The sequence below is a fragment of the Lissotriton vulgaris genome, chromosome 3_1 (genome assembly GCF_964263255.1).
Source record: "Lissotriton vulgaris chromosome 3_1, aLisVul1.2, whole genome shotgun sequence".
NCBI lineage: Eukaryota > Metazoa > Chordata > Amphibia > Caudata > Salamandridae > Lissotriton > Lissotriton vulgaris.
Window position 1 is genome coordinate 1234949343 of NC_141689.1, and position 144179 is coordinate 1235093521.

At 47.7% G+C, this 144179-nt stretch overlaps 1 protein-coding gene and 1 pseudogene across 6 annotated transcripts; both read left to right on the forward strand.

Annotated features, from left to right (window-relative positions):
- The first annotated feature begins 3665 nt into the window (after window positions 1-3665).
- On the forward strand, window positions 3666-10618 carry LOC147727704 (uncharacterized; annotated as a pseudogene).
- Window positions 10619-11430: 812 nt separating this feature from the next.
- On the forward strand, window positions 11431-70928 carry SARAF (store-operated calcium entry associated regulatory factor). Of its 6 annotated transcripts, none has more exons than XR_015309339.1 (7): window positions 11431-11756; window positions 21503-21681; window positions 44197-44671; window positions 47730-47877; window positions 67872-67999; window positions 68620-69152; window positions 69267-70928. XR_015309339.1 is itself a non-coding variant. In XM_086961702.1 (6 exons), the coding sequence occupies exons 1-6, from the start codon at window positions 11672-11674 to the stop codon at window positions 68643-68645; spliced, it is 1041 nt and encodes a 346-aa protein (XP_086817828.1). In that variant the 5' UTR covers window positions 11431-11671; the 3' UTR covers window positions 68646-70928. The 6 variants fall into 6 exon arrangements, 3 of the variants coding, with proteins under 3 accessions (XP_086817828.1, XP_086817826.1, XP_086817827.1); XR_015309337.1 differs by having other exon boundaries at window positions 11491-11756; window positions 44197-44743; XR_015309338.1 differs by having other exon boundaries at window positions 11505-11756; window positions 44197-44707.
- Window positions 70929-144179: the final 73251 nt, after the last annotated feature.

The following is a 144179-nucleotide window of genomic DNA, read 5'->3' on the forward strand; positions in this document are numbered from 1 at the left end:
TGATGGCAGGAGACTGGAAAATAAATAGACAACAATACTAACCTCACCAGTACTTTACAAGGCTGATACACAAGTGTTCAACATAACATTCCACTTACCACATAGATGAGTATCAGGGCTTTAAGCTAGAAGTCCAGGCAAGAACCAGGAGATACAGCAGAGAATCTGGAGGACAACTAGCCAGGATATCTCCAAGGTAGAATGCACCAATGCCCGTTCTACTCATAAACTTATGACAGAGCAGGACTGGGCGCCACAAGTGCAGCTGATGACAATAGTATCACTTATAAAGCTAAAGACAAAGTGATACAGATCTTCCCACTCCAGCGCATAAACTTAAGACAGCATGGAGCGAGTGACAAACATATAACACAGACAATTCCTTCCTCCGACTCATAAACTTAAGACAAAGTGGAGAAAGGAAACAAACAACATAAAACGCGGACAATAGACACACCCCGTCTGAATAGGTACTGAAGATCAGAACGGAGTGGGCGTGACTACAACAAGACGTGATAGCCAAAATACGCTCCACTCGTAAGCTAAGGACGGAGTGAAGCGCAAATCACAAATATACACAAAACCTCCTCGATCACAAATGACCGCGGAGACAACATACGGTGAAGGATTTGCCCGCTAGGACATTGACACTACAGAGGAGAGAAGGGCAGGCGGGGTATCCAGGCGGAAGGGGATGCAAGGCACCAGGGAAGGGCGTGCCGAGACGAGGAAGGGCAAAGGAACAGGGCGGAAGGCAAAACAACAGGCAGGCACAAATCCAAAACAGAAAAATACTGTGGCCCAAAAGGTGGAAATGTCAGGAACTGGAAAGGAGCACAAACGGGAACAAGAGAATTCAGCAGGAGCTCTGAACACTACGGGAACCTCACGGAGCAGAAGGCTGAGTAGAGGGGGCGTGGTCACTAACCGAACAGTAAGCCAAGCACTGATTCGTGGGTGAGATTCCTCTTTAACCTGCCTAGGGAGCGTCAACAAACTCCATACCATACACAGTAAGAGGCCTTAGGGAAAGGAGCGAAAGTCTGGTAGGAACACAAGAGGGTTTCTATACTTGCGCATTCTACGCCCTGTGGAATTCATATTGAACACTTATGATAAGGGTCTAATTCGACCACCCCTAACACCACCTGTGCCCACCCTGGTGGATCACGTTCCCTCTCCTGTGATGACTCCTGCTGCTGTCCCCCCATGTGGTGGCTCCAGTCCACCCCCCCCCCCCCCGCCTGTGATGGCTCCTGTCCCCCATGTGGTGGCTCCAGTCCACCCCCCTAGAGGACTCTTGTCCCCCCCTGTGGTGGATCCTGTCTCTGTCCTGGGTGGCTTCTGTCCCAGTCCTGGAACGGCCCCTGCAGCGAGGGTGAAGTTCTTGATGATGGGTCTCTTCTCAAAAAGGCTCAGCTCAAATTAATATGGAAAGGTGGGCGAGTAAGTAAATGAAGGGATGTGTGAATGGCTGGATGAATTAGTGAAAGGGTGAATGGATGAATGAAAGATTGAATAAATGGATAATGAGAGAGGATTGATGGATTGATGAGTGAGGGGAAGGATGGAGAGAAAATGTAAATAGCTGGATGTATGGGTGGAAGGGTAGCTGGATGATTGATGAGGGGAAAGATGGATGAGGGGAAGGATGATGGATGGAGGGGAAGGATGGATGGATGAGGGGAAGGATAAATGGATGAGGGGAAGGATGGATGGATGGAGGGGAAGGATGGATGGATGAGGGGCAGGATGAATGGATGGGATGGATGGATGGGTGAGGAGAAGGATGGATGAAAGGAAGGATGGATGAGGGGAAGGATGGATGATGAGGGGAAAGGATGGATGATGAGGGGAAGGATGGATGGATGGATGATGAGGGGGAGGATGGATGGATGGATGGATGGATGGATGATGAGGGGGTGGGTGAAAGGATGGATGGATGGATGATGAGGGAATGGATGGATGATAAGGGGGAGTGAAAGGATGGATGGATGATGAGAAGAAGGATGGATGGATGATGAGGGGAAGGATGGATGGATGATGAGGGAAAAGGATGGATGGATGATGATGGGAAGGATGGATGGATGATGAGGGGAAGGACAGATGGATGGATGATGAGGGGAAGGATGGATGGATGATGAGGGAAAAGGATGGATGGATGATGAGGGAAAATAATAATAATAATAATAACCCACATTTGTAAAGCGCACAATCACCCGTAAGGGTCTCTAGGCGTTGGGGGCCGTTGGGAAGATTAAGCAAGCTATTGCCCAGAGTCACATGGTGCTGGGCTAATCTGCCGCCGGTGCCGGGGATCGAACCGTGATCCCCAGATTCCGGAGTCAGTCGCCCTGGCCGCGGCGGATGGATGGATGATGAGGGAAAAGGATGGATGGATGATGAGGGAAAAGGATGGATGGATGATGAGGGGATGGATGGATGGATGATGAGGGGAAGGACAGATGGATGGATGGATGGATGGATGATGGGTGGGTGAAAGGATGGATGGATGGAGAGTGGGTGAAAGGATGGATGGATGGATGGATGGATAAGTGGGTGTGTGAAAGGATGGATGGATGGATGGATGATGAGTGGGTGGGTGAAAGGATGGATGAGTGGGTGGGTGGATGGTGGGTGGATGATGGGGGGTAGGTGGATGAGTGAAATGATGGATGGATTGATGGATTGATAAGTGCAAGGGTGAATGAATGGAGATATGAGTGAAAGGGTGGGTGTAAGGATGGATGAGTGAGTGAAAGGGAGGGCAGATGGACAAAAGGATGAATAGATGTGTGAAGGAGTGAAATGATAGATGGATGAGTGATAGGGGCAATGGATGGATTCATGAGTGGATGAGTAGATGGATGGATGGGTGGGTGGATGGATGGGTGGATGGATGGATGGAAGGAAGGAAGGCTAAGTGAAAGGGTCAATGGAGAGAGAAAGGGAGGATGGATGGATGACTAAAAGAGTGGATGGGTGGAAGGATTAGTAAGTGAAAGGATGGCTGGATTGGTGAAAGGGTAAATGGCTGAATGGATGAGTGAATGGATGGATGGGATGAAGAGTGGATGGATAAGTGTACAGATGGATAGGGTGAAAGGGTGGATGGATGCATAATGGAGGATGAGTGAAAGGATGGATGAGGGGATTTATGAAGGGATGGATGAGTGAAATGATAGATGGAAGGATACATGATGGATAGGTTTGCAAATGGTTGAATATGTTTGGAAATGGCTGGGCTTACTTATATACTATTGCGCGACCTCTGATGTGTCTGTAAAACGTACCTATTGTCCTGAAGTTTTGTCCTGAATTTTGACCTCCTGTCCTGAATTTGTGTCCTGAATTTTGACCCTTTGTCCTGAATTTTTCCACTCACCGTCCTGAATTTGCACCAATGCCAGTTGGTCACCCTACTTGAACTCGTGGTTAACAGCATGGATAACAGGCAGGATCAGCCCGCCTGGCACAGAGGGCATCCGAGCGCGTGGCAGCTGTTTGCTTGTCGCCTCGCAAGGTGAGGGCGGCAAAAAGCGAAAGGGAGCAGGTAAGTGTGAGGGGTATCGAAGACTCGTCTAACCACCCGGGAGGTGCAGGAGGGAGGGGCAGGGCTGTGAAGGCAGGGGCAGGCACGACCGGGAAGGCTGCGTGCACCAATGATGAAGGATCAGCTGATGGAGAAATGTGAGTAGAGCTTGCAAGCATTGTGGGGAGGGAGGAAGAGGGGCTCAGAATGACGGTTGCTGCTGCAGCCACAGGGGAACAGATTTGTCAAAAGTAACAGCCCGTCTTTAAATGCAGCACGTATACAGCACTGTGGGGGGTGAAGCATTTGGCAATAAAGGAGGCATTTTAGAGCCGACCACGCCGGACAAGAAGCTTGGAAATATCTGGAGGCATGGGATAGAGACTGGTGGAGCGATTATGGAGGCGGGCCCCTTGGTTTTGAGTCATGGTGAGGAATGGGTGGAGGGGCAGAAAAGAGGGTGGTAAGACCCATTTGAAGAGGGGGGTGGCTTGGTGCCGGGACAAGCCTCTTTGCTGGAGGAGCACTGCTGGCTGGACAGGGCCCCACAGGGCCTGCGCAGGCAGTGCGAGACAGGGGGGCCTTGGGGGGACTGGAAGTCTGGGAAAGCTCCCCAGGACCACATGTCTTATCCATAGGCAGAGGCTATGGGCACCAAGTCACCTGTCAGGGATGCCTGGGACAAGGGTAGGGGGGAGGAGGGCTGGGGAGCGGTCAGCAGAGAGAGGTGTCAAGGGGAGAAGCAGAAGGTGGGTGCATTGGGGAGCGTGGGCGAGAAGCAGGGCAGATTATTGAGGGTCCCAGAAGCAGATTCGTACCGGGTTCCAAGGGTGCTCTGTCTTCTTCATTACAGGTCACAAGGAGCAGCAGGTTGGCATACTCAGGATTGTCTGGTGCAACTCGCATGTCCCGAGGGGAAGTGATAGCAGGGCCCGCTGCAATCTGCTGGAAGACATTGGAGGGCTGGCCAACACCTCGCAGAAGAAGGTCTGGTGAATGCCTTGTCGAAGCCACCGGCAGGAAGGTACAGGACGACCTCCAGCTTCAGTGGTGAAAGGATCGGACGGGCAGCATAGACGGAGCGGAAAGGAGGGGTTGTTACTGCCCCCAGGACATTGACCATCTCTGTGTCTGGTGTGTTACAGGCAGCTGGTGATGCACAACAGGGTGCGATGGTGGAGAAACAGAGTCTACTGGCTAGGGGGCAAGATTCAGAATGGGCACTGACCTTAAGGTCAAGTAAGAGCAATGTGGAAGCAGGCTGAGAACCTGCAATAGTATACACTGGTGTGAATGGGAGGGGGATCGAAGGCAGTGAGGGTGTACAGCTACGGAAAGGCAGATACGTCACAGATGTAGCTGTTGGAATGGAGAAAGGGAAAAGTGAAGGCAAGGAGGCATAGGGTAAGACCAGAGATGTAAGTGCGGGCAATTGGATGGGGGACGAGATGGACAATGCAGGGAACAAAATCAGAGATAAATGTGAGATAGCGGATGGGCCGGACAGCAAAGAACTGAAAATTAATAAGTTCCCTTACATTTTATTATTTTATTTATTATTTTTTTAGAAGTTTTCTATAGCGCTAACAAGACCCGAAGGTAGCAGAGCGCTTTAAAATAGAGGGAATGAAAAGAGAACAACATGACACAAATCCAATAAAGCGATCAGCGAGCGACAATTTGGAATGCGGAAAAGTTCGGACAGCAGGACTTCTTGGTAGCAGGATTCAATGTTACTGCATGGGTTCAGGGGACACTTGCTGATCCAGGGTACCCGCAACCAAGGGAACGGATCAGGCACAAGGATTTGAGTTGGCTCTTGAATTCTGAATAGGACGGTATAGTTCTGATGTGCGGGGGGATGGCGTTCCATATTTTGGGAGCATTTCCTGAGAATGAGCAGTCCGCAGTTCTCTTCTTTCTGGTTTTTGGTAGGATGAGCAGCAGGGAGTTGGAGCTTCTCAAGCTTCTGGCTTGGCCTGCTTTTTTGAGCTTGTTTGCCAAGTATTCCGGTTTGCCGGTGTGGAGGGCCTTGTGGGTGAGGCAGGCCGTTCTGAAGGTGTTCCGCATTTCCGCAGGGAGCCATTCGAGTTCTTTGAGTGCCGGGGAGATGTGGTCAGATTTTTTGCAGCCTGTGATCATTCTCGCTGCCGCATGAAGTGTTGTTTATAGAGGGGCCAGGTGCGATTTGGGGATGCCTGTTAGGATTGAGTTCCCATAGTCCAGTCTTGATAGAACTAGAGATTGCGTGGCTAGTTTGAGGTCCTTGTTGGGAATGTAAGGTTTGATTTTGTTCAGAAGTCTGAGGTTGAGAAATGCGCTTTTCGCCGAGTTCTTAATGTGGTTTGTCAGGGTTAGTTTGGGGTCTAGGGTGAAGCCCAGGGATTTGACGGAGTCGGCTAGCGTGAGGTTACCTTTGAGAGCATCGATCGATTTTAGCCACTCGGTGATGATTTGAGGGTTGTCTTCTTTGTTTGAGATGAGGAGTGTTTCTGTCTTGTCGGGGTTGAGTTTCAGGTGATTCTTTGTCAACCAGTCTTAAACTTCATTTAGGACATCGTTAAGTCTGTGGATGTCTTTAAGAGAAGAGGTTTCCAGGTAAATCTGCGTGTCATCCGCGTAGAGGTGGAAGTGGATGTTGGCGTTTCTGAGTAACTTGGCGAGCGGTTCCATGTAGATGTTAAAGAGCTGAGGAGAGAGCACTGATCCTTGCGGGACACCCTTGTTGACCTGCTGTGTTTCGGAGGTGAAGTTCTTCATTTTTATTATTTGCGTACGGTTATGTAGGAAGGAGGAGAACCACTTGAGAACTACCTCGCCGAGGCCGGCTCTTTCTTGAAGGGTCATGATGAGGAGCTTGTGGTCCACCGTGTCGAACGCTGCGGAGAGATCAAGGAGTATGAGGAGGCAGCACTTGTCAGCGTCAAGAGAACCATGAATGTCGTCTATGATGTTCAGCATCGCGGTTTCTGTGCTACGGCCTTGTCTAAAGCCGGATTGAAGGGGGTCCAGGAGGTTGATGTGGTCCAGATGTTGCGTCAGTTGCAGGAGTACGCAGCGTTCAAGTGTTTTTGAAAGCAAAGGGAGGCTGGATATCGGTCTAAAATTGTTCAAGTCACTTGAGTCAAGACCGGGTTTTTTCAGCAGAGGAGTGACTTGCCCCATTTTTAGACAATCGGGGACCACTCCGCTTTGTAAGGAGCTGTTTATGATTCTTCCCCAGATGGGCGCTAAGGTAAGCTTCATTTTTTTGATTAAAGAGGGGGGAAAAGGGTCTGAGACGTGTGCTGATGGTTTGGAGGTCGAGATCAGCGAGATTATCTCAGTTTCCTGGACGGGGCGAAAGCTTAGCCAGGGGGAAGGAAAGGAGTTGGTTGGGATTGCCAATGGGAAGGCCGGGTTGCTCTTCTGGAGGTGCGGGTTGTTGATGTCTAAAGACAGTTCAATTTTTAAGACCTTATCGTTGAAGAAGTTGGCGAAGTTATCACAGAGTTCTTTGGATGCCTGCAGGGATGAGGGCCGGGGTTTGGATGTTTGTTGTCTGATTATGTTGTTGAGCTCTTTGGGTCTGTTTTTGGATTTGCCCAGTGCCTCACGGAAGAAGCTGGATTTTTTGTTTTTGATATAGTTGTTGTACTTCCTGCGGGCAGATTTTAGTTGGAGGCGGAGAATGGCGGTAGGGTTGTTTCTCCACTTTCTTTCTTTGGCTCTCAAGTTTCTTCTTTCTGCGTTGAGGTCCGCAGTGAACCAGGTTCTAGATGGAGTGGCTCGGCTTCTTTTGAGCTTTAGAGGAGCTAGATTGTCGAGTATGGAGACTAACCCCGCGTTTTAGTGGTCGACGAGATCATTGGTCGAGAGGTGCAGTGTGTTATTTGGAAGAAGTGAACTTAGCTGACCTTCCAGGATATCTTGGGGTACTTGGGAGAGGTTTCTTGACCATTTGGGGGGGTCTTGCGGAGGTTTAAGCGAGATGATGGGGTGATTGATATGAAATAGGATCATGTGGTGATCTGACCAGTCAACGGGTAGTATGTGGTTGACCGTGATAGAATTCTTTTGGGCAATGATGGCATCCAGTGTGGCTCCTTTGTAATGAGTCTCCTCGGTACAGTGTTGGGTGAGGTTGTTATCATCAAGGAGGCTAGATAGCGATCTGATTAGAGGGTTATGGGTCTCATTCCATCGGAGGTTCAGATCACCAAGCATTAAGATTTTGGAATCGCCAAGTGCGTCTTGAGCAATCAGGTTTGATAGTTGTTCTCCAAACTCATTATTTCTGCCCAGGGGGTGATAGAGTAGGTGGCACAGTAGAGAGTCGTTGTCTTTTGTCTTGATGACGGTGGATAGACATTCAAACGAGTTGTACTCGAAGGAGGAGGTTTCTGTGATGCTCCAGCTATCCTTGTGGATGATAGCGACCCCACCTCCTCGTTGTTTTTTGATCCTGTCTTTGGAGATGAGGGAGAAACCGGGTGGAACCAGCATATCTAGGCAGGGGGGGATGTCTTATTAAGCCAGGTCTCCGTGAGGAACGCAACGTCAATGTCATGTATGAGGATGGCTTCAGCTAAGTCTGTTGCATGAAGTGAGGCCGATCTGCAATTGATTAGGAGGCAGTTGGTGAATTTCTCCTGATTGCTGGTGGTTCTATCTTTAGTCTCTCTGGGTATAGCGGTGAGGACTGGAAATGATGAAGCCCTTGGGGGCACGCTTGATGCTGCCCACGAAAAAATAAATTGGAAAGGGTAGTATGTAGAGATGCTCAAATTGTTGCACAGGGATCTGCGCTCCAAGGGGGTGGGGGGGGGGGGGGTGGTTCAAAGATTGACTCTGCAGGCAATGCAAGTGTGATTGACGCACAAGAAGAATCAAAAATTGCAGGTACTGTTGCAGGATATGTTGAGGAAGAAAAAAGTGAGGGTAAAGCAGGTGCAGTTATTGGGGCATCTGAACATTTCATGCAGAGTGGTTTGAGCAGGGAGGACTTTTTGCAGAAAGTTGGACTGGGTGAGGGTGGGTTTGTCTTTGCCCCATCATCATTTTCGCCTGTCGACGGGTGTTAAGGAAGATCTCTGCATGTGGGGTTTCTTTTTGAATTTGTTCAATGGAATTCCATTGTGCAGCTCGATTGAAACTGAATAAGATGTACAGATTTTTTCGGATGTGGCAGGGGGCATGGGGTTTGGGCTGTATTGGCAAGGGTGTTGGTGCACGGAGGATTGGCTGGGGGACTCAAGGTCAAGGGGCAGGGGCATTGTGTTGTTCCCACTGGTGGTAGTGATGACACTGTGGGGCACAGAATTGGTTCACTGAAGGGTGTTGTTTAGGGTGGACAACATGGTAGAGGCCCAGATTGTAAACAGACACTCAGCTAGAGATGCACAGGTGTTGAAATGATTGTGAGTATTTGTACTTGGATTCCGGATACATGACATTTTGTTAAAAGCACAACATGTGGCGTAAGTGGACAATGATATTGCGGATGCTTTGCCTTGTTCGCAGTGGGAGAGATTCCATGGACTAGCAACGAAGACGAACAGACACAAGACATGCATGCCGGAGGAACTGTGGACAGTAGGAAACAAAGGATGTTTCTACTGCTGGTAGGGTCGTTGGCTGAATCCAGTAGGACAGCATACAGACAGGTATGGTCAGAATTTCTGGAAACTGGGGCACAGCGCAGACTTGCGAGGTGGAGAAAGATGGAAGAGGTGGTGCAATTTATACTAATGATGACTGAAATAGAGTTGTCCCGGGTGAACATAGCCGGAAAGCTAGCAAGAATTGCCTTGATAGGCAAATTGGCATGAGGCTTTGCTCCGTCAGCAGGGGAACTGGGGAAGCTAATGTTTGAAGGTTGGGCAAGGGAGAAGGTTGCAAGGGGCAGAAGAAGTAGGCCTTGTCATAGCAGTTGTTTTGCAAAGTTATACAGTATGAAGCAAGGATGAGAAGGCAAGTTTCTTCACCACTCCTGGATGTTTTTGAGCATGTTTCAGGTTTCGGAACTATTTGGAGGGAGGGGGCCGAAGGGGTTGTGCTGGGAGGACGTTACTTGATGGAAAGACAGGCTGGAAATACAGCTGCAATAATCTAAGACGGCCCAGCAGTCGAAGGGCAGTGGCGTGGCGTGGCTCTGCTGATTTACCCGGAAACTTTCCAGCTGCCGGGTATATTGAAATGACAAGTGGTGAGCGATCTCTGGAGCTACAGGTGGGGAGGTTTTTAGGCATGTGGGTGGGTGCACTGATTAGGGCATTCTAGCTGCTGTCGGTTTTGCACAAGGCCTTAAAGAGTTTGGGGGTTTCGAACTGAACATATGTGACCCATTCCTTCCGATTTGGGGCAGCAAGTAAGGCTGACAGGAGGGGATGGACACCGCAGGACATTATGCGCCTGGGGAGATGGTCTTCAGACTGCTTTCGGAGATATGTGGTTTTGGAAGGGTTGGATGTTTGAGATCGGGTGCAACTGTTTTAAAATATTGATTGCTGTTCTCTATTACAGGTTCCATTCCGGGCTCAGCAGCTGAGGTTATTTCCATTTGGGTAGTGGACCATTCACTCATAAAGTAGGCAGAGAAGGAAGCGGCACAGAGGGGACATGGAGTGAACTTCGGCCTTGACCATCATCTGTTCCTGGTAACATGGTGGAGTTAAGGCGGTATGCAGTGGAAAAACTTATTGGGGGGTTTCAAAGGCATGTTGCCAGGCAGGAGAAACCCAGCTGTGGTAGTTATCAAACCCGGGGAAAATGATCTAGTGGTAGAGAAGGGAGTGGCGTTTTTGCATGTGGTGAAACAGGATTTATTGGAAATTAAGAGACAGTGGGCAGGATGCTTCATGATAAGGACGGAGTTTATTACTAGATGGAGCTGGAGAGGAACCAACAGGCCAGCAGCGTTTGGCAGGGCTCGTAAGAAAGTTAACAGGAATATAATAGCTTTTTTTAAACAGAGATGAGGGCTTTGGGTGAATTGGGCATGTGGACATCAAATATGACAATTTACATTTTTTTCAGGGAGATAGGGTGCATCTCTTCAAGTTTGGTATGAACTTATAGTTGTTGGGATTTAGAGAGAGGTGCTGACGAGGACGTTTGAATATTAGGCGGGGATTTGGGTCACGAGAGACAGTGGGGTGCTGGAGGGGAGCATAAAAAGCCAGCACGCATGCCTTTTTCTGGGTGATTTTGGCCTGGAAGGTTTTGTATGCATTTACATAAGTTATTTTGGCATTGCAATTAGCAAACCATGCTGATCACAGGTGCCAGGTTTCCCAGGGCCAGGTGTGGTGTGCTGGTCCAGGCTAGATTTTTTCTTTGAATTATGGGGCCTTTATACCTGTTTTATAATCGAATAAACAAGATTACAAGTCCCAGGACTCAAAGAAAAACATTGACCGGAGAAGAACATCACACGTGGACCAGGGAAACTTGACAGGTATGTTAACTATAGAAAATTAAGAGGTTAGATTTTAATAGAGACAGTCATAGGCTGTAGGGCAAAGTTAAGCCTACAAGCTGTAGAACTGCAGTACAATAGGTAGTAAATTGTTGCGGGTTAGGTATGTGTGGGGAACATTAGATGTGTGAGAGGGTAGAAAAATAGTTACTGTTTTGTATAGTAGGTTTCAGTGTTGTAAGGCAGAATGCCCAGGAAAACCTTTTGTGAAGCACACTTGTTTCAATAAAGCGGACAAGTGGTCAGTGGTCTGTGCTGCGCCCCTCTCTCCCAAGTATTGAGGTATCCACTTTGTATGACCATTCCAAGATGGCCTGCTCGTTTACAGGACCGGAAGTGAGCTTTATTGCTGTTGCAACAGATTTCGTAGGAAGCATCGGAGGTAAACACGCCCATTTACTGTGTCCCTCGGGGATCGTGGCCACTGGGAAAGCAGCACGTCAGTTGAATGATGACACGCCGTGAAACATGAAAATAACTGCAGCGTGGTGACGAGGCCGAACTCCGCCCCCTTATACCAAAACAAGGAAATGCCCTGACAGAGCCAGTTCAGTCTTCCTAGTTCCCTGCTTTGACAAAAGGCGAGGGCAGCTGTTAGAGCTGGTGTACGGCTGACGGTTTAACGACCCGGGCCCCGCCGAGTGTTCAGAGGGATCTGACTCCCCCGTGTCTTCCCGAGGATGGCGTCTCCGGCCGCCTTTGTGCTCTTCTGTGTGTCCGCGCTGCTGCTGCCACCGCCCCCAGTGCTGGCATGGTCTGACCATGGTAAGAGCAGCTTCCTGTCTCCGCAATTATAAGGACTGTTTGTTTATTCAAATGCCAACACATGTGAGCTAAATCCTTTGATTTAGAAATAAGTGTTCCTTTCGCTATATCTTTGAGAGCAAGTGGCCAATTCACGTACGAAATGATGTTCTATTAGAAGCTTGGACAAGGTGTTTTGAATACGGTTAGCATGTAAAGCAAATCTGTAACATCCTGCGAAGAAAGCGTCACAGAATAAATGAGCCCAAAACGAGGTCACCCCTTTAAGCTGTGATTGATTTAAAGAGCCAGTTAAGCATTTGAAACACATTTTACAGCTATTTTTTAGACTAAACAGCTCGTTTTACAGAACTAGAGAAATACACTTCTTCTACCTATTTTAAGTCTCTTCTACAGTAGCCTAACTTTATTATTAAGTGAGATGGAACGAATAAAGATAGTTGTAAAATAAAATAAGATTCATATTAAAAGTAAAAACCACATAGAAAGTGTCACTGTTCTCCACCCAAATAACGTGTGTGATTGGAAGACTAATTCCGTTGTTTTCTTGACTTCCATTCAGCATTCTAGTGAAAGTTGGGCATGGGACTGGTGCTGTGTCAGAAGCTGCATAGGATTTTGCATAGATATCCAAAATTAAATTGATGGACATGCTTGAATTGGTATGACCTGTTGGTTATTAATCCTAGCGCATTTCACGCCCTTACGTTTAGCTCCCCTGGACTGTTAGCGAAACGGACCAACCACATGCAAATCTGCCGCGACCCCGCTATAATAGGGACACTATTTTCTGCTAGTCCACCTTCTCTTGAGAATGTGAGCAATCCAACACTAGTTTCAGCTTGCTTGCCTATTCAAGCAAATATCCTACTTCTCGACATATCCACACAATTTAAGGCAACTCAGAAAAAGTTGTATTCTGCATATAGTATTATAAAAATAATATATGATCAGTTTGCTTGTTAAAATCAGGCGAATGTGCGTTAAGCACCATCATTCAGATTTTGTTTCTTCTACAAAGTCACATCATTGTGTTTGCCCTCTCTATACGTATACTACCATGTCACAACAGTCTATTTACTTAACAAATGCAGAAAGTTGGCACTTAATCAAAATTCGTTTTTGCATTACGTAACAATAACTGTGCTTTTGTAGTTCAACGGATTTACACCATAATCTGTAGCTCGTTTGGGGTGTGTTTCTACTTACAGTGCCTTGGAGCAGTTTGCGTGCTGATTACCTTATCATTATGTAGAACTGTAAATGTTTCGACTTTGTCACCTGAGGGATTGTTTTTTGTAAGCAGGAAAAGTATTGGGAATTTTTGTAAAATACGATATTAAAACCTAACTCACTTCCAAGAGGAATATCCTAGAAAATGGCTAGAGGTCTGATTTAATATTGGGTGGTAATAACAGGACATTCTTTAGTGCAAGTACTATATCGCTTGTAGATTCTACTCCTTTCTTCCACTAAGGCAATTGGATGGTGGAGGAAATTCTACTGGTCGTTTTTCTTCTGGGATTAGGAAATCATCTACCGAACAGAGTTCTGTGTGCTACCTTTCAATTTGACCTGCCCTCTGGCCTCCTCCCCAATCAGATATTGTCCTATGCATTTTTATTTATGGAAAACATTTTATTTTTTTCTGTTATACATTAGAGTCCTCAGTACAACAATAGAACTGCAAGACTTAAAACATTTGAATAAACGTCCATGGTTATGGATAGACTGGTGTGAATAAGAGGCACACACATAATTCCATCCCTCTGTATTTCACCTCCTCTTTTGTTTGGCGATAGAGAGCTAAGGGCCTCCACAGCCATATACCAGTCCGTATTGCATGTCTATTCAGAGGTTATTGGTAATTCCAGGCATCCCCATTTTTTGGGGAGAGCCCCTCTTAGCCACAACGAAGTCTGTTGCCACCCTAATCACCAGTAGTGCGGTTGGTGCCTCGGTAGGTATCGTAGATCCATGTTTTCTTCCAGAGCCCTGCATCTCTTCTACCAATAGTGTGTTGCCATCGGGCAATTCTTCAGTGTATCCAGAAATGTACTTCTCTTGACTGCATAAAAAGGTGTGTCATCCCAAATATACGAAATGCTACCTTTGTACACATCCTTTTTGGCGGATCTTTAGCTGTTTTTTGGTATTAAGTAATGCACGTCCCCCCTGTATGTTGTCCAAAAATGTGGTGTACATTAGGAATATTCAGTTTTCCTATATAAGCTCTTGCTAGCCTTCGGCCTAGAGGTTGGCCTCCTATGATATCTCATTCCTCCCTATGCTTAGAGATAATGCTGTTTAAGTTAGAGGTGCCGCTGATTTGTTAATTTCTTATTTGGCCTGTAGGGGGAGTGTTCGTATGCACTAATTGGCATCTCATACATCTCCCTATGTGGATATTCCAGTACTAGCCCAGTGTCTAAAGCACTTGAGGGCTACTACAGCCTTCATTTTGGTTCCCACCCCTAATGGTATCTCGGGGTTAACCTGCAGTTCCTTATGGAGTCTGTTCCAGGTGTTTACCACCATGGCAGATTCAGGTGGAGCAGTGCACATTACAGGCCCGTATATAGTATGTGTAAATTGCCTCTTCAACCCACTGCATGCTTATCCATTCTTAATGAGTTATTGCAATGGGGCATAGACCATCACACTTTAGAATTACAAAAACATGCTTCATTTTTGCATTCGTAACTGCTGAATTTGTACAGTAAATTTACAGGTATTTACGTTTTGTTGTGTGTTATAAATAAATTACATCTTGTAGCCTTTCCTTTCACAATACCTTTCTCCCAGCAACATTTTCACATCATTCACTTTAGTTTTCTTTCTCTGACTGCAAAGTTAGAAGAGTTTGTAAACACCATTCCCTATGTTAAACAAGCACTGGCGTTGCCAATAGGTCTCGCAGTAGGAAAGTTGGAGCTATTACAATTGCAAATAACAATGCCTTTTATTTTTGTTTTCATTTTAAAAACATAAAGGGCTTTGCATTTACAAAACCAATAGCTCCAACTTTCCTACTGCGAGACCTATTGTGCACTGCACAGTGTGGGTGAAAGTGGCACTGCGTGTGTGTGAGTGGCTTTGAGTGAGTTGCGTTGCGTGGGTGAGTGGCGTTGCGTGGGTGAGTGGTGTTGCGTGGGTGAGTGGCGTTGCGTGGGTGAGAGTGGCGTTGCGTGTGTGAGAGTGGGCTTGCGTGGGTGTGAGTGGCGTTGTGTGTCTGAAAGTGGTGCTGTGTGGGCAAAACTGGCACTGCGTGGGTGTGAGTGGCGTTGCGTGTGTGAGTGGCGTTGCGTGTGTGAGTGGCATTGCATGGGTGAGAGTGGGCTTGCGTGGGTGTGAGTGGCGTTGTGTGTCTGAAAGTGGTGCTGTGTGTGTGAGAGTGGGCTTGCGTGGGTGTGAATGGCGTTGTGTGTCTGAAAGTGGTGCTGTGTGGGTAAAAGTGGTGCTGTGTGGGTAAAAGTGGTGCTGTGTGGGTAAAAGTGGTGCTGTGTGGGTAAAAGTGGCGTTGCGTGTGTGAGTGGCGTTGCGTGTGTGAGTGGCGTTGCGTGGGTGAGTGGCGTTGCGTGTGTGAGTGGCGTTGCGTGTGTGAGTGGCGTTGCGTGGGTGAGTGGCGTTGCGTGGGTGAGTGGCGTTGCGTGTGTGAGTGGCGTTGCGTGTGTGAGTGGCGTTGCGTGGATGAGTGGCGTTGCGTGGATGAGTTGCGTGGATGAGTGGCGTTGCGTGGATGAGTGGGGTTGCGTGGGAACTGGGATGTTTTGTGCATTTTAGCCACAACCCTGACTCCACCTACTGACCAAACACTCTGGTTATTCCCACCCTCCGATTCTCTGCCCACAGTTCCCCTACTATTTTTTCCCCACTTCGACCACTGTGTCAAGGAGAACTTGGTCGTGTGGGAGAGGCGAAAATGTCTTTTCGAAGGCCTGCTGGTTCCTCAGGAAACTATGCAACCTTTACACCACACCTTCTACCAACTCTAAATGTAAAACGTCGACTGCACACTTGCAAACTAAAGTCGTCAGTTCATAATTTTGTAGGCACAATAATATAACTATACGATCTGACAAGACCGGCACTCATTAGGACCGACTGAAGATAAGCCTCGGAGGGGTCGCATCGCTTCGCAGCGTTGTTCATTGTTCCGTTTGGTCGTCGACTCTTACTAACAGAGCAAGTTAGAACTTGCCCAGGCCTCACAAGCACCGACTGGAGGCGTCCTTCCTGAGCATTGCCCTGAAGAACGGGGTAAATAGAGGTGTGTAAGGAATGTAAACCATGAAAAACATCCTCCACCAAAAAGTGAAAGCTAAACCATCACACATCTAAAACTGCAGACCTCTGATTAGCAAGCACGGCAAAGCCAATAAATATCGCCTTTAAAAGGTGTTAGCCGGTCTTCTGACTTTGTTAATGCCTTTTGCTGGTGCTGTGCCACACAGACAAATAAAGAAGACGGCCCCAACGCAATGATGTAAATGAAAGCATGAGTAACAACATATCTACATACATGCGTCATGATGCTGCAGCGGCCCCAACGTTATTGTGTATACATGCACATTCATCCTCCCACATGGGCAGCTATGCCTCATGACATAGGGACAGCTATTTAAAAAATAATAATAATAAAACCGTTCAAAGATGGTGAACATCAATCTGGAAAAGGTAAACAAAAAAAATATATTACAAGCGTTGGCAAAGCAGGCAAGTCTTCCATGCTGAAAGTGAAACCAGCCCTCGGCATTGCTGTGGTGGGGGAGGGGGGGCGGGGGAGAGGCAAGCAGGGAACAAGTTAAACAAGTTTTAAAAGGAGACGAAACTGAAAGCCTTTGAAGTACACAGGCATGCTGTGACGGAGGTGTGAGAGGTCTGGCAGGGAACAGATGGCCTGGCCGTGAAGCAGGGGGCGGGGCAGCGCTGGGGAAGCCTGTGGGAGGGTGATTGATGACTTTGGTGTGGGGAGGGAGGAGAGCGAGCCTGCAGGAGAAATGCTGCCGATGCACGTGCATGTTTAATCACGTGATTGACGTGAACTGCATGAAAACCGCGGGGCTGAAAGCCCTTGGTTTGACAATGATTTTCGCCACTTGAATTCTCGCTCCGCTCGATGCGCTTGCGCGCATCGATAGGTCGCGAGACCTAAAAATATAAGTAGTAATTTGTCAGAAGACATAGCCTGGCGTTTGACCTCAGTATGTTAAGTGTGGCAAGACATATGCAGAATTTAAAGTCCTCTTTATTTATTGCTTGGACTTTAGCGATCCACCAAAAATCTTCTCGAAACCCATCAGTGGATCGCAACCCATAGTTTGGGAAACGCTGCTTTAGGTGGTTCAAGGTTATCTATATAGAACAAGTGATAGATGCCCTTGCAACCAGATATTTAACATGTTTGTATTCCATCCTTGTGCACTGCTACCGTTTCCCCCTAGAGGAATAGTAGGGAGTTATTCCAGTTTATGCCTCACCCGAGGATTTTAAAAATGTGCCAAATTTATGATTAATCCCAGCAAAGGAGTTCTCTGTCCGTTGTGTGTAATAGGATGTTGTTCGCACAGAGCGAGATTCTTTAATCCCAGTCTGTGTTCCACGTCCATCCTCTGATTTAACCATCCCTCTTTATCCCTTCCACCAGTGACTCAATTGCCAGGACCAACAGCATCTGCACAGAGGGCGTCTATGCCTTTTTCCTCTTCCATCATTCTTAGGAGCTGTGTTTAGGGTATTCTCTGATACCAGAGTTTTTCTGCTGTTTCTTATCCGTTACAATGCAACAGTTGTCCCGTACGACTCATTCATCACAGTACCTCTTATACGATTATGAGGAATTATCCAAACTTGGTCCATTCGTGTCTCATTAGAGAAATCTAATAACAAATGATTGAACCAAGTATGGATAATACCTGGTAGTCATGTTAGAGGTATTTTGATGAATGAGTCCCATGGGACAACTGTTGCATTTTAGTAATTATACAATAACCCTTGTCCTTGTCGGCATATTGGGTTGCCCTTGTATCGTTCACACCATGGTGCACTATCCCTGCAGGGGGACTACAAAGCCCATACACTGAATCCAGCAACCATAGGAATGATTACAGCCGGATGTACCATGTTACTCCGCATCCTTTTACTCCGCATACCGTTACAACGCGACTTTTACAACGCATACCATTACAACGCATAGCGCTTTGGGGTGCTGGATAGTGGTAAGTATAATTTACTATTCTAACTCCAGTCCCCGTGGACCCTAGGGAAGGTGTTGGATAGTAAATTATACTTATCCCCTATCCTAGAGCGCCCCCCAGCGCAATGCGTTGTAATGGTATGCGGAGTAAAAGTCGCGTTGTAATGGTAGTGCGGAGTAAAAGATGCGTTGTAACGGGTGTATACCATTACAGCCTGTTACCAAAATGCTTAATATCATCCAATTGGTTTATCTTCATGAAATTATTGACCAAGTGCAAGGCTTCCTTTCAGGAATAGTGTTGAATTAATAATATATGACCTGACTACCTAACGCTGTGACCTGAAAGTCTGCAATCTAGGCACATTGGCATATGCCTATGTATCGAATATATGCCCAGCTTTTATGGAATTGAAAAAAAATTCCAAGAGTACTCTTGAAAATATGTGACTATTTAGATTATCAAGGCGCCTCACATGTTTAATCATTTCCACACACAGAAATGTACAGGTGTACATTTCAGTATACAAAAATAACATCCTACCTGGAGGTGCTGATTGCTGGAGAGGTGTGGCGCAGTGGCCACATGGCTGACTCCAGAACTCGGGACTCACAGTTCGATCCCCGACACCGGTGGCAGCTCAGCTCAGCGGCATGTGACTCCAGGCAATAGCTCACTTAATCTCCCTGGCGGCCCGCAGTGCCTTGAAACCTATAAGGGGGTGATATATTTGTGCTTTACAAATAGGAATTATACTGTATTGTTGTGGAGTTCTTTTTTCGTGTTGTTTTTTTCTTCTAAAAATCCATTTACCGACTCCCCCCTCTGTCCTCTGCGTGGCATTCTGGATTGGTGTAATCTCCAGACTGAGGTATGGGGTATGAATTTGTGCCAGCATAGTTCTTTAATTAGAACGTGTTTTATTATATTTAATTGTTGTTTGCGTTCACCTTGGGCTATTATCAGATTGTTGTTGTATTTAGTTTGAAAAACACTAAGAAATGCATTGGTTAAAGTAAATTAAAACTCAAAGAGCATCTGCTCTATGCAAGCATTTTACGTCTCGCCTAGGTAGAGCGTGCCCGGTTTCTTTGAGACATGTATTTAGGATATGGGCCCGAAGGTCCGCCCACTTTTCACCAATCCTTTTAATTAGCTCATGTCACTGTCCTTTTGTTAATGGTGGCTTTTCATTGGTCAATAGGTTTAGTAGTCTCTTCTTAGTACCGCCCTTTCTCTTCTTGTAACCTCCCATGATGATGCCACCTGTTACATGTGTTGTTAATCTGTACGTTTTAATTGCAACCTCCGAGCATTATTTTCTTACATGGCTTTCTCCTACCTACTATTGGACACACCCGCCCACAAATTTTTTTTTATTTACCCAGCGTGGCACGGCTTGGCTTGCATAAAGGCGGCTCGCCTTCCTTTTGTTATTTGCCGTGCCGAACGTGGCCGCATGCCTTATTTACTTTTGTTAAAATGCCAGCACCCGCGCTTTACCTTTATACATCTGCTAAAGCGTGGGTGCTGTGACTGCATCAAAAGTAATTTCTTTACTTTTTAAGCAATCGCAGCACCCACGCTTTAGCTTAAGGTGTTTAAAGCTAAAGCACGGGTGCTTTCATTGTAACAAAAGTAAATAAATAGAATATAAAGCATGCAGCTGCCATTTGTTTACTTTTGTTACAATCACAGCACCTTCGCTTTACCTTTAAATATCTTAAGCTACAGCGCGGGTGCTGCGATTGCTTCAAAAGTAAAACTTTTTTTTGTCTATTTCTTTACTTTCAAAGCAATCGTGGCACCCACGCTTTAGCTTAAGATGTTTAAAGCTAAAGCGCAGGTGCCGCAATTCATTTATTTTTGCCTCGCTTGTTTTACGAGGTTGCACCAGCCTAGTGCCTAATTTGGCAGAGGAATATCTTATAAACAACACAACAAACCGGGGGTCTAAAGGCCAATACTATGGCAGGCTATCTACACTTTCACAAAAATAAAGTGGTAACCAAGTCACAAATAAGCCAAAAAATGAAGAACTTAAAGGAGAAGAACGCTATAGTGATATGTGGTGAGATCCAGCCTCATTTGTCTGGATAGCGATTATCTTCTCGTTGTGATCAGTATTATCATTTGGTCAACGAGCTAGAGAAGTGGTGTGTCTCCTGATCATAAAGACCACCATTTCTATGATAGTGGGCTGGATCTTGCCCGCATTCACTTTGGAAAACACAATGAGCAACTAAGTAGTTGACCGCCGAAAAACATAAAGTGCAGTGCAAAACACAAAAATAAGTGGTGAGTTAAAATAGGGTGATGTGGCACAAGATAGAGAATATTTTATTAAGGTGTAGACACAACCCCTAATTTATAAACAGAACAGTGCCAAAAGGCAGTTTAAACAAATAGCTGCCAAAAAACGGCTGGACTGTTCCCATGAGGCACAGGGTCAGACTGATTTGCATATAGCCATGTCTGAACTGGGGTGGCAGAGTGGGCTAAAGAACGGTGATGGATTAGACCCAGATCCTTTGACTGGATGTGAGTGTTTGATTGATTCGGATGCTCTGTCCATCACCACCTCCTTTTGTACCGTTAAACAAATTCCACATCACACGTAGCTAAGCTGTGGCCATGTTATTAATAAAATACTCAACGGATTGGTTTAACACATACTTTGATAATGTATTGTCCAATAAGAATTTTCTGTCTAAAGTTCAGATTCTTTTCGGTCCGGTCAAGTCACTGTTTAATGTCAGTAACATTTCTGGATTGTCGGGAAGAAGAATTGGTAGATGCATTATATCTTTGACTAAATCTGCCAGTCCACCGTGAATGAAAAAGAAATCTAATCATGAGATATGCCTGTTAGTTAAATTTTTTTTAATGAAATGCATAAACTTTTTTTTCATGGTTCCTTTTTTTCTTAAAATGTCTGTAAAATTTAGCTCCATTATTATATTCCGAAGAATGATTTTAGATTGGTTTATGTTTCTTTAGGGTGCTGTTGAGGAACGTTCTAACTTTTCATGTAATATGTTGAAATAGCCAGCAATAATATAAGGACCCGGTTATTCCAACAGAGAGACATCTGAAGCACCTGAAACACCCCAGGCACCTCCACACTTGGGCCATAAAAGCTTTTCATAATATTTAATTTAAATGCTATTCATTATTGTGTACTTTTGGATTTTGAGTTATGTTTTAATGAGATTATGTAGTCTTTGTTAACTTTGTTTTTTTATGTTTGCATCATGGAATCTTGTTTTAACAATTACCAATCCTACCACCCCAGTTTGATCACTGGATGCCGATTTAATTTGTATATACCAGAAGTGACTGATTGGTCAGAATAGGAGGGAAAGACTAGTAACTCCGATGTGTTTTAATGCAAGCAATGCACTTTACTTTTGATTGATTTTCAGCCAATAATCGAAAACTTATTTTACTGCTGAAAGTCTTTTTTATTTTACCTCCATCTCTAGGTAATTGTTACATAATGTATGTCTTCTGGATTTCCATCTATCTGATCTTCTCCTTTGTTTCCAGATAAAGTGTTGCTGAGAGAGATTCAGTCGATAACTCTCTACGGAGACCGCTATACGAATTCCCGACGTTCTTCTCCCATTCCTCAACTGGCATGCACTGGTGGCACAGCAGGCTGCTCTTCGTACATTCCACAGGTCGTGCAGTGCCAGAACAAGGGCTGGGATGGCATTGATGTGCAGGTAAGTGCATTTTAGTCACAACAGGTGAAATATGTTTTTTCATGCAGGCGTTTGTCCTGAATTTAACTCGGTTCTGCAGACATGCTAAGGAAGACATTTTGCTTGGGGAGTAACCTCTTAGCTTGCAGCTCACTATTCTTCTGCAGTTTTCTTTCTATCATTAGGGAGGGTATGTGATTTCTGTGGAATAAGTGGACCTGACTTTTAATCCGAGGTTACCCACTTCAGTAAATTGTCATACTAGGTAAATCGATATCCTCATTTGCCTCTATTCTCTTTATTTTTAAAATTAGATCCGCTCCGAAACGGGCTTAAATAGCATCTGTTTTCCATTACCTCCCTCGTCGCTTTACCTGTCACTATGCTTGTCTTTTGTTTCCAATGCAATAGCTATTCTCAAAGACCTGGCCTCAGCCAGCATTTCTATTACTGAATTGTCCCTGGTATTGAGCCTAGCCCAACTTTGACGCTTCTTCATGATTTAATTATCCTCCTTTTGCCCAAAGACCTTTGTAATATTACCGAAAGAGATCCTCGCCCTGCCAGTCTGTTTAAATAATCGGCACCCACTCTTGCAACCTCTTATTCTTCTCCGTTACCACTCAACTTTCTAAAATAAATCCTTTAAAAAAAAAAACTTCTTGATCTAGCCAGCGCAGGGCCATTGTTCTTCCTCACCCTTTTGGCTAACCTAATTGATCACACTATCCCTGAGAAAAGTAGGGAGTACCAACAGTTCCATGGCTGTAACTTTTTTTGTTTGGATTTTTATTTTTTATTTTTAAAGCACTCCTATTACTACGGTATATAGTTTGGAGTAGTGCTATGTACACACCTTTTTAAAATTTTGATTTTGTAGATTTTCCTTTCTCCTGATGAAATGTGAAATACTATTCACATTCATGGAGAGTATACTTGTGCATCTGTTAGGGAGGGAGAATGTGGACATGTCAAGGCTGGGATTAGGTAAAATGGAAAGTTTGAGTTTGTATGGCTCGGCGTGATCTCGCAGCTGTCGATGACCAGTGTGGCTTAAATGTTAAATACAACAAGGGGTCAGGAATGGTCTCTAGGACCAAAAAAGTTCTAAAATCAGCAGGTCTATTTATAAGTGCTGTCAAGGTGAACAAAATAATTTGTAAGTTGTTGGTGGGTACAAAGAAAACAAGTGCAATGAGGTATGCTAGAGTGGTGCTCTCCAGTTGGGGTAAGAGAGAGAGAGAGAGAGAGAGAGAGAGAGAGAGAGAGAGGGAAGAGGAAAAGGAAGCTGCAGAAGGCTGCAAATCAAGAAACTTGACTGGCACAGGTGTTCTAAGCAGACTTGGAGCTTTGGACTGCAGACCTGCCTCCCACTACATCAGCCAAATGATCTTGGAGCAGTTAATAGTAAGACTTGCACAGACAGCTGTCGGTCAGACTCGGGTAAAAATTTGTGAGTATTGATGAATGGCCAACTTGTGTAATGATATTTCCAATCACATTGAATATAGCAAAAACAAGCAGTGACTACGCACCCCAATCATTGTACCCTCGCCATATGTACAAACTGTTTCAAAGAGTTTGTCTGGAAGGTGAAAGTTATGTATTATGCATTGAAGATGTACATTAACATGCAATTATGGGACACATGTCTGCACTGAACTGCAACATCAATTTGGTACAGTGCCTGGTAAATCAATAAAAAGCCTACTCTAGCTCACTACGGAACCACACACCATAGTGGACATGTTAGCAAGACACTTCCTAAAAATATTCTCATCAACCTCAACAATCTCGGAAGAAGAAGCACTAACGTACATAAAGGACCTTAAAATGCCCAAACTGACCTCTGAGGAAGCGCAATTAATGGAAGGCGACCTTACGGCAGAGGAGGTGACAATAGCTATTAAGGCATTACAATCGGGCAAGGCTCTGGGGCCAAATGGCATACAGTTGACTTCTACAAGAAAATATCTGACACACTCGCACCTCACTTGCTCAGCATGTTTGCTGAAAGTCTGGAGATGGGAGAACTCCCGCCGGACCACTCACACCCCATCTATCTAAACTAGTTGCATAGGGATCAATCGGGCTTTATGCCCGGCAGAAGTACAGCGCTAAATTTCCGAAGACTACATGGGGTGATGGCCCTTGCAGTATATTTGCAGGGCCGGCAGTGATGCTCTCCCTGGACGCACATATGGCATTTGATATGGTCCATTGGCCCTTTTTATTTGCGACACTGCGCCATTTGGGATTCGGGCGGAAGTTTTATGCTTGGGTCCGGCTACTGTACACGAAACCCATGGCACACGTCACAGCTAATAGCCACATATTGACAGATTTCCCCTTGCCTAGGGGCATGCGTCAGGGCTGCCCGCTGTCGACATTATTGTTTGCCTTGGTACTAGACCCCCTGGCGGAGTGGATAAGATGGGACCCGACCATTAAAGGCCTCAAATGAACAGATGATTGGGAGGATAACATCTCCCCATACGTGGATGATAACTTGCTATATTTTACTTCCCCTAGACGTTCTATAATCACACTTCTGGATGTGTGCAGGGCCTATGGGCGGGCATCCGGGTATTCAATCAACTGGTCGAAATCCACCATGTATGTGCTCCACGGTACGCCGCCGCGCCTACCGGACGGCTGTCCACTACAGACAGTGGAAAACACGTTTAAATATTTAGGGGTCTATGTCACATCTAACTCTGACGAACTTTACAAGCGGAATTTACAGCCACCACTTGACCGTCTCAAGCGAGACATAAGACACTGGGAATCGCTTCCACTGACCCTGCTGGGAAGGGCAGCGCTTTTTAAGATGATGGCTCTGCCTCGCTTCCTTTATATCTTGGAAAACACGCCATATCCTGTGCAAGCTTCCTATTTTAAAACAACTACGGCACAAGTGTTGGTTCTCTTATGGGGCCATAAGCCCGCGAGCATAGAGCAAGCCAAGCTGGTAAGAAGCTGGTACGATGGTGTCCTAGCACTTCCAGACATATACCTTTTATTAGTGGGCAGCACAATTAAAAGTAATTAACCAATGGATACATCTTCCACAATCAGAACCGGCATTGATGGCGGACAGGGAGCAGTTGGGGGTGTCTGGTGTGCTAGTTCCTCTTTATGGTAAAAAATTCGCTTTGACAAAGTTTGGGCCACTGCGACACACGCTTACATTATGGCATGCAGCGCAGGCAAAGTTGGGGTGGCAGGGGGTATTGACGCAGCTTACTCCACTATGGGACGCAAAATGGCTGGGAAAACTCAGGCATACCAAGGGTTTCGACCGTTGGGACGCTATAGGTATATCGACGATTGGGGATACGTGGGAGAAAGGAGAAGTAATCTCATTTGATATGCTATGACAAAAATATGAACTAGCCCCCACTGAACAGTTTAGATACGTGCAGATACGACACGCATTAATGACAGAGATACCACCTGGCACGGAAGTCCCAGAGGCGTCTTCTCTAGCGGACAGACTACTGACTTACTACATGCCAAAGAGGGCGACCTCCCGAATTTATCGTAAATTAGTAAATAATTTACCTGACCCAACGGAAAGCCTATGGGAAAAATGGTCTCAGGACTGTGGGGAGTTTGATGAATCGGAATGGCAGGAGGCACTGGCATCCCCAAAGGAAGTGGGCATTCACTCACGTCTCCGTTTGGTGCAATTGCGCATATTACACTGCTCATAGTACACTAGAAGCACTCTGCACAAAATAGGACGGATAGATCACCCCTACTGCCTGAGAGTGCGTGGTGAGGAAGGGACTTTTTATCAGAACATATGGGACTGCCCCTTAATAGCTGAATATTGGGCACAGGTATTCAGGACCATGTCCCAATCAGAGGGAGTCTCCCTGCTACCGGAACCCAGGCGCTATCTTCTAAATATATGGGAACCCAACGATCTCACACGATCAGGACAGAAATGGACGACACTGGGTATGATGGTGGCCAAAAGGAACATAGTACAAAGATGGGGTAGAGCGGAGAAACCTACCTTAGCAGCATGGAGGGGGGATATGGATGCGGCCATGATAACGGAAAGGACGGTGGGGGGCGTGGAATGCCTACAGAGGAAATATCTGCAAACCACCACCAGATAATGAGGATGATAGCACAGATTCGGACTAGATCCATGAGCATACGAAAAGCTGTGAAATGTCTGATATTAACTGTTGGAATAATGTATATTGGTGACTTTCTTAATATACTTGTAACTGTTTCTGATGAGAAGACATTGTGCAAACTTTATTGTCTAAATTATGAAAATATGCGTTGTAAGATTCAAGAAAAACGAATAAAAAAATATATTTTTTTTTAAAAGCCTACTCTAAGTAAAAGCCCAAGCATTTCATAAAGTGGTAGATGTAAGAATGGGAGCTTTTGGCTACAGACTATATTGTTAGAATATGAGGCCTTTTCTTGGGTGTTTTGAGGGAGTGTATGTTACTGGGCAGTACTTGTGTGGGTACTGTAATTTGACATTGACGTATCCGACCTCAATATTATTGCACTTCAAATGGTTCACCAAATTATGCCTTTTTAACGATGGGCTTTCTAGGAAGCTAAGGTGAATAGTCCAGGATTCTTTTTTTTTGAAGGTGGTAAGGTTTAGAAACTTGATTTCCGTGCGACACAGTAAATAGCACATTTGTTTAAACTCTTTTAAGTGCTTTAACTTTGAAAAACAAAAGTGCTTATTTGCAGATAGCCAAATAGAATATTTAAGACTAGGATTACAGAAAACAAAAGGTGTAATCACCTTCTAGTGTAGAGGTTAAAACTCCAAACGTCTTTATAGCTACTGCACTATAAGCGCTGAATTTTGTACAACACTGACTTGCGTATCCTGTGAGGTTGCACTTTGGTTGACTGTGTACACTTGAGAACGTCTTGGATCTTTTTTTATATTGCAATAACTTTTTCCATAAGGTATGCAGATTTGTACAAGAAGACAGACGCACAGATTAAAGTGCTGGTCTGACCCTCGGTAACAGGTTCAACAACTGAGTGAGCTAAAGCCTCAGCTCCTTAAGTAAATTCCGAAGGTCAAAATCACACCAACCAAACTTCAAGGACTATACTAAAATGTAGTCACTTGGACAGTTCAGATATTTGGTTTATAGCAGTTGGTGGTGATAGGAGATGTGATAACTTGTGTCTAGATAGGACACAGTCCAAGCCAGAGTCAAAGCACTTTATTCAATTAATTAAAATCATAAAAGGACACAATAAAAAATTACAATCAATAAATAGGTACAGTATAAGGTCAATCAGTAAAATCATACAAGGTTCCTTAAAATTATTGATTTATGCAATTCATATCGGAATACGCAAATCTAGACCAGCACATGGATTTATCATGGTTCAGAAATGCCTGATAATCTTAACTTCTGAGATCTTACAGCTGCCACCAAGTAGCTCGCAATATTAAAGATGATCCAAACATTATGCATCCGTTGCAGATACATTAAAGCAGGTTTAACTTGTCGAAACCCCATACCCCTTAAAAGTGGGAAGATGTACTTTCTCCTTATTACAGAATAATGTTTACACAATAACATAAAATGAGTGGTATCCTGGGTGGAGCCATTATCACAGTCACAGGGTAGGGCCTTTTCGGATGCGCTCCAGCCCTGGACTGTGCCCGGGAGGGTTGATATTTGATTAAACCTGAACCTTGTTAACCCCTCCTGTGCGGCCCCGATTCCCCCCCCGGTGCTGAGCCCTTATGAAGACGGGCGTGGTCTTGACGGAACGGTTCCGTCATAAGCACAGGTCGACCGATGCTCATGACGGAACCGTTCCGTCATGAGCATGGAAGGGGTTAAGAGCCATCTGTGAAATGGTCTAGTGACCACCTTTAAATATAATTCTAGTGAATCGGGGGTAACGATTAAGAAATGGGCTCTTACTGTGGGTTTCAGGGTTTCTTCAGCCTCTTGCTCCTGAGTTCTTAGAGACATAAAGTGCCTTTTTACCCATTTTATGTCATCTTTAGTGATGGTATCTGGGCTTTCATAAATTTCAGGTTGCCCTAGTTTGGCAAATGCAGATTTTACATAAAGGAGCCATTGGATATCTTCTCCCTTATCTAGGCTAATACAATCCTTTAATATGCGTTGATTTAAGGTTAGGTCTGGGTTAAGCCATGTTTTCAGCCATAAGACAAGGGGGGCCACGCTGATCAGGTCCTCAACATACCCCATTCCCAGCTCCTGATGTACTGCAAAAGTTGCAGTAGATTGAGGGACCGAAAGAAGACACCTGAATACCTTATTTTCAGCCGAGAGAAAGATGTTGGCGTTCCTCGACCAAGGTTTCTTAGTCGGCCGACAATCGACCTGCTGGAGGCTTATCAGGGTCTCCTGTGCAACATATTTGCCTTTTTCGACTAGGAGAGACCACCCGTGAAGTTCTGCTTCATTGAAATATAAATACGGGTGCGTACTCCGAGTATTACTGACCGTTAGGTTCAGGAGACGTTCATATATACTGAACCTTGATCTTTTTTAGACTCACCACATCATTAATGAATACCTAATGAGCGGCCATACTCTCACCGATAGGATGGAAAGCTATCTTATATGAGAAGATACTACCGGGTTACCTTGTCCCGTCTCATTACCGTGGTCGCTCCATTACAGGTGTCCGCGCATTTACTTTTCCTAGCCTTGAAAAAGTCTCTGTGAGACGAGACACGTGTCGGCGGTGTGTGCTGTGAAGTTGTTGTAAACTATTGGTGTTCAATAAAAGAATTCTTGGAGGAAATCATCTTGACTTGGATCTCTGAATTTGGAGTTGTATGAATAGAAATATGGACATTGCACTAAATATAATCATGGACTAAACTTTAAAGAAAATAATGGATTTTGATCCCCAAATATAGCCTGATGAATCTTTTTGGCATATACTAAATCAACATAAATAGGAGTGGTAGAGTGGCTTGTTATCTTTTTCTCTTGTGATTGAGACATTTGTGTCTTGCAGACATCCCTGGTGGTGGGTGTTTATCAAGCCACAGGAGCACCCTTCCTCAGACAATACAATTGGTTCTTCTTTTTTTCTATATATACGTCCTACATAACTACGTTGAGAGGAGTAATACTGTATGTGCGGATGTTTTCCCTCTTCTAGGGGAACACTACCACCAATCCTTTTGCCTGCACCTTATTTTCAGCCCTTTGTACGTCAGACATTTGCATGTAACCCCAAATAGTGGCGCCATAAAGTGTTAGGGCTATACATTTTGCTTTGTATATCTTTAGGATTGCCTCAAACGGTCTACCACCTAAGCGCTTGGTCAAGTTTTGCAAGGCAGAACCCGCGCGAACTAGGGCATTTTTTTTAGCTGATCTTTGAGGGGCCCATGAGCAATTCTTGTCAAATAAGACCCCCCAAATATGTGAAGGCTTTCACTTTTTAAAATTCAGTCCCCCTGCAATAAAAGGTTCTTAGTTTCTTGGTGTGGTGCCCCATAGCCATGACCTGGGATTTTGAGGAATTAACCAACAGGTCCAATGAGGACATAAATTCCCCAAAGGAGTGCAATAGCCGTTGCACCCAATCGGGGTGCGGGCAAGCAAAACCGCATCGTCCGCGTATAGGAGCACCGGGATAGCAGTGCTACCTATACGCGTAACGTCCAATGTGGCTTTTGACAATGAATTTTCAAGGGCGTTAATGTACAATGTAAACAGAAGAGGGGCAAGGATACATCAGTCCAAGCCACTTGAGTACAGGGACCAGGTCATAACCCAATTATCTCCTATTGTTTCAGTGAGGCAGGTGTAGTAGAGGGTTAGCACCCAAGATGGGGTCCCTGGGGCACCTAAAATCTTGGGAACTATAACGTAGAATCTACCTTTTGCGGTCAAACGTTTGTAGTGGTGGGTCACCCACTGAACTACGGAAACCCACTAAGGTTACTGGCTTTCCTAGGTTACTCTGGGACCTGGACTCGGGATCTCACCTTAACACCCAAAAAACAACATCTCTGGAACAGTATGAGCTTTTAGGATTGTGGAAACTGTTCCTGCACCAGGACAACCTCCTTCAGACCTGAGAACCAAATCTCTTACAAGTGGTGTGAAGGCAGTCTACCTGCTGGTCCTTTTAGGGGAGATAAGCCGGAATTACAGGCTCTCTAGAAGTATTGGATGAGTTTAGGCATTACAGACTCACCAGCTCTTTGAAGACCATCAACGTTCCAGGTGCATTACCCAAGTTCAGAGGTTTTTACTCTACCTTCTTCTAGCTAGCTGGGCTTTGGGAATCTTGGGACTCTTGAGTACCCTTGGTCTGTTGAGCCAGCCTCTGTGCAGATTCTCCAATCAGCTAGGATGATTACAGGTCTTCCAGTGACTGGGAGCTACAGTTCAGCTCCACGTGCAGAAAAATGAGTTTTCTATTTCTCCTCAAGTCACAGCAGCAAAGTTTCATGTGAGGTTATGAGACTTTGACCCAGTTTAGAGGCACAATTGTGTAGACTTCATCTGACAATCTACCATATGCTCGCTCCATGTGAGAGTGGCTAGAAAGGTACTGAGTGTCTTTTTTGCAGCAAATGTGGGAAGCCAGAGACAACATAAAGGGCTACATTATTTAAGTGCAGGAACACTTCCAAACCTGGAGAGGTACTTGTCTCTGTGCCCCGTAGTCACAGGTTGTAACCAACTCCCAGTGGTCAAGATGGTTTGTGATTTGCTGGTCAAATGGAGCTCCATACCTGGGAACAGGAAGAGCAGGAATGATGGGTTTTACTTAAGTATGGAGAAACCCATCTTAACTACATGAATTGGTTTGTATCTTCCCCTCTCCCAACAGATGCAACAGTTTTTCAGGTGAGAAGGGCCTGAGTATGTGCAGGCGGCAAATTTCCAACATGGAGAAAACAAGCTTTCCAAAGAAAAATTTCATTTGTTGCACGATGCATGGCCCATCAAGAAACCACTATTCATCTAGTATCTGTAAACCACACAAACACCACGCTGCCTCATTACATTTTGCATATGAGATGAAATCGAGCAACCTCAGTTACGGGATTTGGTTAGATCTTTAATTAGGTAGGGCCTGCTGGGTTACAAATAAAAGGCCTACGGCACTGGAGTAGAAATCTGACTCTACCTCTGCGGGTTGAATACATAGGCAGTCACTCAGAATAGGGCCACATTTATTACAGCACTTGATACTCTGGGTAAGCCTTTTGGTTAATTGTACTGCATTTCACCGCACAGCCTTGCACCCTACATTTCTTCACCAAAACCATGAAAGCAATTACTGTTCTCAAAAGGGCTATTCCAGAATAAAAAAACTATGTGATCAATAGGGTCAAAGATGCCGGAACTAACACTTGACATGATCTTGAAATCTCAGAAACAGATCCCAGAAGATACACAATAGATGTTAGAATGTCAGAAATATAATCTAGAGCTAAATCTATGCATGTGGAACTGGTTTCCTGTTATAAATCTCTAAACAATTTGGATTAGAAGATCAATGATGTTGAAACTAGTTAGGTTTGGGGCATCCAGATCTAGCATCTTAAGTGTAAAGTCTCTCACTTAGATTACTGTTCTCAGCAAGAATATTTGCCTTTAAGGAATACCCTACAAATCTGAAAAGGACAATATGACTGCCTTTCTCCAGGAATTGATTTCTGGACTGCTGGTCATGCATTCACAGAACTAGTGGAATATCTAAGAGCACACTGACAAACTAATTCTGGTGAGCTTCAACCCATAATTGTCTACTTACTGAGGCACAAGGATACCTGTGAGATTTTACAGACAGGGAAGCTGAATGGCGGTGCATTCTTCTTCTTCTTCCAACCTGTTTATATCGCCGCCGAATATTCTCCTATGACGTAGTTATCTAGAGGATTACATTCTTGGTTTTGTGTCTCTAATAGAAGCAATGGAAGATTAAGTATGGTCTGCTGGACCCAGCTGTTTTTTCATTACAAATAAGGAAACTGCAGAATGTATTGAACCTGATGTATTGGAGGACATTCTAGATTCCTCTTGAATGGAGGTAGCAATAAGTGGACTAAGACAAACATGAAAGGTTAGCCCCCTGCAACATTCCAAGGCCTAGTTTCCCATTATTGGCCTCTACACTTAGGGTGATTCATCAGCACTCAGACAAAAATGTCTGCACCAGATAGTTGAAACTCTTACGAGAGAAATGCTGCTAACCTATGAAGAATAATTCCCTTGAAGATCTCCTACCTTGCCCAGCTACCACACTTGTATCATGAAATCCATTCAGCGGTAATCTTTCACCACCTCTTAATTTCCTAACTGTCTGTTTATGATATCTATGTTGCTAACTTTCTTTATGAGGACTATCTGTATCTATGCAATGATTTGGGGATGTTCGCCTCCGCTGAGAGATGGGGAGGCCTATGGGTTTTATGCAATCAATTGTTATTTGAAATGGCCAACCCCTCCCCCGAGATAAAGTCACTTGCTTTTTTACTACTGTGTCATCTGACTTCGTTTGTTGTTACATACATTTACTATGGGCAAGGACGCATTCTTCTTTCTGTCATTTAAGAGTTGCTGAGTTTGCATTATCCTGACCTTTCCAGTACTAGTTGGGTTCCTGTATTGCCTGCTCTCCAGCCCTAAAAGGAGCATGAGGCAGTCTGTCTTCAACTCTGAGCATGAACCTTGATTCTGCTGGCTGGAGGAGTTTGCCTTGATTCTGGAATTGTTTCATTCAACATTGTAGTCAATACAGTCCCAGAAATAGTGGCTTCGGAAGGCACAGTTAGAGACCATGAGGCCTGTTTCCAGGGAACTGGTGAAAACAGCAACCTCAGTAGATGTGTCCAGTTTTGTGGGTGTGCTTCTAGTGGAACATTTCGACTGTCAAAGGCAGATTGTTATTTATAGTCAGATTAATCTCCAGTTTGGAGCATTTTACTGTCTGGATTATCCAAACCGAACATTTTCTAGACAGTTCTTTAATGACACTGTATTCTGTCCTGAACTTTTCACCAATTAATCATTTATTTCAGACGTGTTAGTCTAATTAGTTAAATGGAAGCAAAACAATACAGTGAAACCTGGAATATAAAACTTCATAGCTTTCGTAATGGAAATGTTCAATTCTGTTAGGGGCATGGAGGCGAAGACTATGCTTAAATTTCTTCACTTTATTTTAACAGCAGACATATTGAACTCATGAAAAACTTCTAATCCCATTAACCATAGGGAAAAAACAGGAAGCAAAGTTCATCCAATCAGCACACAAGAGTCCTTCATAATCCCTTGTTGACTCTCTTTTTTCCTCGTTCTTCATGCCACTGCAACCGAAGTCCACTTAGGTTAATCTTGTTTTGTTCACTTAGTTCCTGTGGGGAAAAGGAAATCAATGAGTCACGCTATCTTACAATGAAGGTCATGTACCAGTGGAACATCAACAACCAGTGGTTATAGCATTCAAAGCGTTACACTTAATGTCTAAATCCAATTGGAGTTGTCAGCATGGTTACTTACTCCTAACTCTGAGATTGTCCTATCTCTTTGAATCAGTATCTTTGTACAGGGTGGGAATTTGCTAGCCATTCACCTGTGGGTGGGATAATCCTTGCCTCTATGTCCTTAATAGAATTTAAACTTTCCGTTACGAAAGCCAGGAAATGTTAGATTCTATGTAAGGACTGGAGGCGAGGATTATGCTAGTTCAAAGCTTGTCGACCACTAGGGCTGCAACACTTGGAAGTGGCTTAAAATAGACTTGTTTGAACATTGAGTCAGATGACCAGTTAACTGCATTGAATATGTCCTCTAAGCATGCCCCTAAGGTCAACACTTTAGATGCCATAGCTCCTTGGTGGAGAGTGCTCCAAAGAATTTTGTGTCCGTTCCATCTTCTTGAAAGGTCCATTGGAGTAATCTCGCAATCAAAATGGGGAGTTTACGTTCTCCAGAAGGTCGACGTTCCTCTGTCATCGCTTCGTAAGCCTTTATACATTAAACACACATAATTTGGGGGTGTCTGCAAAGGCTGAGTACGAAACCACACTTGAGTTAATTTTCCTACATCTAGAAATCTGGAAGGTAACCCCATAGGTGGTCAAGATTCTACCAGTGATGTCCAGAGCCCTGTCATCTGACACATGTTTGCAAGAGACCAAGCAGAACAGGGTTACCAATTTGGCTGAGAGTTCCTTCTGGGAAAAATACTTGTTGTGTGGCCAAGAAAGAAATGGGTTTAGTACCGTTTTGACGTCCCAAAGTACAGAGTAGCGCGGTTCAAGAGGAAGCGATAACCTGATGCCTCTGAGTAATTTCCGAACCAGAGGGTGTTCACCTATTGAATGCCCATCAATTAGGGCATTCCCTGGCGAGAGAACTGAGCTAAGGGTGTGGACTGACCTATACGGCTGTCCATCTGAGGTTAGGGAGGCCAACAAGTTCAGGATGTGGACAGTTTCTTTCCCCATGGGATCCAGGTGTCTCTGACTCCAACCCATCCATCTGGACCAGGCGGACCAATAGCGTTTGATGGTACTGTCCACCCAGGCTTTTGAGAGGAGGTCAGCAGCTTGGCTCGAAAGTCCTGAGACCTTCCATTGACCACCCCCCCTCCCTCCCACACCCTCTCCAGTAATCTTCTATGCCATACGTCACAGAGAACCTTCCAGAACCAGATGGTGAGGATTACCCGAAGGATCCCTCAGGAGATTCAGGAACAGAGAGAGATCTATTGGAAAATCCCAAGAAAGTTCCATCAGAACTGGATACCAAACTTGAGATCTCCAAGATGAGGTCTGAGGAAAGAAAGGGACTCAACAAGGGACTATGACGGGTTTCTTATGTGGTGATTGGATGGACTTCAGTTCCTGTTTTTTCCCTCCGGTTCATGGGATTTGAAGTTTTTCATGAGTTGAATATGGCTGCTGTTGAAATAAAGTGAAGAAAGTTAAGCATAATCCTCGCCTCTTGTCCTGCCATAGAATCCATTCAGCTATCACACAAAAGTCCAGGACAGAAACCGTATCAATAATGCCCCGAGGGAGGTGATCATCTTAGGTAGACCATGTGGGCGTGGCTTAGGCGCAGATGGAGCAGGCGGCGTGAGCCGATAGCTCCGCGCCCGATCCCCTGATTAATCCTGAGAATCGGGGTCAAAGTTGGCCTGGGACCGTGGGATCCGTGTCGGAACGCCGGCGGCACAGTTCGAGCCCGGCATCCTGGCTGGGGGAGATCAGACACCGGAGATGTCCTTGCTGAACCGGAGCTGGGGCAGTCCGAGTCGGAGCATCTAAAATGGCGGCGATCCCTTCCTGGTAACCTTGCGGGGAGCGGACCTGCTCTTGAGATCTGCGGCCCACTGAGCGGAGGCGAGGCCGTAGAGGGTCGGCGGCTGCCCAGTGCAGAGTTCTGCGCTCTACAGGAGGCCGCTGCGGGGGACAACCGATGCCGCCTGGTGGCTAGCGAGATCGGACCTGCACATCAAGATGGCGGACGCCGGGCTGGCATTTGGGAAGCAGCGATGACCCCTAGATGAGGATCGGAGTCCGGCAGAGGCTCAGAGCAAGCCTTGGTTGGTAGTGACCACTTCCTTCGGACCGGCCAGAGCCCACCTGCACCGGCCGCTACTGCGGCGAAGAGCGGAATGTACCTGACCACCGTGGCCCAGGGGTGAGCACGACACATAGCAGGGGACCGGAGGCCCGCGTTGACCTGCAGCGACCCCCCTTGTGATCGCGTATACCGCCCGGCTGGGCTGAGGAGGGCCGCCGAGTGAGAGGGGTGCCCCTGGTGCGACTCGCCCGGGTTGGACGGGGCTGCCTCTGGACGATTGAGCTCGCCTGGGGGAGCCCACTCGTGCTGGTGGAGACGGAGAGCCCCGGAGGAGCATTGAGAAACCACGCGGTGCCCACCCGCGTGGCTGAAAAGACCAACCGGCCGGAAGGTAGGCCGACATACGGGACGGCCCGGACGAGAGCTCTTCTGATAGCTGCTGACCTGGAGTGAGGCCCGGGGAGAGGAGTGCCGGCGGGACACCACCAAGCCGCATAGAGCCTAGGAAGGACGCAGTGGCGTATGGGGAGCGCTAGCTCGTTCGCAGGCTGACCGACACCCGCATCCGAGCACAAGCGGTGCCCCGACCTTCCTTCACCGCACGGAGTGCATGGACGGTTGTTGCGTGGCCAATTATTGGGACGGCACATGTAGCTGGTGCTCGGTGGTGTGGAGAACCGAGAGGCCCCGGACACGGGCGGTGCTGCCCAAGGAATTCCGGGACTACGGGATCGTGGAGAGGGCCGCGGGGCCACGGAAGGTGAGGCGACACTGGTGGGGTGCCCGGCCTGGTCGGGGAGATCCTGGGCGAAGAGCCGCCAGCTGGTGGTGGTGGGGGCTAACGGAGGGGTTCGAGGTGCGGGTCCTGGACTGGCTGAGGCGAAGGGGGCCTCTCTCTGGAGCCTCGATTCCCGGCTGGGGTGGAGTGTGGAGATTTTGGGGACCAGCCGGTGCAGGTGCTTGGGGACCTGGGGCGGACTGGCGAACCAAGAACCGAGTGCGTGCAGGATACTGATGACCGGTTTGGTGCCCATGCGTCTGCCTGGCTCTCGGGGGGGCCTAGGACTATAGTGAAACAGCGGAGGCTGCTTGGCTTGTTCTGGGTACAGTGGAGGTGACTGTGGAGGATCCAACTGCGCAACTACCGGCAAGCACGACCGAAATATAGCGGAGCCCTGCATGCATCTGAAGCGGAGAGTCACTCCCAAAGGCGCTGTTCCACGGAACTGTGTGGGGTGAGGCTGGCGCGATGAAGCCTGGAACTGCAGCAGGAAACGAGGCACCGCAGACTGTCGCCTTGACGGGTGAAGAGGCGATGGGGGGCTCAGAAGTGGAAATAAGACTGGGCAAGCGCCTAGACCAGATTCTGGATGCCATTACTGCAACCAAAGAATCCTTCCATAATGACATAGCACAGGTTGCGACGGGGTTGGGCCTCCTGAAGGCGGATCACTCGAAGCTGGTGGACAGGGTGAAGGACACTGAATCGACGGTGCAAGAACTGAAACCGGCGGTGGTAACTGTGGAGCGGAAGTTGGAAGGAGCACTGCAACGACTGTCAGCTCTTGAAAAAAGGGCAGAGGATGCATAAAGTAGGAACAGGCGCAATAATGTGCGTGTGGTCGGCCTGCCAGAAAAAATTGAAGGGGCGGACATGATCGCATATCTGGAGAACTGGCTAAAGACACAAGTGGCCCCGGAGGGCCTCTCCCCCTTCTTCACGCTGGAAAGGGCACACAGAGTCCCGGCCAGGCCGCCGTCGTTGGGGGGCCCTCCTAGGCCGGTGGGGGCCCGCTTACTCCACTACAAGGACAGGGATCTGCTGATCCAGAATGCACGAACGCTGGGCCCATTCAAAGTGGAGAACAGTTTGGTGACCATCTACCCGGATTATACCCAGGAGATCCAGAGGGCTAGGGCTTCTTTTCTAGCGATCAAGTAGGAGCTCAGAACCGAAGGGATCCAATATTCTTTACTGTTCCCGGCTAAATTACGGATTATCCTGGATGGCTCGACTCAGTTTTTTACAACGCCTGACGAGGCCTGGACCTGGCTAGAGACCTACAGAGCGGGTACTGATCGCAGGCATAAATCTGAGAATGACCGGCCTAAGCCGGCGAGGGTGCGACAATCTCAACGGCTCCGGAAATGGCATAAGACCCAGCAGGCCCAGCTGCTTGCACAGTTGGCGGCGGACAGACAAGGGGCCCTGGAGGCGACGGCGACCATCACGGGATCGAGAAAGGAGATGCTCACAGAAGGTTCTGCATCTGAGGACCACAAGAGACGGTCTGGGACTGAGATTTCAGATGTTGATAGTAATTTGGGGCCGGAGGTGCCTCCCCGATCGGCAGACTATTTGTAACTTGCTCGACCCCCGGAGTGCAGTGCGGGGTACGACCGCCTATGGCAGGCGACGGACTTCATGGTATCCTTCTAGTGCACGGTAAACGGACCCAGGCCACTGGGGAGGGGATCATGGGGCGGAGGGAAGGGGCGAGGGCTGCCGCTTATCGGGTCGCGACCACCCTCCTACTGCCCTTAAGGCAGCCTGCAGTGGCTACTGCAGGGTAGATTTGTTCGTTTGGTGTGGGAGGTTTGGATGGGGGCAAATGCGCAGTTGCTGGTTCCTGTCCTGGGGGAATGGGTGTTGGGGGTTTTGGGGGGTGTTTGGGGGGGGGGTACTTTTGTTGCTGGTGTGTGCTGGGGAGCTGTGGCTGAGTCACGGAGTCTGAAGGGTAGCAATGGGGACGATGCCTGAGCTGAAGTGCGTCACGTGGAATGTACGGGGACTTCACACCATGTCCCGACGTCACAAAGTGCATGCATACCTGGTGCACCGTGGAGTTCAGATTGCGATGCTACAAGAGACTCATCTTACTAAGCTGGAATGTGCGGCGCTCCAGAGGCGATGGAGGGGGCAAGTGTTTGGCACAGCATACTCAGCCTTTGCGAGGGGGGTATTGATTTGGGTGCGGGCGGGGATTCCCTTCCAGGTGACGAGCCAGACGATTGACCCGGAAGGTAGATATGTGGGGGTAGCAGGAAGACTCTATGGTAGAGAAGTGGCGCTCTGCTGTATCTACTCCCCGAACTCTGATCAACCACGCTTTTTTGACTCCATTTCGGGCCTATTGGCTCAGTATCTGGCAGGGCAGGTCATTTTGGGAGGCGATTTTAATTCTGTCACTGATGTCACCCTAGACAGGTCCCACCCCCCACTGATTACATCCCCGGTGCGCAGAGTGGCGAAGCATAGGAGCGATTGGCAGGCTGAATGGGGGCTGATTGATGTGTGGCGGGGACATCAACCTGAGGACAGGGACTACTCCTTCTCGGCTCTTCACGAGTTGCATGTCAGGATTGATACGATCCTCTGTGACCCCACCACCGCCTCTTTAGTAAAGCACACTGAGTACCTAGCTAGGACGATCTCTGACAACAACCCCCAGCTGCTCTCCCTCCAATGGCAGAGGGTGAGGACAGCGATCCCCAATTGGCGACTGAACCCGGATGCCTTAGAAGATCAGGTCTTCTACTCTGTGGTCCGCGAGGGGACGGAGTCATACTTTGCGACTAATAGGGGAACGGCCTCTACTAGGGGATTGGAATGGGATGCATTCAAGGTGGTCATGAGAGGCCTATGTATTGGGAAGCATACTGGGGAAAGGAAGGTGGTACTGGAAGAGGTCAGGAAAGCGGAGGATTCATTAAGGGAGGTGGAGAGGCAGAGACCGGAACGGGGGGCATTGCAGGCACGACTCCTGGAGGCTAAAGAATTAGTGGCCTCGGTGACCGAGAGGCTGAGATGCTATGACTATAGGCAATACATGGCAAGGGTCCACGCAGAGGGCGACAAGGTGGGCACGCTGTTGGCAAACCCAGAGCCACGGGGGTGTGCGATACTGAGTGTGCGGTTGGAGTCGGGGGATACTGTCTATTCACAGGGGGCGATCCTCTCTCGTTTTACTAAGTATTATGAGACCCTGTACCAGAGCCGCTTGGAGTTGGAGGGCACTGATCTCTCCGATTACCTAGCGGAGGTCGCTTTTCCACAGCTTGATGATGAGGAAGCTAAGACCCTGGGCGATGTGAGCACACTGGCGGAGGTTAGGGGGGCTATCAAGCACATGGCGCGGAGGAAAACGCCGGGGGTAGATGGCCTTCCGGTTGAATTTTATGCCCAATTTGTGGACGTCCTGGCGCCAAAGTTACTGGAAGTCTATAATGAGGCGTTGAAACTGGGTCGGCTGCCTGGCTCGATGAGGGAAGCGCTGGTTGTGCCCCTGCTGAAACCGGGTAAGGATAGTACGGATGTGACCTCTTATAGGCCGCTATCTATGTTGACGGTAGATTATAAAATCTTGAGCCGTATCCTGGCCACCCGACTGCAGCCGCACATGACGTCCTTGGTGCACGGCGACCAGGCTGGTTTTATCCCCACTCTGAACACCTCGGCTAATATCCGCCGGCTTGTGCGAGTACTGGGTGGTGAGATGGACCTGGGCGATTGGCCTGCGGTACTATCCATTGATATAGAAAAAGCGTTTGATAGTCTGGAATGGGGCTACTTGGACGAGGTATTGGGGAGGTTTGGCCTCGGGTCTGGGTTCCGGCGCTGGACGAGGGTGTTGTACTCCTCGGCCACTGCCAGGGTGAGACTGGGCTCGGTGATCTCCTCTGCGTACCCGGTCCAAAGAGGTACGCGACAGGGGTGCTCGCTGTCACCCCTACTGTTTGCCCTAGCGATAGAACCATTGGCGATTCGAGCGCGGTCGGGGCTGATACATGAGGGGGTCGTGTGTCGAGGCGAGCGACATCATATCTCGCTTTACGCGGATGATCTCTTGTTGTTCTTGGAGGACGCGGAGGGGGCACTGAGGAGAGCAGTGGATGCGCTTACGGGGTTTGGAGCCCTATCAGGTCTCAAGGTGAATTGGCGTAAAACTTGCCTTTTCCCGGTGAGAGCGGGGACGCCGCAACCACCGTTACCGGCGGACGTGATCTGGGAAGATTCCTGTTCACCTATCTGGGAGTTAGGATCTATAACACGGCTGAGGGGTTGCTGGAAGGGAACTTGGGTTGATGCATGAGAGCCCTGCGGGGCTCGATGGCGTTCTGGGCCACGCTTCCGCTGGCGGCGGTGGGGAGAGTGGCACTGCTCAAAATGGTGGCATTGCCTCGCCTCGCCTCTTGTATTATTTCAGGACCTTGCCTATCTGGGTCCCACCTCGGTTCTTCAAGGACCTGCGGACCCTCACCACTGGATTCATCTGGGGGACTGGGAGAAGACGAGTAGCACTGGACACTTTGCATAGACCGAAACTCGACGGAGAGATGGCGGTCCCTGATTTCGAACTTTATTATTTGGCGGCACAGCTACAGATCCTTACGCAACAAGTTGCGAGGGAATTTCGGGGTCCTGACCAACACAGAGGAAAGAGGGTCCCGAGACATGTCCTTTCTTATATTATTATGGACCAGCGGCTGGATGTTCGGGATCTGACGCTCGAGGAGAAAACGAGCGGGGGTGGTACACCCGTATGCCCCGGAGATACCCTTAGGCATGCTAACGGCACTACCGCATGGAGGGGATTGGACCCCCCTCTCGGAATGGGAAGAGTTAGGACTCCAGGTGACAGGCGACTTGTACGCTGAGGGGGAACTATTGCCCTTTCAGGCGGTGCAGGACCAGTTTGGGGTACCAGCAGGGCATTTCCTCTTGCACATGGCTGTTACGGCAGCGATTAGGAGGCACTGGGGCGAAGGGCAGGGAGAACCGGCGACCACACTGGTTTGCCAGTATGTTGTGATGGCTGCGGGGACGGTCAAAGCGATCACGTGTCTCCAATCGCGCATGCTCCGGGAAGGACTGTCGACCCTTCCTGGTCTGAAGCAGAAGTGGGAGGAAAGTATAGGGAAGCCCATCCCGGATGCAACATGGGGCCATCTCCTGCAGAGGGCAGGGAAGGGCTGCAGAAATGCGCGCTTTCAGCAGGTGCATTTTTTTGTGGTCCACAGGGCCTATCTTACTCCGGGTAGGATACGGAGGCATTTCAGAGTGGAGGGGGCGGCTTGCTCCAGGTGTCTTCTTCTGGGGGCGGAACTGGACCATATGTTCTGGGATTGCCCGAAACTGGGATCATACTGGACAGATGTGGGTGAGCTCCTGAACGAAGTAACAGAGAGATAGGTGACTTTTGATAAAGCCGCCTGCCTACTGCTATGGTTTCCCCACACGAGGAAGACGAAGGTTACCAATAAGTTTATTGACCTGGGGTTAATACTGGCTCAGAGAGAACTGACATGGCGCTGGAAGTCGGCTGAGGGCCCTTCTAGTAGGCGGTGGGCGGTGGAATTGAGTAAATGGGCCAAGACTGAAAGTATGATCCGGCTTAGACAGGCAACGCGCACAGCGGATGAGAGGGAACTGGAGGTGGCACGAGCGTGGGAATGTCTAGTGCAAGCGTTTGAGGACTACAGGTCGCAGGAGGAGAATGGGGAAGAGTGAAGCGAGTGATGCATTCCGGGATGGCGCACAGGTGCCTGGGTGTTGTTCCCTTAGCTCCTGCACCACGATTTAATATTCCGGCAGTAGGCACACACCAGGGGGTTTTTGTTTTGTCTTTCTCAGGGACTGGGTGGGAGAGGGTGGGCGAGGGGGGGGGGCTCCTAGGGAGATTAGAAAACGATCATAGTGCGCGAAGACCACGAGCTGCTGCAGTTAAGCGGGCTGACTCTACCCTGTTTCCTTGGGGGGAGGGAGGGTACTGCTCTGAATCGTTATACCTTGGAGCTTCCCCAGAGGGGGGTGATATCGGTTTGGGGTTGGGGGAGGGGGGGGGGAATAGATATTGGAAAAGCAGCGACATCTGATGGGCCGGCCATGATGGATATTGAATTGTTGTGTACATAATTGTTCTATCACTTAGCGCCATCCCAGGTCGAAGATTTTTGCCGCCCAGCCTCCGGGATGTGGGCTGAATGGCCGTGTGATGCAGGCGGAACGATCGGGGGGTGGGCTAAGTGTGCAGACTGGATGGGAAATGTGTAAGCTGTGTAACTTTGATGCTGCAATAAAAATCGTTTTTAAAAAAAAAATCATCTTAGGTAGACCATTTCTGCCTGCTGCTGCAGAATAGCTCAGCGTGTTTTGGAGTCGTTGCAACAGAACTTTGATCAGAATCTAAACATGGGAATGGACCTGTGAACCAGAGGACATTGCTTGTTTCTTTTACAAGGTTCTTAAAAATGTGGGTACAGAGGAAGCTATTGAGCCTATTCGTGGGGACATAGGACTAGCCTTTTCAAATGCCTGTTTTTTGTTCATGCTCCTTCATTAGAACTAAACTATATATTCAGAATAAAATGTAAGAATGTAAAAAACGTGAGAGGAACACAGTTCCAGCAAAAACTTACAGTAGATAATAAACTCAGCTTGTCAGCAATTATACAATTCTTGAGTACCTAAGCAGCATCAAAAACCTATTCTACAAAAGCTGAAGTTACAACAGATGTTCAGTTCATAATGCCAGCAGTAAAGTGCCTTAAATATGTAAGAGACGTTAAAAGGCTAATTCTACAGATGTATCTTAATTGCTAAGTGGGTGAGCTTAGGTATGTGTAAGTGAATGTGTCCACCTGATTCATTGTATAATTTGTGATATTTTGAACACGTGCCCCCAACCTTTCATACCAGGTGAAGAACATGTAAACTACCAGCATGAGCTAGCGGGAGATAATGATGCTTATTGATGCATAGCTCAAAAATCGTATAGAAAGTCCCATATACTATGTAGTAGCTCAAGAATTCTACACTCGGGTATAGCACAATGAGAAGGGGCTACAGGGGCGAGGTTGTGACCTGTAATCAACGGAGTGACAAAACGAGGGTGTGGTGTGGGATACAGTCAGTTCTTTTGAAATTAAAATGGCCTTCAAAAGCAGATGATTTTAGGTCCTTCAGTGAGCCCAGAATGGAGAGTAAATTTTCAGTCAGGAGGACACCATTGATTCCTCAAAAGACCACGGCGTCGAATGTAGCCCAGAACTCAAAAGTCTGCATATGTATCTTAACCTCCATAGATTTACAGCCGATGCCAGGCAATTTAGAACTTCGCACTCACATGATCTTTGAAACAAACTTTGTGTGAGGAATGTTGAAAATGCTGGTGTGCAAAGCCCCTTCCTAAATAGTTAATTGTATTATTAGTAAAGCAGGTGCAGTAGTAACAGGGTCTAGAGATTTCTGCGGTTCCTGCACCTCATTTTGTTACTGAACGGGTGGCCTATAGACTATTGTTTTTGCTTGCATTAGGGCCCATTTATTTGTATTTATTTATTTGTCAGTGCAAACAAGACCAGAACCTATGACTGAGCACTTTATATAAGAATCGCTACCATACATAATCACTAAAGATGTTACAGTGTACTAAGGTTGCAACTCATGTTACAGGATACTAAATATTTTCTGGTGAGAAAGACCTTTCTTGTAGGGGTTCCCCAGACATCAAACAGACCAAAAAAGGTAGCGGGAGGGTATCCAGGTACATAGTCGGCCCTTTTGCTAGGTGGAAACTACCCATCGGCTCAGAGCCACCATCTCTCCTGTCCAGGCTCACAGCCAAGTTGTCAGAAACCAAGTAATCTCATTGGAGGTCGAATGGCACTGTTTCTGTTGACTCTACAGTTCCAGCCTGACTGTGTGACAACAATAATGTTGTGGCTTTCAAATATGTGATTTCCTTACTGATCGTAAGACGTCTATATAGTGCTTATAATGGTACCTTGTGCTTCCTTTCTATTGGACATCACACTTTTGATGTCGCTTGGGCTCTCAACGTGGGCTTTAAATACTCCTATGAATGAGATGTCAAATGTATTTCCAGTTAGTGAAAAGTATGAATTTGTTAAAGTATTATTTGTTTAAGATAGTGACTTTTAATATACATTTCTATTTATGTATTTTCAGTGGGAATGTAAAGCAGACATGGACAATTCATATCGCTTTGGAAAGCTTGAAGTGAGCTGTGAAGGCTTTGACTATCCAAATGACCCGTATGTGTTACGTGGCTCTTGTGGTCTGGAGTATAGATTGGACCTGACTGAAGAAGGCCAGAGGAAAAGCAAGAGCAGCTATGGCGGTGGAGGCAGCAGCTTTGGCTCTGGTTTCCCCAGTTATAAGAATTCCCCAGTTTCTTCAGAGGGAGGCGGAGCTATTGTCATTATAATATTTCTTGCCATAGCCTTTGGTATCTATAAGATGTTTCTGAGTGGCGGGCAGCAGCCACAACAGCCATTCGCTGATGGCACTGGGCATCAGAACGCGTATGGTCCGAGTTATCAGGGCCCACCACCACCAGGATTTTCACCTGATTACACTGGTGCACCTCCAACTGGATTTGCAACTGGTTCACCACCACCGGGATTCAAATCCGATTTCACAGGTACTCCCCCACCAGAATACTCATCTGATTTCACAGGTATACCATCGCCAGGATCCACGTCTGATTTCAAAGGTACAGTCCTACCGATACTGCTAGGACTCTTGCAATCATGAAACAACTGGAGGCTTTCTTGCCTGCAGAACATCTTGCTTCAGCAAGATGGCATTCCAAAACAGAGTATGACTGCTGAGGATGTGATAAATGTATTATCTGTGCTTCTAGGGGATGCCAGGAACCAATTAAAATCACAACCCCACAAATGGAAATAGAATTACACTCACCATCACTGTTGTACTTGTTACCCAAGCAGCGTGTACCATCAACCACTAGACATACTCTGTGAAATGTAAATGGTGGAGTATATCCTGGAGCTTTGCAGCTCGCCAGTTTAAAATAAAATATGTATAGCTTTATGAACACTGTAGAGATGGTCAATGGCCTTAAGATTCGGTGGAACTTAAAAATGTAAGCATTCTTCTTTCCTTTCTGGAGAGACCACAATTTTAAGTAGACATAATGAGCCTGGTTTCATCTTCACCTTGGGTCCAGAGGCAACTGCTGCGTACCTGTGGAATTAAATAAAATACAGGAATACTCTATAACTATATTCACCAAAAAGAAGGCCCCCATTTAATTGCATATCCTTATTAACATTGCTTTGTGGGGCTCCCATTTAGTGACAGCCATGTTGCGTACACTGCGACGTTTAATTGAAAACTTTTGCACTCATTTAATATTTGAGATGGCCTTTGGGACTGCTGTCTGTTATTAGGTGCAGCCTGGGCAGCGCATGAGCTGCTTTGCGAGGCATGATGTATTCAGGTAGGGACTTGAAGCTCTGCCCACTCTCCGCCCATATTTTTCATTGGCTTGCGTCACTGTCCGCTGTAAACTGTGGCTGTTCATTGGTCAATAAGATTAGTAGTCCCTCTTTAGTACCGCCTTGCCTCATTTTGTAACCTCCCATGGCGATACCCCCTGTTACATGTTGGTACTCGCCAGCTTTAATTATAGCCTCCAAGCACTATTTTCTCAAATAGCTTTGTCCTGCCTGCTGTTGCAAGCAGGACACGCTCTCTCCATAACGCTTTATCGAAAAAAATTATTAATACAGGCATCAAACATATTTGCAATGCAATAGGTCTCGCATTTGCGAGAGTTTAAGATATTGTCATTGTAAATGACAATGCCTTTTATTTATCTATTTTAAAAACAACAAACAAAAGGCATTTTCATTTACAATGCCGATAGCTCAAACTCTCATAAATGCGAGACCTATTGCATTGCAAATGCTTGTTTCTCTTACCGGAAGTGCAGACCCCAGAAGATTGCTATGAAGTCCGTGGTTGAGAGTGCCAGTAATTGTTGAAATACCAAACTTCTGCTTATGTTTTCCTCTAGGAGATATAGTTTAACATCTCAGATCGTAGTGCACAGTCTCCACCTTCATTTTTTTTCACCAAGCAGTGACTCCGCAAACCAAACTTATTGTGTTTACCATAGCTTTCTTCATTGAAAATATGTATTGCCAGCACTACCTTAAGATTAGGTGATCAGTCGTTTAAAACGCTCGAATGGGAGCACTGACCAATTGGGGAACTTCTTTACAAATGTGGAATACTTATTTTCGTATTTGTTTTCCTATTCGAGGTGCTATTAGGACCAGATTTAAAGAAGCACTCTGACAAAATACCACAAGCAGTTGTGCTTTATGTACACTTTTTTTTAACAAAGCAACAGTTTACATGATTATATTCATAAAGTTACTCCATAGTACAACAGGAGGCTTCAAACCTAGTGATGAGAGTCCCTAGTTATTTGGCCACCCGATGCAATGGCTCAAGTAGGGAGCTGAGCATATGGATAAGCCTGGATCGCCATAGTGCATGCTGTAACGTGGACCTATGTCACTCCCATCATGTGAAGGATGTCTTTAGTTGTGAACCTGGACATGTGTGTTGCCCATTTTTGCAGCCAATCACAAATATTAACCCTTGACTTTTCCATCATCTCATCTCTTTAAACCCATACATGTTGACTTAACTTTCTGGCCTCTCTCATAAATAAAATATGTGCATCCACAATAATCGTGAAGACAGAGGTCAGCTAACTGCATTGCAGTGTATTTATGCTTTTAGGCTAAGGGAGACATTCGGTTTCACATACAGGTTCCACTGTTTGTTGCACGATCACATCCAGTATGATTGTACCACATAAAAATACGTTTATTTGATTTTCGTTTGTTAGCTTTCATTATGTGGCACAAGGGCAGTGTGCATTCCTGTGACTCCATGTAAATACATTTAACCATTTAAATATGAATTAGGCCAAAAACGTGGCTCCGTTTTGTGCGGGTATTGAGTTGCTTATTACCCACATAATCTCCTGGTTATTTTTGACCTGTAAGTGTTTCACATAATTTCCTGTCCAAAAAAAAACTAATTTGGCAGACGGCACCATAATATTCACTGTAAATTTTGCAATTATTTTGAAGCAAATTGACTATTTGCATTTCTGCACTACATTATGCACAAGTTGACCTCTGTTAGGAGAACCCAGTTGTGGCGTATGCCGGGTCAGATTGAAGGAACAATAGATTTCTTACGGTATATGATTTGGAAAACATGATTAAATCCGCAGTTTTTACTCCCAAAAAAGTGAAGGTTAGCATATAGGAAGTGAACAAATAGTTTTCTGATTTGGAACTTAAGCTCTTGCCACTGAAATGGCATGAATGTCGAATCTCCTTCCTGCATATGCAAGAGCCATTTTTGGAAACCTATTATGATTTTGTTCAGGACATGACCATAATTATTTAATAACTGATTGCTGTTATTGTATGCATTTATTTTTGCTGTTCAGTTTCACATATATCTATCAGGATACATTTTCCCCAAGTAGTCGGCTTCCTGTCTCATTAATTCAGTCAGATGAGTGGTAAAATTCGTAGTTTGCTCCAGTTTCATCAAATCAATGCTAGAAATACGTCCCACCCAGGAAGAATATAGGGAAATCAGGTGCTTTCATTTAATGTTCTTGTAATTTTGTTTGACTCTAGGGGCATCAGCTGGCTTCGGAGGTTTGGGCAGTGGTGCTGGATTTGGAAATGCTTTCGGGAACCGTCCACATAATGCTAACTCTGGTCCCGGGTTTTGGACTGGACTTGGAACTGGAGGCGTGCTAGGATACTTGTTTGGAAATAGACGGTAAGAAGCATCCGTGATCAGTTTTACTTTTTTTTTAATTCTACAGAAACTCCGAATTAATGATCTCCCCTACTTTCTCTTGACAGTTCCCTCCTACCCTTTCCCATTCCCACCATATTTAGAGCCTTTTTTCACAGATCCATACTTGATAGGATAAAAACATAGCTACATCTCCAAGTTTGAAGCTGTGTGCACACATCAAAAACTTGACACTGAAGGAAACATTAAAAGATTGCTCACTGAGTTAAATGCTCACTGCTGACATCTCCTGTGATCCTTGGGTCACAAGATAGGTCCCTACAAAGCAAATTGGCCTCCACAATGTCAGCAAATTAAGTACAAATAATTTGGCTATTACTAACACCGGGTATTTACAGTTGTGGACTGTGAAGTGCAATATATTATTAGATAGGGGGGATTTAATGGGATATCTACATGTAAAATGACGAGATGCGCTTGATTAAAAAACAAAATACCATGATGGATCTAGGCTACATAAGTTCTTAAATTCCCACACAGGGAAATTGAAAACCAACGCATGCATCAAGCTTTTTGTCCCATTGCATATAATTCGACTTGGAGAGCTGAATTCAACATTTATTATCAATCATTCACCTGCTTTTGGGGACAAATACTTTGCACCCACAAATCCTGATGTTTACCTACATACACACACCTAGAGGTTTGGAGCGCCCATAATTCTACACCTATGAACAAGGCTTCTTTTTTTGTATCCACATGTGAGCATCTATGGCGCCAGCAAAAACAGAATTCTGCTTACATTTGTTTAGCCGTTTATTTTTTATTTCTTGCAAAAACTATCATTTGTCCCTTGCACAGCTTATCACAAATGCCTTTACGGTGGACGTCCTTAATTTATTTCATGTGGTACATTGAATATTGTTTACCCACACACATGTTCCTGAGCACTTTACAAACATCTATAGGAAAGCATACAGATATGTGTTCATGCAAAGTTTTTCAGTAGAAGAGTACACTTAAATAGAGAGACACTTTTTGCAGCTTATTAGCAGGAGAAAATGGTCAAATTATGTTTCTTTTTCATTTAAAAAAAGACCCAATCAAACCAATAAGTCAGTCCATTATCAAAAAGTGACTACAAATATGTATCATAAACCCTTTAAAAAAAATGAAAAGATAGGGAACAAAAGGCAATGTTAGCAGATAGGCTGCCATAGACCTGAGAGTTAAAAAAACTGTAATTGTGCCTTAAATGACTTCACCTTTCCTCCTTTGTGTCATTATACGCCACAGGTGATGGTTAGACCCGTTCTTATTTCTAGCTCCTGGTAACAGGATCCTGAAGCACTGAGCTTGGCTTTTTCCCTTTTTTAGGTTTCGCTGGGGGGCGGAGCCGTTAGGCTCCTCCTCCAGAGAAATCTGTAGTTTCTAGTATGGGTGACTTGAACACGCCTCTCTGCTTCATTGGCTAGCTCCATAAATGGAGGCTAGCCATTGGAACAGAGAGGCGTCCGTCAATGCCGGACCAGACACGGGGGCGTTCCCGAGATTCTTTGGCTTTTGCCGACGTCACACGACGCCGGGAACGCCCCCGTGTCTGGTCCGGCATTGCCGGCACCCGCCTTCCGTCGTCAGCGTCTCTCCTCCCCCTTTCCCGCCCCCTCCCGCTTGTTTCTTGGTGCCCGCCTTCCCGGCCGTCGAATCTGTTCCTTCGTGCTCCGTCTCTCCTCCCCCTTTCCCGCCCCCTCCCGCTTGTTTCCTCATGGCCGCCTTCCTCCTTCCCCGCCCCCGGAGCCCGGACACAGACTCAGCGCGGCGGCTGCACTCCACCCGGACCCGGCTCCTGGCCCCCTCACCCTACCGAAATGGTTCCAGCAGGTTTCTGGGGCCCAACACCCCCGTCCAGCAGGTAAGAACGGCACCCCGGGAGGGAGGCGGGGAAGAGACTCGACCCCACTTGCTTTAACATTTCCGTATGCATTAATGTGTTTTATTTCATGGGAGTAAAGTATACCGAATTCACGCTGGTTTCTCTTTATGTTTGCGAGAGCTCCCGTTTCAACCTGCATCTTTAAAAAAATGGAAAATATCGAGAGTGCGGCAGAAGTTAAGAATATGCGGCAGCCCAGTAGATGTATTGTATTACTTTAGAAAATGTTGTTTCTGCTATCTTTTAATGTGTTTACTTTGTCGTCCCGTGTCGCAGATACAATTTTGCGCGGTTGTGCCTCAAGACACAAACCAGGCAGGGCCAGGCCCTCTCCATTTCACTCAAGTCGCCACGGGCTATAATTTGCTTGGCCCTGAAATTAACCATTTTGCATTACCAGCAGCCTAAATATTTTTCTTAACTACTGCTTTTCACCTGAAATTTAAGACCAACCCCGTTTTTAAATTTAAATGGCCACCCTCGCAGCTGTTCAGTTGTGCAGCCACAGACGCAAACACCGTGCCACGCGCCCAAATAATAGCCCGCCTCACTTGTAGCACCGCGAGCCTTTTGCCCTCATTGATGGAAGAGGCGCTGTACCTGGGCACATCCTGCCGAGCTTGGCACTTTGGAGCTCTCACTGGCACCTTGCACGCGCTCGCATGACTTAACACGGCTACTTCCAATCAGCAATGTTTGCCGATTAATAAATAATTGCACTCAGTCATTGGTATGGAAGGAATTATTGTGTTCAAGGTTACTACACGCAGGTTTAGGTTACTTTACAGGTGACCCAAAGGTGTCGCGTCCCAGACCCGGTTGCATCGACTACTTCATTATGTCTGGGTGCTGTGGTAAGGAAGGGGGAAAACGAGAGCTCGTTTCTTGGCTTTTGAACGCCGTTTCTGGTTCCGTGGAAGTGCCTATGGGCGGACCTGCGAGGATGGCACAGAGAAACCTCTGTTTGGCCCTGAAGTTCCACTGAGCTTGGAAGTGGAGGAGGGGCGATCCTACGCGTGAAGGGATGGCCGGAGGCCCCCATCCTACACTGGAGGGGATGTCCTGGCCAGGAGGACTCTCTGAGAGGCCGAGGTTTCCCGGATTTCCCACGCCGGCCTGTTGAGGATTATTGCGCCCCCCTCGAAGCATTGGATGGCACGAGGATGAGAATCGGCCCGCTGATGGGTAGCGAGATGGATGCAGCGCAGGCTGTAGACGGCTTTTGGGGTTCCCTTTACACCGTCCTATGGTGAGTGAGGTGGAACGGACAGGGCCCGGTGGGTTGGTAGGATCCCTGGGCTCCAGAGAGAAGGGTGATGTTACCAGAAGGCAGAAGGATTTGGAGGGGTCCCCCCGGGACCTCGGACGGGTCTCGAGGAGGTGCGACTGGGGCTAGCCGGACTTGCTGGGTTCTTCAAGCCTCCAATGGGAAACGAAGAGGGCCAGCCCCGGAGACACCTCGTTGGATTTCGGGGATACTCAGACCATCCAGCAGGAAACAAGGTGAACTGTTGGGGGTCTGCTGTACTTCTGGTTGAGATAAGCCAGAAACTCTGTACTTTTGCAGTTGTGGACCCCCGGGGTCCTGCCCACGTGAAGAAGAGGACCCCCAAAATTTCTAGGAGAGAGCAGGTCCTGGGCAGGGGGTTCTGGGTGCTGTGGGCGTTGGTGCTTCTGCTGCCTCGACAAGCAGGTGTCCAAGCTGGCAACGAGACTTTCTACTTTGACCGGTGCAAGAAGATGGCCTCCTGCGAAGCCTTGAAGTACAACGCCTGCCTGGGGTCCCACCTGCCATACGGCCTCACCTCCACCGCCCTGGCCCAGAACTCGAGCTCCCAGGAAGATGCGCACGACAAGCTACTTCTCTGGTCAGGTGAGCCTCCCACATCAGTGCATGCATGGCATGAGTTGTCAATAAGGCCACAGCTGCTGAGTGACCTCATACCACGTGTGTCCTTTTAGCCAAACCCAAGAAAAGCTTGCATGCTGGGACTTGTAGGCCCTTACTGTGTGCATCTTGAAGGCTGCAGGCCCGAATCGCTCTGCTGGCCCACCTAGTCTCCTATGTTTCAGAAATCGAGAATGATTGCCAATGAGAGTTATACCAGCAGCTTTTTGTTGGATGCACTTTGAGGAGCGAGCAGTGTCACTACATGTACTCATTATTAGAAGTATGTCGCCTAAAGGGCAACAGAACCAATGTTGTGCGAAACAATATTTGTATCTGTGGGTGCATTGTGCTACAAAACAGTAGTGATTAGTGCCCCTTCACGTGGCTCTCAGATATACCCAAATTTAGCCCAATTCGTCCACTGCATAGCCAGATCCACAGGCCCTCATTTTAACCTCACTCACAGGGCTTCCTTCGTGTTGCTTGTTCCCTTTGAAAATCGTTCCAAACCTTATCGGTGTAACTTCACTTGATTTTCCTGAGTACTAGCAGACAAGTCAGCTTGTTTCCTGTCGGAATGCCTTCACTTTTAGTGAAGTCACCTGCCTGTGGCAAAAATAAGCCCGAGTCAGACCCCTATGACTTGTGCATATCATTGCCCTAGAAGACCGCAGATACTACCAAAAGACGTGCAAGAGAACTCCAGAGGGCAGCCAGAAAATCAGACTGCAAGGACTGCAGGAGAGGCTCCAGGAGACTGCTTCAGGAAGGGTCCAAAAGATGAGGAGACTCTGCTCCTTTTGTCATAGCCTCCTCTTCACTCTCCAAGGACACCATGAGAGGTAGATATGAAATTAAATAGAATGTATTAAGAGCACTAAACCTGAAGGTATCAAAGCTCCAAGTCCTGTTCTGAGACAAAGACCCACTGCTGGGAACAATCACAAAAAGAAGAGCTACGTGTAAACTGGGCTAGAGAAAGATAAGAAAACAGGTACCTACTGCTTAAAAGCTATACTATAAGAACTAGGAAGAAAATAGAAACGTTTTAGGATGGTTTCTTAAAGAAGAAAAAGACTCAATTTCTGCAATGCAAGTAGAAAGAGTATTGCGTAGTCTTGCAGCAGCGAGGGAAAAAGAGTGACCACCCCATCTGGCCTTTCAAAACCCAGGGACAATTACCTTTGTACTAGATGCTCATCTCAAAGCCCTACTTGTGGTGTACCATTGAAAAGACGACTTGATAAACAAAGATCCCTTTAAGGCCAGAAATACTGAACTGCTCGCTTTGAAAATCAATTGTTTCCTGACTGGCAGCCAGTGAAGGTTTCGAAGGCCATACCTGACTGAGAGCTATTCTTGGGGTATCCAAAATAAGACACACTATCGTGTTTTGCAAAGCTGGAGTATCTTTGGAGAAGGGTTGTTGATATTTAAGTGCAATGCATTGCAGTAATCAAATTGCAAAGTAATCGGTATAATAGCGACTGATTTACACAGTTCTGCAGAAATAAAGGAATTTTTTTCCTTAAGGTTCTGATGATATAGAAACGGGTACTTGACAGGGTTGGATTGGGATTAAAAATAGGCCCGGGCATGCTAAAAGAAAGTGGCCCAGTTTTGCATACTCTCTTTCCGGAAAACACTGCTTCGGTGAAGTTCTATAAAAAGAAGGCCGGGGATCTCTGACAGAAGCATGTTTTCTTAGATAAACAAAACACACCTGATAACAAGTGAGGCCATTTCTGCTCAGGACCCTTGCCACCTCCGACCCCCACCCCTCCATGGCCTCAGTCTTAGCCACATTTAATTTTAAACAGTTGTCTCTCATCCAGCTTCTAGCACCAGCCATGCCTTGTTTAAATTCATCGGCAATATGTGGCAAACTCTTAATAACTGACACAATAATGTGTGTGTCATCCGCATAGGATGATACCTGGAAGCCAAAGGACCTCACCAAGGCTGCAAGGGGGGGGACATAAAGATTAAAAAGAGTAGGGCTGAGCAGTGAGCCTGCCCCACACGGTGAACTAAATGCCTTGGCCCTGAACTCACCACAGCTAACAATTTGAAGCCTATCTGTAAGGAAGGAATGAAGAAGATAAAGCGCTGTGGAGTCCACACCTAGATGTTGTAGCCATTGAAGTATGCGCGTGGGCTTGACTGTATCGAAGGTCGCTGCTAAATCCAGCATGACCAAGGTGGCAACCCCGCTGTGGTCCACCTGGCTTCTAATACAGTCTGCCAGTACAATAAGCGTATACTCAGTGCCATGTCCCTGCTTCCCTGGGCTAGCAAGATCCTGGAGAAATATATAAACCATCAGTTAATAAACTTCCTGAAAGATTACCACCTACTGGACCCCACTCAGACTGGCTTTAGACCAAAACATGGGATCGAGACCGCCCTCCTCATGGTCACCGAGGAGGCCAGAAAAATCCTAGATCAAGGAGGATCAGTGGCAGTGATCCTCCTTGATCTTAGCGCGGCCTTTGATACGGTCAGCCATGACACCCTGCTGTACCGTATGTCCCAGGTCGGGATTAAGGGCAAAGCTTGGTCCTGGTTTCAGTCCTTTTTAGAGGACAGATCCTTCCGTGTGTTCGAAGGCGAGTCTGTGTCTACCAGCAGACCTTTGAAATGCGGTGTCCCCCAAGGCTCCTCTCTAAGCCCTGCACTTTTTAACCTGTACATGAGGCCACTGGCCGATGTCGTCTGCCCATTCGGGATTAAGATCATCTCCTATGCGGACGACACGCAGCTGGTGGTCTCCCTGACGCAGGAAGCCAATCTACCTGTGCGGGGCGGGCTTAGAGAGTGTCTGGAGGAAGTGAAGACTTGGATGTCCCTATCGTCCTTAAAACTAAATGGGGACAAAACCGAGCTTATGGTCCTAGGCCATCCGGACCACAGCTTCCCCGTCTCACTATGGCCGCCCAGTCTGGGCCCTCCACCAACCCCCAAAAACAGCATTAAAAGCCTTGGAATTTGGATGGACAGATCCCTGTCCTTCAATGTACAAGCCACGAAACTGTCAGCTACTTGCTTCGTCATCATGAGGATGCTCAAGAAAATCTTCTCTCTCCTCCCCATGGAAGCCAAACAGACAGCTGTACAGGGTCTGATTCAATCACGCCTTGATTTTAATAATGTACTTTACCTCGGTGCTCTGGAATCTACTCTGAGAAGGCTCCAAATAGTTCAGAACTGTGCAGCACGCATGCTACTCGACCTACCTCGCAGACAGTCAGTAAGGACCGGACTAGCAACCCTTCACTGGCTACCGGTGCGCCAGAGAGTTATGTTTAAAGCCATGTGCATAGCTCACCAGTCATTCTGGAACACTGGTCCCAGGATTACGCGGGATCTAATTACCCGCTACACGCCCAACAGAAACCTACGCTCTAATCAGACCTTTCTCGCAGTGACCCCCAGAATTAAAAGATCTAGATCTGGAGATAGGACGTTCTCCTACAATGCTGCCAGGGCCTGTAACGCCCTCCCACTGCATCTAAGAGCTAACTCCAACCTCACGGTCTTCCGTAAACAGCTGAAAACCTTCCTATTTCACCCAGTCTAACAAACTCCCATTCTCTCCCCTCTGGGTCCTCCGGGTCGGATTCACGGTATTCCTAGCGCTTGGACGCCTCCGGGCAGCAATTCGCGCTCTACAAATTCACATCCTATCCTATCCTATCCTATGCTCACTCCTAAATCTGTTCTGATAGGAGTCCATCAGGTCAGGGTCTGTGATGAATTTAAGTAACTCCTGATTAATGTACTTCTCTAAAATTTTCACAGGGTAGGTAACCAAGAGATAGGGTGAGACTCTTTCAAATCATCAAGTTCTGCATTCGGTTTCTTTGGCAAAGGGATAACAATGTCTTCTTGCCCGGAACTAGGAAATTTTCCAGTTTCCAGAATGTGCTTAAAAATCTTCATCAGATATTATGTCACTAAGTATGGAGCCAGCTGCAAGATTTTGGGAGGACATGGGCCTCGCCGAGAACCTGATTTAATGCTCATCAAGAGATATTTACCTTGAGGGACTGAGATGGGTATAAAAGCAGGCAGCGAAGGGGCTGTAGGAGTCAAGTGCTGGGCCTTATCCGGATCCTCATTAACCTAAGGAGCATTGAATTCAGACTATATATTTAAAATTGTGTCCCTAAAAAATTTAGCAAATTCAACACAGAAGGCTTGTGAGGCATTTGCCTGTTGCTTACATGGAGGATTCGAAAGACTCTTGACCTGTTTAAATAATGAATCTGTAGAGTTTTTAGCTGACTTTATTTTCGTAGTATAAACAATGGATTTGGCTTTCAAAATAGAGCACTTGTGTATTGCTAATAAAGCTTTCTGCTTGTTTTTCTGTGCATGGTTAGATTAGTGTGCCACCTGTGCTCCTGTCTGTGACATTGCCACCTTAGATCTTTGAGTTTTTTGGAGAACCAAAAGTTGTAACTTTCATGGAGGCTACAATGTCCAAAGCTGCCTCCAACCATATCTCTCTCTCTCTCTGTCTCTGTCTCTGTCTCTCTCTCTCTGTCTCTGTCTCTCTGTCTCTCTGCCTCTCTGTCTCTCTGCCTCTCTGTCTCTCTGTCTCTCTGTCTCTCTGCCGCTCTGTCTCTCTGCCTCTCTGCCTGCCTCTCTGCCTCTCTGCCTCTCTGTCTCTCTGCCTCTCTGTCTCTCTGCCTCTCTGCCTGCCTCTCTGCCTCTCTGCCTCTCTGCCTCTCTGTCTCTCTCGTCTCTCTGTCTCTCTCTCATGCCCAGATGTTAAAATGCGAAGTAGGGCATCTTTGGCAATTGGGAGGTTGGTGTGCTGGCAAGGGGAGTGGATAATATATATTTTCCTATGTCCTTAATGGGCTTTGCTCATTAATGTGAGTTATGTGTTACTGCTAGTTGACAGGTTCATTAGGGAGTTTGTTGCTTTTATCTTGTGTGTAAATCTTTGGTTGCACTCTTGTGGCAATGCATTTTTATCTCCTTATATGCTTTTCTGCTTTATAGGCTTCGTCAGAACTTGCTCCTCCAAGGGAATTCAACAGTATTTCTGTGATATATCTATCATTGGGGTAATAAAGCCAGCAAAACACTTATCGGGTACTGCAGTAACATGATTCCGCAAGACCGCATAGCATTTCTGGTGAATGACAGTGGTGAAGAGGAAAAGGGAGATGTGAAGTTGGGCGGGGAGTTTGGAAGATATTACGGATTCTTATATTCTGGCTTCTCGGGGGTTCTTCCTTTCTGGGGAAGGACTCCTGTGGAGAGGAAGAACTTAGAGGGGTAAATTATGGAGGGGGAATTGTCGGAGTCCCCACACAAATTCAGTCCTGCAAGATTCCTTGTCCATATGGATTCCCTACAGAATTAGTTAAGTTATGCTTTTCAAAACTTGCGGGTCCAATATTGAAAGTGATTTTGGAGGCATTGGAAGTAGGGAGACTACTAGCAAGCTAATGTATAGCTGAGATCAGTGAGCTTCTGAAGCCTGGCCAACCTCCTGAACAGTGCTTCTCTTATCACGCTAGTTTGCTTTTAAACATTGAGATAAACATCATAGTAAAGGCCCTACCAGACTGAGTTCTTAGAGCCATAAATTCATTATAATGAAATAAGTCACTTGTCGCACATTAGGAGAGTCCAAAATTCGCTAACCCTGGTAGATCTGCTGTGGGCCCAAGGGGTTATCTTATTTGCAGATTTAAAAAAAGTTTTTGATTCTGTGGGACGGGATTAGCAGCATAGTGGTGTATTGCCAAATCGGTAGATCGGTAAGATACAATCACACCTAGAGGGATGAAATGCGGGAGCTTATACATCACCTACCAGAGAGGAACAGACAAAGGGCACAAGAAATTGTATTAAAGGCGCTGACTGTCTCAAAAAGCTCTATTAGATGTGCCCCTGGTGCCAAGGGCACTGCCTCCGCACCTGATCAACATGCCATTCGATGGAATGCATCTATACGGTCCTCGGGATGAGCAGATACCAATACAGCCAAAGCCATTGGAGCTTTACAATCTCCATGCACTAGGGAGAATTTTCGTTGCACACAGTTTAGTGGAAATTCCGAAAACACCTCCCAGAAGTGCACACCTCTTATCAGAGGCAGAACAGCACACATAGCCTACCAGGGTATACTATAGGGGTTGAAACAGAGGAAACAACACTAGAGGAAGAGGTAGAGGCGGGAGGTGTATCTCACTCGTTTTTAACTGTTTGTATATTAAATTGGTTTTAGAATACTTGCCTGACTGAACTATACCTGATCCCATAACAGCTGATTATTAGCTGCTGGGACACAGAAACCACTCGTTTCTTGGCGCCATAGAACGCCGAAGGGAGACGACAGCCACGCCCACTTCTTGTTGGCCACACCCCCTCCTACGCTATCCGTCACTACTACAACTATGTGTCAATGTCGGAAGCGCAGCGGACGAGCGCAGCGGGCACGCCGATTGCGCGCCGAAGGCGCGCTTAAGGCAAGCTCGTCTGCGCTCGTCCGCGACGAGGACGTGCCTAGCGCCACAAACCCTGTCCGGCACAGCCCTTCATCCCCCGGCTCCACTCGGGATGCTTTGCTCGACCTTCGAGGGTATGCACACGAAGGTAAGCTCTCCTTCGAAGAGACGGCCTTCCCATTAACTGACTTCACACAACAGAACTTAATTGTAGGAGGCCTCTTGAACGTAAGATCCTTACCAAAACACGCCACGGAAATCAATCTTCTTATCGAGTATCACCATCTAGATGTACTCTTTCTAACTGAGACCTGGACACATGCAAACTGCGAGACAGACCTAGCAGCCGCTTGTCCGCTAAACTTTAACATTCTCCATCTTCCCAGACCCAAAGGTCGTGGCGGCGGAGTTGGTGTCATCTTCAAAGCCTCGTGGCAAACGAACATCCTAGATATAGACCCGACACCTGGAATCGAGCTCTTTGGTCTGTCTATAAACTGCCATCAAGGAGAAACCTTCACGGTAATCATCTGCTACCGCCCACCTGGGGCCTTTTCTATCTCGCAACAGCAAGCCCTCCTTACGACTATCACCAACATGGCAACCTCTCACAGTAAATTAGTACTTCTAGGAGACTTTAACCTTTGGGCAAACGGCAGCCTTGACGCAGGACTAGACAACCTTCGGCTGTCCTGTGATAGTGTAGGCCTCCAACAACTGATAAAGGACCCCACTCACTCCGCAGGCAACCGACTCGATCTTATCTTCTCGAGCCCAGGTCTAACCCAAGTAGGTGATATCCTGCCTATGAGTTGGACAGACCACTCGCTCATCAAACTCTACATCAAGAATGCTACAACAAGCAAAACCAAATCCCACCCGCCCCCACAATTTTCGTACCGAAACTGGAAAGCGCTAGATAAACTCAGCACCTCCACCGGAATCTTCGAGGTGGAAGACAGTTTCACTACTACCAACTCAGTGGAAGATAACTACAGGTCCTTTAGCTCAAGAATTACCTCCCTTGCGGACTCTGCTGCCCCTCTTAAACTCTGTAAACCGAAAGGTAGAGCCCCGGCTCCCTGGTACAACGATTCTTTGAAAACCCTTAAATCAGCCTGTAAACAAGCCGAGAGAAAGTGGAGACACGGATACTGTAACAACAACAAAAATTCTCTGGAAGAAGGCACTCCGTGACTACAAGTCCGCTATTGCAGAGAGTAAAGTGAACTACTACTGCTCTACCATTACCAATGCGGCCAACAGCCCAAAAAGCATATTCCAGATTCTGGACAATATCTTACACCCTGACTGCGTCAAAAATTCCATCCCCCCTTCTCAGTCCCTTTGTGACAGCCTCGCTCAGTTTTTCACTGATAAAATCGAGACTATTATTAATAACCTGGCAACACCTCCATCTTCCACTCTTTCCACCCTCCCCGAAATCAACTCCACCAACCCTGAATCTCTGAGGCCAACCTGTTCTCCCACGAATATATTGCTGGCTTTCCCTCTTATGTCTCAAGCAGAATTTGAAATAGTCGCACAGGGCATCACTTCCGGATCCCCCCTTGACCCTCTGCCACCGAAAATATGGAAAACCTGTGGGCACCAACTATTCCACACCCTTCGGTTGATTTGTAATCAATCCCTGAGCTGTGGCGTTGTTCCCCGCTCCTGGAAGCAAGCGCTTATTACCCCGCTGCTAAAGAAACCCACGCTAAATCCAGACTGTCTGTCCAACTTCCGCCCCATATCACTCCTGCCATTCCCAGTGAAGGTGCTCGAACGCTGGGTCAGTAAATGCCTCTCAACCCACCTCGAGCAGCACCACTTTTTGGAGGAATTCCAATTTGGGTTTCGTCCAGCCCATGGCACTGAAACCGCGGTGCTCACGGCCATGGAGGAGCTCCGAATGCGCGCAGACAGGGGCCAAGCTTCGGCCCTCATTTTACTTGACTTGTCTGCCGCATTCGATACTGTCAATCATAGAGTCCTGCTCCAGCGGTTGAGAGCGGCAGGGATTGACGGCACGGCCCTGATCTGGTTTCACTCTTACCTCAGCGACAGAAAACAAGCTGTCTCCCTCCCCCCTTTCCAATCGGTCTTCTCCCCGGTCCCTCACGGTGTCCCCCAGGGCTCCTCTATCAGTCCGATTCTTTTTAACGTTTACTTAAAACCTCTGGTCACGTTAATTAAGTCACACAACATGACCACAGTAAACTATGCGGACGACACACAGCTCCTTCTCTCGTGGGAAGGCGAAGACTCCATCTCCTTACAAGCCTTCCATGACTGCCTACGAGACACGGCATGCTGGTTGCACCGGAACTCACTTCAGTTCAACTCCTCGAAGACCGAGGTGATGTACTGCCCTGCGAGTCGCATACCCCGCCCTCTGCCTGCTGAGTTCTGGCCCCCGGAGAACTCCCAACAACCCCCCATCAGTTACCACCGTTCGCAACCTGGGCGTCATGCTCAACCATCAATTGAGCATGGAAACACAGGTCTCAAGAACAGTCGCAACCTGCACCGGCCTTATGCGCTCACTGCGCAAAGTCTTGCCTCTGCTTCCATCCTCCGCCAGAGCACTAGTAGTCAGGTGTACTATTCTTAGTCGCCTTGACTACTGCAACGCCCTGCTGCTTGAATCTCCGGCGACACTACTGGACAGACTCCAACGAGTCCAGTCGGCAGCAGCCAAACTGGCTCTGGGATGGACCAGGAGATCCTCGGCCACTGCCGCACTGGCCGAGTTGCATTGGCTGCCTTTGAGGCAACGCATTGCCTTCAAGGCCCTTTGCCTGGTCTTCAAGGCACTACATGGAATAGGACCCAGACCTCTTCAACGTCTGTTCTCCTGGTATACCCCCACCAGAACACTTAGGTCCACAACTGCTTGCCTCGCGAGAGTGCCCAGATATAAGAAGGCCAGGATGGGAGGAAGATCGTTCAGAGTAGCTGCAGCCAAGCTATGGAACAGTCTACCTGCCGACATCCGCCATATCCCTCATCTCCTCCCATTCAGGAAACGTATCAAAACTTGGCTCTTTCCCCTGTCCCTATAAAAAAAAACGGCCATTCCCAGCCCACCCCCGTCTATAAACCACATGAGTAGCTACCAGCGCCAGGATACCTGCCAGGTGACAGTCGCGCTTTATAAATATTTTAAATAAATAAATTAAATAAATAAAATAGAGGTGGAGCGGCTAAATCGGCTACCCAACCCAGCACTAGCTCCCTTATCCTCCCCCATCTCTGACCACACATCACCTTTCGGGGGAAGACTATAAGACTTCCTGCCACAGTGTAGCAACATCACTTCAGACTAGCCATTTTAGAAAACTGGTACTGCTTGGAGCTCACTACTACACCGCCAAATATCCCACCACAACCACACTCCCTTTCACCTCAACATCAGCAGCAAGGGTGTCTAATCACTATATTTTCGAATTCCTCAAAAGAAGGGCCACTCAGGCCCATCCTAGACCCTCCCACTCCTAAACAAGTATATCAAATCATAACATTTCCATATGGTTACGCTACAAGATATAATACCACTTCTAAAGCAAGGCAACTTCATGATTGCCCTCAGTAAACATCCCTATCTTGCTCACACACAGTTCACTTTGGAGCTACTACACAATCTGGGCTTTCGATCCGCCAAGAAATCAGCACTCAAGGACCGTCTCGACAACAACAATCACAACAGCAAGGAACTTTTCAACATCGTCAAAGAAGTAGTGTGGCTCACTGGTTAGAGGCGGCAGACCCGAGAGCAGAGGACGGCCCGGGACCAGGGTTCGATTCCCGGCGCGGCAGGTTTCTGGACCAGGGTCAGCGGACTCGATAATTCTCTCGCCTCGGTGCCCACTCTGATCAGCGATCACACTCGGCAACTCGGGGCATTAGCTTGCCTCATCTTCACTAACGGCCCCACCAGACCGCCGGGGATGCCTGGTCTCACCCTGGAGATACCCATTAAGGGACCATCTCTCAGGGAAGCCAGGAAGGGTTTTGCAGCGGTCGAAGCGCCTTGGGACCCTACGGGTAAGTAGTGCGCTATATAAATGCCAATACATTTACATTTACATTTACCAACCCCTCCGCAGCATCTAACGACATCACTCCTTCCCAAGACCTCTGTGATGCGTTATCCTCCTTCTTCTACAACAAAATTGCCGACATCCACAACAGCTTCGAGAATACTCCCAGCGTTCAACCCTCCCCACCCCCTCAGATCCTACTCCGCCAACTAACAACCTTACGGCCTGGAACCCAATCACCACTGAAGACACCATCCGCCTAATGAACTCCGTCCACTCTGGCTCGCCAACTGACCCCTGCCCCCACCACATCTTCAACAAAGCGGACTCCATCATCGCACCCCATCTCCGTGATGTCATCAACTGCTCGTTCAACTCTGCCACCTTTCCAGAAATCTGGAAACACGCCGAACTCAGCGCCCTTCTGAAGAAACCCACAGCAGACTTTTCTGAACTGTAAAACTACCGACCCATATCCCTCCTCCCATTCCCGGCCAAAGTCATCGAAAAAGTCGTCAACAACCAGCTCGCCGCCTTCCTTGAATCCAACAACTCCCTCAATCCATCTCAGTCCGGGTTCCGAGCCAAACACAGCACCGAAACCGCCCTCATTGCAGCGACTGACGACATCCGAACACTACTGGACAACGGGGAAACAGTGGCCCTCATTCTACTCGACCTCTCCGCCGCTTTCGACACAGTCTGCCACAGCACCATTATACAACGCCTCCGCAACATCGGAATACAAGGAAAAGCCTTGGACTGGATCACCTCATTCCTCGCTGGGAGAACTCAAAGAGTCCGACTACCCCCATTCTACTCTGAGGCCACTGAAGTCATCTGTGGCGTACCACAAGGATCTTCACTCAGTCCCACCCTCTTCAACGTTTACATGAGTCCACTCGCCTCCATCGCGCGTCAACACAACCTTAACATCATCTCTTACGCCGACGACACCCAGCTAATCCTTTCCCTCACCAAAGACCCTAACACCGCCAAAACCAATCTTCACGAAGGCATGAAAGAAGTAGCCGAATGGATGAAACACAGCCGCCTAAAACTCAAATCAAACAAAACGGAGGTGCTCATCCTAGGATCTTCCCCCTCTGCCTGGGACGACTCTTGGTGGCCTTCCGCTCTGGGCACTGCACCCACACCCACAGACCATGCACGTAACCTTGGCTTCATCCTGGACTCCTCTCTCTCGATGTCCAGACAAGTCAACGCAGTCTCATCCTCCTGCTTCAACGTACTTCGCATTCTCAAAAAGATCTTCTGTTGGATCCCCATCGAGACAAGCAAGACTGTCACCCACGCACTGGTCACGAGTCGACTAGATTATGGTAACACAATATACGCCGGAATCACAGCAAAATTACAGAAAAAACTCCAACGTATCCAAAACGCATCAGCGAGACTCATATTAGACATCCCTCGCCAAGATCACATCACCGGACACCTAAAAGACCTCCACTGGCTTCCCGTCAACAAAAGAATTACATTCCGCCTCCTCACCCACGCACACAAGGCCCTCTACAATCTAGGACCCGAATGCCTCAACACTCGACTGTCCTTCTACAAACCCACCCCCCAACTAAGATCGCCCAATCAAGCCCTCGCCGCTGTCCCTCGCATCCGAAAATCCACCATGGGTGGCAGATCCTTCTCTTTCCTTGCTGCCAAGACCTGGAACTCACTCCCCACTCACCTCTGCCTTACTCAAAACCACATCTCCTTCAGAAAAGAACTTAAAACCTGGCTATTCGACAAATAATGAACCCCTTACCCAAGCGCCTTGAGACCCTCTGGGTGAGCAGTGCGCTATACAAATACCCGAACTTGAACACCAAATATTTAGCAAAATTCCATCTGCAGCCTCTGCAGATTCAATCCCTTCTAGGGGCTGTAATAAACTCCATTACTGGGAAAGCTTCTCCCAGTCCCGCTCAAGACCCTGTGGCCTCTTTTTCAGCAAGCTTGTCAGATATGGTTTGCAACGTCATGCATTTGTTGGTTATGATGGCCTCCTGTGTTGCCATAGTACAACACACCTAACTACACATGCGTCTACTACAAAAGTACTTAGCAGAGCAGTGGTCGCAAGCATAGGTTCAATGGGAAGATCTAGGTTTGGTAAAGGCCAGCACCTATCGCTCTGCAGTGGTGGAGCAGCAAAAATTGGCAACACAGCACTTTTCTGGACCCTGTTCTGCAAGTGACCAATATCACGGATGGATCCCTCACAGATTGGGGAGCACACCTGTAGAATGTCAGTGTTCAAGGTCTGTGGATTTCCCTACAACAAACCTATTACATAAACTACCTAGAGTTGTTAGTGATTCAGTTGGCACTCAAGAGGTTCTTCTGCCACATTAACAAGGCAGCCTTCCTGATCAAAACAGGCAACATGACTGCCATTTATGCCCTTCAGAAACGGGGGCACACACTTGCCTCCAACTGACCACATTACCACAAAGCATTTGGCAGTGGGCGATACACCACAAGGTTTGCATTCTAGCAGAGTATCTATCGGGACTTTTTCAGTAGGATACAGCAACAAGTCCACGAGTGGGACCTCCGTGACCCCCAAATACTACTCTTGGACTTCCCAACATTGGGGGTTTCCCAACATAGACCTGATCTCAACTATAGAAAACGCAAAATGCCCAAGCTTCGCCTCCAGGTTCCCAAACCCACAGTCCAGGGTAAAAGCACTATGGATGAGCTGGCCAGAGATATTTGACTACACTTTTCCAACTCTCCCACTACTTGCATACGTGGTGAGGAAACTATGGTAGACCTCCCTCACATTAATTAACATGGCTCCCACGTGTTCCTGGCAACCTTTATTCACTACTCCTTGAGCTCTCAGTAGTTTCCCACGAGAAGCTCCCCAAATGGCCTGACCTTCGGACACAGCACCAGGGAACCTTAAGACAGCCCAAACCCAAATAACTCAATCAAGCAATTTTGGCTCTTGATATTTTAGCGTTTGGTACCTAAATTTACCCTCTGAGTGCATGGACATTCTCGGGGAAGTTTATTGAGTAGTCTTTAGCTGGTAAGATAGGAGCGTATTGAGGACTTTTATATGTCACTAGCGAAGTAAAACAAGGTATTAACCTCCGGTTACTTTACTTTATCTTTCCCTTTAATTCACCCCCCTAAAGTTTTTCTTTTGCTGTCCCAAACCATTCGTATTGGAGTGGCAACCCGGATAATACTGATCTCCTTCTATAGGAGATTATACAAATTAGCTGTGAGGGGGCATGCTTAAGATTTGACTTTCAAAAGCCATTGTATGTGTCTAGCTGCTAAACCTATGCAAAGATTAAAGCAGAAGAAGCACAACACTCCCCCACACCTTCCCGATTTATTCAGTTTATGGGGCCAGCAGTATGATCTATGAGCCAAGATTTTTGTTTACTGTGTACTCAGATTACAAAGGATTCATTGTGTAAATGACAATAGGATCTAGGTGATCAGTAACTTAGAAATCTTCCAGACGCTATGGCCTTTATCTAAATGTCCACTCGGCTAGAGTAGTGGGCTCAACTTGTTAGAAAATGCTGCTCTGCTGTGCTTGCATGGGATCTGGGAAATGCAAATAAAGCATTATGATGCCGGGATGAAATCTGTATTGGATAAGGCCATGCTTCCACTGATCCTTTCCTGGGTAATGTTTATGACAGCCTGTGCAGGAGAGGGACCTCAGAGTCTTGAGGAATCCAAAGCAGACTGTTTATACCTAATGCAGCCCTAGAACCCTACAAGAATGGCCACCATTTATGCATGGTTTATGCATTTGTGAGCGATTGCCTATATGTCAGGTGTTGGATGTGTTTGGTCATGTTTTGGGGATTTCCAATTTATATTTTCACTTTCGCCTTAGTACCGCAGCTACAAACATCTAGGGCTCCCTCTGACGGTCTAAATAATCTTGAGGACATGCCATTAGTTAGAGTGAATCACTGACCTTCTTAAAGTTGTGTACTATGGAGTACCATACTCCTATTCTGTTAAGTGAACATTGCCCCATGATGCCAGTGGCGTGACACAAAATGATGCTCCCACCCTGAGTCTCTCACATCTTACAGTTATTCATTGACTCTGGGCTGAATGCCCCCCGCCCCCAAATAAAGGGTAAGGTGGACTCTGAAAAGTTGTGGATCTCTGCACCACAGGAGCCTTTGTTAAGCCCCTGCATGATGCATTAGCTTGTGTAGGAATAATTCAGAACTATTTTGGAATAGTTTCTTTGCAGTGTTTCAAAGAATTGTGCACACAATTGTGAACGGAAATCTTCACAGTTCTGCAAACGTTTCTTTAAAATTCCACAAACTGCACACTTTCCCCATCTTCATTTTGCTGTTCAATGTATTCTTTTAATGATTTGGGAAATCACTGAGATCAGAATGTTTCTGCGTTGTAAATATTTTACCCTATCTCACTTCATTGTAGATTCAGCATTTCCAAGTATGGTAGATTTACAGCGGTACTGCTGCATTAATATACAACTTGGAGGGGAAAAGAGTGGTGTTGGTGTGGAATGCTTAAATAAATCTCAGCCCTCTGGTAAATACTCTTGGCTGCATTCAAGTCCATGGTTTATTTGCTAATAGTGCCACTCATACAGGGAGCAAACGTGCAAATCGGCCTCAGTCCTGCCTGGTCTGTTTAGTTGATTTAGAAAAGGAGGTGGTGATGAACAGAGTGTCTGAATTAAGCAGACCACTCTTACCCAGTCCAAAGATCAGGGCTTGATCCATCACCGTTATTTATCTCACTGCCCCATCCCAGCTCAGAACCTGGCTACATGCAAATCAGTCTGTCCCTGGCCCAGTGCATCATGGGAACAGGGCAGACTAAACTACCAAGCCAATTCTTCACCAGAAAGGAGACAAGCTACCGGGGACCGGTTTCTGGCATTTCAGCCGTCTTCGGCCCGGCTTGCTTGAATCCTGATGGAGCAGTGAGAAAGGGACTCATGTCTGAGTATACCCTGCCACACCTATAGTGGCCAAAAACGATTTAGAAAAGGGGGTGGTGATGAACAGAGTGTCTGAATTAAGCAGACCACTCTTACCCAGTCCAAAGATCAGGGCTTGATCCATCACCGTTATTTATCTCACTGCCCCATCCCAGCTCAGAACCTGGCTATATGCAAATCAGTCTGTCCCTGGCCCAGTGCATCATGGGAACAGGGCAGACTAAACTACCAAGCCAATTCTTCACCAGAAAGGAGACAAGCTACCGGGGACCGGTTTCTGGCATTTCAGCCGTCTTCGGCCCGGCTTGCTTGAATCCTGATGGAGCAGTGAGAAAGGGACTCATGTCTGAGTATACCCTGTCACACCTATAGTGGCCAAAAACGACCTTGGGGTATTACAGTCTTGACTTGAATTTTTCATTCAAATACTTAATCATTTTCCACTTCTTATGTCTATTACAGAAAGGACCCTTGCTTACTGATAAGTGATTTAACTCAATTTAACATGCAGTTTAACACAATAATTAATAAATAATAATCTGGAGTCTCAACGGCCACAGAATCGATGTTCCTTCCTTTGTGAAAAAATTCAATTTCGCCTGGGGAGCAAAGTGTTACCACAAATGGGCAACTTTTTTCACAATTAAAATGACTCCTTTCAATGTTTTTGTCATATTTTACTTAGATCACAGCCCCACCAGTCATCCTTTTTCAACACAGGAACTGGCGGGTATTCCTCCTTTCCGTCCTTTGGAAGTTCAAGTGGTCACAGCCCTTCGCCACCAGCAAGTTCTGGGACAAGAACAGCTTCAGGTAATCTACAGTGTTTTTAGTCTCATTCATTTTTGACAGTTAACCCACAAGCATAGAGTCTTTGTGCCAAATTATTTTGATGAATATACCCCTTAGTATTCTCTTCTTTGAGCATCTATCCTGACAAGTGAAAATTGTATTATGGACACTTCTGCTAGAGGCAGTGGAGATATTTGCTTTCTCCATTGAGAAGAAAAAGCTGTATTCCCCTTTTGCTTTCAGTATCCATAGATCCTAAAGATTGCGCTCCAAATCATGTTCCATTAACTACAAAGAAGTGTAATGTAAAAAATGGCTTATTTTGGTATTTTTGTAATGTGGGCCCGTTTTCAATCGATCGTAAGTAACATTACTCTGATTGCAATAAAACAGTACCTTTCAGCGACTGGCTTTGTTGAGCCTGAGTTAGACTGCCTTTCATATTATAGGTGGTGTGTAGCTCACAAGAACATGGTTCACAATTTAAGGAGCTCATTTAAATTCAGAGTGCCTTGTTGCTTTCCTATGCAGAGGTTTCATTGTGTGTTTGTGCCACAATGCCATGCCAAAAATGGTTTTACTTGGATGTTTCCCTAATTATAATTTTAATTTACACCGCGCTCGTCTCTATTTTTCTGCAGGATTTGGTGGGACTAAACGAAGATAGAATGTCAAATCTGGAAAACCTTCAAGAAATCAGCTTTCTAAGGAATCTTACTTTGTTCAGGAAACATAATATTTGAATATCAGATTTACAGAACTGCATACTCCTTGAAATTCAGTTCAAGGTTTGAGTCCTATAATAAAAAACAGATTGGTAGCCTGAGCTCTAGTTATAAATTATTTACACCGAAGATTTTAAAACTATCCGAGATTCTAAAATTGTTTTTTTTACTTGATTCGTTTTCTTTGTCCACAGAAAGCCTATGCAACTTTTGGCAAAGATAAACTGCCCCAATGCCTTAAAATATCGTTAGTGCCTAGTGAAAGTGTGCACAGGAGCCAAAGTAGCAGCCTTGCAGCTTTCCACCAGAGAAATGTGTTCAATAATAGGAGAGCCTGCTTTTTAATAAAGATGGAGTAGTAAACATTTAGGGCTATATCATAGCAAAAATAAATGTAGTGACCACTCCATGTGGCTATTGCATCCTGGGAGAGCCTTCCCATTGTCAGTGCCACTAAATTCATAAACTTTTCAATATACACATTTACTTCGGTTGGTAATTGTTCCAGATTTTTGGGAAATGTCTGGATCTATAACCACATCTAGGGTCTTCGTGCAATTAAGTCTCACACTGGTGTTCATGAAAGAGTGGTGCATTTTATATGAGGTTTAGTTGTAGTTCCAATCCGGTGCAGATAGTGATTACTTAGACCTCTAGAGTCAGGTACCGAATTGTACTCCAATGCGTTTACATAGTCTTTATTTTTGTATTTTATTTGCGGTATTTTAGGTGTTGCATTTGAACTGAGGGTTTAATATCTGAGCGTTGTTGTACTTTTTCACACACTTGTATTAAACATTTTAATTATAATGTGCGTATATCATGAGATTGCTTTAACATCAAAAACATTTAAAAACTGGACACTTTGTGCTTTGTCACTAGTACTTTATAATTAAATATTTATTTTATCCAGAGATATTCATTTTGTGCAGATTTTTCATTCAATGACTATAGCAATTCTTAACCATTTTTAGCCTGTTTGTTTTTTCAATGCTGTTTCGTGTTTGGAATTTATGCTGTATGATCTATATTGCTGCGTGGAATTGTTTTCTCTATTGTAAGTGTTTAAGGGCTATATTATTAATCTGGAAAAGAATGGGTTTTCGGGTACTTAGACCTTTTATTTTGTAGTTATTTTGGAGTGCTGTAGGGGCAAACTGTGTTAGCGGAAAGGACTATTTTTTCTGGCAGATGACTAGAATTCGTAAGTTTCATGTCCAGAATTGTAGATCCAATCACTAGCCCCCCTTTCGCACCTACTAAAGACATTTAGGCTTCTACTGCTCAACTGATGTTTAGATTAAGACATAAATAGTCAAGCCTATGCCAAGGCTAGTACTTTGTAGCGGTGAGGTTGTGTTGTACTGTGGCAAACTGGGAGGTTAATAATTGCACTTTCATCGCCACCATATTTACTACAGAACACATCACCGTTTGTGCAGTGATACAGCAGCACCCAAAGTGGTGAGGCTACAGCAGGAAAATGCTAAACAAATAAAAATGGTATACAGGAGCCATAACGAAGGGACCAGTCACTTGTGATGCTCAGACCGTAGGGCAGATCTACTGGCTAGTATGTGAAATTCTCTTCTCTCAATGTGAGGGGTGTTTTAAAGAAATGGGAACTGCCTATGCACCGTCACCAAAAATGAGCAACTTGATTTGTAAATTGGGAAAAATTGATGTGTGTTGGATTGACATCAATTTTATGCAACCTCTGAATAAGTTGACAGCGGTTATTAAACTGCTAGAAAACTCAAAATGAATAGAACAATGTTATGTTGTTAAAAATGTAAGAGGAGGCATTATCAAAAACAGGCTATTGAAGCAAATGTGTTTTTAGCATATTGCGATAATAAATGATATGTGGATAAGCATTTCTTCAGCACATACTTAGCCTTAAAACTGGGAAATGGAGCATTTTCTTGGGTACACAGAAACAGCCAGCTTTGAAAAGAAAGCGTGTTTACATTATTTGATGCCTTTTTTAAATTGCACAGAGAGGGAGCAATTGTAAATATCATGAATAAATAACGGATCTTGTTCTGTTTATTCTTGTGTCCACTTTTGAAAACTGGCTGTTATTTTATAAAACCTTTTTTTAATACAGGTTTAATTAAATCTCATTAACTTCTTAGTTTGCAATTGGTGCTTGGAGGGTGTAAAGGTATGTGATATTTTTGGGATAGAAACTACTGTATATTAACTGTAACTATAACTTGAAAGTTGCTTACACTGGTATTGGAATTGTATTGTTAACTGCCAATGTTCAAAATACTAAGTAATGTCATAAAAATTGCCTTCTGGCGTGAATCTGTTGTAGATTCATGTGCTTGTTATATTCCTTCTAGTTTTTGGCTTGTAAAGTGCCACTATTTCTCCAACCGTAGGTGTATCCATAATGACTCCCTATGATGTCAACCTGAAACCCACACATTTGTTTCTAAGGCCTTCTCAAGTCGGGAACCTCAACATGGATCTGAGAATGAGATACAAAGAATAGATATTAACATATTTTTGTTGCTTTATCGTAATATAGAACAAAAAAACATTCAGGTAGGACACTCATGTCCCAGCAGAATTTCAATGGTTACTTTTCCTTTTAACAATAAGGGACAGCAGACATGTCTCTGTCTGTCAGAGAAGTAAGCAGTTTTTTGGTTGGCGATCTGATGCCAAGGTGACAGGACAAAGCATACTACCCTTACTGTGTGTGATTCCCTAATCCTTTAGTATTCCCACCCACCTATTACCGCCGTTTTCATTTTTAGCCATCGCCCCCATTGCCTGAGCAGCTCATGTGTTTCGTCTATGGGCCCCAGATTTTTTCATGTTTCCATGGGCACTTTCTATCTTTGTACGCATATTTTTCAGCTTGTTCACACCGGTCCGAATGAACCCTTCATTTCCTCAAAGTCCGGGTCTCAAAACTACCCCTCAGTCTAGCCACATCACGGAGAGCAGTCAGTAGCTCTAAATCAAACTGTGCTTTCTTATGACTTGTTGGTGGGCCTTGTTCCATGTTCCAAATGAGTTAAACATTTGAAACCTGTGAGATCTTCAGTACATTGTTGAGACCGTTAACTATCCCTCCCCCAAACCCTTATATTTTGGGACCTGCGCCATATGGTGTAAAAGTCACCCATCTGTCCACAGCCCCGGAGGCAGACACCCTTTTCAATTTTCCCTACCCTTTTTAGCCTTTGTCCGGTGCAATATACTTGATGCTGCACTCTTAACTGCATGTGTCTAGAACTGACATGAATCGCTACCTCTCTAGGATTTTTCAGGGCACCTTCCCATTTCAAACTTCCAATTCTCCTAGGAACAGAAAGCATTCATCAATTTCTGTAAAGCCCATTCCAAATAACTTCCAATTTAAACTACACGTTATTCTAGATCCTTCTGGTTAGCAGAGCACCAAAGATCAATACCCTACAATGACCCTGCTACTGAAGTTTGCAAACCCTAAAGAACTCTGCTTTCTTAAGTTGTAGTGCGTCAATGTTCCATTGCCTTTACAAAGGAAACCACATAAGATGATAATTGCACAAAAGATACGTTTTTGTAACACTGTTCCTGATTGTAGTGTGAGTACAGCTTCAATTAAGTGCCTAATCGAAATATTGACAAGACAAACAATAGATACATCCAGTAATTCCCCAAATATATAAATTACACAGCACTGAAATGCTGTGCATGAGTTCCACAGGGGAAACAACCGTTTCAACGCATGCATTACAATGCATGCTTTTACCCCGCATGCCATTACAACGAAAATGGCTTGCTGTAGGAGGTTTACGGTGTTGGATTTAACTCCCACACCTTCCCTAGTGTTGCAGACTGGAGTTGGAATAGGATATTATACTAATCCAAACTCCAGCGCACCCCAGACACCAAGTCGGGGTACAAAATTGCGTTGCAACGGCATGCGGGGTAAAAGCATGCGTTGAAACGTCATACAACCATTTCACATATCAAATGTTGTATTTCAGAAACGTGGCCGAGATGGACTGCAAAGTATGTCTATAAAGTAAGTAATTGACTTAAAATACACAGTAGAGATACATCAAATTCAGTATTGAAATAGAATTAAGAAACAAATATCGATAATGGAATTGAACTAGGGCCAGCTGCACATTAGCTACATGTGGAATGGAACAGCATGAGGAAGGAGTAGTTTCTGTCCTGTAACTCCAGTTCTGTAGTATGGGTATCTCTGTTATAGTCATAATCTAGTGAATAGTCCCGCCCATGTGCATGGACCCCGGAGCAATAAAAAATAATCTCTTAAGGTGTCGAAAAATGCAGAACTGCACAGACACTTAAGAGAGAATTAAAGACAGATAATGCAGCCTATATAACCAGGCTACACTGTCCAGTACTTCAACTAGAAATTCCACCAAAAATCCACAAACAGCAAAGTCTGTCCAGATTTCCCCTGCTTTAGCAGTAAAAACCCTCTGGAATGATAGAGAGAAAGACATGGACAGACAAGCCCCACAGGCTGCCATTATGTGGCTCAAAACAGGATACTGTGCCTTTAAGAGAACTTTCCAGAAGTTCACAGTATTCCAGAATGCACTGCAGGTCCCTTTTACTTTCAGTTCTTTTTGAAGGCGTAACACGCCAGACCTGTAGCATTCCTTACATGAATATCTCTCTCCACCGGGGAGGAGGGCGGGCGCTTATGACTATAACCGAGATACCCCTACTACAGAACTGGAGTTGCGGACAGAAACTACTCCTTCTGTAGTAGGGGATCTCTGTGTATAGTCCTAATCTAGTGAATAGAATGGCAAGCCCACCCCCACTCCAAAGCGGCGGTGGAGAAAAGAGAAACAACACCACTATTGTGCGAACAGATTTCGCAGCAAAGCCTGCCCAATCTGAGCGTCTGCCCTGGCATCAGTGTCCAGGCAGTAATGCTTAGCAAAGGTATGGACCGACTTCCAAGTGGCCGCCTTGCAGATTTCTGCAATTGGAACATTACGGAGCAAAGCCGTCGTGGCAGCTTTGCCCCTGGTGGAATGAGCCTTAGGTTTACCCCCTAAGGTCTTATTAGCCTTTTGGTAACACAGTTGTATGCAGGACACAATCCACCTAGAGATGGACTGTTTAGAGGTAGCAAGACCCGTCCTGACTGATCCATAATTGATAAACAATTGGTCTGACCTACGAATATCCTTGGTCTTATCCAGATAAAATTTCAACACCCTCCTAACATCCAGGGAATGCAGCGACCTTTCCGCTGGAGAGGAAGGTTTCTGAAACAACGTAGGTAAAGTTATGGTCTGGTTAACATGAAAATCAGATATAACCTTTGGAAGAAATTTAGGGTGATTACGCATAACAACCTTAGCAGCATGAAATACAGTATAAGGTTCCTGGCAACACAACGCCTAAATTTCACTCACCCTGCGGGCCGATGTAATGGCCACGAGGAACGCCGCCTTCTAGGACAGGTGCTGCAATGAAGCCTTATGAATAGGTTCAAAAAGCTCCTTCATCAATCTGGACAGCACCACATTCAATTCCCATGAAGGCGAAGGAAGCCGGATAGGAGGGAACACTTTCTTCAAGCCTTCCAAAAAATCTTTGATTGATCACAGGGATCTGAAAGAAGGAAGTCTGTGAAGGGCATTTCCTGTAGGCAGTCGGCGCAGCAAGATGAACCTTAATGGAATGGACATTAAGGCCAGACTGCGCCAGATGCAGAAGATACGGAAGGATGACATCTTCCTTACACGTCGTCGGGTCCTAATTCTTGGACTTGCACCAGATGCAAAACCTCTTCCACTTGTAAGCATAGGAAGTCCGAGTGGAAGGGAAGTCCGAGTGGAAGGTCGCTTAGCCTCCTTCAGTATGTCCATGCAATCTTCAGGTAGAGTCAAATGGCCATATTGCACTATCTCAGGAGCCATGCCGCCAAACTCAAAGACGAGAGGTTGGGGTGCAACATCTGCCCCCCCGAATTTCGTGAGAAGGTCCGGCCTGCACGGCAGTCGTATGTGAGGAAGGAGAGACCGGTGAAGCAGGTCCGTGAACCACCACTGCCTGGGCCATTCCGGGGCAATCAGGATCATCCGCGCCCTGGACTGGGACAGCTTTATGAGCACCGCCGGAATCAGTGGAATGAGTGGAAAAGCGTACAGAAAGCTGTTCGACCAGTTGATCCATAGCGCATTCCCCAGCTTCCCCTGCTAGTAGTACCTGGAGGCGAAGTCTCGGCATTTGCTGTTTTCGGCGGTGGCGAACAGATCTATGTCTGAAGTCCCCCACCTTGCGAAGACTTCTCCTAGTACTTCCTCGTTTATGACCCATTCGTGGTTTTCCTGAATCAGTCTGCTCAGTGCGTCCGCCTGAACATTCTGCACACCTGGTAGATGGGTAGCAGTTATCGTCAGTCCTCTGGCCAGAAGCCATCGCCAGATCGCCTGCGCCTCCTGTGACAGAGTGCGTGATCTCGAGCCCCCCTGCTTGTTGGGATAATACATCGTGGTCGTATTGTCCGTCTGTACAAGCAGAGAGTTGGTCTGGAAGGACGGATGAAAGGCCTTCAGTGCCAAGTGAACAGCTCTGAGTTCCAGGAAATTGATGTGATACGTGGACTCCATCGGGGACCACGTTCCTTGAATCTGTAAGTCTCCGGAGTGCGCCCCCCAGCCGTGGAGAGAAGCATCCGTCACGATAGTCTGAGTGGGAATGTCCTTGTGAAAGGGAACTCCTCTGAGGAGATTCTCCGCTGAACACCACCACTTCAGAGACTGAAGAGCATGCAGAGACAGTCGTATCTTGTCGTCCCAATACCCTTTCCTCTGATCCCACTGATCCTCCAAGCACTCCTGCAATGGTCTCATGTGCAGTCGTGCGTGTGGCGTTAGGAAGATACAAGAAGCCATTGATCCCAGTAGAGAAGACACCGTCCTCACTGTTGTAGATGGAGTGGTCATAAGAGCCTGAGCCTTCCCAAGGAGTGATAATCGTCGCTCCTCCGAAGGAGACACGCTTGCTGACAGCGTATTGATGGTGGCTCCCAAGTACTAAATGCACTGGACCGGAGTCGGGACAGACTTGGACATGTTGATGTGCAACCCCAGCTTGTTCAAGAGAACGCACGTCTTCTGGAAGTGTGCCTGAGCTTCCGAGAAGGAGGAGGCCTTGATCAACCAATCGTCCAGGTACGGGTAGACAAACACCTTGTTCTTCCTTAGGTGTGTTGCTACCACTGCCATGCACTTCGAGAATGTTCTGGGCGCAGACTTCAGTCCGAATGGCAGTACTGTGTACTGATAATGATTGGTGCCAACTTGGAATCGCAGGAACTTCCTGTGTTTGTGTGCAATGGGCACATGGAAGTATGCATCTTGTAGGTCTATAGCACATAGCCAGTCTCCCTGTTGCAACTGAGGATAAATCTGATGCAACGACAGCGTGCAAAACTTCTCTCTGCGAATCCACTTGTTTGCCTGTCACAAATCCAGAATGGGACTGAACTCGTTCTTGTCCTTCTTGCGAACCAGGAAGAACCAGGAGTACAGACCTCTTCCTCTTTGAGACAGAGGTACGTCTTCTATCGCCCTCTTCCTTAACAGGATATCGGCCTCCGCCTGGAGCTCGCGCAGCTGAAACTGCGAGCTAACCGGAGGAATTGATGGAGGCGGGCTGGTGAACCGAAGGCTGTATCCATTGCAAACAATATTCAGCACCCACCTGTCCTGAGTAATTTTTCTCCACTCTGCCAGAAAAAATTGAACGCTTCCCTACCACCGGAGCGGGTAACGGATGTAGGGGAAGTAACCGAATAGGGTCGAGACCCAGCCGGGCCTTTGTTCGCTGTAGAGGACTGCTGGCCCCCTCTACGCTTCTGGCGCTTCTGGAAGGGTCTCCGGAACTGCTGCTGCTGTCCCGAAGTCTGTCCTCACCCTCTGCCCTGTGCACCGAACCGTCTCTGGAACGGGCGGTAGGCCTTCTTTTCTTTGGGCTTCTCCAAGCCCACAGCCGTCAGTGTCTCGGCCTCCGCTTTCATGCGGGCCATCTCATCGTCGGCATGCTTGCCGAACAGGGTTTTCCCCGAGAAGGGCAGATTGGCCACCCGCTGCTGGGCCTCCGGCTTGAGTGATGTGAGCCTGAGCCAAGCATGGCGCTGCTGGTTGATCCCATGACAATACCCATGGGCCGCCAACAGAGAGACATCCGCAGCCGCGCTGATGACCTGGTTCGAAACCGTGAGAAAACACTGGGTGTGGGCTTCCCACAGTAAGGCCAAGCCTCTTTAGCACTACACAACAACACAAAAGCCAGTACTGTGACTTCTATTTAGCTTCAATTTCCTACGCGCAAAGAATTAAACTAAGTGCGGGTTGACAACAAATTTCACAGATTAAATCACTTTTATTTTTGTGAAAGTTCTTTTTGATCAGTTCGTTGGTTAAAGTTCACCAAAGATTCAAAACAAATAGCAAGGACAAACAATACAGGGTACAATATTCATAAAAATGACATTTTCATAAAAATACTCATTAGTGGGGGAAACAAACAATCATACGTAGTTGATAAACATTCACATTCAAATGTAACTCTCTCAAACGTACCATGCATACAAAAATCAATATTTGCAATTTAGAATGTCACAAAGTAAATTTTTTGGAAGAACACCATAGAGGTTTTTTGCATTAGATAACCTATTTTTTGTCGGTTTGCAATGTACTATTTAGAAATGACAATCTTATGGTGTCGATAGACGGTCTATCGACACCAGCATCCCCTCCTTGAGGATCTCCTGGAAGTCCTCCCTCTTATCTCTTGGCAGGAGTTCCGTGAACTGCTGAAGGGATTCCAACAGGGCACGGTCATACCGCCCTAGCAGAGCCGCATCGCTAGAGGCCTTCATGGCCGTGGATCCCGTCCCACAAGCCTTCCTGCCAGCTGAGTCGATCCATCGGCTCTCCTTATCAGGCGGTACGGTTAAAGACTGGGAGGTGGAATGTAGCTTCCTGGCCGCCGCCACTATAACAGAGTCCGGAACTGGGTCTATCCGCAGAAAAGCCGGGTCAGAATCCGGGGCCCTGTACTTCTTTATAAGCCGGGAGGGAGCGGCCTTCGTCACTGCTGGCGTGAGGAACAGCTCCTCCGCGGGCTCTACCAATCCAGCTACTAGCGGTAGTAAAGGCAGAGACAAATGCTTCTTGTGAAGCATCTCAAATATCACGGACGTCTTGGGTGTTGGAGCCGTCACCGTGATTCCCAATTTCGCTGCCCCCCTCAGGAGAACATCCTGGAACGTGCTGATGTCGTCCACTGGAGACACCCTTGTCCCCGGGGATTCCAACAAGGTCGGTGAATAGGTCCTGGTCCTGGAGGGGTCCGTGCGGGACCGCGATCCGCGCCTCCTATGGCGCCGTCTTGACCTGGTGGAGGATCTATGCCGACTCCTCGATCTCCCCTTCCGTCCGGAGCGTGATCGTGACCTCCTTAGCTTCGTTCGATCCGCCGGTTCCACAGGGGCGGGCGACTTCGGTTTGGCTGGGGCCCTCGGCTGAGGGGTCCCCTTGGGAGGAGTTGGTAATCGGAGCAGTGAGACCGACCTCGGAGGGATCGGAGGCAGCTTGTCTGCTGGCAGCTGAGGTGGAGGTAGAGATTGAGGACGCGGTGGAAGTGGTGGGAGCGGAGGAGGAGTAGGGGCCCGCGGAGGGAGCCCGTTGGTAATGGAGCCGGGGGCGTAACCGGCCTCTGCGGCGGGGTATACACCATGGAGTACACCGAACCCAGGGATCCTCCTTCCTTTCCAGCCTGGGACATTGGCGAAACTCCCATAGGTATCTGGCGCCTGCTAGACTGACTCCTGGCGCCAGACCTCCTTCCTCGTCTCTTCGGCGTCGAAGAACGGCGACCGGACGGCAAGCGTCTTTTCCTCGACGTCGACCGTCTCTCCCTCGACGGCGAATGCCTTCGCCTCGACGGCGACCTCCTTCGCCTCGACGGCAACCTCCTTCGCCTCGACGGCGATATTCTCTTCGACGGCAAGGATCCCCTTGACGATGACCTTCGACTTTTCGCCGGCGGCGAACAGCGGTGTCGCCTCGACTGCGAGTGCCAACGCCGGGCCTCTCGACGTGGATCACTCGAAGACTCCGGGGACGACAACGAAATCGTCACAGGAGACCTCGACGGCGGTCTATTCAGTTCCCTCGATGTCGACCGTCGACGTTGCTTCGACCCAGAGCCCTGTGGAGACTGGGAACCGACTGTAGTCATCCCTCTCGACGCCGTAGTCGGTGCAATCGACCCAGACGGAGAATGGGGACGCTTGCTGGTATTCCTGCCCCTGGGGAGCCCCCAGAGGCCTCAGCATGGGCAGAGGAAGCCCCTCCAGACCCGCCTTGCGCCTTCAGCCTTCTTTCCTCAAGGCCCTGAAGCCTGATCTTCTTTCTTTCCTTCAGGGTCCTGCCAGAAAAGCCCTGACAAATGACACACTCCTCTGGGACATGGGAAGAGGGAAGGCAGAGGATACACACCTCATGTGGCGATTTGGCCTTCTTCCTGGATCACTCTGGACATTTGTCAAATAATGCAGCATATTGACAACCAAAGAGTGCACCAAAGGATTGCCAAGAAGAAAGGCACCAAAAACTTGAACAAAAGTGAAAAATCACCAATAAACCCTTGAAAAAGGGAGAGCTCAATGCTCCAGGGTCCTGCTTGCAGGAGCCGGAAAAAAGAACTGAAAGTAAAAGGGACCTGCAGTGCATTCTGGGATACTGTGAAGTTCTGGAAAGTTCTCTTAAAGGCACAGTATCCTGTTCTGAGCCACATAATGGCAGCCTATGGGGCTTGTCTGTCCATGTCTTTCTCTCTATCATTCCAGAGGGTTTTTACTGCTAAAGCAGGGGAAATCTGGACAGACTTTGCTGTTTGTGGATTTTTGGTGGAATTTCTAGTTGAAGTACTGTAATGTATGTAATGTATAGGCATTTTATATAGCGCACTACTTACCCGGAGGGTCCCAAGGCGCTTCGACCGCTGCGAAACCCTTCCTGGCTTCCCTGAGAGATGGTCCCTTAATGGGTATCTCCAGGGTGAGACCAGGCATCCCCGGCGGTCTGGTGGGGCCGTTAGTGAAGATGAGGCAAGCTAATGCCCAGAGTTGCCGAGTGTGATCGCTGATCAGAGTGGGCACCGAGGCGAGAGAATTATCGAGTCCGCTGACCCTGGTCCAGAAACCTGCCGCGCCGGGAATCGAACCCTGGTCCCAGGCCGTCCTCTGCTCTCGGGTCTGCCGCCTCTAACCAGTGAGCCACACTACTTCACAGGACAGTGTAGCCTGGTTATATAGGCTGCATTATCTGTCTTTAATTCTCTCTTAAGTGTCTGTGCAGTTCTGCATTTTTCGACACCTTAAGAGATTATTTTTGATTGCTCCGGGGTCCACGCACATGGGCGGAACTATTCACTAGATTATGACTGTACACAGAGATCCCCTACTACAGAAGGGAGGGTGTCATGACCTAGGTTTGTCTCATGGATCTAGTCACTAGCCCCTTGTCACGGGGTCCAGTCCTACCCCGTAACGGACTCTCCGTCTCGCTTTCAGGAGTGGTCCGGGCCCTTTAAGGACGGCCGGGATTCCTATGAGGAAGACTTCCCCCCCTGTGACGTGGACGCCGCCGCCGCCGAGCCAATCGGAGCACGGCTCAGGACGGACAAAGGCAGACCAGGAAGATGCCGAGTTGCGGATGGTGCGGCGTGACCTGGAGCCGAGGACCCGTAGAGAAACCACCCACCGCGAAGAATCGAAGGAAGCAGGAGCGAGTCAAGGCCCTGGAGAGTCGGAGCGAGCAGACGACGGAGAAGCCCACGTTCACCCTCCTGACCAAGAGGACGGACCAGAAGCAGGGACACCGGAGAAGCCTGGAGGCCAACGTTCCCGTGTATCGCTCAGCCACGCGCAGGAAGACGCGTGGCTACACCAGGTACCTGAACGGCTTCGTACCCTATTGACCTTTAAACGAGCAGGGAACGGGCAATAACTGGAGGAGGGAGGTTGAACTGGGCACTGCTAGCTTTGAGCCCCTCACATTCACCCTTCCGGGTCGGCTCTTTTGGGTGTCGGTGTCTGTTGCTTTCCTCACAAGTGTTGCCCTCACTCCCTTCCCTTAAGTTGTACAGAGTTGTGCTGTGAACTAACAGCCACGTGTCTTTTCTTTTGGGGCGTGCGAGAGAGGTCCAAGAAGAAGATTGAGCCAGCCCCTAGAAGAGACGTCCAGCCCTTCAAGACGATCCCCCTCTACCCTATGGATATAAGTTGTGCCTTGGACATTTGTGGACATTGTTGTGTCATTTAATAAAACCCTTCAGAACTGCATTTCAGTCTGGGCTCCTTCCCTCCTTGTACACCCTTAAGGTTACACTCCTGTACTCGCCTACCAAAGAAATCTAGGCTGCTAATTCTCACCTGGTAATGTTAAGATTAAGACATAAATAGTCTAGTCTATGCATAGTCTAGTACTCTGTAGGAAGTGTGTTTGTGTTGTACTATGGCAAACTGGAATGTTATATCAGGGATTGCTGTCTTGTTGGACCAGGAGGGGCACCCAAAGCGCTACCCTCCCAATGGTGAAAAGCTACTGCCTTTTGCAGGAGTTCAGTAGCACAAGCACGGTGATGGCAGCATAACGTATAGTGAGCAGGCCTTTGTACCTGTATCACTGTAGGGAGGCCTACAGGCTAACTCATTTAAAGTTCTGCTGCTGTCTGCATAACTCATCCTTGACCTACATCATGTTTGTATGTAGCGCTGTGCAGCATGTATATGGTGAATTATTGTGCTGGGTGCCCATGTGCCTGTGAATTGTACAATACATGGAAGATTCTGATTCAATTTTGGGAGACCCATCGCTAACCGGAGTAGCATGAAGAGGTAGAGGAATCCCTCAGATAGACTTCTCAGATAGACTTGTGGATTGCTGCATTTCTTTGAGATATGTGGGGCACACCCAGGAGGAAGGAGAGCCAGGTTCATCAGTACAATTTAAATGGTGCTTTTTAATTCAGAGAAAGGTCACTGGAAAGGGATCTAGGCAGATCTCAGGAATGAGATGGGTCTGATAAGCGACTCAAAGAATAGGGCTGTGGCACTGGGGTAACCTGTTGATGATCATATCACTATGGCTAACATCCAGGTGTGAACCTCTAGTCACTCCCAAGGCAGGCATTGTGGGGCTATAATATTTGGAGTCACTCCTGCTGTGACAGACTGCTTTGTCACTTTGCGTGCAAGCAGTGGTGCCTGAAAGAATGGCCACTTCAGTGATTGGTCCGACAGGAAATGGCTGCATGCCCTGTCAAGCTAATAGTCTGTTAGACTTGTCCCCTTCCCTGTGGACCTGAGCCGCGTATGCCACAAAACTGTACCTGCGCAGGTGCTCAAAGTTGGTGAGTGCATGGTCCTTGCCTGTGCTATTGGGTTGGTGCCTGCTGCCTTATTCTATGTTGCTGTAATATCTTTCTCTAAGGTCCTGCGGGTCCCCACAATAGTTTTGATACAGATGCCCCTCTTCACCACCTTGAAGACATCCCACTCCAACATGCGAGTGGAAGCCGTGTGCTGGTTTTCAGAGAAATACTGGTCAATCTGTGACCTCTGCTTATTGTAACAGGCGGGGTCCTCCAAGCAGTCATGTGGGAGCCTCCAGATGGGGAGTGGGTGGACACGGGAACATCCATCTAAGGTCTAGGGTCTGTGTAATGTGGTCTGAAAAAACACGACCCATATAGTCAGTGTTGAAGAATGCGACAAGGGATGTGTAGCATAGAAAGCGGTCTAGGAATATTCTGAGGTTGTGAGGTACTGAGTAAAATGAGCAAAGCTGGGTCGTTGGGTACTGCAACCTCCAGATGTCAGTGAGTGCCCACTGGTCCGCTTATTTCCGAAAGCATGTCACCTGCGCATATAAAGGGAAGTCGGGCCATGAGGTGTGAGATCTGTACAAGTGGAGATTAAGGACACAATTGTAGTCGCCTACTGAGACCCAGGACGGGTTCTATGGTCTTGTGCAAAGGAGGGAGCATCACAAAAGGACCCTTAATCCATATTGTGGGCATAGATACTCCCCAGGAGAAGAGGCCTGCCGTCCAGGTGGCCCTCAAGCACAACATTGGTTTCCTGGAAATTGACCCATATCAGTGCCCCTCAAGCATAGGCAGAGTAGGTGGTGAAGTAGATAGAACCTAGTGTGTGTATACCGCAGACATTCAGGGTAAGGTAGCGCATATCCGTTGGAGGGGCTATAGCTGTGTGGTGGTGGTGCAGCTGGCATGGGGGGCCTTGGATAGGGGGCAAACCTCGAGATGTCACCAAGCCCATTGTATTGGAGCCTTCGGGGGGTCGGATCGCCTGTGTGGGGTTCAAGTAAGAGAGGGAAAACACTAGGACGTTGCATCATCCTGGAGTAATTAAAATTCCAACTTTGTGAGCCTACCACAAAAGGTGGAACGTCCAAACTAAGCATAACCAGTATGCTCTAGCATTACTTGGGGGTGTGGCTGGGTGTTTGGGTGGAATAAAGCAGCCAAGTTGGCCTGTGTAGATACATAACAGACTGTGTCAGCATCAGGAGGAGGCGCAAATGGTGAGCGCAATTTTTCCCGGGTGCGGGGACTGCTTGAAGTCTAATGAGGGATGCTTGACGAGTTTCAAGGTGAGTCGAGAGGGAGGGGCTGGTCAGTTGGGCACTGAGGACAGATGTTGTGTATAGGTAGCAGTGTTAGCCATGTCGACTACTGTGTGAGACTCTGTGAGAAGTTGGCCTGATATATGATGTCTCCAATTCTGGGGGCACCTTGTATCAGTCCAAACAACCCTTATGGTGTCTGGTTGTAAGTCAACCTTATTAGACAAGCTATCCTAATGGTAGCATGGACTAAGCAGCCTTAAAGGCTTAACTCAAGAGGTCGTGTTCAGCGAGCTGTTTTACCAATCACAATCCTGTAATATCATATGAAAGGACACCACACAAGTTATATATTATAAAAATATATGTATTTATTACTAGAATAATCCTCTATACTCTTTATGAGTCTAGAAGCACAAGCGTTTAAACAAAAGCACAGTTAAACATATGAAAGTTGCACAATTATGGATGAGGCCGGGGGGCCACGCAAACCATATATTAAAAAAGTGGTATAAGAGATACCAATCGAACAGTGGTTGGGCCTAGGGAATCGCTGGGACCAGTCGGGACTAGCAATGCTGAATTCGGAAAAAGCCAGCGGGAATTGGGTGCAGCGCTTAAAGCACACGCATGCACCAATGCAATGTCAATGGTGCGTAAAAGTTACAAAGTTACTGTTTAAGGAACCTTCCGACTGACCTAGAAGGACAAAACTTTAGACACATACACTGCCGATGGTGCCTGAAGATGAAGATGCTGCAGGCGTCGGGAGGAGAAGTGTCCGGTGTGATCCAAGGGTGGATCGAAGATGAAGAGTACCTGAAAGCAGAGGGGACAGAGTCTGGGTCACTCAGCAGTGACCAGGGTGGAACCAGGAAGGAACCAGGCAATATCTGGCGCAATCAGGTGGTTGTCGAGAAGCTTGTCTCTGCTGCCAAGTGGACTCTGGGGCACCGAGGATGTCCAGGAGTGGATCACGAGCTGTCCCACGAAGGCTCTCGCTGTCGGCGGTGTCGGCTTCCGGATTGGAGCAAACAAACCTTGACAAGCGCAATCCACGCAGGACTGGAAGATCGCTTCTTTCTCGGACTAGCAAAGTCAGAGAGGGTGCTCCTTTTCAGGGGAGCGAGGGCCAGTCCAGAGCAACCGAACTGATAGTGTAAATTCGAAGGTTCGTCGGTTCTGGGGCCACAAGCCAACGGGCAAGTGAACGGGCCAACGCGTTGAGTCAAATGTTGCAGAAGGGCCCCACGCAGCACTCTGTGTAGAGGGGTGAGCTTCGGTGCAGGAGTGGCTCGGGGCTGGGGCTTCTCAAACCCCAATGCACAACTTCGAGGGTGCCTCGGGAGCTTCACGGTCAGCGCCTCGTGGTCTTTCCAAGATGGCCGGCCCCAAGCTTCAGGTCGCCTCCACGGGTCTCAGCTTTGCAGGGACTGTGGATCGGGCTGTTAGAAGGCAGGAACGCTGGGTCTTGTCGAACTCTGTCGCTCGAGTTCCGGCGGGAACTGCAACAAAGCAAACGTTGAGGTGCTAGATGGTGCCTGTTTGCACAGGGTGGTCACTCCTTGACCACAAGGGAGATTCTTCAGTCTTCTACGTCGAGTAGGATGTCGAAGGGTCTAGAGTTTCGTTTCATAAGTTTCAGTCAGGATAATCTGAATGCTTGGGCATTGCTCCCACTCTTATACCAATCTGGTGGGCTGGATTACCTGCTAGGTCCCTCCAATGGGTGGGACCCAGGAAGGGGGTGGTTACACCCCTTTCCCTTTGTCCAGGGTCGCGCTGGGACTGGGGCTGGTGAGCCCCAGAACCGGTTTGACCGGATTATGCAAGGGGAAGCCTTGTGCTCCCCAGGCACTGTCTGGTTTCTTTCAAACCTCCCTGCTACAATCCACTATCTCCTGTCCAGGCCTCCTTGGCTGAGTTTCGGTCAGCAGCAGGAGGTCAGACTCGTGTCTGTGGCAGAAGCGTCCATTTTGTGATGCTGAGGCTCTTTTAAAAATCAACCGCGTTTCAGTAAAGTAACATGTCTTCTCCCTCTAGAAGGGTGGAATGCTACCCCCGTCGCCAAGACTGGCGAGGGGGTAGTATTCCAAAACGTATGACACCAAACACGACATGTTTTGATAATGTCAAACCAAAGTTAGCACATAACCGCAATGGATTAAAATGCACTTAATAGTATATGGTATGGCATTATCCCGGAACAGCTTAGGGAATTGGTCCAGACAGCTGCAGACAGGGTCAGCTCATGCTAGAGCACCATCTCACATAAAACCAAGCACTCTGCCTCCAGGATTGTTAAGACCTGCCATAGGAGTGACTTATAGGTATATATGTGTCCAGATATAGGTTTAGATATAGAAATACTATATCTAAGCAAGGGGTGATTACACAAACTTGCCCCAGCTGAGTGATCAGCCAGTTGTGTCGATTTTAAGTACCAGCCAGGGGTGGCAAAAAATATGCTGCAGCCCCTGGTAGGCCTTGTTGGCACCTATGCCCTGAGCACCTATAGTGCATGGTACAGGGGCTGACAAGGAGTCCAGTTCCAATTGGGTTATGTACCTATAGTACATCTCTGTGAATTTAGAGAGAGAACATCAGGCTGTGGGTCTGATTGCCAGGCCCACAGCCACATTAAGTCGAAAACCAGTGAAGCAAAAAGCAAAAATTTGGGGTGACCATAGGATAGCAGACCCTACTCTCCTACAGACTCCATCCGCATTCGGTCACACAAGCTGGTTTACCACTTTGGAGGTTGTAGAGTCCTATTTTTCAAAGAAGATTGTCAGCTATCTGCAGAGTTACCCGAGGGAGAGTCTGTGAGTCCCCTTGGGAGTCGTCGGAGTGGGGAGAGTCATCTTCGGACGTGTAGGAAGCTGGCTCTATATATACTATACCAAAATGAGGTATATTGTGCAGAGAGTCTAGAGGATCCCCAGTGGTTCTTCAGAGGCTAAAGCAGATTATTGTGATGCTCTCCTTTGTGGTATTATGGGCGAGCAGTTAGGCTTTTTAGAGGGCAGTGTTAAGCATTTGTTGTACACACAGTGGCAATAAATGAGCCACACTCAATGAATATAACCCAGACCATTTTATAAAAATAATACTTGGTTATATTTATTTTTTAGAACCACAGAACTTAGTCATAGGTAAATAGGTTTTTCAAACTGTGATGTGCCCAGATTAGGCCCATGTAGCAAAGCAGCTAATTTACTTACATTGTCCTATTTTTCACAATAACATTTCTGCTGTGACCTTTTGCACATATTTGCGTGCAAGACAATGAAGGGATTAGTTTCTCTCAAACTACTTTGATTACACATCTAGCTTCACACACCATTATCACGATGCCTTGAAAATCATGTACAAAGCCCTTCTATGCACTATGTACAAATGTTGGGCTATCTTCATCCATGGGGCGACAGGGCTATCTGCATATCCATAACATCACTAATCTATACGCACATCGTAAGGCTTCTTTCTATTATATATAAAGAGCATCCCAATAGATTGGAAGAGGAGGCACTTCAGCTAACACCCAGGAACCCTGCGTGCTGAGACTTCACCTCGCAGCAGTCTGACATCTCGTGAGGGGTGTCCAGTTAGACGGGGTCCTTCATTTTCTCCCTCCAGGTAATGTGGTTGGATCGTCCCTTGTAGGAATTCTTGGCTACACACCTACAGGTTTGCATAGTAGGAGTACTTCTGATTACTGCCTTGTTTATATGCCTGCATATATACACTGATTTAGCACCATGTTAGAACTGCATCTACTATTTACTCTTTTGGTGCTTGTAATCACTTTCATCTGCTTTTGTCTACTGATTATCGCAGCACATGTATTCTATACAATAATAATGGTGGTTCCATAAATATATTGGAAACGTCTAACTGTATTTTGAATATTTCTCTGAGCCCAAGTAAGCACGAGTGACTGAGCAAAAGGTTCTGATCTGTTTCCACGATCCCTGAAGGGTCAGGGTTGTCATGTTCAGTGGTTGCCAGAAATCATTCGCTCCTCGGTAACGTTAGGGGGGCTTATGGCGGCACTGTGAGCTAGTTGGTCTCCAGGCCAACATATCCCACGGGGGGGGCCTGCAATCAGTCTAGGCACCTCACCCAAAGTTTATGTTGTCCAACAAACATGCAGGTCCTACAGATCAGTGGGAACTACACTACAAGCCAAAATACTTTTCAGTTTAAAAAATGGACATGTAGTGCAATTTTCAGACTTGGCAATGTTAAACTATAGAAGGAAGAAAACATTTAGTATACATAGGTATAACAACGACTTACAAGACCAGTTTTTGGAAGTTAAGGTAAATATTGGGCAAGGTTCAGTTCAGCACCAACAGTGCACCACCAGCAGCACAGGGGCGGCTGGGTGCAGAGTGCAAGTTCGAGGTTGGGCGCCCAATGCAAATCAATGGGGATTGGGGGCAATCGGTCAGAGGCTGTTTTCAGGTAAGTACCGCGGCTTGGGGGACACTCACCAGGCGTTGAAACAAGCATTGGATGGGGCCCAAAGCAGCACCAATACTACAACACCAGCTACACAGGGGCAGCTGGGTGCAGGGTGCCAACACCTCGTCGGGCCCAATGCAAAGCAATAGAGAGAGCCATAAATTGGAAACAGGCTGCAGGCTCAGGCTAAAAGGCCGGGTGAAGAAAACCTACAGCTGCTGAGGCAAGTTGTGATGCTTGGAGAAGTAGGGACACCTTCTGTCCTCTTCACCAAGGCCCAGGGTGGACAGGTGTCAGAAATGGCTTACGGACCATGTCGCGTTTGGGGGGTCTTCATGCAGAGGCTGCAGGTAACGTCGAGGAGAGGTCAGCTCACAGTGGACTCTGGTGCACTGGGGAACCTTGCTGGGACCCGTGGGCCACTTGGACTCGGGCCAGAGGCATTGGATGCAGAGGTGGAACAGGGACAGGTTTTGTGGTTCTTCAGGTCACAGAGTCCTTACTTTAAATATGGTTGCTTGGTAAACAGGTCCGTTTTTCTCGGAAGTCTTGATCCTAATTAAATGTAGTCATTCCTTCCAGGGTTTGGCAGGTCCCTGGGCTGCAGGACGGTCACCTTTTGGTGGAGGATCGTTGAGACATGCAGACAGGCTGGTCGGGCTGAGGCCAAGTCAATTGGTTTCTGCAGTCTTCTCTGCTGGTGCAACGCTGTAGCATCTTGCTCCCCTAGGGTTGTCAGGAACTGAAGTTCAGGGTTCATTGGGGACACCTAAATACTACCTTTAGGGGTGTTTAAAGGGAGTGCTGGGTAGTAGTTAATAGGTTACTTACCTTAAGGGTGACTACACCCTCTAAATGCTTACACCAAGTGGGGGGTGGACATATATCTGATCCTGATTGGAAGTGTCTCACCATCTTCAAAGTTTTGGGCACTAAAAGTGTGCTTCACCTCGCCTCCAACACCTGAGGGGTGGAGTTGGCAGAGGGGGCACACCTCTTATTATTACAATGTTTTCCCGCCTGTCCTCCCACCAAAAAGGGGATGAGGACAGGAAGAGGGCCTGTTCTAACAGGGGAGTCTGGGGTCGCATTACAAAGGCGGCAAGGTTTTTGAAGCTCCCCGCCACAGATGGTTCTCCCTGAACACCTCCACCCAGGAAAGGAATTGTTCTAAGCCCCAGAGTGCACAGGCACTCTCCCCGTGAGGTCAGAACACTGTCTAGTGATAGCAGGCTGGCTCAGGCCAGTTGGTAACCACACTTGGGATTATTAGGTTTCAGGGGATCCCTCTAAGGAGTGCTCTGTGTGTACCTTTTAATAAATCTGACACTGAAATCGGTGCAGGTTTATTATGCTGAGCTGTTTGGTACCAAACATCGCAAACTTCAGTGAAGCCATCATGGAGCTGAAAACTCATGACAAGTGTCTAGCCCATGCACATATTATGGCTTCCCTGATCTTACAATGTCCAGGAATCGATAAGGATATTGTAGGGGCATATCTGGTCATACAGATATGCCTTCACAGGAGATACAGTGCATCCTGCCTTAGGGTTAAGGCCTGATGGAGGAGTGTCTTACTTATATCTTGTGCAGTGTCTGTAGGTGTCGACTCTTCAGTTTTGACTGCACCAAGACACACAGGCTACAGTGGTTGTATGCATGTGCTTGGTGAAGGGTCCCTTAGGGTTGCACAATTCGTGCTGCAGCCCTTAGGGACCTTCTTTAACCACAAGGAGGCCCTTAATACCAGTGATAACTTTTAATAGGGACTTATATAAACTAAAATGGTGCCAATTGTGGTAAGGATTTTGGGAAAGAACACTGGTACTGGGATCTTGATAAGAAAGGACCCAGTGCTCTACAGTCAAAGTTGCATCAAAAGCCAGGCAAAAAGTGGGGGTACTACAACAGTAACCCACTTGCCTTTAGGATGTGAAGAGGTGCGGACCTTTCTCATCATCTGTGATGATGACAGCGGTTTTCAAGTCAGCAGTGGCCTGCAGTGCTCTTCTGCGATCTGCAATGATCTGCTCAAGGTTAGGAGAGCCGGTCGATGATCCTCTGGATGCCGTCCTCGTCCATGGGTTATACCCGTCTCCGGCCACGTGATTTGGAGGGACCCGAGGTAGGCTTGTCTCAGGCAGAGTCTTCTTGGTATTGGTTGGCCAAGTCCCTTGTCCAGTTCATCTATTGTGAAGGAGGGTGGCGTATTGTCCAGTTGCACGGAGTCTGGGATCGTTGTGGGCATGGTTGCAGTCTCTGTGGATGTTGTAGTGGAGTGTCACCTGACCATTGTGGTGGTTGTCCTGTAATCGGTTGAGGGTGTATGGTTGATGGTTGATAGTTGAAGTTGTGTACCCTGCAGCGAGTGTGAGGACGTCAGTATCAGGGCGGATGTGTACCAGAGAGTCGCCACCAATCCTGATTCACTACACGCTGCAGGCCTCCAAGGCACCTCTCGGCAATGGCGCCATTGCTAGGATGTCTGGGCGTGCAAGAGGAGGGAGCCACGGGTCCCTGTGCCGTCACAGAGGGCGCCCGGTGATGTTCCCCAATGGGGGGGGGGGGGTGTTCTTCTGTGCAGTGTTGCAACAGTGTCATGTCACATGGTGCCTGGTGCATACCCAGCATAATCCAACTGGCAAGAGTTAGCATGCACCTTGGTTGTGTTGCTGGGGTGCCACACCTGATCTCAGGCCAAGCGGGTAAGGGTGGTTTCAGGTGTCAATGGGGGGGATCCCAAGGACGGCCCAGTACTGCCTGCTTGTCGGTAGTCTTGGGGGTGGACGTGTCCCTTTGCAGGTCTCCCAGGCCCCCCGGTGTATAAGACTGGGTGTAGAGCGAGTTGGGTGGTACCCTGGGATGTGTACACAGCTCTGCTCAGCAGGTGGGGGTTAGCACGTGCCTTGATGGTGGCACCGGTGTGCCAGGGCCAGTCTTGGGCAATTTGGACTGTGGGTGACTAGGTGCCACTGCAGGACAGCCCCCTGAACGCCCCAACTATGCCAGCTGTCGAGAGTCCCAGTTGCGGATGCCGCCCCCTAATGATCTGAGGGGGACCCTCTGGTGCACCAGGCTGGGTGCATGATGACAGAGAGTTCCAGGGTTGCATTTTTGATGGCTGGCACTTGGAGATCGCCGGTAGGGAGCGCAGCACTGAGCTTGTATGAGGCTTCTTAGGGCTCCCCCTGGAGGACTCACCGGTGAGCCTGCTATCTGTAGGCTGTCAGGAAAAGTGACGCTGCCTCTGGGTCTCTCGTCGGCATGGTTTACCAGGAGTGCCACCCACGCCCTCTTGATCGAGTTCTTGGTCGTCAGTTTGGTCTAGGGGGCGAGCCGCTCCTGCCAGGTGAAGCTCCTGCAACAGGTTCATGTGACTGGGGGCCTGTTATTGGTTTGGGCTGTTTGGGGTCAGTAGCGGCTTCGCTGTGTGTCTCCTCTCCCCGGCTGCTGGTGCCAGAATTACCAAACTATGGCCCAACCCCTGAAAAGGCAGTCATCGGATGCTCTCCGAGAGCAAGAAGCAACAGGCCTCCTCCCGCACACCATGATTAGGGCACCGGTGAGGGGGGTAGCCCTGGGTCCATACCATCAACGGCTGTCTGGTGTTTAAGGCTGCCCTCCATGTTGTGAGCTAGTCCATGTAGAGTGCGAGGGTCCAAAACAGTGGACTGGCAGGGGAGAGCCCTTCAGGCCTGCCGCTCCACGGAGGCTAGGGCCCCTCTCCGACTGCAAATCATGTCCCACGAGGGTGCTCACTGATGGCCATTTGGGGAACAACAGCAGGCCTATTCTTTATGCCTCCATTATGGCGCCGACGCAGGGGGGGTGGCCACCGGCCCGATGTCTGTGGCAGTATGCTTGGGGCCATGTATTTGCTGCAGCCCTCAGCGCATCTCAGCAGGCTCAGGCAGGGAGACGGTGAGCTCTCCCCTCCCCCGGCGGCGTGGGATGCTTCAATTGCCACTTTGTTACTCGCAAGGATTCAGGAGTTGAGGGCCAGCAGGGGTGTCAGCCCGTGACTTGGGTCTTACGAGGGGGGCCTATTATGGTCGCTGGATAGAAACGAGGTGGCCCCCTACCACGTGCCTAGATCATGGCTTCGCCATGGGGGCGAGCCCGGGCGCCCGATGTTGGTGAAGGCAGTTCCGGGGCCTAGCACTAGACGTGATCCTTGTAGTAACAAGACAGGCCCGTGCAGGGCACATAGACCCCCTCTCCAGCCGCTGCTGATGTAGGGAGCCTCTGCTGCCACTCCCAGATTTATATGGAGTCAGAGGCCGTGGGTCAGATTCTACAAGGGCGCTCACCTATGGCCACTGGGAGCCCTAGGAGCTGGTTCCTGGAGCCCATTCACCACCTGGCATCATCAAGCAGCATGTATGCCTGCCCGATCCTGCGACCGGCTCGTGGGTTGTGAAAGATTATGCGGGCCCGTGGACGGAGCTCTAAGGGATCATGCCAGCCATCTTGGCTGGCTCAGCCACACACCTAAAGAAGTGGATACATCATAAACAAATGAGTTCACTCTACTCATACTTATACTCCAAATTGTTCAGGAACATACAGCAAGTCACTCCTCAGTAGTCTCCAGCATCTGAACTTTTGGCAGAGTTCTAAAAACTCCTTTCTCCCTTGAACTGGGCATTAAGGACAACCATCCTAAGCTGCCAAAATAGTGGGAGCTGCACCCCAATATTCTATTACACCCCAATATTTTAGATCAACCCAAAATTGGCCTCAGCGGTTCAACTCCAACACCCTTGATCTAGCGATAAGAGTCACCACCCTCTTCAACAGCAGGCCCAGCATAGATTTAGCAGAGTAATTTAATAAGTGGGTCCACTCAATAACTGAATTTGATCTTCGGGGAAAAGGTGAAGGGTTTTATCACAAAAAACTCAAATTAAGCATTACAGAGAAAATGCACAACATGCCATAAAGGCTCTGATACAAAGTACATAGTAAACAATCCGAATTATTCTAAGTCCCAAATGAACAGCAAAAATATAAACACCACCACTAATGAAAGGGAAGTTTCTACATAAATCGCTAGTAATCAGACAGTCTTGTGAGGAAAATGAAAAGTCTCTGGCTCACCCCCAAAACCAAGGATTTTTATACACATTTTATAAAAAGGTAATAAGCAAAAAAAATCTTTAAAACAATAATATTGTTCTTCTTTTCTTCCTTTTTTATTAAAACAATAATCTAAACAAAAATCCAAAATTATCTTTTCAGTTTTCTTTTTTAAAAGTTAATTATAAAAGTTAATTTCAGATTGATTTTCAATTCTCTTTGTTCAACAGCAGTCTCAAACATTTTATCTCAAAGTCTCTTTATTCAATTCAAGGTGATTCTTCTGTTTCAAACTCAGTGTCTGATTCACTCTAATATTTGTACTGACATTGGTGAATCAATGTGTAGTCATCCAGTACAATTTAATCTTCTTCTTCTGAAACTGTAGCTAAATGCACCGGTGCAGAAAAGGCACATTTTTGATTTGGAACTCTTTTTCTCGTTGTTTTTTTTTTCATTGGCAATTCACTCTCAGTAGATTCAGAATCTGTCTCTCATGCTGTTCTTCCGGTTCACAGTGTTTTCTTTTGCAAGTTCTCTTCCTTGGAATAGCTTCCTCAACTTTTTGTTACTTGTGCATGTATGCTGTACATTTAACAGGGTTTGAGTCTTTCAAGTTAGTATTATATTCCCCCAGACAACCCGATGTACTATTTGCATGAAAACGACCATTGTCGACATCCATGGCATGTGCCTTAAGTGCAGAGCTACAGTCACGTCTCTTGCCAGTTTGATACAGACAAGAGCTTCCATTGGAGGTGTAACCATGAATTTGTGGCTTGCATTGTGTTCCCTCATTTCTGAGTTGCCGCTGTTGTCTAGGGACTAGTAACCAACGTTCCCGGGAGTGCTGGTCAGATTAGTGAGCAGTGGATTATTTACACCAGGTTGAATATTAATGTGATTCCATGCTTCACTTTGGCTGCATCTGTGCAGATTTTTTTGTAATTTTCTTCTTGAGTCTCGTTGTAGAACATGTTGTTTTTTTGCCAATTTATTCAAAATTGCCTTCAAATCCACAATTTCACTTGTTAAGTCATTCACAATTTAGCCAAAGTCAATATTCCTAATTTCAAGAGAAGGGCTGGGATTGTGGCAATGACATCCTCCCACTTTTGTTGATGCTACACTCAATTTTTCGTTGGCCAACGTTTCTAACCTGTTTCTACACATTACTGTTACGGTGGCGGTATAGAAGGGGGGGCAGTATACGACTTAGAGAGTTGAGTATGGACTGAATCCACAATATTGTTCCCACTTCCTTGGCACTGAATCTGTCCACCTTATTTTTTATGGACTTGTTTTTTAGATCTGGCAAACAGCTTTGCTATTGGTTTGTCGCTGATAGGAGTGATCACAGTGCTCTGTGGGTAAAGCATGGGTTCAACCTCCTCTAGTGAAATGTCTATTCCACACAGTGTGCACTTACTTGATGTTTTCAAATCCGTGTTTGCTGCTGTTTTGGGCCTTACTGCCCCCTGTGGTACATGAGCTGGGATTCTATTTCTCATAGTGTTCTTCACCTTTATGACACCCAAGTGGCCTAAAAATTATCACTTTGTAAACCCCTGAAGTTTGAGGTGCAATACTGGCCTACATTAACTCGATAATAGCTACCTGGCTGTTCATTCGCACAACAATTAAAAATGAGATGTGAATTAAAAGCACCATACCGGTATGGGATGAAGTTCACACAGTCTGGGTTCTTAAGGCATAGAACCTAAAATGGGCCCGGACTGGTCTCCTTCAGGCTCAGATGAGCTCGCCTTGGCCCGGGCTCGTTCTCCACAGCCAGCGTGTGCTTGGTAGTGGTGTTTTGGCCCCTCCTACTCCGTGTCACAGGTGGGCTCAGTGAAATGGATCTCTGGGCCTTGCAGTCCACGGCTGACTAATTTGAAACATCCCATACAGCAGAAGTATGTGCTCACTTTTGGCAGTGTTTTGGCCTCTCCTCCTCTGTGTCACAGGTGCATTTGGGACCCTCCTCATCCATGTCACAAGTGGGCCCAGTGAGCTGTATCTTTGGGTCTTGCAGTAGACTGCTGACTGGCTGATTTGAAGCATCCAGAGTAAATGACCCATGGCCACCATGTAAAGAATGAGAGACATTGTTCATGGAATTCCTGTCTACGAAAATGACTTTAAGGGCTCTGGTGCAGAAAAAGTTTGAGGAGGGCTAGGTCCTCATCCAGCAAGTCTGGTGGAGTAGGTAGGGGAAGCAGGTACACCTTACATTTAAGAAACAAAGTCCAAGGCAATGTTTGTGTCGAAGATTTTGTTGAGTTGGTTGACTATCTTCCATTTACATGTGAAGAACATGTGTTTGGAGTCTCCGCTTCATAAGTCCAAATCAACTAGGCCTAGTCGAAAGAGCTTCATTGAGGTCCAATATAAAGAAAGCTCTGCAAAGAATTTAGTTTGAAATAATGCTGGGATAAGTTTATTTTGTACCAAACTTACACCTATTTTGGGCCAGGATTCTTCTGTAAGAGTAGGATAACCCGAACTTTGGAAAAACTGTCCTCTGTAATGGGGCAATGACGTTTGTTTTTTAATGTGTGCAGGATTTTATATTTTGTTTTTGAGGAAACATGTCCTTTAGAGTGGATTTGACTAAGGAATGTAAGGATAGTAGACTTTGGGAGAGGACCTAGCTTGGTTCTCTTTAATTTAACTTTCAAGAAATCATAAAAGTCTAGGTTAGAGAGTGAGTATTTCACCTGCAGCATGGCAAAGGACATATGAGAAGAGATCCAAATTTAGGAAAGTATGTTTGCCCGTCAATATTGGCCCGATGGAGGCAGAGTTTGTTGCTTCTGTCTCGTTGCTATTCCATAAAGAAAGAGCAAAAGATTTCGTGATATTATAATATAGTTTTATCTATTAGCAATAAGCCTCAATTTGTGTTAGAAATGCGCTTTGAGTGAGCAAAGATGAGCTGAGACATTGTTAACATTGACATTAAGTAAAAGGGGGAAGCAAAGATAACAGTCTATAATAATTTTTTAGAGATCATATCAGCCCAGCAGGCTCCTTGGGCTGATAAAAACACAGTCTGATAATCAAACCAGTTAAGTAGATTGCCAACCTCCGTTCTCATAAGGTAATCAGGTTTTTTTTAAAGGCCATTCTAGATCAAAAAAATTTGCTCCAAAGAAACGCTGAGGTCACTTTATCAATAGCAATGCTTTTGGAACTGGCACTTTCTGGTTGGCAAAGAGATGCCCCAGCCAGGAGGAACATATCACTCCTCTTAGGGGCAGGTGATTACAGACACTGTATACCTTGCGCTCACCCTTGGGTAGTTTGGCACTGAGCATTCAGGCTTATCACAAAGGCAATGTGTGAAGCATTGGCACAACACTCACTCACAATAAATACACACAGTGTCACTAAAGAACTTTACACGTGATGTATGTAATATCATCTGTATTCAACACACACAATAATTAACACGAAAGGATCATCATGTATTGCGGGGCATAAATCACACTTGGAAATATTACTAGCAGTACTAACCCCAAACATGTTTGATTTTGATTTGAATTTTATATATCGCTCGAATACCCAGGGGCGTCTTCGTGCAGCTTTCTACACAAATATGATGATTTGTCTTAACATAAACAATGGCTAGTTGTTAAAAAGCCATGTTTTAGTGACCTCTGAGAAGACAGGAGAGTTGGGCTGTCTCTGAGTTCAATGGGAAGAGAGTTCCAGAGTCTGGCTTTTCCTGCAATGAAACTTCGTCCACCCCATTGAGTTATTTTCTGTCCTGGGAACAGTCAGGAGTTTTGCACTGGATGATCTCAAATGTCTAGATGGAAAATACCAAGGGAAACATGTTTTAAGGAAATCTGGGCCAGTGTTAAGCAATGCTTTAACAGCTATGCATAAAGATTTAAACTTGATCCTTTTACAAGAGAGACAGATTTGTGCTTGGGAATGCCTAAAAGTAGTCTTGTGGCTGCATTTGGAACCATCTGGAGTTTCCTTAACAGGTTCTTTTGTATGTTAAGGAATAACGCATTCCCATAGTCCAATCTGGACAGGGCTAATGCAGTGACCACTGTCTTTTGAAGATCTAAGGGAATGTAAGGACAGATCTTCCTAATCATTTTTAGGATGAAAAATACGGATGACATTAAGGCGTTGAAATGACATCAATAATATGCAAACTTGGGACAGATCCTATTCTAACCCTTCCAAGCACACTAATGCGGAGCGACATGTTGTCCGCCCCAGGCCCACCCTAGCAATTCTTATAATTCAATAATACAGCTTTTTTTATTTTTTATTTTTATTATTTCCACAGTACAGCCATAACAAATAAATAAACACAACTCAAAATTACATCCATAATAATAAAAAAATATAGAGTATCAAAGCAATAAGCAAATAAGAAACCATGCATCATGCATTCATGTGAGCAGCGAAGACCTCCCATAGATTCATTCCTAATTTTCCTTTCCTTGCCCCCTTTATTGAATATAAACTTAATTCTAGGCTGGCTAGTCAATTCATTTTAGCCCGCCAGACCTCGAACTTTGGAGGCTCAGGGGCATAGCCAGTCCCCAGCAATACATAAAAGAGCCGTAGTCATTGCTACAAACAACAAAAATCGATGCTTATAAAAAACACTCCCTCTTGGGACTACTCGCCCCATCCCTAAGAGCATTAAGGCAGGAGTAATATTAAGCGTAAACCCAAGAATATTAGACAAAAAATGTTCAATATCTTGTAGGAACTTATTTAATTTGACACAACTAAAAAATATATGCACAATATCAGCATTATCACCCCCGCAACAAAAACATTTACCATCATAACGGTCACCCCACTTGTGCATACGTGCCGGGGTGTAGTATAATTTAAATAAAGTTTTAAAGAATTGTACTTTTAGATTTGCAGATAAAAAAAGTCCTTTGATCTTGCAAGTGCGTCTTCTATTGACACATCAGTTTCAGTTTCTCCCAATATCGATGCCCATTGTAAATTATGTTTCTCCAAATCATCCTTTTTAAATGAGGTCAATATTTTAAACAACACTCCTATTTTACTCTGAGATTTAATAGCCTCGAAAAGGGAATTTGGATTCAATTTCAATTTTCTATGCTTCAAAAAATCCCGTATTTGAAGGAACTTAAAAAACTGTGACTGAGGTAAATTATATAGCCTTGCCAAGTCTACATACTGTTTGATAAGTCCCCCCTTGTCATATAAGTCTCCTATCTGAAGTACACCCTTATCTCGCCAACCAACAGCCACCTTATCACGGAATATTGTTGGGAGAAATTTTGTCGCGCTCAAAGGAGTATAATAGGTTAGGCCTTCTAAATCAATTAATTTGCGTACTTTCCTCCATGTTTTCCTTGCTGCATCCAAGACCTTAAACCTGGTCCTTTTATAATAACTCCCTTCAATTTCCCTAAATAAACTACGATGTGCTTCTGATCTAGTACACCCCTTTTCTTCAAAAAACAAACATAATAATACTAAACAACATCAGGTACTGCTAAGCCACCCCTTGCAGTTGGAAGTGACATGAATCTCATGGCTCGACTGGGTTTTACAGGGGCCCATAAAAATTTAGAGCAAAGTACCTGTAGCTTCTGCAATTCAGTTGCCAATATTTCTAGAGGTATAGCTCTGAATAAGTAAAATACCCGCGGAAGAATATTCATCTTTAGGATATTTGCTCGACCAATCAGAGTAGCTCTGCATCAGCTCTGTAACCAATCTCTCTACACAGGATCCGTACCAAAAAACTGGAATTTTTTTTACCCCGCTATTAAAGAAACCAAATCTGGATCCAAACTGCCAAAAGAACTACCGACCTATATCCCTCTTACCATACCCGATAAAGATCATAGAGCGATGGGTCAGCAGGTCCCTAGCCCTCTTCCTAGAAACCAACAACATCCTGGAAGAGGAGCAGTTTGGTTTCAGACCAGCTCGTGGAACTGAGTCAGCCTTGCTGACAGTCATGGATGACCTACGAATGAGGGCGGACAGGGGAGAATCAGCAATTCTGATTCTGCTGGACCTGTCCGCCGCATTTGATACAGTGAACCACGACATCCTGATAAAAAGACTAAAGAACATTGGAGTCGGAGGAGTCGCGCTTGAATGGTTCCGCTCCTACCTGACGGATAGATGGCAGGCAGTAGCTATCCCTCCATACCAATCAGAGTTCGTTAAAGTTCCGCATGGGGTCCCACAGGGGTCTGCTATCAGCCCCATACTTTTTAACATTTATATGCAACCCCTGATGAGGATCATCAAAAGCCATGGCATCAGCGTGATAAATTAGGCAGATGACACTCAGCTAATGATCTCTCTGGATGGAGCCCATGCAAACTCACTGGAGACCTTCCACACCTGCATGCTGGAAATGTCACTCTGGTTAAACCAGAACTCACTACAATTTAACAGTGATAAAACTGAAATACTGCACTGCCTAGTAGGAAGAATCCCCAAAAGTCTACCTACAGACTTCTGGCCTCAGCTGTTAGGAGACTCGCCTACCCCAGTGAAATCAGTTAGGAATCTCGGAGTCACTATTAACAACAGCCTGAGCCTAGAGACCAACATCAACAAGCAGGTCAGTAGCTGCCTTGCTCTACTACGAGGACTGCGAAAGCTGCTACCTCTCCTGCCCCCACAGACCAGAGCTAACATAGTCAGAAGCACCATCCTCAGCCGCCTGGATTACTGCAACGCCCTTCTGCTGGAATCCCCTGCCTATCTCATATCCAGACTTCAAAGTATCCAGGCGGCTGCAGCTAAACTGGCACTCTCTCGGGAACGAAGATCTTCTACCACTCTTGCCTTGGCCGACCTCCATTGGCTGCCTATACACCTTATGTATTGTCTTTAGGGCAGTTCATGGGCTAGGCCCCCGGGCAGTTCATGGGCTAGGCCCCCGACCACTCCAAAATAAATTTAACTGGTATGAGCCTATCCGGTCTCTTCGATCCTCATCTTTAAATCTTATCAGCATTCCTAGGATCAAGAAAGCCACCTGTGGAGGAAGAGCCTTCAGTATAGCTGCAGCTCATTTATGGAACAACCTCCCTATTGACATCAGAAAAACAAACGAACTGATGGCCTTTCGTAAAAAGGTTAAAACATGGCTCTTCCCAAAAATCTACCCAAAAATCTAACTGATCAGCACCTTGACCTCTGCCCTCTTCTGTTCTACAGGTCTCTCAGCTATATGTACTCAGCGCCAGGATGCCCGTAGGGTTGCAGAGCGCTCTACAAATGCCATAAATAAAATAAAATAAATAAATAATGTAACCTGCCCTATCTCTCCAAAGAGTCTGCAATGTTACTACATAATGATCCCCAATTTGCGTCTACTAATGCAGTCCATGAAGCCCTGATTTTTACACCCAAATATGTAGCTTCAGCAACGACTCTTGACTCATTTAATACCACATTATCAGTACATACAAGTTGCGTTTTGGTAACGTTCAACTTATAGCCCGACACCTGGCCAAATTTCAGTGCTAACCGTTCGATCTCCAAAAGTGCGGCAGCCAGGTCCTCAGATGTCAGCGCACTGTCGTCCGCATATGCAAATACTGTGTGGGGGATGCCACGTACAAAAAAAGGCTTAATCAACTGACTCCTGGAGAGCATTTCTACAAAGGGATTAATATATAAGGCAAAAAGTAAAGAGGAACAGGGACATCCCTGTCTTGTACCTCTAGTGATCCTCACTATTTCTGAAGTTGATCCCATTACCGCTATTCTAGCTACTGGTGAAGCATACACGACTTGCAATGCGGTCATAAAACTTTTCCGAAAACCCACACTTTCCATTAATCTCCATAAATACTGCCACTCTACATGATCGAACGCTTTTTCTGTGTCTAACAAAATTAACCCTAAGTGTCGCTTCTCTACATTTGCGATATCGAACAGGGTAATGACTTTATTAATGTGTGACACCGTGCCCCGCCCAGGTATGAATCCATGCTGATCATAAAACACCAGTGAGGCAATTACTTTAGAGAGACGATTAGCTAAAATTTTAGAGTATATTTTATCATCGCAATTTAAAAAAGTTATATAGGGCGATATGAGCCAGGTAACTCTAAATCTTTGCCCTTCTTACCAAAAACAACAATTGAAGCTTCATCCCAAGACTTAGGAGTCAACCCAGTTTGAGCAGCCCAAAACTTGGCCAACATCATTTCCTTCAAATGATCAAAATAAAGTTTATATATCTCTCCAGGTAACTGATCACGGCCCGCTGCTTTCCCCATTGCTAACGTCTTAACTGCAGTTGCATGCTCTTCCATGGTAATCCGGGCATCAAGCCTATCTACCGCCTCTAAATCTAGTTTGGGGAACTCCCCAAGCGGGATTGATATTTCTCCAGCTGTCCCTCCTTGTTGACTTGTGTAGAGATTAGTATAAAACTGTTGGAAGATAGTTAAAATCCCTTTTGGATCCGACCTTAAAGTCCCTGTGTTATCCTTTAATGCTAAGATATTACGGCTAGTTTCATTCATACGCAGTTTGAGAGCAAGACATCTCCCAACTGTCTCCCCATATTCATGACAATTTTCTATGGGTCAAGTATTTTCTTGCGGACTCTTTGTCCCAAACACCCATTATTTTGTCTCTTTTTCTGGCAACCTCATCCTCTAAATTCGAAATACTACCCTGATGTACTATACCATGAGTCAGTTTCTCCTCTGCCCTTTTCAGATCAGAATAAAAACTCTCTAACTCTACTCTAAGTTTTTTTTAATGAAATAACCCAAAGCTCAACACTTCCACCCTAAAGCAAACCTTAAACATGTCCCAAAATATGTTGATGGTGGCTGACTCCCTGTTATTGTCAAAAAATTCCTTTAGCCACCTAGACATATCATCTATAAAGTTGTCGTTAACACATAGCTTCCGGTCAAAGGATTTTTTTTTAGGTCTAACGGCCTCACCCCAACCAGGCAGTGTTAACACAACAGGGGCATGAGCCGATGACATTTTAGGGTAGATCTGCATTCCCGGCCCCGCCAAAAAAGCAGTGCCTAAAAAAAAAAATCTAGTTGCACCATTTTTTTATGGGGGAAAGAATAGAAAGTATATCCTGGATCTGCGGGAAATAATGTACTCCATACATCTGTCAGGCCATAATCCTTTAGTACATTAGACAAAGCCTTAAAAACCTGTGGTTTTCGTCCTCTATAACTTTTCGCCCCCCCAACAAAGTCTTGACTAGTTAAATTAATATTCATATCCCCACAAATGATTAGCGGGCTGGCCATGTTGCAAGCTCTATATTCAATTCTTCCAAAATTGCTGCTTCGTCTAAATTAGACCCATAAATATTACATCAGGTGAAGTTCCTGAGTCGCCCACCAAATTCAACTAATTTGTCTGCCAATTTTCGCCGAACCGTGTAGACATTGGGTTTGACCAAAATAGCAACAACATGGGTCATTACTGATTGCTGCGAAGAAACAGCGAGAGAGAATACCAGATCAGATAACAAATGATGTTTACTCCACGGTAAATGCGTCTCTTAAATACAGACAAGATCCGGGTGAATATGATGTAGTTCAGCAGCAATCCTCCTTCTTTTGTTAATGTTATTCAGACCAGAAACATTCAAAGAACATATTTGAATATCTCTAGACGCCATCAGACATCAAACCTAATTTCGAATGTCGCAAACACTCTTATTATATAACAATAAGCTTGCCCCCCTCCTAGTACAATTCCTTTTTTGTTATCTCTTCTTTGCTGAAACTGTGAATTTTTTCCCCCTTTTTACCCCACCACCATGACCCATCCACCCTCCCTCCACCCCAACACCCCGAATTCCCCCCCCAACCCCTTCCCTCCCTTTAACAAGGCTTTAGGACTTATGGTCCTGCGGATGCCGGCTGCCAAGATTCCCTGCCCTTGCCCACAAACCAACCACAAATTACTCCATACCTGAAAAAGAGGAAACAAGAAAACTGATAAAAATCATCTTCAATGATACTTTATCTCTAGGAATAAGAGAGAGAGGGAAAAAAGGAAAGAAAAAAAAAGAAAAAAGTTAGACATACATAAGAACCTGTAATCTAGACCCACCTTTCAACCAACTAACCACTGCATCTCTAAATGCTATTCAAATATTATTTAGCTAGTCCCTTTGTAGTAAAAAACTGTGTACAATCCTGAAAGATAATCTTCAATTTTGCAGGATTCATTAAATAGGCTTGCGCCCCTTTAGCCTGAAACTGTGTAATTAACTGCCGAAGCTGCCAGCGATTTTCCATAGTGCATCTACAAAAGTCAGGTCTTACAAAAAACCCAAAACCAGGGCCTATTCTCCGCTTGTCCGGGCGAGCGAGTTTGAAAACCTCCTCGCGGGTCAAAAAGCTATTAAAAGAAATTAACAGTGCCCTGGGTCTAACAACACTTTGTCCATCAGATTGTCCCGCACGTACTCGAATATTAAAGGGAAACTGATGCGCTCTCTCGATCTCCCTGTCCCAGTACCATTTACTTAATTCTGCAAAAGCGTTTTTGAATAGGTCCACAATAAACTTGCGAGCATCTTGCCCCTCTTTTCCTTCTGGTACTTGTAAAACCCGCAAATTATTTCTGCATGCTCTATTTTCAAAATCCGCAATCTTCCACTGAGTATCCTCCTTTATTGCCCGCAGTGATTCTGTCACAACCTTCTGCTGCGTGACTTCATCCTCTAAATTCGATATGCAGGATTCTGCCTCATTGAATCTGGATGTAAAGTCAGATTGTGATTTGGCCAGCTTGCGAACCGAATTCTGCAATTTTCGACATATATTCTGAACCCTTTGGCTCTCCTCTCTAGTTTCATCACGCAAGGACTCCTAGATCATTGATAAAGACATTTCCCCCTCCAAATGCTCTGGAGATCCGTCCTGAGGTTGATGCTGGCTGCAGTGCTCGCCCTGATAATCTACCTTCTTTTCCAGTTTTTTACGAACTGTAGAAGGGCTGCCTTCAGGTATATCAACCGAATCGTCCAAGCAAATACTGCTACTGCTATGAGGGCTGCCACCCCTCATATTCATATGCTGAGCATATTGTAAAGCTAAGTCCTTGCAGGAGGAAGATAGCGAAGTCCCCAGATTCAGCGTCCTGTTGTGTGCCTTGACCTTGCCCCCCTCCCTGATGATATATGGGGGTTGAGGTCATTGCCATGTGATCTTGGATTTCAAAGTTTTCCTAATGGAACTACTATATTTCACTCTGTTTCACAGCTATTTCAAATGGAAAGACCAATACTATTTACAACAAACTGGAACTGCCATGGGAAATTTGGCAGCTCCTTCATATGCGAATTTGTACATGGAACAATTTGAAACAAAATATATCTTAACTCAGGAACCATGGAAGTCTCACACTAAGCTCATACTTAGATACATAGACGACATGTTCATTATATGGACTGGCACAGAAACTAAACTCAAGGAAGCTATCATTGAACTCAACACACGTGATGAACGTATCCAATTTACATCAGAGATTAACCACAACATTTTTACTTTTACTTTTGCGGTATTATTTCACACTTTTCTAATATGGCGACTAAAGATCCTTAACGGATCTGAGTCCGTTCTCACCGAGCACTTGTTTACCCTTGCGGTTTAATTTTACACTCTCCAAGATGGCGGCCAAAGATCTCTCCAGTTCTGAGTCCGTTTTCACTGATTACTAACTTCACGGAGTCTTAAGTTTTCCAAACATGCTAACCCTGCGAACAGCGTTCTCCCCGACCGGCGGCACTGAACGTTCGGAATCCCTGGCTTCGCGAGTAAGTTCGTGAGATTATCCTTATTATTTTTGGTGAGCGGGCACACGCTTAGACTAATTCACGAGAGTATTTTCACTGAACTTTGTTGTATTAAGGGACATATACAGCGTTTAGCACAACATACGCCACAACCAGAGAACAGTTTTATCCATTGACGTTTACATCATTTCCGTTCCCCTTTGCTTTTGGGCACTACTTGTCTGTCTTTAACCTTTTCATTCGGACTCACCAGGTGTTTTTCTAATTTACCTGTTCATCATTTCTAGCATGACACCGGATATAGATTCACATTGGGCATCTTACAATAACATGTACTCTGATGACGTTAATCTTAATCTGTATTCATGTACTCTGATATATCCTTATATGTGATCGTAATTTTTTGATTTTTAGAATCCTGTCCCCAATGAAGGCTATGTTATAGCCGAAATGCATTGGACAATGAAACTTCGGATATAAGGCTGGAAGCCATTGATTGTTTTTTCCGAATTTATTTGAAGATGAGATAATGAAACAAAGATAAAGAATAAAGTAACTTGGAATATGAAAACTTTGGATTTGTTTTTGAAATATTTGCATTTCTAAACAGAAACTAACTCTACAACCCATTTAGTGGGACCTAGCTGTGACTAGGGGACGTCACCCAATTTAGGGTCACGCTTTTTTCCGACCTGAGCACTTTTAAAATTTTTAACGTTTTTTTTGCGGGCTAGTCAAGCTTTTGCTCACCTCTGCCCCTCCATTTTGAACATGCTCCTCCGTTGCTTGTGCCTTCCCCCTTGCACCTTTTGGGGGCATGACTCCAGCGCTCTCAACAGCGTAGCTCCCGTAGTTCTTTTCCCAGTGCGAGCAGTCAGAGTAATCGGGAACTTCTGCAAGAGAGAGACGACCTCCTCTCCGCCACCTGTGAGCAGCTCCGTGCACGCCCCCACGTTCCCACGTTGATTCAGTCCACCAGCAACGGTCCTCCTGCCGTCTGCCGGTCTAACGGTCCGCTGAAGAAAACTCCACAGCCGGTCAGAGCTTGTTCCGACTTCAAGCCTCTACACCCAGAGCAGACGTACCAGTAAGCTCCAGTACGTATTTCGGCAACCTCCTTAGTATAGCGGAACGAAGCTACCGCCGATTCTTTTTCTCTCGCGTCCTCTCTTTCCTCCGCTCGTTGTGGCTTGTGGGCTGAGCTGGGAGCGGTCAGCCTACACGTCCACTCGCGTGGGCGCCATCTTGCCTTTCAATAACACACAGTTTGAGGGTGCTCCCCGGTTCACAACAGTATCAGAAATAGGTACATAGAAAGAATTATAACAATTTTTAGCAGCACTGCGGGCCAAGTCTATGCGGGTAAAACCAATGTCAAACGTAGTGTATCCTTCTGGCAAGAAATCAATGTGCAAAGCAACACCGCAGGCCAGTGTCGTGAATCACAGGCGATCTGCAGACTGTCACTCCCACACACTCTCACTCCGCACTAACATGCGGTGCAATGAATATCGGGCAAGTCCGTATGGAACGCGCTCTCACACATATGCACTCAGCAACCTAATGTGGAGCACTGATACCAGCAAGTCAACTGACATCACACTGCAGGCCCCGTGGCCCCAAGCCTCTCTCCACCCTCCAGCTCACCCCGGCTATCCTACACCCACAGATGATAGATAACCAGTCCTCCCCCCAGATACTAGTCCACACACTGCTAAGGTCACACTTAGTCAGAGTCCCAGGGAAGCAAGTGGGGGTAGGTAGCAGGACTAATTAGGAGGCAATTGCCAAAAGGGGGGTTGGGCAACCACTCACGAAGTTCACCCACAGAATGTGGAGCAGATGCAGGCTGAGGGTAATAGTCAGACACGCAAAAGATGCAACAAGGGCCTTCCGGCACCAGCCCAGTTGTGGGAAGCATTGGCAGGTGGTCGTCAAGTAGTCTCCTGACCCACTTCCAATCGCTCTTGGAAGCGTAACTCCAGCCCAGACAATCACTCTCTCTGCAGCCGGGAAACACTATCTGGCATCACAATGTTGTCAGGGGCCGTGTGAGGAGAGGGCAGTTGGTCTGCCGCGGTGAGGGCTGAAAAGGAAACAATTGATGAATGGAGAATGAAGCAAGGGGGGAGCCTCTTGGAAGCAGGAGGCGCCCCATCAGGTACACATTTTTCAGAGTCGCACCCAGGCGATTCCGGCTCATAATCTGGTGCGCGCTGATACGGGTTACACCAGACTATTCCGGTCATACACAAAAAAGAGTTGCAAATTAAGTGCCTCTCTGAGGCACAGCGTCTGGTGCGTGTTGAGATGAGTCGCACCCAACAATTCCAGTCACATATAAAGAAGAGTCCCAAAGTTCGTACCTCTCTGGAAATGAGGTACAATGCCTGGTGCGTTGATACTGATCGCAGAAGGAATTCCAGACACACACGAAGGCGCGAGTTCAAAAATGCTACACGAGGGAGAATGAGGCACTACCACGGTAATGCCCCCAATCTCAGAGGGTCGCAACCGGTGGATTCGACACTGCACACAATAAACATGCAGTCAGTGTGTCGCACAAGAGAGATGCTGCACGATCAACGAGGCAGGCTATGCTGGATCCCGCAACCGGTGAATCCGCTCACCACCAACAAGACTCTTATGCATGCAGAGGTCACCACAATGCGGGGCCACACATCTTAGATGTGGAGAAGACTTATGGGGCTATGCACAAGGTAATCTGGTCTCTAGGCATACTTTTAAGTTCCGCCCGCACTACTAGTTGGGATCAAACAGACGATGTCGGCACATAAGAGGGCACTGCTCTCAAGTAGATGGTGGGGTTCCTGGTATGAAATCTTTGAAGTCCCTGAGACCCCTGAAAGAACAAGGGGCAAGCCAACAAGCCCTTGGAGAGCACACATCAGCACAGTTAGCCTAGGTGAGCCACTATTCAGGAAGAGCACATGGTCCCTTTCAATGTCAGTAATCTTCTTAGTACACAACAGATTCCTCTAGGAGTGTGCACCACGCAGTTCCAGGTTCTCCGGTCCCAAGTCCCCACAAGTGTATCTCTCCCTGTAGGAAGGTGGAATCTGACTACATGGTTGCCCCCACTTTTTTCTGGTGTTTTGATGTTTTTTGACTTAGTTTGCCTGGGATCCTGCTAATCAGGACCCGAGCCTAGCTGCTTCCTCTCTAAATTGATTGCATGTACATTAGGTACACTCCAGATTGGTTACTGGGTTACACTTGTGAGACCCTAGTATATGGTACTGTGGGAGGGCAGGTCGGATATACAGTCGCGGAGGCTGAATGTATTGACGAACTGGGGTTTCTTTATTGTCAGTTGGCACAGATTTAGGTTTTACTACTGGTTCAAGTGTCTCTTCATCTGTAAGGGTCTTCTCTCTTCCTGAAGGGTTGGCTGAGGAGGCCAGCGTTGTTCTTTCCTCTTCAGTGAGAAGACGCTGATCTTGGTTTGATGTTGAATCCGTGGCGTTGGTTTTACCCGGAGGTCACCAAGAGGGAAGAAAAGGGAGCCTGTCAGTGGTCTGGCCTAAGACTTTTATAACCGTTTACCTACACCCGGTAGTGCTCGAAGCTAGGGAAAGTAGTGATTGGAGTCCCAGATAGGGTAGGAATAAAAGAAGTATGAAGACCAATAAAAAATATCGGGGGGGGGGGGTTGAAGTATAATTGGGGATAGGAATGGCTTAGTACCCAAAAACCACACTTCAAATAGTGCCCGACTTGTGAATCACACATGTGCTGTGAACTCCCCCTTATTGCTCAGTAACAGCCCAGTACTCTCACCTCCCTTAACAAAACCCTCGCTCCTTACGCCACCCTTAACACAGCCCTTGCCTCCTCCCGCCACACCCCCAACAGTTTCCCCAGGTGCGGAGTCACTCACCGGCCCCGCCGCAACTCTCCGGAGTCACGGCACGCTCTCCTGCCTCCTCCGTGGGATACTACCACTCCTCCGTCCAGCAGTCTTCGGTCTCCCCTGCCTCCTCGTTGTCGGGGCTGTGGTCTTGACTCTCGGCGTTCTGCTCCAACTCCCGGCTCCGAGACTCGGCGTCCTCCTCTGCGCAGTCTTTCTCCTCCGTCGCTGACTCCGCCTTCACGGTGGTCCAAGACGCCTCTTCCTGGATGGCGTCCCCTTTTACTGGTGATTCGCGTGCTCTTCCTGGTTTTGCTCCTCCTCCCAGTTCCAGACCCGGCTGCGAAGAAACATGAGAGGTGGGTGTCTCTCTTTGTGCCTCCAGCTGAAGGTGATTACGTCGTCGTCCCGGGCATAGTGGGGATTCTGGGTGATGTAGTTTGGGCATACGCTGTCTCCCGTAGGGCCCCCTCTCACAGGTACCTTGGATACTAAGGGCATAGGTACCCTAGAGGCCTACCAGGGGCTAAAGCATGTATTATGACACCCCTGGGAAGCCTACCAAAATGGCACCACAGGTCTGCTACTGCAGCCTGGGTAAGGTGGTGCATGCACCCCTTTCTGAGATATAGGTTACCTGTATCTACCTTATATCACTAACACATATAAACCTTTAAGCCACTCCTATGGCAGGCCTTGACATTCCCAGAAGGCAGAGTGCTTGGTTTTGTGTGAGAGGGTGCCCATGCTTGTGCACGCAGTGTTTTTGATTTAGTTCCTCACTGTTTAGGGTGAATTAGTTTTGGATTATGCATAGCAGGGGCAATGCATTATTGGTTTTGTAGTAGCGTCTTGTTCAGTAAAGAGTTTGTTTTCCTTTAAGTCAGGTAGTCACATGTTCTTATTGAGCACACCTGTGTGAGCAGTTTAAGAGCTGGGAGGGAGCGAGCATTGGGATTGATTTTTTGAAGCAGTAGTGGAGACATGAAGAGATTACACTGCCGGTTTTGGCTTTCACAAGGTAAATAGTTTTTTTTACATTTCAGTAGTGAATGGACAAGGGGTAGTTTAAGGGGTAACTTGAGCTTTTAGGCACTAATTAGATGTAGGATAGGAAATCAGGTTTTCGTTTACAAACATGTTTCACAGTGGTTAGTTGGTGGAGTGACCGTGAGGGGGGTTGAGGGAGGTGAATTTGGGTTTGATTAAGGGTTATTTTTCTTTTGTTTCTTCAGGTATTGGGCAGGTTACATTTGAGAGTGGTTGGCTAAACGCATCTTTCTAAATTTGTTACAGCGACCCCTGACGAAGAACCAGACAGGTTCGAAATGCATTGAGATATTTTGAAAGGACTGTACTGAAATAAGATTTACTGCACACGCTCATGTTAAAGCTTAGATTGGTTACAAAAAGCGTTTTGAAAATGCATGAATAAAGTATTCAGTGCTATCTATCTGTCTCCGGACAAGTTGAATTGTTTAACATGGATTACTTGGGTTACAGTGAAGGACTTGGTTTACTTGGAAAATGTTCTCTTCAAAGCAGTGCAGCAGACGGGGCCGCTAAACGCACAACCTTTTTATAGCACTTTCTAGTAGTGGCATTTCTACGCTAGTCATGACAAAACCACCTGTACCACTGGAAAGGTTTGTCATTCTCGAATCCAATGATAGGAAACAATATGAGGCTGCTCCGCTACAATCCACTATTGCAGCCTGAAGTAATTTCAACCCTTCCCCCATGTTAGCCTATGGGAAAAGTAAACCTCATAGGTAGTGAAAACACACATGGGTATTCCTCACTACCTGGGCAGGAAATCACACGGGTACCTACCCTTCCTTTCACCTACCACTCGCTTCACCTCTTAAGATGTACCCTCTGGGTGCTCCAGTGGTAGTAAAAGGTTCTCTTAAGATGGCTAGTGATATAGAAAGGCCAGCTTGAGTAGAGGCGCATTTGTGCAAATGCAGACCTGCAATGACAGGCTAAACACATGTTTATAAACACCAATGGTGCAAGAGCAGACACTGGCCAGCAGTGGCAGGCTGGACTCATGTTCAAGTACATCATTGGTGCAAGTGCGCAGACCGGCCTGCAATCGCAGGCTGGTGACCTATGTCACAAACATCAGGTAAGCACTTCTTCCTAACATGGATAAGAAGGGTGCACACACCTTTATGCTGCATTTACAGTGGTAAAGTGCCCCAGGCCATAAGGCCACAACAAGAGATTCAGACAAATCAGAGCGGTGTCCCATGGGGACAGAAAACCCCCTAGGTAGGGAAAACCCACAAGGGGGTAATTCCCTACCTGGGCAGTGAACAAGCAGGTGTACCCACCCGGCCACTCACCTATACCAAGCTTCACCCCTCAGGTCTTACCCTAGGGCTTCTCTGGTGGTAGTGAAAGGCCCCCTCAGAGTTGGCTAATAAATGAAAAAGGCCAAACTGAGCATGATACATGTTTGACAGGCTAGTCTGGTGAGTGACACAATCAGTGCTGCGTCCCACTACTAGCCAGTGCAGTACCCCCCTGGGTAGGTGGTGTACCTTTTTACACGGCAGTTACAACACCTAAACCAATCAAGTAAGCACCATTTCCTGGCATGTGCGAGAAGGGCTTGCACACTTTCCCACTGCAGTGCAATAGGGACATTTCCAGAGTCCTAAGGTCAGGAAAAGAGAGTCTGTAAAAACTAGGACAAAAAGCAAAAGGTGATGAGGTAATCCCCCTAATAAGGGCCATGTCCAACAAACGCTTGAGAGAGATGAATCAGAAGCACGCAGGAAAGAAAGTTTACAAGGGGAGTCCCCATAATTTTTAAGGTTTTTAATCTGCCCCACCATTGTCGAGACTGCTCTGTCCAGGCCGCTAGTTGCAGCAGGGGCGGAGCCACGCTCAGCTAAAAGGGCACGTCGGGACAGAAGGAGCGCTTCACGTTCTAGTTCATGCAAGCGTCTCCTTCGCGTCTGGGGACACTCACCTTCTTCCCGGTTCCCCACCATTGTTTCCTGTTTCCTCACGTAGAGTTCTTGGTCGGCATCTCCACATCTCCTCGGCGGCACTGCTGGAAGCTCTCCTGCATAAAGAAAAAAGAAAAGAAAACTGAAAAGCATCACGTAGACAAGTTGGTAACCCGCTTGCGCTTAGATGCTTGATTAGTAGTTACAGAGAAATATCTGGAAAACTTTTCTAATGGACATCTGCATTCCTCATTGTTATATTGCTGTTGGCTGCGCTGAAGTATTGCAGTCAGTACATTACATTTCTGAATATTTAAGGAAATAAGAAATACGTTATCCTGCACATTTTTGCATTTTTTTAATGTGTTGCTTACTCAAAACTTCCCTATGGGTTTATGGTTAGGCTATCATTTTTTTAGCTAAATTTCTTTTTCTATGTTCATATTCATGGTAAGCACATTACATAAGTATCTCTACATTCCACACAAAGGGATGGGGTACACATTGTGATATTTTCTGTATGCTGTTTCCCATGCAGAAATACTCATTGAATCCTGAAACACTTTTTTGGGATACTAGTGGAAGAGGGGAAAGCATCAGTTACAGAATATTGACATATCTGTTAGATACTGTTTTACTAACTTGTTTCTCTCTATCTTAAGTAGAGTTCTACTCTAATGCCTTGTTTATTGGTTCAAGTACCTGTCCAATGGCAAAACTTGGCGATCCAGGTCATACCAAAGAACCTTCCTCTTTTTGTTCCTTCCCTTGTTTCCCCTCTTCCCCCTGTACACTGTTTTGTGTTGACTTTGTTGGGCCTGCTAGGTGATAGTGGGAAGTGGAGATCTACTCTTCAGTCTCTTGCCTCTCGTTCCGGTGGAAACCTCAGGTGAGCCTTGATAGAACGCGAAGCCCATGTTGACTTTCCACCTGAACAAAATGGAAGAGCATCAAATTACCCTCGCCAATCTGGCATACATGATAGGAAATTTACAAAAGGAGACACAAGCACTCACATTAAGAGTAGATATCTTACAAAGAGATACTAGACAAACCACCTCCACAGGGCCAGCACGAGGGACCAGATGGGATATCTTTTCTCCCTACCACACCTTCCCCAGTCTCAGGGAACCAAGTCATATACAGCTCACTACCCTCCTTCCATACCTTTAGCCCCTCCTGAAAGGTTTATGGGAGATCCATCATGGTTTGTCTCCTTCATTAACCAATTGTCAGGTTCTACTTACGTTTCCACAGGAACGTCATGTAAATGATGGAAGGTCCTCATCCTCTCCATGTCACCTATTTTACCCAAATGAGTCAAAGTACCAGCAGTAACCCGGGGAAGAAGGGAAAAAACAAGGAGGAAAACAAAAGGTCCCACAGCGCACCCCATTCAGGGATAGAACCAGTCAGCCAAGAGAGATCTCTGTTAAAAGAAAGGACAGAAATCTCGGATCCGGATGCCGGTGCGTGGGCATAGCGCGCCCGGAGGTGTCACTACGTAGGGCCCAGCGGAGGGTTCGGCTGCAACTTGGCCCACAGTCAGGGCTTGCTTGCCTGGTAACGAGGCCCGGATAGGCCGCGGGCCTACTTGGGGAAGCTGGGGATAACATTTTCGGGGCAACCGCCGTGAGCTGAGGCTGAAGACAGCGGGGCGCCTCAAGTCTGGAGGTGCAGGAGTGCATGTCTGGCCACGGGGACGCAAACTAGGTGCAGTGGAACCTCCCTGAAGAGCTGCAATCTCTGGGTGACATTTGATGAGAGGGCAAGTTGGAGCGAATACGTCCTGAAAGAATTGGGCCTGGTGGTAAGGCGTCTTGAACCTCCGAGGGTGGCCATGTGAGGGGGAGGCCCTGAATGAACGCTGCTATAACTGGCCTGTTGAGAATATTCTGGGTGCGGTACACAAGAGGCGATAACAGCTGGCACTACGCCTGGTGCATGGTGCGACACTTCCTAGTGAGGGATAGCCTCCCCTAAACCCAGTAATAATCCTACTATATTTGACTGGAGCAGCGCAATACTTGCGACGATTCCAGTGAGTGGGCCTACACGACTTATCCTGCACCCAGTGGCCCAACAGGCGACAATTAACGCAAGCTCGGAAGTTGGGAGGAGAGCGATACACGATAAGTGGAAGAGGAACCCGGACGACCCAACAAGGGAAACTGGACAAATACGCCTTTCATAAAGACTTTCCGCCATTGCCGAAACCGAAAGGGCATGCAGCTCAGGGTGGGGAAGGAGCAACTGCTCCTAAAATAACGCTGGAAGACATAATGGCGGCTCTCAATAATGTCCAGACAACGGTGAGTCACAGACGTGGAACAGCTAACAACGACACTAACAAAAGACACTACCACTTTGACAAGGAAAGTAGAACAGTTGGAGGCTGAGAATAAGCGGTTTGCAGAAAACTGGATGATCAAGAAGGGCGCTCCCGCTGGAACAATGTCCGAATTACGGGGATTCCCGAAAAGGAAGGGGGCCCAGCCATGGATCTATACATTGAGGACTTGATTAAAACACGATTACAGCCAAAGGGTCTCTCTAACTACTTTTCAGTGGAACGCGCACATAGGGTGCCAGGCGGCAGACCGAGACCCGGTGCCCCCCCTAGACCGGTGTTGGCCCGTATATTCAATTTTAGAGACAGAGAAGCCATTCCTCAAATGGCTCGTGTGGCTCCACCCATCAAGGTACAGAACTCCGTGATTTCCTTCTTTCCGGACTACGTGGCGGCGGTTTGGGCGAAGCGCAGGAGCTTCCTGGAGGTAAAAAAGGCACTGAGAGCCCGCGAGCTGCCATATTCCATGCTCTTCCCGGCAAAGTTACGAGTGGTAGCAGACAGCAAAACCTGGTTCTTCGATTCACCAGCTGGCTGAAAGGGTGGAGATAGGTGGGGAAGCCGGGATGAGAGCAAAGGGGACGCCGCCGGCTGGAGAAAGAGGTCGTCCCGGAAAACGTTGAACATGAAGAGGGCGAAACTCACCAGATGCATGCAGAATCAGGGGAATGAGATCCTATGGAATTGCCTGCTGACAACCACGGACTGATAGACTGCACAGAAGGAAGAAGACGTTTCAAGGTGACACCGGTTCCTCGCGCCATTGGAGCAGTTGGAGATTGAAGGAAGATCGTGTGACTTGAACCACCCCCTAGAACCAAACTATTTTGATTCTATATATTGTGTTGGGCGGACACAGTGAAGAGATTAAGATTTCTCGAGACTTGAGCCGAGACGGTGGCACCTACCCCACCCTCTTGGGTGGGTGTGTGGGTTGACCGATTATATTTGCCCTAGATTTGGCCAGGGCCGTCCATATGAGAGTACCCATGTCTTGATGAAGCCTATATCATCTGGCTGAAACGCGACCGCGACTGCGTCGACAGCTTTGGCTTTGAACTGAGTCCCTTAGTTTAATACAAGAAAGATTTGATTTGTTCATTGATGCACCTACACAAATATAGGTTGGGTATATGTGTTAACCCCCTGGTGCTTGTCTGTTGGGACTACCTTTTTTATTGTACACTCCACTAGACCTTAAGAGGAGATACATATGTAAATTGGTGTGTATATATATATTTGTACATATATTTTTTTGTCTTTAGGGTACATAAAAGTGTTTTTGATATTTTATATGTTGTATATTTGTATAGAATGTACATGTGATGTGTTGTATATAAATCGTTTTTTGTTGTTCCTCTCTGGCTGCCCGCCCATATATGTATATATGAACTTATAGATATGCTTCCTTGATTTAATTTGCTAACCACAAGAAAATTAATTGTTTCTTGTTTGAGAAATAAAAGTGGATTGATCCCTTCAGTACCATTTTTCTCTACTTTTTTCATCCGTGGATGTCTCCTGCTCAGGTACGGGAGGGTGAGGTGGGCAGAACCCCTAACCATTTTTTCTAGTCAAACCACGGACTGATAGACTGCACAGAAGCGGATACTCCTCCTCGAAATGACAATGGCAAGACTATTGTAGGATGAGGACTCTGGGGCATGGGGACTTAGGGGACTTCCTTGGACTTCCCGGTCCTATACGTATGAGTTGGGGCTTTAAGCACTCTGCTGAGTTGGGGTGGCGGGCAGTTTTGGGTCCGCATGGCAGGGAGGCAGGGTGGGGGTAGGGGGGTGGGGTTTGTATCCAGTTTCTTCACCAGTAGGTTTTACATGGTTAGTAGTACGCTCGTAGATAAAGCTGATTGTATGGTTTTCATAGGTTTCATAGGCACAGACACCCAGGAGGGTTCAGGCGGGACACAAAACGCTGTAATCACTAGCTCTTTCCACTATAATTATGGGGGATGGCAAGCCGTGTCTTCCCTGGACTGGAATCAAGCATCCTAGAACCGGTTTCTGGCTGACAGCCGTCTTCAGCCAGGATAGCTTGACTCCAGTGGTTTAGTGAGCAAGGGACCCACGTCTGGGCATACCCTTCCCAAATAGGGTGAACAGCAAAACACACAAAATGATGGACGGAATGTTGCACAATGGCAAAACGTTCACCCCCAGTCACAGATCTGGGTTTAATCCATCGTTATTTTGCTCACCAAGCCACCCAAGTTCAGACACGGCCATATGCAAATCAGTCTTGACCCTGTGCCTCATGGGAACAGTCCAGCCCGAACTGCTAAGCCATGTCTTCCCTGGACCGGAATCAAGCATCCTAGAACAGCTTACATTGATGACATATTGGTTTACTCATCTTTGCAAATGGAGCATGAAACCCATGTACGGGCAGTACTGATGAAACTTAAGGAAAATCATTTGTTCCTAAAACTGGACAAATGCGAATTTCACACACAGCAAGTGGCCTTTTTAGGGTTTATCCTATCTCCGGACTGAGTGGGTATGGATCCCCACAAAGTTCCAGCAATCACACAATGGCAATCCCTTAGATCAGTGAAGGAGGTACAGAGTTAAGTTTCATAGGTTTCGCAAACTTCTATAGACGATTCATAGAGAATTTTTCAGCACTAGCCTCCCCTATAACTAAAATACTTAAGAAAGGGGTAACGTTATTTTGGTCTCCTGAAACAGAAACAGCCTTCAACAAACTCAAGGAAGTCTTTACTCAAGCTCCCGTACTAAAACACCCAAACCCTTCTCAACCATTTACAGTAGAGTCTGATGCTTCCCAGCTGGCTATAGGCGGTGTTCTGTCTCAGAGAGATACAACCACGGGATGCTTACATCCTGTGGTTTTCTATTCACACAAGCTGAATATCACAGAGCAAAACTATTCCGTGGGAGACAAAGAATTGTTTTTTTATAATCAATTTTATTGGCATTTTAAACAACAAAATAAACATAGCACCATTTTGATATATCAGACCTTTCAATACATTTACAAGAAGATCCCCCCATCTGGTTATTTGGAGTGTGAGCCCACCCGTGTTGCGGATACTCAATCCAGCAGTCCCATCCATTTGCCCCATATACGCTCATGTTTAGCCGGGCACACTCTTTCTTCGTATACAGCTTTTTCTTGGACAGCGCACCAGTCCACACCCCTGAGCCATTTTGCCAAAGACCGAGATGCTGACTCTTTCCAGGCCGCTGCAATGTCTCTTTTGGCTATCAGAATGGCTGTTCCTAGAAATAGTTTATCAGCGCTGGAGCCATCCAGCCCCTCCATCACCCCCAGGTGAAGGGCAAGGGATTGAGAGGGACCTCCCACCCCAGTATTCCACTCAGCTCAGATGCAATTGACTCCCAATACTTAAAAAGGATGGCGCAAGACCAGACCATGTGATAAAAGTCGGCTGGCCCTGCCTTACAGCGTGGGCATTGTGGGGTTGGGAGGAAACCCGCTTTAATTGAGCTGCACCGGGGTAAGATATGTGCAGTGGAGGTAGTTGATTTGGAAGAGGCGGAGCCTGGTTGATATAGTGAGTGTACCTGGGGCCATCAGAGCATCTATCCAGTCTTCCTCCTCTAGAGGACCAAGCCAATGATCCCAGCTGGCTCTGAGAGGTTCTAGAGTGGACGGGGTATTGTTTATCATGGAACAATAGATTTGGGATATTCCCCCCATTCCCAAGTTCCCCATGAGAAGCTTGGCCTCCAGTGGGCTAAATATGGGGATTGTCATGTGGTCAGGGATGGGGACAACTAGGGCGTGTCGCAGCTGAAGGTATTGGAGGAATTGGGTGGAGTGTAAGAAGTAGGCCTGTTGTATGTCCCAAAAGGAGGACAAATGCTCTCCCTTCCATATATCTCCCAGGCAAGTTATACCGATCAAATCCCATTACTGTTAGTGTAGCTACCATGTGCCGTGTCACAACAGTGTTTGTAGTGAAAGTTTAGCGTCCCAGTGAATGTATCGCAGCACAGAGTGCCATGCCAGGAGAACTATATGAGTAATTATTGGTAGAGCGTAAGTAATTGGGGCCCCATAAAGCATGGCCTGGACTTGTGAGAATCCAAGGCTCTCCAGTTTCAGTGATAGTTTTGTCCATGATTTTAGGCTCTGTCTTTGAGAGCCACGGAAGGGGAATATTCTGCAGAAAGGAGGAGCTACCCTGTGACGTATGTGAGTGATTCGCTGAATACAGCACCTTATAACAGTTTGCGAAGGTCTGTGCGATTGTTGCAGGAGCGCAAGAAATTTGTCCTTGTACATTGCAGATTTCGGGGACTATCCGGTTAGCCATGGGATGGGTAGCGAGCCAGTGAAGCAGCTTGCTGTTCTTATCTCCCCACCCATAGAACCTGGCCAGCGAGGATCTCCAAACCAATTTGGTAGATTCTAGGGAAAAAGTTTTGATCTCTTCGCGTATTAGCTGCAGCTGTCGGCGTTCCGCCTCTCCTTCCGAAGCGGACCCGGTCAGTTCCAGACAGAGGGCCGTGGCTGCAAGGTGAGAGAGCAGGCGGTCTTGGATCTGCTGTATGTATTTGAGAGCCTTTGTACAATCTGTGAACAGGTTTTTTAGTGTTCAGAAATCTGGCGCTCTACTTCTCACGGTAAGTTTTCAGAGTATCGTAGCTTCAAGTTAGGTGCTTCTTGGCAGAGAAAAACCTTAACCTCTGTACGAGAAGAGGATCAGGGACCTCCCTCTAATGCAATTGTACAGGAATCCAGAGCACACTAAGCGTAACAAATTGAATTTCAATCTTCAAATGGTCATACATACGGGATAGATCAGACCAAACATAAGTTTTCAAAAGTTTTATTACTCAACAGTGTTCTCTTCTCAGAATCACTGTGCCTGTCACTCTAGCCTACACGTGTTTCATCACAGCATGTGGCTGTGAATCTTCAGGGCTGATCTTAATGATCGAGGCGCGTTGTCGGGTGACCGGTGATAGTTCCGACCCGGTCCTTATCGGGTAGTTTCTGTAGAAACGAGAGCGGTACCGATGATGTTCGGTTTCCGTTTCGTCAAAAAGGGTAGCGTGTAGTGTTACACAGCATCAGTATTTAAGGGCCGTTTGTTGCCCGTGGTTTGAGCTTGGTGCAGCTTCAGTTTCCAAGTGTATTTGAGAGCCCTTTGGCATATCCCCATATCGTGGCCTTGACCGCCTCCTACAGTGTGTCCTGATGTAGCACTGTGCCCTCGTTGGTGAGAAAGTAGTTGTTCAGTTCTTTTACAATTCCCTTTTTTTGTAGTCTTGTTCCTGGAGGAACCAGGGTTTTAGTTGCCATAGGGTTCGCAGAGCTCCTGTGGGACCCCCTCCACCCGCAGAAGGAGTGGGGAGTGGTTGGACACTCCACGCACTAGGATTTGAATTTCGGAAACAGCCTGATAGTCTGGGGCATGCATAAAGATGAGGTCAATGCGAGAGTGAGTGAGGTGCGAAGCAGAAGTGTGTGTGCATTGTAGCGTCTTAGGGTGCCAGGTGCGCCAGACATCACAAAGACCCAGTGTGGAAGCCCAATCCCCAAGGGTGCTTGGCCCCTAGTTTCTTGTGGGAAGATGGGGCACCTGTGGCATCTGTAGTGGGCTCAGGGACAGCATTAAAATCCCCCCGTATTATGGTGGGGCCCTGGAGAGGGTGGATAGTGTCTCCATCGCAGCCCGAAGGGCAGGTTCTAAATTCGCTGGAGGGGCATATAGTGACATTATGTTGACAGTAGAGTCCCCAAGAGTACCTGTGGGGGTAGTAAAGCGGCATTGAGGGTCGTCAATCACCTGGGTCGGTGAGAATGGAAAGGAGCGCCGCAAAATCTGAAGTGCCATACTCTGTTGAACCCCTGACGTGCCAGAAGGGGACAGCGATTTCCCATCAGGTGTTTCTCTTGTTGTAGTAGGACATCTGGGTTAACCCGCCGGGTATATTTTAAAATCTCTGTCCGTTTGATTTTGTCTAAAAGACCGTTAAAATTCCATTAGAGGACTCTCAGGGGTTCACCCCAGTACAGGGACTAGACTTTACGACAGAGTGATGTTGTGAGGGTCCGGGAATCGGGATAGTTACGGTGGACCAAGTCTATGGCCCCTGATGGAGGCTGGGCGCATTTGGGGCCGTTGTATGGATCGCCCGGGGAAAGATCTTGTATGTGGTGCACAGTGCTGTCGTAAAAAACAAAATAACACAACTAAAGGCTGGGAGAATAGTCGCAGTCAAGAACCCCAACCAACCCCTTCACCATACTTCCCCAAATGAAACATCTGTTGTCCAATGAACAAAGCTTGAAATGTGAACAGTTAATTAGTTAGTTGCGGGGCGAAGTGTAGGACTACATGCTGGGCCACTCAATGTTCAAGGATTAGCGTTCCTCCAGGTTGAATTCTTCATAGTGGCAGTACTTGTTTTCAGATTTGGGGGCTACGTGACAGATCGGTGTCCTCAGAACTGGGTGTTGAGGAGGTTTTTGGACCCACTGCGGTCAATTGGTCCGGTCCGTTGGAGTTATCGCTGAGGCCAGGCGAACCACACCTTTTTGGTGGAGCGGGCCGGTGAGACGGATGTCGTTGCACGGTCATTGCGCCCGCTATGGGAACCAGTGCATGGCCCACGGGAGGTTGCAGGTGCACTTCCCTGGGGTCCCTTATGAGGGTCCGCCACTGGGGCAATCTTTGTTGGGCGGTTTGGGCAATCCTCAGTTGCCAAAGGTCCACCCCGCCTCTGGCGTGTCGAAAAAGTAAGATTTGCCTTGGAGCATCACTTTGAGGCGGGTAGGGAAGAGGAGTCTGTAGGGCAGATTGAGGGCCCGCATCTTTCTGTTTCACATAGATGTATGATCGCCTGTGAGCCTGCACTTCCTTGTGTGTAGTCTGGGAAGATCATGATCTGGCCCCCTTGTGGAGTAGTTCTGGACTGGGCCTCTTGCAGGATTGCATCCCGGTCCCTGAAATTAAGGATCCTCACAATTATTGGGCGATGTGGGGCTCTTCATGGTGGTCTAGGGGCGAGAGCGCGGTAGGCCCACTCCACAACAGACCAGGGGGACAGGGCGTACGCGGGCATCAAAGATCTGAACCTAGACTTCAATAAAGGTGTTGACTTGGGTGGACTCTGCGCCTTCGGGTAGACCAACAAGGTGGAGATTGTTCCGGCGGGAACGGTTCTCCACGCCCTCAGCCTGTCTGTGAAGATCGGATGTATGGGACAAAAGTTGCTTCACCTGCATTTTTAGTGTTGATATGTCATCCTCCACTTCTGAAAGGTGGGATTCTGCTCTTGCTACACGAGCAGTTGTGTTGCGGAGATCTTGGCTGATAAGTGCCATGTCCACACAAACCTCACCTATCTTGAGCTCCATAGAGTCTTGACAAGTCTTGATGGTGTGCAATATGGTGGCCAGGTCTCCTTTAGGGTGGCCATTCGTGGAGGGCGCTGTCTCACTCTGGTGGGGCCACTGAGTGTATATTGTTCCATTCTGGTCTGGGTCGGTTGGGTCTTTGTTCCTTTATCCTTTCCCATGATGGAAAGGACCTCTAAAGGGGGTCAGACCAACCCTGCAGCGCACACCTCTACTTGGGTCACTGAAGCACAGGTAGGCTCAGCCGAATGGGTCGGGCCAGCTACTCAGGGTGGAATTCCGGCGAGGGTCGGGCTAGCAGGGCCGACACATCACAGAGCTCATTTGTACGAAAAAGCAGCAGCGGACCTTAAAATGCCGCACCTAAACTCCAGTGCCAATAGGTTTGTGTTCAAATCAGTTTGATATTGTGCTGCCAACCCCGACACCAGCTGCTGTTTGGCGTCGCTGTGCTCTCCAGATCAGTTAAACAGTTTAGATACTCAAGGGGGCGCACCAAAATGAGAGTCCAAGTAGAATAAGTAGAAAAATGTTCTTTATTTATCTTTGTTCGGCAACAAAAGGCATATCAATAAAATAAGCAGTGAGATCAGCCAACGCGTTTCACTCCCTACCAAGGAGTTTCTTCAGGGCGCTGCGAGTATATCCGGTAAGTTGTCTTTTTGTAAGATCCCTCTGTAGTCACACTGGGAATTTTCTGATCATTTCTTTCTTCCAGCTTATTTCTTTAAAAGCCTTTGGAGTGTCTCTCTTCCCTTATCTTTTCTTTGTATCATGGACTTTGTAGGTCTTGTCCGAAAAACGTTCTTATATTTCAAAGAGCTACCCGTCCCTGGTTGTATTTATTGCAGGTGGGTACAGTGCTGTGGTTACCGTTGTCAGTTTCGGCGTCTCTGCATGGCTGGTTCCAGGCTCAGGTATGATTGTGTAAGCAGGCGGTCTGGTGTGCAGAGAAGGTAAAAGGTGCAGGGCGGGGCGTGGCCAAGATGGCGGCGGAGTAGGACGCCTTTTCGTGCCGCTCCGGCGCTGATCCGACAAAGCTTCTAATAGCACGAATCTGAGGGAGTGCACCCACCTCAAAAGCGGTGGGGAAGTCCGTCTGACAGAGCGGTCGGCCCTGGTGTGGTCGCTGGAGCGGTGTGGCCCCGAGATTGCTCCTGAGATCGAGCGCACTCCGCGGCCTGCGAGACCCCGGGCTCTCCTGACATCGGCGCCCGGCACAAGTAGTGGGCGGGGCCCTGAAGCTTGTCTGAAGAGGTCGGAGCTAGTGGAAGGTCGCTGTGATCCGACGAACAGTAGAACTGGCGGCAGATATAGTATCGACTCCGCTGGCCCCCGGGGTGTTGCCGAGACACCTACACTCCGAAGGTATTGGCCTTGAGCGGCGGTGCTCTCCCTGCCCTGGCATGGAGTAGGGGAACGGTGTTGGCCCAACGGTTCCCGGCGCAGCTTGCATCGCACGGAAGCCCGGAGGGTGCTTGGGAACAGGCGTCAGCACCTGGACTTGGTCCTGCCTGAACTCCGGTGGGGCCCACGGATCGTACTGCTGTACGCGTGGGGCTGGGTGCAGCTGGGGCCTACAGAGCGAGAACCGATGTGCGTTTGACCTGAACGGCGTGGCCCGCCATTATACCTGGCCACGTGGCGCTGGGCCGGAGCACTGTGAGCCACCATGTCTGCTGTGGAGTAGGGGTGCAGTGCTAGCCTACGGATCCCGGCGCAGCTTGTATCGCACGGAGGCCTGGAGGGTGCTTGGGGGCAGATGTCTGCACCTGGACTTTGTCCTGCCTGAACACCGGTGGGGCCCACGGATCGTACTGCGGTGCGCGTGGGGCTGGACGCAGCTGGAGACTACGGAGCGTGAACTGGAGTGCGTTTGGACTGAACGACTCGGCCCGCCATTATACTTGACCACGTGGCGCTGGGCCGGAGCACTGAGAGCCGCCATGTCTAATGTGCAACGCAAACGGGGCCAGGGGAAGGATAATGCCCCGAAATCTTCCCAGCAGCCGGCTTCACCTGGAGCCAGTGGGTCGGCGAAGCAGTCGGATGATGAGGCTCCGGCGACGAAAGCCTTCATGACCGAACTCTTTGCCTCCATTAAGGAGGACATCTCCGAACTTAGAGCGCAGCTGGCCTCCGACTTGCGGGAGGTGCGGAGAGACGTGGATGGCCTAGGCGAGAGGGTGGCAACCTTGGAAGATCGGGATCTGAGTGTGGTCACCGACGTCCACCTGCTACAGCAGGACATCATTCGCCTCACTGAGCAAAACCTAGATCTGCAGTTGCACACGGAGGACCTGAAAAACCGCTCCCGTAGAAACAACATCCGAATACGGGCGGTGCCGTGGGACGGTGAGGCTGGGGACCTGCGGGGATATGTTCAAGACCTGTTCCTTCACATATTGGATGAAGAAGACACGAAGGAGATCCAGATGGACAGAGTGCACAGGGTTGGTCTGCCCCGGCGCGGGGGCCCCCCCCCCGACATCCTAGTGTGCGTCCATGATTTCCAGCTTAAGGAACGGATCCTACGCAAGGCCAGAACTCTCACATTGCTGCAGTTCCGGGATCATCGACCTCAGCTATACCAGCACTTGGCGGCCTCTACTTTGCAAAAGCGGCGGGAGTTTCGCCCGGTGACTGCATTCCTGAGGGAGAGAGGCATCGCCTACTCTTGGGGGCACCCTTTTAGGATCATTTTCAGGTGGCAGAATCGTCTTGCTCAAATCCGCACGCTTCAAGCAGCAAAAGAGCTTCTAGGCCTGGAGGATGTGCCGCCTTCGCAGGCCGCGACTGCTTCTCTGTCCTGGAGGCGCCGCCGTTCATCTTCCTGGCAAAGGGTTGGCGATTCGCCTACCCGACAGCGGCCGGATCTCTCTGCCAGCCTGCAGGAACGGGGTGAAGCAGTTGCATCAGTGGCGTCGGTCACGTTGGCCGACACGCAGCATAGCTCTGGAGCGGCGTGACCTCATGGAGTTGGTGGATCGGCGCCGGAGGGGCCCGGGCCTTCTGGTTGGGGGGTATGAAAGTACTCTTGGAGGAGACGCCCTCGACTATGGCCTTGGGGGATAGTGTGTTAGTCCCCCCGGCCTGCTTCTTGTACGGGAGGCTTCCTACGGACTTCGGCCTTCTAAACATGATGAGTATTATTTCTGCACTTTTGTTTTTGTTTTTGCCCCGTTTTTTGATTGCATATCATTTGGGGCGGGGTTGGGAGTTGTGGTGTTCGGGATGTTGGGGGGGGACCCGTGACGGTGGGCCAAAGGGGATGTTTGTTGTGTGTCTGCTGCTGAGTGTGTACTTCACTGTTGGAGATGTCATGCTGCGGCTGTTCTGGAGGCTACTGGTCATCTGTTGCTTGTGGGCTGGGCTGGATGCGGGGTTGAGGGCGCTTGGCATGCTGAGAGCAGTTTCTGGGATTTATATTCGCTATGCCGTTTAGCATAGGAACGTGGAATGTTAAGGGCATGAATTCGCCACAGAAGCGGCAGAGGATTCTGAAGTATGTAACGGACCACCACCTTGATGTAGTTGGATTGCAAGAAACACACTTGGCACGGAAGGATGAGTTGAGGCTCCGCCATAGGGCGTACCCCATTATTTACAGGTCCTCTGCTGTCACGAAACACAGGGGGGTGGCACTCCTCTTCAGGGCGGCGTTGCACTTTCAACCGGTGGAGGTTCGCCACGACAGGGAAGGCCGTTGGCTGATGGTTAAAGGGCATATACAGGGTCGATTGTGCACGTTTGTTGTGGTGTATTTGCCCAATGCGGGCCAGAACAAGTATCTGCAGGACCTGTTGGTAAAGGTGGGGGACTTTGCGGAGGGGCTCTTGTTCCTGCTGGGGGATTTCAATTTGGTGTGGGACAGGGATTTGGACAGCTCGGGGGGGGCACAGAGCGGATACAGGGGTCTTTTCTGATTCCACACAGCAAGGGGTGGGGGAGTTGGGTCTAGTAGATGGCTGGCGATTTTCTCACCCTACCACGAAAGACTACACATTCTTCTCACACGTGCATCACTCCTATTCCCGCTTGGATCACATCTTCCTTAGTCAGTCCCTCAGAGGGAACATTCTGGATGCCGCCATTCTTCCGATCTCGGTGTCGGACCACAGTCTCTTGGTGCTTACTCTCCGCTGGTCGCCGCCTGACGCCGCGAATCGAAAGTGGTACTTTCCGGCGTCGGTGGTTAGGGACGAGGTTTCCAAACAAGCCTTGCGTCTGGCCATCCGTGAATTTTTCGATCTTAACCCCCCGTCGGATACTTCTTTGATGAATACGTGGGACGCCTTTAAGGCGACGATAAGAGGGACGTGCCTGGGCCTCAATTCGCAGCTAAACACCCTGCGTAGGAAGGAACGTGAAGCACTGGAAGCTGAGGTGCTCGAGCTCGAGAGGGCTCACAAACTTAACCCCTCGAGAGTGACCCTCCGCCCGTTGACGGCGGTTAGGGGTAAGCTGAAGGCACACTATGCCAACAGAGCTGAGCGTACTCTTCTTCGACTAGGGCGGCACTCATACTCTAGTGGCAATAAGATTGGCAGACATTTGGCCCGACAGTTACGGGACAAAAGGGAACGAGAATACATAGGGGGGATCAGGGACTCCGCGGGAGTGCTCCACCATCGCGACGGGGCGAAGGCGGACATCTTTGGCCGCTTCTACGCCGATTTGTACAAGGGCGACGCGCTGGATGCTGCGTCACAGCAGGCGTTCCTGCAGCGCTTGCCGCTCCCGCAGGTCTCTAGTGCGTGGAACGACCTGTTGGAAGCGCCGATCTCGAGGGAGGAAGTTCTCTCCGCCATCAAAAATCTAAAACTACATAAAGCCCCCGGCCCGGACGGGTACACTGCGGTCTTTTACAAGACCTATGCGACTGAGTTGTGCGACTTTTTGGTTGCCCTCTTTAATGACATTCGGTGCGAACGCAGGGACCCTGGCGGAGGCGGTGATTACGGTCCTGCCGAAACCGGGGAAGGACCCGGAGCAATGTGCTTCGTTCCGTCCCATAGCCTTACTTAATATTGATGCGAAGCTGTACTCGGCGATTCTGGCAAGCCGTCTCCAGGACCTGCTTCCGGCGATTGTACACCCGGACCAGTCCGGTTTTATCAAAGGCCGCCAGACGCACGACAATACCCGTAGGGTGGTCCACCTTATTGAGAAGGCAGACAGGTTCCGCATTCCAGCTGTGCTGGTGGGCTTAGATGCGGAGAAGGCCTTCGACCGTGTGGACTGGGGCTTTCTATTCCACACATTGCAAGCATTTGGGTTCTCCGATAGGTTCATCACCATGGTGAAGGCGAACTTCTGTAGCCCGCGCTCGAGAGTGGCGGTGAACGGCCACCTGTCGGCCTTTTTTTAACACTCGCGAGGCACCAGACAAGGGTGCCCCCTCTCCCCCTTGCTATTCGCGCTCAGCATTGAGCCCTTGGCAATGGCAGTGAGGGAACATGAAGGGGTGAAGGGTATACCGTTCACAGGGGAGCAACACAAAATCTCTCTCTTTGCGGACGACGTCCTGCTTTCGGTGGCTGATCCCGCTAGCTCTCTTCCCTGTGTTCGGGATATTCTGCTAGAATTTGAAAGGGTGGCTGGCTTCAAGGTTAATTATGGCAAGTCTTATGTTATGAACTTAACCTTATCACAGACCGAAGTCGCTCAGGCGAGGGCATCAACACCACTAGCTTGGGCTTCGGGCTCGATTCTTTACCTAGGAGTCCACCTGACCCCCACGGTGGGTGGGTTGTTCGCGGCCAACTTTCCACCCCTACTGGCTAAGACGCGGGCCGAATTGGAGAAGTGGAAGCCTAAATTCCTGTCCTGGCTCGGTAGGGTGCATGCCATTAAGATGGTCCTTCTCCCCAAATACTTGTATCTATTTCAGGCCCTACCGATTCCACTGGGTACATCCTTCTTTGGCCAGCTCAAAACGTTGATCCTGAACTTTGTCTGGCAGAGTGGTCGGGCACGTCTCTCGTTTGCACTCCTACGACGGCTACGGTCTGATGGGGGGGTCGGCCTCCCGGATCTACACCTCTATTATAAGGCTGCCCAACTCAGAGTCATGGTGGAATGGTCGCAACAACTCTCCGAGAAACACTGGCTACATATGGACCGAAGGGTGGCTGGTCGGTCCATTTGGGATCTGGCCTGGAAGCCGAAGCGAGATCGCCCGGTGAATGCGTACATCAGTACGCCCACGGGGACTACACTGAAAGTGTGGGACACTTTGGTAGGTGATGAGCGGTGGACAACCTTTCCATCTCCGTTCACCCCATTGCATTTCAATCCGGCATTCCCGCCGGCTCTCAGCGAGGGCCCCTTTGATGCTTGGAGGGAGGGAGGATGCCGCACGCTGCTCCATCTGTTTCACGGCTCTGACCCCTTGACCTTCGAGAATTGCATGCGGGACTATCAGGTGCCGCAAACTGATAAATACAAGCATTTACAACTGCTTCATTGGGCCACGTCGCCGGGAGTGCGGGAGGCAGCCACGAGGCCTCCCTCCAAATTTGAGGCCTTCCTGCTGGAAACATCCACTATGAAGGGAGCCATCTCCTTCCTATACCAACTGCTGCTTCAATCCGCCCTTTCTCCTAGACCGCGTTACATGGAGCAATGGGAGGAGATGGTGGGGAGGGACATCACCGATGGTGAATGGTCGGCACTATGGAGGGATCTGACGCAATTTAATCATTCGATCCTCCTGAGGGAGGCGCACTTAAAAACTCTCACTCAGGGGTATATGGTCCCGGCCCGGCTTCATCGTATCTACCCGGCTGTATCGGATAAGTGTTGGAGGGGCTGTGGCCTTCTGGGGGATTTCCGCCACATTTGGTGGGACTGCCCAATCATCAAACCCTTCTGGGATGAGATTCTCTCACATATTAAAGATATTTTGCGGTATCCTATTGACAACTCTTTGGCATTCATACTCCTGGGCCTGAGGGACCCCGGCCTTGAGCACCAGACACGCGCGGACAAGAAGATTCTATGGCTTTGTTTAGGCGCTGCCAAGCTCACGCTGGCTGCAGCTTGGAAGCGGAAGGAGGCACCGGCGATTTCACTCTGGCACGCGAGACTGTGGAGGCTCCTGAGTCTTGAGAGAATGGCGGACATCTTCCTCGGCAATTACAAAAACTTTAAACACATATGGGGTCCCTTGGTGTCCTTTCTTTCTACTGGTTTGCCCTCGGCAGTATGCCCAGCATCATTGAGGACCTTACACCTTTTTCAGCTTTAAGTATGCATGACGGATGAATGGGGAATGAGTGTGGCACCGTCACGGGGGGGAGAGGGTGGGACGTGGGAAGTTATGTTTGTGTTCCCTTTGGTCTGCAGTCGGGGCGCCTATGCTTCATGGACGAGGCCCTTTTTTGTGACTCTTGGCCTATTCCCAGCTTGATTAGCAGAGACTTCCAGCTATGGAGCTACATATAAGACTGCCTCTACCCTGCGAATGTTTGAGCCTAGAGTTTGCATCTTTTTCTCGCACTATATTACTGCCTCGTCCTGATCTACTGTTTTTCCCACTGTGTGGGACCATCTGTGCGCCCGCTGTGGTACATTATGTTTACTGTTCCTTTGTACTATGCAAAATAAAAATTTTACCAAAAAAAAAAAGGTGCAGGGCAAGCGGGAGAGGCTTGGGCCCCTAGCCGGTAGCACTCAGGAGTATATGGAGGTTAGTGCTGGGCTGCTGTGTCTCTTTATTCTCCTCCCACTCGCGCCAGGCCTCTAGTTTCAGTCGGGCCTTCCCTTAGATGGAGCAGGTGTTACCCCTCGTGCCACAGATGCACACAGTTTCTTGCTCCTTCCGCACCACTTGCACCCCGCGGCAAGTGAAGCGCCGGGCATCCATGACAATTGTGAGCTCACCCTCTGGAACACAGAAGTAGGTCTGCTTGGCTGGGCGCGTCTGAGAGAGGAGTTGTGCCTCTTGAATGGGTGGGTGCATGAGTCCGCTGCTCGGGGATCAGCTTGCTTCCGCTCTTCACAGCGGTTGCTGCTCCTGGCTAGGCTGGTTTAACCTTAGTGGAACAGTAGGTCATTTTGCACACCCCGCTGACTTCAGGCCCCCAGCTTTCACAGGTTCAGGGCTTTGGGGTAATGAAGAAGCCACCCTAAGGCCTTGCAGAGTCCTCTCCTTGTGGTTCAGAGGCCCATTGGATCTCCCAACCTATGGGAAAGGCCCTTTGAGTCACACAGTCTTCTCAGCTGCTGTCAGTTCCAGCTGGCGATCAAGTGGTTCAGTCGAGTTGGGGCTGCAGCCCACCCGCAGGGAGGCCACGCGCCGATCAACAGAGGGGTGCCCGCCCCAGGCCACAGATCGCAGCACCAACAGGCCCTCGCGAGGCGTCCACTCCCGCTATGGGCCAAGCGCAGAGCAAGTGATCCTGCAACTGGGTAGGTGCTGTAGTATATAGGGCCCCTTTCTCACTCCAGACGCCAGCGGCAGGAGTTGCGCTCACTTCGGGCGGTCAGCTGCCCTCGGAGCCTCAGGGCATTAGGCCACCATGGGGGGCATCATCGGCAGGCCCAGGATCAGATCGTAATATATCCCCACCACCAGGCCCTTGTGATGTGTCCCGCCGATCATGGGCCAAGCGTACCGCAAGTCGTCCGAGGCTGGCCCGTGGCTGCAGTCTTTGCTGTTGGGAGTCCCTGCCGCCCCAAGGAGCAGTGTGGCAGCTCCAATGCCTTGTATGGTGCCCTCTCTTCACCTCAGGCACCACCGGCGGGTGTCTCATTCGCGCCGGGCAGGTCAGCTGCCCTCGGAACCTTAAGGCACTCAGCCACCATGGAAGGTATCAACGACAGGTCCAGGATCGGATGGCTGCAAATACGCACCACCAGGCCCTCGCGATGTGTCCTGCCGATCACGGGCCGAGCGCACCGTAATCCGTCCACGGTTGGCCAGCGGCCACAGCCTGCTGTTGGGAGTCCCTGCCGCACCAAGAAGCAGTGCGGCGTCTCCGATGAAATGTATGGTGCCCTCTCCTCACCTCAAGTGCCAGCGGCAGGTGTCTTGCTCGTTCCAGGCCTGTCAGCCACCCTCGGAGCATCAGGGCACTAGGCCAACACGGGGGCATCATCGGGAGGCCCAGGATCAGATCATGGCATATCCACACAACCAAGCCCTCGCGATGCATCCCGCCGATTGCGGGCCGGGTGCACCGCAAGCCGTCTGCGGTTGGCTAGCAGCTGCAGTCTGCTGTTGGGAGTCCCTGCCGCCCCAATAAACAGAGCAACGGCTCATCAGATGCCATTTATGTTGCCCTCTCCTCACCTCAAGAGCCAACGGCAGGTGTCTCTCTCGCTCCAGTCCTGTCAGCCGCCGTCAGAGACTCGGGGCACTAGGCCACCGCAGGGGCCATCCGCGGCAGGCACAGGATCAAGACTGCATTTCCAGCATGAAATAGGCGGCCAGAGCCCTGAGACCACCACGGCCTTGACTCCGCATGCCCTTCAGGCACAGATCAGTTCGGCACCATTTTATCTCGGGTCTCGATGTTCCGCAGATGATCGCCAGCTGTCCCTGTCGCCTGCATGGGCTCTTTTCAGGGGATCAGGACTGCCATGGATGTGGGCACCTTGGTGACAAAGGTGTCTCGGCTGAATGCTGTGTACTGGAGTTGCGACCGACATATTGACTCGCCAAGCCACGCCCGATACAAAGAATGGTTAGCTATATAAAGAGCTTTTGAAGACTGGCGCCAATATTTGCTGGGCACCTTACATAAGGTTACTGTTCTCACTGACCATAGAAATCTGTTATTTCTGAAATCTGCAAGAGCCCTGTCTAGGAGATAATTGAGGTGGACTTTGTTTTTTAGCGAATTTCATTTTGTCATACAATTTCAACTGGGAAAGACATGAAAAGGCAGATGCCTTATCTAGATTGGGTTATGAGATTCAGGAATGGGAACCCCTCTCCCATTATTGCCACTGAACATATACTTGGGGTGGTACATTCTGAAGAGAATTTCGTTCAGAAGCTGTCAGTAGCACAAGACACTGAGGAGGTAAGAGTATGGGAGACAAAACATCAAAGGATAAGAACTAATATCCTCCTATACATACAAGGGGCTTTAGTGGTTCCCACAGCAGAATTACAAAGACAGGCCTTAGAATGGAGTCATGCTCGTTTACTCATAGGCCATCCTGGATATAAGAAAACTGTATAACTTGTGAGACCGCAATTTTGGTGGCCTTCTCTGGCAACTAATACTAAGAACTACATACAGAAATGCTACATACGCGCACAAACAAGAGTTCACATCAAGTACCTGCTGGGCTGTTGGTTCCATTGCCTACTCCTCCTAGTCCCTGGCATTCTATTTCAATGGATTTTATAGTGGAGTTACCTAAAACCAGACAAGGAAACACTGTTGGCCTGTTGGTGGTGGACAGGTTAACAAAAATGTCCCACTTTATATCTTTGAAATCCATCTCTACATCTTAGGAGTTAGCCTTGTTATTCGTAAAACACATTGTTAGATTATGTGGGCTTCCTTCTGTAATGGTTTCAGACCGTGATCCTCAGTTAATTTCCAAGTTCTGAAAGGGGTTGGGCAATCTTTTACAAATCAATGTGCGTTTTTCTTCAGGACATCATCCACAAACTGATGGACAGACAGAAAGGGTCAATCAGTGCTTAGAGCAGTATATACCGTGTCAGTTATTACAATCCACCTCTGATTGGGACACATATCTATGAGCAGCTGAATTTTCTATTAACCCCTTCCATGCTCATGACGAGCTCAGCTCGTCATGAGGCACACTGGAGCTGTGCTGATGACGAGCTGAGCTCGTCATGAAATGCTGCTTTCCTAGGTTTTTCAAGCAAGCCGGGCCGAAGACGGCTGTAATGCCAGAAACCGGTCCCAGGAAGCTTGTTTCCTTCCCAGTGAAAGAATTGGCTTTGTAGTTTGGTTTGCCCTGTTCCCATCATGCACTGGGACAGGAACAGACTAATTTGCATACAGCCAGGTTCTGAGCTGGGATGGTGCAGTGAGCTAAAAAACGGTGTTGGATCTAGCCCTGATCTCTTGACTGGGTGAGAGTATTCTGCTTAATTCAGAAACTCTGTCCATCACCACCCCTTGTTGTTTAATTATTTTGTCCACCACAAGCGTGGAAGGGTATACTCAGATGTGAGTCCCTTGCTCATTGCACCATCAGGATTCAAGCAAGCCGGGCCGAAGACGGCTGTAATGCCAAAAACCGGTCCCCGGAAGCTTTTTTCCTTCCCAGTGAAAGAATTGGCTTTGTAGTTTGGTTTGCCCTGTTCCCATCATGCACTGGGACAGGAACAGACTAATTTGCATACAGCCAGGTTCTGAGCTGGGATGGTGCAGTGAGCTAAAAAACGGTGTTGGATCTAGCCCCGATCTCTTGACTGGGTGAGAGTATTCTGCTTAATTCAGAAACTCTGTCCATCACCACCCCTTGTTGTTTAATTATTTTGTCCACCACAAGCGTGGAAGGGTATACTCAGATGTGAGTCCCTTGCTCATTGCACCATCAGGATTCAAGCAAGCCGGGCCGAAGACGGCTGTAATGCCAAAAACCGGTCCCCGGAAGCTTGTTTCCTTCCCAGTGAAAGAATTGGCTTTGTAGTTTGGTTTGCCCTGTTCCCATCATGCACTGGGACAGGAACAGACTAATTTGCATACAGCCAGGTTCTGAGCTGGGATGGTGCAGTGAGCTAAAAAACGGTGTTGGATCTAGCCCCGATCTCTTGACTGGGTGAGAGTATTCTGCTTAATTCAGAAACTCTGTCCATCACCACCCCTTGTTGTTTAATTATTTTGTCCACCACAAGCGTGGAAGGGTATACTCAGATGTCAGTCCCTTGCTCATTGCACCATCAGGATTCAAGCAAGCCGGGCCGAAGACGGCTGTAATGCCAGAAACCGGTCCCCGGAAGCTTGCTTCCTTCCCAGTGAAAGAATTGGCTTTGTAGTTTGGTTTGCCCTGTTCCCATCATGCACTGGGACAGGAACAGACTAATTTGCATACAGTCAGGTTCTGAGCTGGGATGGTGCAGTGAGCTAAAAAACGGTGTTGGATCTAGCCCTGATCTCTTGACTGGGTGAGAGTATTCTGCTTAATTCAGAAACTCTGTCCATCACCACCCCTTGTTGTTTAATTATTTTGTCCACCACAAGCGTGGAAGGGTATACTCAGATGTGAGTCCCTTGCTCATTGCACCATCAGGATTCAAGCAAGCCGGGCCGAAGACGGCTGTAATGCCAGAAACCGGTCCCCGGAAGCTTGTTTCCTTCCCAGTGAAAGAATTGGCTTTGTAGTTTGGTTTGCCCTGTTCCCATCATGCACTGGGACAGGAACAGACTAATTTGCATACAGCCAGGTTCTGAGCTGGGATGGTGCAGTGAGCTAAAAAACGGTGTTGGATCTAGCCCTGATCTCTTGACTGGGTGAGAGTATTCTGCTTAATTCAGAAACTCTGTCCATCACCACCCCTTGTTGTTTAATTATTTTGTCCACCACAAGCGTGGAAGGGTATACTCAGATGTGAGTCCCTTGCTCATTGCACCATCAGGATTCAAGCAAGCCGGGCCGAAGACGGCTGTAATGCCAGAAACCGGTCCCCGGAAGCTTGTTTCCTTCCCAGTGAAAGAATTGGCTTTGTAGTTTGGTTTGCCCTGTTCCCATCATGCACTGGGACAGGAACAGACTAATTTGCATACAGCCAGGTTCTGAGCTGGGATGGTGCAGTGAGCTAAAAAATGGTGTTGGATCTAGCCCTGATCTCTTGACTGGGTGAGAGAATTCTGCTTAATTCAGAAACTCTGTCCATCACCACCCCTTGTTGTTTAATTATTTTGTCCACCACAAGCGTGGAAGGGTATACTCAGATGTGAGTCCCTTGCTCATTGCACCATCAGGATTCAAGCAAGCCGGGCCGAAGACGGCTGTAATGCCAGAAACCGGTCCCCGGAAGCTTGTTTCCTTCCCAGTGAAAGAATTGGCTTTGTAGTTTGGTTTGCCCTGTTCCCATCATGCACTGGGACAGGAACAGACTAATTTGCATACAGCCAGGTTCTGAGCTGGGATGGTGCAGTGAGCTAAAAAACGGTGTTGGATCTAGCCCCGATCTCTTGACTGGGTGAGAGTATTCTGCTTAATTCAGAAACTCTGTCCATCACCACCCCTTGTTGTTTAATTATTTTGTCCACCACAAGCGTGGAAGGGTATACTCAGATGTGAGTCCCTTGCTCATTGCACCATCAGGATTCAAGCAAGCCGGGCCGAAGACGGCTGTAATGCCAGAAACCGGTCCCCGGAAGCTTGTTTCCTTCCCAGTGAAAGAATTGGCTTTGTAGTTTGGTTTGCCCTGTTCCCATCATGCACTGGGACAGGAACAGACTAATTTGCATACAGTCAGGTTCTGAGCTGGGATGGTGCAGTGAGCTAAAAAACGGTGTTGGATCTAGCCCTGATCTCTTGACTGGGTGAGAGTATTCTGCTTAATTCAGAAACTCTGTCCATCACCACCCCTTGTTGTTTAATTATTTTGTCCACCACAAGCGTGGAAGGGTATACTCAGATGTGAGTCCCTTGCTCATTGCACCATCAGGATTCAAGCAAGCCGGGCCGAAGACGGCTGTAATGCCAGAAACCGGTCCCCGGAAGCTTGTTTCCTTCCCAGTGAAAGAATTGGCTTTGTAGTTTGGTTTGCCCTGTTCCCATCATGCACTGGGACAGGAACAGACTAATTTGCATACAGCCAGGTTCTGAGCTGGGATGGTGCAGTGAGCTAAAAAACGGTGTTGGATCTAGCCCTGATCTCTTGACTGGGTGAGAGTATTCTGCTTAATTCAGAAACTCTGTCCATCACCACCCCTTGTTGTTTAATTATTTAGTCCACCACAAGCGTGGAAAGGTATACTCAGATGTGAGTCCCTTGCTCATTGCACCATCAGGATGCAAGCAAGCCGGGCCGAAGACGGCTGTAATGCCAGAAACCGGTCCCCGGAAGCTTGTTTCCTTCCCAGTGAAAGAATTGGCTTTGTAGTTTGGTTTGCCCTGTTCCCATCATGCACTGGGACAGGAACAGACTAATTTGCATACAGCCAGGTTCTGAGCTGGGATGGTGCAGTGAACTAAAAAACGGTGTTGGATCTAGCCCTGATCTCTTGACTGGGTGAGAGTATTCTGCTTAATTCAGAAACTCTGTCCATCACCACCCCTTGTTGTTTAATTATTCCTAGGTTTTTCAGCACAGGAGGGGAAAAGCCATAGCAGCCAAGGTGTTAACAATAGTATACACTCCTATACAGACTCTTCTCTCTTTTTCTGTTCATACAGTTTTCATCCACGTTTTCTGTTACCACTCCCTACTGTCTCCATGTGGCTCCTCCTGCACTAGAATTTGTTAAACAGATACATGAGATACAAAAGGCCGTCATAGTCAACCTAGACAAAGCCAAAGCTGAGTACAAGAAGAATGCCGATCTTCATCGCCGCCCTAGTCCTGAAAATGCCATTGGGGATATGGTCTGGTTGTCTACTTACCACATCACAATGAAAGGGGCTAGGAAATTCAAACCTCGTTTTATAGGTCCCTATAAAATCATAAAGACAATAAACCCTGTAGCCATGAAACCTGAACTCCCTACGACTGAAGATACGCCCGTCATTCATGTGTCACTACTGAAGCCTGTTGTGCAGGGAACTGTGTTGCCAATCCATCCTGCTGCTGTCAATGTGGAAGACGAACAAGAATATCAAGTAGGAGGGGGGTGTGGCTTTGGAGCCGACTAAGATGATCGCTTAGTGTCAGAGCTCGGGCCCTCGCCTGACAAGACACCCCCATATTCGCACAAATATCCGCTCCTGGGAAGCCATTGACAACAAAATTGAGTATGAGGTGGCGCGGGGAAGAAGTACGAGCCGCGGAACAACCCAGGAACGGCGCAGCAATACCAGAGAAAGGCGCCGACCGGAGTGCGTCTGATCTGCGACACGCTGGTTGGGTGGCAAGGATGGACCTCCCCCGGTCCCCAAAGGACCACAGCAGGAGAGTGGTGGTCTGCCAACAAGGGGCACCCCAGTAAGCCTTGACCCCCGCTGCTGTGACCGGCGGAACAGAGGCTCACGCCGGGGCCCAACATATCGTGCCCGGGAGGAGGGACCAACAAGCAAGAGCCGCGAACAAAGGATCACAGAAGGAGTAATGAGGTCCATTCATGCCTGATACTCCCCAACAGAGGCCCCAGAGTCTGATCGGAGCAGATAGGAGGAGACAGCTAGGCTGGAAACGGACCTGTGGTAAATGGCTGTCATTGAGACAGAGAAGAAGTAATTGTGCACGCTGGCAAGAAAGGGGAACAACGGTCAGGTGAGTGGCCAGCCTTCTGAAGACCCAAAAGCCTAATCAGAGACACAGCTAGAGAGACTGGGCAGCAGCAACACTTGGAAAACAGGCGCAAGTGAGAATAGGGGGCTTAGAGAGATCTTGAATTCCCTCTCCCCAGGGCTCATAGGCAATACGCCAGACATTGATATACGCCATAATCAAAGACCTCTGTACACAGGGAAAAACAGTGCGACCACAGCAGGTCAAGGGCGTAGAACGCCAACACACAACTACAGAAGCCTGGACTGACGTGCTCACTAAGGGGTGCCAAGGGGGAACAGCGAATACACACCAGCACAAGCCTAGGAATAGAGACAAGAGTAAGCAGCTACCTGCCATTTCCAAGATCGCACTCGAATCCGGTACAAACGAATTGCCTAGTGAAAGCATTAAGGTCCACGGTGCAAAGTGAGGCCTACCTGAACATCCAGAGGTGAAACAGACGGGCGGTGAGTGCGTATCCAAAATCTATAGCCCTAACATACAGGACCCACAAGGCTGTGACGAACCTTAGCTCGTGGATGAAGCCTAAGGCGCAGGCAGGGTCCCAGAACAACAAAATGGACAAATATGAAGTCCCGAAGAAGGCGATGAGCACCCTTGGGTCCCAACCAGAAGAACCTGCGAAACCCTCCCTAGGCGCAATCATGGCGGCGATTGTGGATCTGAAAGGGTAGATCGAACCCAAGATAGATGCAGTGACTCTGGAGGTGAAGCGGCAGAAGACTGATCTACACAAAATCTCTGAAAAAGTTAACACGACAGAGACCAAAGTGGCAAAGTTACAAACTAGTACGAAGCGCCTCGAGCAGCAGGTGCAGATTCTTACGAAGCAGCAAGAGACCAAGGCTGCGAGGCTGGAAGACCAGGAAGGGAGGGCCTGCTGAAATAACATCAGAGTGGTGGGGGTCCCGGAAGGCATGGAAGGGCCAAGCGTAGACCTCTTCCTGAGAAACTAATACTACAACATCTCAAACCGAAGAGACTGTCCACCTATTTCACAATATAAGGGCACACTGAGCCCCCAATTTCAAAGCCAAAACCGGGCGAGCCACCCAGAACGATAAGAGCCCATGCACTTAACTATCAGGACAGAGATGCCATACTGCAGACTGCACGGATGAACGGCAACCACCGATATGAAAATGCAACTGCTCGGTTTTTTCCTGACTTCACATTGCAGGTCCAGAGGCACAGGAGAAATGTTGAGGCAGTCAAGAGGGAGCTACGCAGCAAAGGAATGAAATATATGATGTTGTTTCCCGCAAAATCAGGGGGAATCACAGAAAAAAAGTCCTGGCATTTTAACACAGCAGAGGAAGCATGGGATTGGTTAGAGGGCTGGCGGACCGTGGGAATCAATGCCCAACGTGACCAAAGAAGAGGAAGGCAGAAAGGACAACTGTCTGGCTCAGCAGAAATGAGAACACCCTCAACCGATAGGAATTGATAGAGGGAAAGCAGAGACTGTACACCTGGGGCAGATATTCATTCGAAACTGCTGCTAGGGGCTACGAACCATCTTCAAGGCTGAGATGACAATGGCAAACATATCCTTTAAGCAAAACAGGGGAAGTAATATATAGTTGGGGACGAGTGACATTCAATCAAACACTGCTGCTTGCAACAGGAGTAACAACTGGACCAAAACCTTAGGGGTGGGAGCAGGCGAGGAAGCCATCTGCACTGTCAGGCATCGGCCTACCCTGTATTAGTAAACACAGTTAATGGGGAGGCAGGTGCTCTGCAAGTTGGGGAGTTGGATGGTTAATTAAACCCACCTAGGAGGGTAGCAGGGAGGGGGGAGTTATACAGTTAAGGGGAAGCAACACTGTTTAAAGTTAACAGAAATGGTTCGTTATGTGATACAGTATTGTCAGGATGCAACATTTCTACAGTATTCAACACACAGAGAGATGATCCAAACGATAAGATGGCCAAACAGCAGGTAGTGATACACAAAGGGAAGATCTGTATCTAGGATCACGAAAACAGACAGGGGGCCAGGGTGATAGTAAACTTAAAATCCTCACCTGGAATGTCAATGGGTTGGGTAACCAAATCAAATGCACAGTGGTATTACAGTACCTTCATAGGCACTCCCCCAACCTGGTGCTCTTACAGGAAATGCACCTAAAGGGTAACGATTACAAGCCACTAGACAGGTTTGGATACAAACTAGTGGCACATGCAGGTTATACGCTGGGATCGAGTTGGAGTACTAGTGAAGACTGCCCTTACACAGTCTGTTAAAGAAATCAAACAAAACCCCCTTGGGCGCTACGTGGCCCTCAGAAGGACATGAGAGGGAAGGGTTCTGAACATAATCTCGGTTTACGTACCACCGTACCAACACTCGGATACACTATCGGGATCAGGTGCCGTACTCGAGAACTCCAGCGGGGAATCCTAATACTTGGGGGAGACAGGAATGTGACCATGGACCCCGAGCGAGACAGGGAATCAAAAGCGACTAGCGGAAGGGGTGTCAGGAAATCAATTGCCTGTTTATTGCTTATTGGCAATCCACTTAGACAAGAAAGGCACTACTTGGCTCAATACCCTCAATAGTTAAGGTGACCCCACATACTTGGTTCCTGCTAAGAAAGGTTTATGCACTCTTTGGTTTCTGAAGGAAAGAGCGCTCACCCAACAGGTCACTGAAAAGTGACTGAATTTTGACCAGAATGGTCCATGCCTAGTAAATTATCTAAAACATTATTATTTTTTCTTCTTTTTCCCAATTTCCTCCATTTAAACTCATTTTGTTAAATTGTTTGTTAATTGTTATGGATGTATGAAAGGAAATTCTATGATTTCAAGACAGGCATGCTTTATATTACTGTCCTGAAGATGATGCCACATATCTAAGTCTGGGCATTGAAACGTCGACACCTATGTACCATATGTCTCTTAATAACCAGAATGTATTGAACAATGGTACCTTGATTGAATTAAGTCTGACTACTGAATACTAGGAAACAGACCGCTCCGCCCGTGTTTCTATGAAAATTGTTGTTTTGTCTTGTTTTATGTGGGTCACAGGTTGTGCCCCCTTGACATTACTTTCCAATTTTGTGTTGCTAGTTATATTTGTTAAATAAAACTCTGTCCGGCTGGATAAAGAACATACTGGCTATCTATCGTATGTTGATTCAAGCGTTCAATTTTCATGTACTAGGGACCCCTGTCTTTAGTAACATGTAAGGGGTACTGCATCAGATTAAATCCCATCCTGAAGAGGAAGCAGTACGCAATGATGCTGTTCGATAGTATCGACTGGCACTACCTAGATGCAGTCTTGGAGAGATTCGGGTTTCACCCTAATTATCAGGCGTGGATAAAACTACTCTACACAAAACGATGGCAGGGGTGCGAGTGAACAGTTCAATTTCCCGATCCTTTGAACTGCATAGAGGAACGAGACTGGGATGCCCGCTGTCCCCTATCCTGTTTACATTAGCACTGGAGCCACTAGCGGCATGGGTTAGAGGAGACCCAGTAATTATGGGGATACCAGGAGAGGGGAACTGGGAAGAGCGTATTTCATTATACTCCTACGACATCTTGTTATATGCCACCAGACCCCGATTTACAGTAAACATACTACTGCAGATATTTAGTCTATTTGGCAAATACTCAGGGTACAAAGACTATTGGGACAAGTCTCTCATGTTCCCATTAACAGGTGGGTCGATGCCTGCACTTCTGGGACAATTCAAAATACATACTGAAGACACATTTCAGTACTTAGGTATTACGATAGGGAAAATAGAATCAGAATTCCTTGAAGACAACCTAAAGCCCAAATTGGAGCGGTTCAAAAGGGACGTGACACACTGGAGGATCTTGCCAAGTTCAGTGATGGGAAGAGCACTGCTTTTCAAAATGAGGACACTGCCACTCATGCTGTATGTCCTACACAATACCCCATCAAGATCCAAGATACATTTTTCAGGGAGGTCGACAGTAAAATGAGGAAGCTCCTATGGGATGGGGTGGCGCCAGAATAGCCCTAGCCAAACCCCAGAGGAGTGTGTATGAGGGAGTCTTTAATTCGATAAGTTCCTGACTCCTAAATGTTATACAAATAGTATACATTCCAATAATACATTTGCCGGAGTATGATTATGGAATACGGATAATCCTATTTCTAGTGTGATGATTTTTTAAGTAAACATGAAGTATGAGACCGAATTAGATCCGGATATCCGTATTTGCGACGGGTTGCCGCAGTTTAAGTGAGTATTTAAGGACGGCCTATACACCTTGTTGGCTTCCAAGTCTGCAGGCTGGAGTTGCACGACACGAGGGACGCCGGCGTTTTTACTATCACTGTAATTGATACAGGTGGGGTTGCGGGTTGCCGGTCTCGCCGTGTATTTGGATTTGACCCCTAATTATATCCGTCTTTTGGCGTTTTAGGTGGTACCTTATCAAGAAATAGGACGTTTTTAGGAATCGCCATTTCGTATTTGCTGTGTACCTTCGCCTATAAATGTGAGTATTGGTGTAGAGATGGGGTATTTGGGTTAATGTAAGAAATAGGAGATCTAGTTAGTGACTTTCGCCACTTATGTCTTGTAGGTGGCAGATTTTAAAGAAACGTTATGGAGGTCTGATATACGTACCGCGTGTCTAGCACAGATTCTATTTTAAAGATGTGAGTATACGTTTATCCCTACCGTAAAATAGGATTGTGCCGAAGGAGGCAGATATGTACCCTTGATTTATTGGTTATTGTCCTTTTTTTTTTTTGTAGTTTATACTGCAACCATACGTCAGTACCTCTTTATGGTTTAACCAGAGATATAGATCCTGGATTTGCGTCATATTGCGTATACAAGCACTGCGAAAGGTGGGTCTATTTGTGCATATGTTGGTGTACGTAAAGCGCCTTAATATTGCTAACATCTTTGGGCTGAAATATACTACATACCTCTATGTATTTATCTCTGAAATCATAGGTTGCTGATTTGTAGGAACTCCTTCTCGTAATACTAGAGATACATTAGGGACGTAGGAGTGATTTTTTTTTTTTTTTATTTGTTTTTATTGCAGACTTAGAAACCACAGAATACAATTAGTCAACCAGTCCACTCGTGACGTCCCCCCCGATCAACAGTAAAACGTATACCATACACAGCCATTAAGCCCGCATCCCGGAGGCCGGGCGGCATAGTACTCTACTTAGTAGGAAAACATCACAGTGAGCGTCCCTTAGGGACCATGGCCGAAAGATCGTTTTACGTATCTGCATTTTACCCCCCCACCCTCAACAATGCCTCCGTCAGCCATTCCACTTGCGTGATCAATGCTACTGTCCGCTTCCGGACCCACCCCGAGCGCTGTAGAGCCTATCATGCCCGGCCGGTCCCCCCAGCCATCTCTTACTCCGCGCAGTGCCCTACTGGCCCTACTTAACTCGAGTCGCCATCGCAGACAACCAGCTTCTTGGCTTCCGACCCACCCCTAACTCCCACTGAACAACCCCCCGATGTCCCCACCCCGGCAACTGCTAATGGTGTGTGCTTCGTCCTGATGTGTTGGATGGATCCCACTACAGTGTCAATGACAACTCTGTGTTTGTTTGCCCCGCAGTGTCCACTGGCCCCATTCCCTCAGTCCTCATCCTCCACCAAAGAATCACGCAAAGCCTGCACCACCAACTCCCACGCACGCGCTGCATCCAAGGCCTTCTCATTACCAAGCTTGACAGCCTGCTTCATCCGGAGCACACTCTCGCAATCAGACCACCGCAGCAATTCATTCTTCCACCTCCGTAGTGACGGCCCGCCCTTGGACTTCCAATGCCATGATATTTCTCTTTGCGCCAGTATCAGACCCAGATCAATAAATTTGCTCGTCACCTTGGTGTGTTTGGTGTGCGGGAACCAGAGCAACAAGCACGCCGCCATATCGAAATCCACCTCCCTGTCGGTCACATCGTTTAGGAGGTCCCCCACCCCCGCCCAGTAGGCCTCCAAATGCAGGCAACCCCAGAACAAATGGTCCATGTCCGCTCCTGGAGACGAACACCGCGGGCACCGAGCGTCTTGCACCTGGAAGTACCGCCGTATTTTTTCGGGGGTCAGGTAGGCCCTATGGAGCACATAGAAATGCACTTGCTGGAAGCGCGCATTTCTCGTGCCTTTCCACGTGCGCCGTAAAATGTGACCCCACGCCGTGTCTGGGATGGGCCTGCCCACACTCTCCTCCCATTTAGCCTTGAGTACCTGGAGCGGTTCCAGTCCCTCGTTCAGCATCCTGTTATGGAGGCATGTCACAGCCTTGAATGTGCCCGCCGCCATCACCACATACTGGCACGCCATAGTCGTGGTCGGTTCCATGAGCCCTCCTTTCCAGTGCTTCTGTATAGCCGCCACCACCGCCGCATGCAGGAGGAACCCCCCATCAGGCAGCCCGAACTGTTCCCGAAGCACTTCGAAGGGTACTAGAGCCCCATCGATGTACAGGTCACCTACCACCTGTAGGCCCGCCTCCTCCCAATCCAGCAATGGGGACCAATCACCCCCGTGCGGCAGGGCCGTCAGCATACCGATCGGAATTTCCGGCGCATAAGGCCGCGTCGCCTTCGCTCTCCTAAGGCTTCTCTGCCAGCACAGCCTGAGTGTCCGTTCCTCCATAGTGAGGCCCCGCAACTCAAGTCTCTGCTGCATGACGATGTAGGACAGCACATGGCGTTGTATCCCCAGCTCTCGGTCCTCCACCGGACCCCTAAACACCCTGGCCACATTTTGCGTGAGGACCTGCAGTTGCGCCGCCAAATAATATAGTTCAAAGTCGGGTACAGCCATACCCCCCTCAATCTTGGGGCGAAGCAGCGTGCTCAGAGCCACTCTACGGCGGCCATGTCCCCATAGGAAACCAATAATCATCGTCCTCAGGTCTCTAAAGATCCCCTGAGGGATCCAGATAGGCAACGTCCGGAAGTAGTACAGGAAGCGGGTGAGCGCCACCATTTTCAAAAGAGCAATCCTACCCAGAACTGTCAGCGGGAGGGTCGACCAGAAGGATATGCTGCCCCTCAGTGCCCGAACGCACCGACCAATGTTGCCCTCTAATAGGTCCGCGGTCGCGTGGTAGATACGGACTCCCAGATAAGTGAAGCAAGATGGCTCCCAGACCACCCCCAGGTCGCGAGCAGGGTTGGGCGACTCCGCTCTCAGCGGAAACACACAGTTCTTCGCCCAGTTGACCTTAAGGCCCGACAGCCGGCCAAACTCCGATAACAGGTCCATCGCTCCTTCCAAGGCCCGCGCTGTGTCGTCGAGGTACAGGAGTAGGTCGTCCGCATACAGCGATATGTGATGCTGCTGTCCGCCGCTGGCTATCCCCGCGTATTTGTCACCCGACCTCGCATGGACCGCCAAAGGCTCCATTGCCAGGGCAAACAATAGGGGGGAAAGGGAGCACCCCTGTCTCGTGCCCCTACCCACCGGGTATGCCGCAGACACCAGACCACCCAAACGCACCTGCGCCGTCGCTGAGG

Coding starts and splice junctions, on each gene's coding strand:
- SARAF (XM_086961700.1), top strand. CDS start 11,672: ATGGCGTCTCCGGCCGCCTTTGTGCTCTTCTGTGTGTCCGCGCTGCTG. Junction 21,682..44,196: donor GGGATGGCATTGATGTGCAG/GTAAGTGCATTT, acceptor ATGTATTTTCAG/TGGGAATGTAAAGCAGACAT. Junction 68,000..68,619: donor TGGGACAAGAACAGCTTCAG/GTAATCTACAGT, acceptor ATTTTTCTGCAG/GATTTGGTGGGACTAAACGA.